General features: G+C 41.8%; 6 protein-coding genes and 2 long non-coding RNA genes across 18 annotated transcripts; 5 read left to right on the top strand and 3 right to left on the bottom strand.

Annotated features, from left to right (window-relative positions):
* Positions 1-260: 260 nt before the first annotated feature.
* LOC138405527 (E3 SUMO-protein ligase ZBED1-like) lies at positions 261-28556 on the bottom strand. 2 transcript variants are annotated; one of them, XM_069514659.1, is made up of 4 exons: positions 20476-28556; positions 6691-13030; positions 5487-5820; positions 261-3584 (listed from the first exon to the last, which is right to left on the bottom strand). In XM_069514659.1, the coding sequence occupies exon 1, from the start codon at positions 22990-22992 to the stop codon at positions 21952-21954; it is 1041 nt and encodes a 346-aa protein (XP_069370760.1). In that variant the 5' UTR covers positions 22993-28556; the 3' UTR covers positions 261-3584; positions 5487-5820; positions 6691-13030; positions 20476-21951. The 2 variants fall into 2 exon arrangements, with proteins under 2 accessions (XP_069370760.1, XP_069370756.1); XM_069514655.1 differs by having other exon boundaries at positions 5487-13030.
* A 2958-nt stretch (positions 28557-31514) lies between these two features.
* Positions 31515-37160, top strand: LOC109641146 (uncharacterized). The gene is made up of 3 exons (XR_002203559.2): positions 31515-31647; positions 31719-35534; positions 36291-37160. It is a non-coding gene; the product is annotated as an uncharacterized lncRNA (long non-coding RNA).
* A 13071-nt stretch (positions 37161-50231) lies between these two features.
* On the top strand, positions 50232-54925 carry elf3 (E74-like factor 3 (ets domain transcription factor, epithelial-specific)). 2 transcript variants are annotated; one of them, XM_020105494.2, is made up of 9 exons: positions 50232-50388; positions 50548-50690; positions 51264-51515; positions 52318-52425; positions 52509-52649; positions 52756-52842; positions 53042-53161; positions 53371-53566; positions 54078-54925. In XM_020105494.2, exons 2-9 carry the CDS (start codon positions 50555-50557, stop codon positions 54187-54189), a joined length of 1152 nt encoding a protein of 383 aa, XP_019961053.1. In that variant the 5' UTR covers positions 50232-50388; positions 50548-50554; the 3' UTR covers positions 54190-54925. The 2 variants fall into 2 exon arrangements, with proteins under 2 accessions (XP_019961053.1, XP_019961054.1); XM_020105495.2 differs by having other exon boundaries at positions 50237-50388; positions 53425-53566.
* Positions 54190-84943, bottom strand: LOC138405528 (involucrin-like). Of its 7 annotated transcripts, none has more exons than XM_069514687.1 (5): positions 84779-84943; positions 70034-70070; positions 69501-69575; positions 69336-69404; positions 54190-69241 (listed from the first exon to the last, which is right to left on the bottom strand). In XM_069514687.1, the coding sequence occupies exons 3-5, from the start codon at positions 69541-69543 to the stop codon at positions 68640-68642; spliced, it is 714 nt and encodes a 237-aa protein (XP_069370788.1). In that variant the 5' UTR covers positions 69544-69575; positions 70034-70070; positions 84779-84943; the 3' UTR covers positions 54190-68639. The 7 variants fall into 7 exon arrangements, with proteins under 7 accessions (XP_069370788.1, XP_069370767.1, XP_069370782.1 ...); XM_069514666.1 differs by adding an exon at positions 72707-72824 and having other exon boundaries at positions 69336-69575; XM_069514681.1 differs by having other exon boundaries at positions 70034-72824.
* LOC138411307 (antifreeze protein Maxi-like) lies at positions 66881-67369 on the top strand. The gene has a single exon (XM_069530971.1). The coding sequence runs from the start codon at positions 66881-66883 to the stop codon at positions 67367-67369; it is 489 nt and encodes a 162-aa protein (XP_069387072.1).
* LOC138411308 (DNA-directed RNA polymerase I subunit RPA12-like) lies at positions 72692-73032 on the top strand. The gene is made up of 2 exons (XM_069530974.1): positions 72692-72829; positions 72919-73032. The coding sequence occupies exons 1-2, from the start codon at positions 72692-72694 to the stop codon at positions 73030-73032; spliced, it is 252 nt and encodes an 83-aa protein (XP_069387075.1).
* Positions 76038-77752, top strand: LOC138405533 (uncharacterized). 3 transcript variants are annotated; one of them, XR_011239295.1, is made up of 3 exons: positions 76038-76121; positions 76267-76328; positions 77359-77752. It is a non-coding gene; the product is annotated as an uncharacterized lncRNA (long non-coding RNA). The 3 variants fall into 3 exon arrangements; XR_011239296.1 differs by having other exon boundaries at positions 76046-76121; positions 76243-76328; XR_011239297.1 differs by having other exon boundaries at positions 76048-76079.
* A 34051-nt stretch (positions 84944-118994) lies between the features above and the next one.
* LOC138406049 (E3 SUMO-protein ligase ZBED1-like) lies at positions 118995-121809 on the bottom strand. Its single transcript, XM_069517586.1, has 2 exons — positions 120893-121809; positions 118995-120387 (listed from the first exon to the last, which is right to left on the bottom strand). The coding sequence occupies exons 1-2, from the start codon at positions 121245-121247 to the stop codon at positions 119360-119362; spliced, it is 1383 nt and encodes a 460-aa protein (XP_069373687.1). The 5' UTR covers positions 121248-121809; the 3' UTR covers positions 118995-119359.
* Between the last annotated feature and the right edge of the window lie 22370 nt (positions 121810-144179).

The raw sequence follows: 144179 nt of genomic DNA on the forward strand, positions 1-144179 counted from the left end.
TTGTTTCACACTGTTGGTGTCAGGATTTAGAATCTATCATAGCACAAAACCAGTACTCTTAAAAGTTACTAATGGACTTTTCAAGGCCTCAGATAATGGGCTTGTGTCTATACTTGTCCTGTTGAATCTTCGGGCTGCATATGACCCTATAGATCATGGGATTATGATACAGAGACTGGAAAACATTAAGGAATTAAATGAACAGCACTCAACTGTTTTTAAAAAATACATCTTTTATTTTGAAGCTTTTGGGGGGGGGGGTAATTACAAACTCAAGCATTGAAATAGAAAACATACGAAATGAATAAACAACAACAACAACAATAGCAAAGGGATAAAATAGTAAAGTAACAGAATAACAGAGGTGCCAGGTACCCACAACATTCAAAGGTACCAACAGAGGTAATAATAAAGTATTCTTTGGTGTCAAGGTGGGCAAGATATGGATCTGGATAGTTGAGAATTTTTTTGAGTAGGTCCTCAAGAACCTCAACAACCTCCATTTGTATGACTGAGACCATGTCAGCCATCCATACCTGGAATTAGGGGGGAGAGGGCGATTTTCCATTCCTTTAAAATATCTTTTGGCCATGATCATCCCCAGCAGGTATTGTTGAACAGGTATAGGGAGGCGAAACGTGGACTGAGAGCAGAGTGACACCTGGGCACTGTCCGTGGATGCTGCGACATTTGTCACGAGCTGCTAGCAGGCCAGATCAAGATCAAGCTAATTAGCTTATGTTAGCCATTGAGCAACACAGCCCGATGCGGTCCTGATGCTGAATAACGAGTTTCAATCCTTGTCACATTAAACCGGTACACATTCTAAACATAGTCTAGAAGTGTTTCAATGTAGAATTTGGGATTATAAATTACACAATGTGAACATTAAAGTTGTGGGCAATGATGGTGTGTCATATATAATTATTAATGTCATATCACGGTTACAGGAATAACTTAAATGTTGCCATATATTAACTGTTTAACTGGAGTTTGTTATTGAGGCTAATGTCAATGCTATTTACATCTGGGTATCCGGGTAGATGATAATAATAATTATGTGTACTATTTAATTATAATGTATATAATAAAACATATATGTAATATTTTTTTCACTTGATGTGTCATTATGTGTGGTTTTATTGAATACTAAGTTTTTCTGTTGCAATCAGTCTTGAATTGTCCACTTTCACACTCACTAACACTCACCTATAAAACGTTTGTCACTTTTGTGTGAGAAATATCCCAAAATAACACACAAAGAAGCAATGCAACTGATGGATTATGTGAACTGTGATATCTACAAAGACCGAAGTTATTAACTATTATTTTATTGATTGCTTATAAATAACTGACAGATAAATTATTTGTCTGTGTAGTTTTCCTCTAGGTGATCCTGAGAGGCTCAATATGAGGAGACAGAACTGGACTCCGCAAAGAATTATCATCTGTGCAGTGAACATTTTCAGAGAGATCATTTGAGCATTGACACAAGGGTACACAGAAATGTTTTTAATAACTTCTGAGACAACAAGCGATTAAATTGATTAATTGTTGAAAATGATATGGGTTAATGATTTATTGCATTACATTACATTGCACATTACTAAACACTTAATTAAGGCACAGCCTGCTCTGAGCCATCACTGTTAAGGCAGGTTTACTGAAACACCAGTGAAGTTGAATGTCCCTGTGATGATTTTTCTTTGCTAATTTTCAAATTTCATAGCATTTAATGCAAAGATCCTGTACCTGATAATCTTTTCTTCGCCCACATATCATACTGTTGTTTCTCCAAGTGAGACAGCCAAACCTTGTGCAAGCCTAAGTAATCTTTGAAAGTAATATTTACATAGCAACTACAATTTGAGCATGCACTATGTACAGAGTTTTATATCTACAGAACTTGAAAACACAAGCCTTTTGTATCAATGATACTCAGTTACCGTGCAATAACATAATAATTTCTTGTCATTTTTTTAGGGAAGGGCATGCCTGAAGGACACCGCTGTGCCTACCGTTTTCTTATGTCGTATATTGGGGTTGCGATGATGTGAAGATGATGAAGGAATCTCCAATGACACCGTCTTGATGGAATAAAATGTTTACTACCAAAAAGTTCAGCATCAATACAAGCACTGCAGTCTGCTTGGGGAGAGATTCGGGGCCAATATGAATCTCTTCTAAGAGGGCAACTTCACTCCTCGTTTATATGGGAGAGTTGTTTTCGTTAATCTAAAGAAAACACATCTGGCTTTCATCCAGCTCTCCTCATCTGCCTGGTAACAGGGAGAGAAGGCACTAGCTCAAATTAGAAGAAGAAGAAGAATTACTTTTATTGTCACGTTAACACTTTTACATGCATACATGAAATTGTTCTCCGCATTTAACCCATCCAGTTGGCACCTGTTTAACACACGCATAGTGTCGTGGAAATTTTCTCTGTTCCTGGTGAATAATGAAATGGAGAATTCTGCCGGCCGACAAGGTTTTATTTTCTTTGCAAAGAAAAGGTCAATCAACACGTGAGTGGTCAAGGATGAAGAAAGACCCCGAGCATGGGGAAAACTAAACATTTATACCTGAGGAACGACCCAAAGGGGGTGTTTCACATTCACTTTGTCTGCGGCAAGGTCAGCCCTCTCCTGCAAGGGTCAGCCCCCTTCCGGCTGCAGAGGTCAGGCCCCCTTCCCGCGGCCGGTTTCTTGTGTCATGGGAAAGGGGGGAAAGTGAATTGAAACAAAGAAACTGATTTTACTATTACAATTCCCCCTTTTGATTATTAATTGATCACTCACTATAAACAAAAGAAACAAAAATAAAGTATAAAGTCACAAATTAATTGTCCGACACAGTAATTCATGTGGATTTTAAAATGTACCATCATGACAGTTGTTTAGACGGGGAAGGAGCCAAACAAAAAGAAAAGAACAATAACAAAACAAAAGAAAATAAAACAAAAATACCCAAAGTAAACCCAAAACGAAACAGTATTAATATTATTTACAGGGTGTCCTCATCAGAATCAGAGTCTGAGTTGGAGAAATGATGGGGATCAGAAATATGAGTGTATTTGACCGGATCGCCAAATGTCAGGATAGACCGTGCAGGTAAAGGTTGCATTTTGTCCTTCTGTCAGAATGACAGTCTTGGCAGGTTTGTAAGTGTAGGCCTCTATCAGCATTGTCCAGCATGATAGGATCAGGTGGTGCATGGTGTTTCTCCTGACGTCTAGTTGGTGTCTGTTGAAGTCACAGTTGTTGTTCCTCGTGTCGTCCTGTCTTGCGCTCCTTCGTCCTCGCGTTGTCCGTCCTCGTGTTGTTCAGGTCGACAGCTGAATTCCTCTGTTGGTTCAGGGACCTTCCTGCAATGGCTGGCTGTTGGTTCAGGGACCTTTCTGCAATGGCTGGCGTGAATCCACGTTGCTCTCTCTGTGATCTTCACAGCGGTTTGAGATGTCAGGAGCACCTGGAATGGACTTCGCCAACGTTTGGAGTTCCAGTGCTTCCGTCTGAAGTCCTTTGTCACCACCCAGTTGCCAGGTTGGAGGTCATGCAGTGATGTGGAAGGGCTGATTTCACCTGCTGAGAGATTTGAGAGAGAGTAGAGGATAAGTTTTTGCAATATTGTAACATGTCATCGTCCTTTGCTGCCACTTGGCTAGTTTGGTGTTTTGCTATGGAATCCATCATCAGATGTTCAAATGGTCTGTCTGGTGGTGGGTGTGCGGCGTGTGTGATTGCTTTGGTTTTACCTGCGTTATGTTGCACAAACCATACATGATTAACAAAACTTCTGCGCATGAAACGAAAAACGTTTGGTGAACCAGTGTTGAATTATGGCATCCAACATTCCACCTTTTGACACATGGTCCAATCCGTGTGTCAATTTTGCAAAGTGGGGAAAGAAGTGTTTGGGCAGACAAGATTTGTTGTCGGGTCCCTGCCACACTTCTTCTTTCTGTGTGGCACTGCAGCGGGTCCACAACGCCTTTTCTTGTGGTGTGGCCAAGGACTGTATTGCTGTGAGAGAACTGGGAATAGAGACTGGAGTGGAAACAAACAACAGATCTAGGACGATGGGTTGGAGTGCGGCTCTTTTTGCAGCAGCATCAGTTCCTGCGTTCCCTAGAGAGACAGAATCTGAATTGTTAGTATGGGCAAGACATTTACAAAAAGCAATTGAGGTCGGGAGCAAAATGGCATCTAGAAAAGCTGCAACCTTGTCATGATGGATAATGGGTTTACCATCAGATTTTAGGAATTGTCTGTGTTTCCACAGTGTACCAAAATCATGTACAGCACCAAATGCATATCTAGAGTCGGTGTAGATAGTTATAGTCTTGTTGTTTGCCAGTTTGCATGCCTTTTTCAATGCTATAAGTTACGTTGCTTGTGCAGAATAGCGAGAGGGGAGTGAACCTGAGACAAGAGTTTCATGATTAGTGACAACAGCAAATCCAGCTCTGTTGTTCCTGTAGGGCTGGAATAGCTGTGGCTTGATTTTCGGACAAACAAAGAAAAAGATTTAGAAGTGCTTTTAGGTACCAGCTGGATTGTTTTTTTTTTGTTTGCACAACAGATGAAAAACTTTTAGAATAACACTGCAGTGTTGGTGAGAAAAGAATAGAACGATCCAATGTTTCTAGGCCCAAATCTTCCTAATTATTTGATGTGTGTTTAGAAAGTGTGATGTGTGGGACCTAATGGTCTATGGTGTACACATCACATTGAGCTGGTTTGAGAGAGACTGATACAGCACATTTATCTTGAGTCTAATAAATGTTTGTCAGCGTGTGGTTATCGAATCTCTCTCTCAACCAGCCTTCCTCATATGGCTCATCAGGTCCTGGTGACACATGAGAGGTGCAATGCAGATCCTCTGGTGTCATGAAATCTATTGATTGTAGCTGTTGAAACTGTTTTTCTAGCCAAAGTAACAAGCTCAGAGGAGGTTGATGGTTGTAATTTACATTGATATGCATACTGTAGGTCTGAGGTATGGTGAACAAAAGAGTGTGAGAAATTTGGCTCTAGATCGGATAGTCTGTGAACTTTTACACCTTTTGGAGTTGAGACAAAGGCCTAATTTGCTGATCAAGTCTCTGCCCATCAGATTAATGGGACAGACTTTTGAGAGCAAGAATGCATGCTTGAAGGTTGCATTGGTCCCATCCTCACATTTGAGTGGGATGGTAATGTTTTCTCTAATTGTTTGACCTGATGAACCAATAGAGTACACATAATCTCCACTCATTTTTGGCTTACTAGTGAGTTCTCAAGTTTTTATCACAGAATGTGTGGCTCCTGAGTCAACTAAGAATGTAACATCTTGTTCTGTATTGGTCAGTGTATGTTGTGGAAACTTCTTGAAATGATCAGATGTGTACTGAACATATGTTAGAGCAATTGCATGTCTGCTATGTGAACTTGCTGTAGATTGTGTATTATTCTGCTCAGTATGTGTTTGTGAGTGTGGTGCAGTACCTCCTTTTGATCTCACAAGTTGTTTTGGTTCGTCAGCAGGAATCCATCCCTCTCCGGCAACCCTTAACCACTTTCACTCCGATCTGTCCACTGTGGTATTATTCCAACCAATGCAGGACGTTGCACCTTCTGGTCCAGATACTTCAACCATGGGCATGTTGAAGGCTGCATCTTGATTGTGATGACGCAGTCTATGTGCTATTGGAGAAGGGGGTTTGGTTGTGGGGTCGAAGCATGTTTCTCTTCCCTTGCTGGACGTTGCTGTGTTGTATGGGGGTAGAGCTGAAGTAGGTGGGTTGCCGTCAAGGTCTAGATCCAGCTTCAAAGCCTGCAACTGTGGATACAAAGAAGAAGTTTGCGAGTCTGGTGTTCTTTGCATATGTAAATTTAGCTTTTTATCAGTTTCAACACTTTCACATGAAAAGGGTAATTGCTTCTGTATTGTTTTCCTGTTTCGTGTCTCAGTTTCCCCTTTCCACATTTGAAAACATTCTTTTTGATCTTCTATATTTTCTAATTTTCTTACAGAAACCTTCTTTTTCTTTCTTATTTCTTGTTCTTTTCCCTTCAGTTTTCTTCAGACTATCGATTTGGTTTTTTTTGTTGTTTTTTTTTTAAGCTGAGGGATCCCCCTTTTGGGAATCCAAACTCAGTTGTCCAGACATTTAAATGTTTTAAACTTTTATCCCCATATTTGCTTCTCATACCATCCACAATCGGCCCCACCGGAGGCCCTCCTTCGATGACCTTTTTCTCCCCATACCAAATGGAGGCTGTGCACAACTACTTCAATACAGACATCTCTGTAAGGGTCACTTCTGTTCAGGAGAAAAGTGATAAAACCAAATAGCTCTGTCTGTGCTACAAGCTAAAATAAAAGCAAATCATTTCGTTTATGGCAACAAATGATTTAAAAAACCCTGAGCTTTGTTTCTGGGAACAAGCGCACAAGACCCGCTCACTTTGTTTACGGAGAAAAATGATAAAAAACCAAATAGCTTTGTCTGTGCTACAAGCTAAGAGAAAAGCAAATCATTTCGTTTATGGCAACAAATGATTTAAAAAACCCTGAGCTTCGTTTCTGGGAACAAGCGCACAAGACCTGAGGCGATTGTGGATATGTGAGAAGCGGAAATGTTTAGCCAAATTTAAACCCAAATTTTTGAAAGAGAAGAAGTTTAAATGTCAATATTTCAGTGCTCACCAGATGAATTTTGCTGAATTGCGTAGGTGGAAATCCCAGCGGCGACGATCCAGGGCGTTTGCGGGCAGTCCTCCCTTCTCAGAAGAGTATTTGAGGTTGGAGACTGGAAAGTTTTTCTTCCAGGATGGCCTGTCACTTTTCACGTTCCGTCCCAGACGATCGCTCGAGGGATCCCACTTCTGACACCAAACTGTCGTGGAAATGTTCTCTGTTCCTGGTGAATAATGAAATGGAGACTTCTGCCGGCCGACAAGGTTTTATTTTCTTTGCAAAGAAAAGGTCAATCAACATGCGAGCGGTCAAGGATGAAGAAAGTCCCCGAGCATGGGGAAAACTAAACATTTATACCTGAGGAACGACCCAAAGGGGGTGTTTCACATTCACTTTGTCTGCGGCAAGGTCAGCCCCCTCCTGCAAGGGTCACCCCCCTTCCTGCTGCAGAGGTCAGGCCCCCTTCCCGCAGCCGGGGTTTGCCCCCCTACCTATTGTCGTCGAGCCCCTTTGGTTTGTTTTACACCTGGGGCACCCTGCAGGACCTTATGCTTAGGTGTGAAGTAGAGTCTAGACATATGGATTTAAAACTCAAAATAACTTGGTTTCTTGTGTCGTGGGAAAGGGGGGAAAGTGAATTGAAACAAAGAAACTGATTTTACTATTACAATAGAAACACACATTGACAGATGCCATGGACACACATATACTGGAGCGGTGGGCTGCTGTTGACAAGCGCCCGGGGAGGTTGGGGGGGGCGGTGGTGCATTGCTCAAGGGCACCTCGGTCGTGGCGAGCGGGAGTGGGGATCGAGGTTGTCCAATAACCGGAAGGTTAGCATTTCAGACACCACACTTACACTCCAAGGGAAAAGAGGACAACCCAGAGGGAGAGGTATGTGTATTGGTAGGTATGAATGAGGAGTTAAGTGACATTCCTATTTCTGTTGGAAACAGCACCAAGGAGGTTGCAGATGTAGACAATGGCAGTAGTGGTAAAAATCTTACTGCCGATCAGGGCAATGTTGCTATGGCAGACACACCTGAACAGGCTATGATGGCAGACACACCTGAACAGGCTTTTTTTTTACACAAGATGATATTGACAATGACCTTGCTCTGACAGTACATGTATGTGAAGATGTTGTTGTGGGTAACAGCATTCAGGCAAAACATCTGACTGGAAAATGTACCGACTCAGCATTAGATCACTCTCATAGTTTCATCACAGCTGTCTGTGATGATGTGATGACGGCCTTGATGATATTCCCAGAGACATCTTTCAGAGAATACAAAAGAGGAAAAGAGGGCAGTCTTTTCAAAAACCTTGAAGCAATTCACAACTATGCTGCACTTCTTCTCTCAAAAGGCCTATGAATATGTCCGAGAGACATTTCACTTTGCTCTGCCTCATCCTCAGACCATACGAAATTGGTACTGTAGCATCGCTGCAGATCCCGGATTCACTGCTGCTTCATTCATAGCTTTAAAAGACCATGTTGCTGAGCTGAAGAAAGAAGGAAAAAACACAGTTTGTTTGCTTATGAATGTACATTTCATCCATCATTAATGCACAGAGTTCGGGGGAGACCAAATTCAGGGCTATGTTGACATTGGTGCTGGTGAGATGGAAAATGTTGTGGCAACACAAGCATTGGTTCTTATGGTTGTTGCAATCAATGACTCCTGGAAGATTCAGACTGCTTACTTTCTTATCAACAGGAGAAAGCAAACCTCGTCCAAGAGATCCTTTTTAGGCTCCATGAAATTGGAGTTAGGGTTGTGTCCTTGACATGTGATGGTCCCTCTCAAAAACATCACAATGATCAGAGAGCTTGGTGTCAACCTAGACATCATGGACAGGAGATCTTACTTTATCCATCCTCAGGATAACACACAAAAAGTCTTTGTCCTCTCGGATCCATGTCACATGCTCAAACTTCTCCAAAATGTTTTGTCAACAGTTGAGGTTCTGGTTAGAGAAGATGGCCAGGAGATAAATGTCCTGACATTGGTTGGGAGTACTGAGGTGCCAAAACAAAGAAGAGTCGCGACTTCGCTGAGCGGGTTTTGTTTGTTTTCAGCAATGGGGGTACCAGTCGGCCAGCTGATGTAGATGAGCAAAGTGCACCGCTGGGGTGCGTGATCTGACCAGTGTTTGGAGGTAGACGGGAGCAGTTCCGTTGACGACCTTGAAAGCACCATCGTCTTGAGTCACTTCTCCGAGGGCTGAAAGTTAAAGACAAATGCGAAAGACTTGTTCACTTATATTCCACCCAGAAAAAGACACCCATCTTTGGGTTCATTGCTTGTTGCAGAAGTGTTATGGGCATCTACGAAGATCTGGTAGAGCAGCCAGCTGCCCCATGCCGTTACATTCTTACCTACAAACTTAGTCAGGAGCACTTTGAGCTTTTCTTTTCTTCTATCAGAGCACGTGGAGGTTACAACAACCCTAATGTAAGGTACCATTAAGATTCTGGACAAACAATACTGTTCTCTGTACTTTTTGAACGTCTGTCTACCTAACTGTCGTGTAATCATGACACTGTCGTGTAATCATAACACTTCCACTGCGATAGGTGATGATGCAGTGCCTAGTCGACTGATCATGTCTGCGTTAAGGTCTAAGCGATTCAAAGTGTGGGCCTACTTTATCAAAGTTGAGATTGTCTCGATGCAACATTTGTCTGAGACAAGTTTCGTCCAAGGGAGGTAACACCAGCAACATCATGAAGCACTTGCAGCGCACTCATAATATAAAACTTAAGGAGTGCGCCGTCTTTGACTGCTAAGACATGGCAAAAGTAAGTCGCCCGCCAAACGCTACCGAGTGTAGCGCCGTGCCAGCGGCACCCGGCTTCTTGTCTGCTGCGACATTGTCTGCTTGAGCACCACTAGGGGTCTATCTGTGCACGTGCCTGGTTTTCGGGTAACTTACCTCTGTTCGGTTCATTGTTATGACCGTCCCAGAGCAACAACATCGCAGCCGTGCAGTGGCGGGTAGCATGTAGCTTAGCTTCTTAACCTGAGCTAACCAGGTAACGTTGAGCTCCGTGGGTGTGGCTCAGTTGTCAGTCTTCACATAGCCCACCTCAGCTCCACTCGCGCTCCTCCCCTTTGCCCATTTATGGGTTAGCCAGGGACTAGGCAATGCCGGTTGAAACGCCTACTGAGAGCCTCATTATCACTCTTCATAAACCAAGTCCCGAGTTTCAATTCAATTTCAATTCAATTTTATTTATATAGCGCCAATTCATAATTTACATTATCTCAAGGCACTTTACATTTAAAGGTCAAGACCTTAAGACAATATTAACATAGAGAAACCCAACAGTTCCCACAATGAGCAAGCACAGGCGACTGTGGAGAGGAAAAACTCAGGGAGAAACCTCTGGCAGAACCAGGCTCAATGTGGGCAGTCATCTGCCTCGACCGGTTGGGGTGAGGAAAGAAAAGTAAGGGGGGAGGAAAGGAGAGATGGGTGAAAAGCGGGGGAGAGAAGAGAGAGATGAGGTGGAGAGAGAGAGACCGGTAACAATTTGGCACCATCAAAATCAAGGCTAACCATAACAATAACAATGTATAGATCTACATGACTAGATATATTAATGAATTGCTGAGGTCTTGTAATAAATGCAGACAATGGTGATGGTGGTCGTTGTGGTCCTGTAGTCCCGGTGCCGGAGTTATCTGAAACGAGATAGAGAGAAGAGCCAGAGGGACTATGGGAGGACAAAGTGACACTTTGACATGATGACATGTTAAAACTAATAAATAAATAAATAAATAAATAAAGAGGTGTGGGGGGGCAGAGAGACAGAGAGACAGAGGGAAGTGAAGAAGTGCTCAGTGCATAATGGGAGTTCCCCCAGCAGTCTAAACCTATAGCAGCACAACTAGGGATGGTTCAGGACTCACCTGATCCAGCCCTAACTATAGGCTTTGTCAAAGAGGAAGGTTTTTAGTTTTACTTTAAATGCTGAGACAGTGTCTGCCTCCTGAACCCAGAGTGGGAGCTGGTTCCACAGGAGAGGAGCCTGATAGCTAAATGTTCTACCTCCTGCTCTACTCTTACAGACTCTTGGAACCACTAGAGAGCCTGTGTTTTGGGAACGAAGTGATCTACTTGGATAATAAGGTGTTATCAGCTCTTTGATATATGAGGGGCGTGATTGTTGAGGGCTTTAAAAGTGAGGAGCAGGATCTTGAATTCTATTCTAAATTTTACCGGGAGCCAATGTAAGGAAGCTAAGACAGGAGTGATATGATCTCTCCTTCTAGTTCCTGTCAGCACTCGTGCTGCAGCATTTTGGACCAACTGGAGACTTTTAACAGTCTTCATGGAGCATCCTGCTAATAGAGAGTTACAGTAATCTAATCTAGAGGTTACAAACGCGTGGACTAGTTTTTCAGCATCCTGCTTAGACAGGATGTTTCTGATTTTGTTAATATTGCGCAGATGGAAGAAAGCCGTCCTAGACACTAGTTTAATATGGGGGTCAAATGACATGTCTTGGTCGAACAACACTCCAAGGTTCCTCACAGTGGAGCTGGAAGCCAGACTGACACCATCCAAAGTGACTATCTGGTCAGACAGTGTTTCTCTGAGATGTTTAGGGCCAATTACAACAACCTCAGTTTTGTCTGAGTTTAAAAGTAGAAAATTTTGGGTCATCCACGCCTTGATATCTTTGAGACATTCCTGAAGTTGAACTAGGCGATTAGATTCATCATGCTTCATGGAAATATACAATTGGGTGTCGTCTGCATAGCAGTGGAATTGTATGTGGTGCTGTCTGATAATGTTGCCTAAGGGGAGCATATATAGGGTGAAGAGTATTGGTCCAAGGACAGAACCTTGTGGAACTCCATGATTAACTTGCATGTGCATGGAGGAGTCATTGTTAACATTAACAAATTGGAATCTATCTGATAAATATGATTTAAACCAGTGTAGTGCTGTTCCTTTAATTCCTATATGTTGTTCTAATCTCTGTAGCAGAATCTTATGATCTATTGTGTCGAAGGCTGCACTAAGGTCCAACAAGACGAGGACAGAGACAAGTCCATCATCTGATGCCATAAGAAGGTCATTAGTGACTTTCAATAGTGCTGTTTCTGTGCTGTGATAGGTTCTAAATCCTGACTGAAATTTTTCCAATAAACCGTTACTATCTAAGTAACCACACAGCTGGTTAGCAACGGCTTTTTCTAGGATTTTGGAAATGAAGGGCAGGTTGGATATGGGTTTCAGTACTGTTACACTCCCGAGATCGAGAACATAGTAACACAGTAATAGCAGCACTGCTGCAGGTAGAAATAGTTTACTCAGTTCCTAATAATTTTCGGTTTGAAAGCTCAATTCATGTAACAAAATGCTTATTTAGAAAATATTGTATTTGATATGATGCCAGTTGCTTAATAAGGTTGGAAACATAAAGCATGTCACTGTATATAATTGTGTGGTTATGAAATTAGCGGTTCCCTATTGTTGTCATCACGTACACATGACATTAAGTTTTCATACGGTTATTTCACATGTCGCTTTTTCCTCTGCAGGTGCAGCTGTGGTAATTGTGCCATGATGACAACAGAGAATGTGCTACAGGGAGATATACAAGGTAGATTATCAAATAATCTTCAATGTAGCCGCAGTCTTTACGTTGTGGTACCGAAGTGTCTTTTTTCCCCCCCCAAACTGCATAACACAGCATCCTGGCCTGTAAACTGTCCTTGACTTTCTCTCTGCAAAATGCACATCTATTGGGCTGACTACGCTGACTAATCTCAGACTATATGGGTAAGTTAGAAATTATTTCATAAATAATGATACAATTTAACTTGTATAGAAATTGAAATGCATATTTACAATAAATATATCAACTGGTTATTAAAAATGTTGAGTTCAATTTATGAAATGAATAATTTGAAAATTACTTAATCACAGAAAATAAACCGTAACAGAGTAACCTGCAACAATCACACATTGTGGTGTATGGAAAAGACTATGATCTAAATGTAGAAAATGTAATAATAAAAGCAAAATATTGCAAGAAGTATTGCACTATAAAAAATTATATTGACAAGTCTGTGAGGTGCTGATTTTCAGTCAGTAAAGTGCAACAACCCCTCTCCTCTCCCAGTTTTACAGGCGTACTGGAGCTTCGTCGGCTGCTGCTGGGGCCATCTTGGGAGAAAAGGTGAGGTTTGTAATTCCCTCATGTGAAGTCCTTCCCATACGCGAGGAGCCCCATGAGGATGGCAGCAGTTATGTTGACTTCCTTGAAGAGGTGGTTGCTCTAGAGTGATCAGCATTTTCATTGAAGTGCATTGCAGGCAAGTATAACCTGGAAAACAAAGAAATCTGTGTAAATTACCGCAGGGGTTCCCAAACTTTTCCATGCCTTGGCCCCCCAAACAGAATTAGCTTCTGGCTGAGGACCCCCTTTGCAAACCAACAGACAATGCTACAAAATATGTAAAGAAACATCAACTTTGAGAATGTTTTTCTTACTTTTATTCACTATTCAATAATTATTACATTTGTTTAGCATAAGAATATTATTAACTAACATGTTTTCAACACTGTATTATATTCCCACTGAATAATAAACTTTTCACTAAACTGTTGACAGTAAGAATAGAACAAAAGAAATCAATCAGAATCAGAAAAGCTTTTATTGCCAAGTAAGTTTGCACATACATGGAATTTGTTCTGGTGTTGTCGGTGCATGCTAGACATCTCTAAATATAAGAAGATAAGAAGAATTAAAATTTAACAATATAAAAATAAAAATAAAAAGATATACACAGTATGTATTTGTATGAATGTATGAGTGCATTTGTATGAATGTATGAGTGCAGTGTCAATGTGACATATGGAGGCAGAGGTGGAGTGTGAAATGTGAAGTGTCAGAGTGAGTTCTGGGCGTTGTTGATAAGGCTAGTAGTTCAAGTTCAAGTTCAAGTGTACTTTATTGTCAAAAATCTATGTAACAGGGTTAGCACAGAAGTTTGAAATTGCGTTTGACCAGTCTCCAATGTGCAGTTTAAAACATTTAAATAAGACATTGACAAAATCTCTCTCTCACACACACACACACACACAAACATTTAAATAAGACATTGACAATAATCTCTCTCTCAAACACACTCTCACTCTCACACACACACACACACACACACACAAACACATAGCAGCAGAAGTACAATCAGTGGTCACAAGGTGCAACAGTAAAGTCAAGTGCCAGTGGCATGGTGAAGTGACTATGGAACGTTCATGTGGTTTTCTTCACTGTGTTGATGAGTCTGATGGCTTGTGGAAAGAAGCTGTTACTCAGTCTGCTTGTGCGGGCCCGCAGGTTGTGGTACCGCTTCCCTGATGGTAGAAGGGAGAACAGCCTGTGTGCTGGATGAGTTGTGTCTTTGATGATGTTCATTGCCCGCTTGGAACAGTGTGAAGTGTACAGTTCCTGAATGGCTGGTAGGGATGACCTGATGATCTTTTCTGCTGTCCTCACCACCCTCTGCAGTGCCTTCTTGTCTGCAGCTAGACAGCTGCCGTGCCAGACAGAGACGTTGCTGGTCAGGATGCTCTCAATAGCATCCCTGAAGAAGATGGTGAGGGCAGAAGTGGGGAGATCAGCTCTTCTCATCCTTCTCAGGAAGTGGAGTCGTGTCTGCGCTTTCTTGACCAGTGCGGTGGTGTTGGTAGTCCATGAGAGGTCATTCGTAATGTGCACTCCCAGGAACTTTGTGCTTTTCACAGACTCTACTGCACTGCCGTTGATGATGAGTGGGATGTGTGTTGGGTGTTTCTTTCTGAAGTCCACAGTAATTTCTTTAGTTTTGTTGACGTTGAGAAGCAGATTGTTCCTCTCACACCAGTTGATGAGTAGCTGTACCTCCTCTCTGTATGCTGAGTCATCGTTGTCTTTGATGAGGCCCACCACTGTTGTGTCATCTGCAAATTTGATGAAGTGATTTGTTTCAAATTTGGCACAGCAGTCGTGGGTCATCAGCGTGAACAGCAGGGGGGATAGCACACATCCTTGCGGCACCCCCGTGTTTATGATGGTGGTCGCTGAGGAGTTGTTTCCGACTCTGACTGTCTGCGGTCTGTTTGTAAGAAAGTCCAGCAGCCAGTTGCACAGTGAAGTGCTGATGCCTATTTTACTCAGCTTGTCCACCAGATGTTGGGGGATGACGGTGTTGAACGCAGAGCTGAAGTCAATGAACAGCATCCACGCGTGACTGTTTTTGTTCTCCAGATGAGCCAGGCAGAGGTGGAGTGCTGTTGCAATGGCGTCATCAGTGGAGCGCTTGGGGCGGTAGGCAAATTGGTATGGATCCAGAGTAGTGGGGAGGGTGGATGTTAGGTGGGCCTTTACCAGTCTCTCAAAGCACTTCATCATGATGGGAGTGAGTGCTATGGGTCTGTAGTCGTTCAGTGATGATGCCGGTGACTTCTTGGGTAGTGGTACGATGGTGGTAGCTTTGAAACTTGCTGGTATGATGGCTTGGTTCAGAGAGGTGTTGTAAATGTCTGTGAGGACGTCGGTGAGTGAGTCTGCACAGTCTCTGAGCACACGCCCGGGTATGTTGTCTGGACCTGCAGCTTTCCTGGGGTTCACCTTGAGTAGGGTCGTCCTCACGTCCGCTGGGTCCAGTTGAAGTGTTGTGCTGTCGGGGTTTACGGGTTTTTTTGTGGGTGTTGTGGTGTTATTTTCTTCAAACCGGCTGAAGAAGGTGTTGAGTGAGTTGAGGAAGTCTGTGTTGTCCTCACACGGTGGGGGGGATGGTTTGTAATCTGTGACTAACTGGATGCCTTGCCACAGGCATCTTGGGTCCTTTGTGTCAGTGAAGTGTGAGTTTATTTTTTGTCCATATGCACGCTTGGCTGCTCTCACGCCCCGGTGCAAGTTGGCCCTGGCAGACTTGAGGGCCTCCTTGTCCCCAGACTTGAAAGCAACATTTCGTGCCCTCAGGAGCTCACATACCTCCCTGGTGAACCAGGGTTTTTCGTTTGCTCTCACTGTAATGTCCTTGATGACGGTTACATCTTCCATGCATTTTGTTATGTATCCAGTTACAGAGTCTGTGTATTCGGTGAGGTTGACGTCCTGGTTGGTGGTGGCCGCCTCCCTGAAAACCGACCAGTCTGTGCATTCAAAACATTCCTGTAGAGCTGATGTGGAGCCCTCTGGCCAGGTCCTGATCTGTTTCACAGCTGGCTTGCTTCTCGTCAACAGAGGTCTGTAGGCTGGGATTAGCATAACAGAGAGATGGTCTGATGAACCCAGGTGGGGGTGGTGAACAGCTCTGAAGGCCTGTCTGATGTTGGTGTAGACCTGGTCAAGTGTGTTCTCTCCCCTTGTTGCAAAGTTCACACACTTGTGATAGTGTGGCATTACTGTTTTCAAATTGGCCTGATTAAAATCGCCAGCGATTATGCAGACCGAGTCCGGGTGTGTGTTTTGTAGTGTACTCACAGAATTGTACAGAGTGGAGAGTGCCTCCTTTGTGTTGGCGCTGGGGGGAAGATAAACAGCTGTGATGTTGACGGTATTGAATTCACGCGGCAGGTAGAATGGACGGCAGTTGAGGGTTAAAAACTCAATGTTCTCTGAGCAGTGACTTGTAATGACTGCAGCGTTTGTACACCAGTTGTTATTTATATAAATGCACACACCACCTCCTCGAGATTTACCCGTGCTGGCGTGGTTTCTGTCAGCGCGGAATGTTGTAAACCCATCCAGTTTAATTGCGCTGTCCGGAACGTTGTTGTGAAGCCACGTCTCGGTTAGGATGATAGCGTTGCATTCTCTCACGTTTCTTTGTGTGGTTAAATCCAGCTTGAGATAATCCATTTTATTTTCTAACGAGCGGACGTTCGATAGGAGAATAGATGGTAGTGCTGTTTTGTTAGGGTTTCTTTTCAAGCGGTGTGTGATGCCGGCTCGGCAACCTCGCCTTATCCTCCGTCCTATGCTCGGTCTCCACTGCCGCTTCTCGGAGGGTCCGTTGTCTCGGGACATTATTCCTAGACCGAGAAGAGTTTCTCGATCCGTGGCGAAGTTAACTCCGGACATATCCTTAGTGCTGTTGTTGTTTCTAAGTCCCAGTAGTGTACTCCTGTTCGTGATTCTTGAAGACGATTTTGACGGTAAATTTAACATAAAACACACATTGTTATCGGGAGCCGGCTTGGCCGCAGCCTCACTGGGCGCCGCCATCTTGCTTCAGAGCAGAGACGTAGTAGCGGATGGGAAAAAACTGTTCTTGTGACATGAGGTTTTGGTCCTGATGGACCGCAGCCTTCTGCCAGAGGGGAGTGTCTCAAAGAGTTTGTGACCTGGGTGGGAGGGATCAGCAACCATCTTTCCTGCACGCTTCAGTGTTCTGGAGGTGTACAGGTCCTGGAGCGACGGTAGATTGCAGCCAATCGCCTTCTCTGCAGACCGAATGACACACTGCAGTCTGCTCTTGTCCTTGGCAGTGGCAGCAGCGTACCAGATGGTGATGGAGGATGTGAGGATGAACTCAATGATGGCTGTGTAGAAGTGCACCATCATTGTTTTTGGCAGGTTGAATTTCTTCAGCTGCAGCAGGAAGTACATCCTCTGCTGAGCATTTTTGATGAGGGAGCTGATGTTCAGCTCCCACTTAAGGTCCTGGGAGATGATAGTTCCCAGGAAGCGGAAAGACTCCACAGTGACAATTATGGAGTCACAGAAGGTGATGGGGGCAGGTGAGGCTGAGTTCTTCCTGTAGTCTACAACCATATCCACTGTCTTTAGAGCATTGAGCTCTAGGTTGTTTTGGCTGCACCAGTTCACCAGATGGTCAACCTCCCACCTGTAGGCAGACTCGTCACCATCAGAGATGAGACCAATGAGAGTGGTGTCGTCTGCGAACTTCAGAAGCTTGACAGACTGGTGGCTGGAGGTGCAGCTGTTTGTGTACAGGGAGAAGAGCAGAGGAGAAAGAACACAGCCCTGGGGGGATCCGGTGCTGACAGGAAGTTGGTGATCCACCTGCAGGTGGAGTCAGGCACACTCAGCAGGGAGAGCTTCTCCTGAAGCAGAGCTGGGATGATGGTGTTGAAAGCAGAGCTGAAATCCACAAACAGGATCCTGGCGTAGGTTCCTGCGGAGTCCAGATGCTGGAGGATATGGTGGAGGGCCAAGTTGACTGCATTGTCTACAGACCTGTTGGCTCTGTAGGCAAACTGCAGGGGGTCCAGGAGGGGGTTGGTGATGTCTTTCAAGTGTGAAAGCACAAGGTGCTCAAAGGACTTCATAACCACAGAGGTCAGGGATGACGGGTCTGAAGTCGTTAAGGCCTGTGGTCCTTTGCTTCTTGGGAACAGGAATAAGTGTTGAAGTCTTGAAGCAGGCTGGCACATGACATGTCTTCAGTGAGGTGTTGAAAATGTCTGTGAACACTGGAGACAACTGATCAGCGCAGTGCTTCAAGCTGGATGGCGAGACAGAATCCGGTCCAGCAGCTTTCCGTGGGTTCTGTCTCCTGAAGAGTTTGTTGACGTCCCTCTCATGGATGGAAAGAGTCGTCACTGAGGTGGGTGGGGGAGTGGAAGGGGGGACCTTTAAGGTGGGCATTAGTGGAGGTGCCCAGGCCCCTGCTGAGGTGGAGGGAATGCACTGGAGCTGGAGCTGTTGTGGGGGATGGTTGCAGGACTGTCCCTTTGTTTTTCAAAGCGGCAGTAGAACTCATTCAGGTCGTTGGCTAGGCGTTGGTCGTTGATGGAGTGGGGTGCTTTAGGCTTGTAGTTGGTGATCTGCCTGAGCCCTTTCCAGACAGACGCAGAGTCGTTGGCTGAGAACTTGTGTTGGAGCTTCTCAGAGTACAGTCGTTTAGCCTCTTTCACACCCTTGCTGAACTTGTACTTCGCCTGTTTGAATCTGTCTTTGTCCCCACTCCTGAAGGCCTTTTCCTTATCCAACCTTAACCTTCTGAGTTTGGCTATGAACCAAGGTTTGTCGTTGTTGTAACTCATCCTGGTGCATGATGGTACACAGCAGTCCTCAAAGAAGCTGCTGTATGACGTCACAGCCTCTGTGTACTCATCCAGACTGTTGGTAGCAGTCCTGAACACATCCCAGTCAGTAGAGTCCAAACACGCCTGGAGATCCTCCACAGCCTCACTGGTCCACTTCCTTGATGTCCTCACTACAGGTTAGCAGAGCTTTAGTTTCTGCCTGTACGCAGGAATCAGGTGGACCATGACGTGGTCAGAGTGTCCCAGTGCAGCACAGGGGACGGCGTGATAAGCATCCCTGACTGTGGTGTAACAGTGATCCAGAATGTTCTCCTCTCTGGTCGGACATTTAATAAACTGTCTGTATTTAGGGAGTTCGTGAGTGAGGTTTCCTTTGTTAAAGTCACCGACAACAATAACTAAAGAGTCCGGGTTGGTCCGCTCCACACACAGTATCTGTTCGGCAAGCGTGCGCTGTGCGTCCTGCACATTGGCATGCGGTAGGATGTAAACACCGACCAGAGTGAATGAAGCAAACTCACGGGGTGAATAAAAAGGCTTGCAGTTTATGGTGAAAGATTCCACGTCAGGAGAACAGTGCTGCTGGATCACTGTCACGTCGTTGCACCAACCGCTGTTGATGTAGAAACAGATTCCTCCACCTTTTGTTTTGCTGGAAAGTTCCGTGTCTCTGTCTGCTCTGTAGAGTTGGAATCCTGCCAGCTGCCGCGCAGGGTCTGGTATTAGTCCACATAGCCACGTATCCGTGAAGCACAAAACAGCAGATGAATAAAAGTCCCTGTTTTTCCCCAACAGCACTTGTAATTCCTCCACTTTGTTGGGCAGTGAGCGCACGTTAGAGAGAAATATTCCAGGTAACGGTGTGCGTGATCCACGCTGGCGAAGACGCACAAGTGCACCGGCCTGTTTCCCTCGCCTCCGGCGTTTCACTTCGTGAGCAAAGGTAAGCGCAGCTTTGACCAGAATGTCCAAAATTTCCAGTGTTGGGAGAAGAAAAGTTGGAAATAAATCCTCTGGTGTTGTAACCCTGATGTTCATGAGCTCTTGTGTAGCGAAGGAGCTCTGGGTACCATCGCAAAAAACAGAAGTAAAACACAAAATAAAACAAAACAATGCGCACCAACACACCGAGGCAACCATCCGCGGCGCCATCTCTCAAGTTTGGTGTGTGTGTGTGTGTGCCATTTTTCTGTATGGCTGTACTCAATGTATGGTGCCTCATACTTTCTGATTTTAGTTGGCCAGGAGTTCTCGTTCCAGGAGAAGATCTTTTGCAGCAGTGTCTTCCACAGCAGGGCTGTTGCTCTGTTCCTTCGGTCTCTTTCTTGTCAAAAACCTGTCCATTTTGCGCTTGCTACGCTAGCTTGAGGAGCAAAGCAGCTTGATAAATGATGCAAACTGCCAGGTCTACACACGATGTCAAGACGTCATGAATGATGTTTTGACTGGCAGGCAATCAGAAAGATGAGCACGGCAAATATGATTTCGATATGATAAATTTCTATAAATTATATTTTATGATAATGATTAAAAAATGATAATTCGATTATATTTAATGATAATGATTAAAAAAAATTTATTAGATTAAATTGAATTATTTTGCTTTTTTTTCTTATCTTCCCTCCAATTTTCTGAGGCCCCCCTAGCGCCCCCTGGCAGCCCCCACTTTGAAAAACACTGAATTACCGAACTGAAACTTTGCACACCAGTTCAATCAAACACAGGGCACATGCAGAGCAAATCAACTCATGACAAATAGAGGGGATGCACCTTGTGAATGAAAGCGAAGATGACATGCTTTGAGGCAAACATAGGACAACACTGTGGAATGCCGGGCTCCACTTCTCCACATCCTTCAGGACCCTCTACTTTGAAGTGATGTTAAACCTGATTTTTCAGACAGAAAAAAGTACAGAAACTGATTTCCTTAATATGTATTAATAGCCTGTTACAGATAACCAATGATGCTACCTACATACACTAAACATGCACATTCAAAGTATGACTGGCTGTGTAACTGAAGTCAAAATCAATGTGAACGCTGTGTCGTCACAATACAAACGTGATCCTCGTGAACTGTCATGTAAACAAAGCTGGTGATGACAGTAGTCATACAAACAGCAGTAAAGTACAACCTTAAGAAATAACCGCAGGGAGGGACAACAACGTGACAGTAAAGAACGTTACCTGTGTTATTTCTGAGGTTCACAACATGTTCAGAGTGAGGCTGCTCTGTGTGCTAGTGTTGCCAACAGTTAGCAACGCGCTAGCATTAGCATTAAAACCCCACAAAGTAAAGTAAACAGTGTATTGTCCACTGCTTACTTCTTTGTGAAATATGACACATCATTCATTTGTTTACTTACGGGTTGATGATCTTGAACCAGGATGCGCAGTGTGGGGAGGCTGTATCCTTGAGGTGTTGCAGAAGGTTGAGAGTCTGTGGTAAAATGAGCCGAGCACACACCGACACACTCTTGCTCCAACACGTCAGATAAAATAAAGCGTAACCGCTGGTTTCGAATAGAAACGTTCTTAAGAGGAATGTGCACAGACACATTCTCTTCCTTGCATCCCTCCACACTGCAGTGTTTCTTCAGTGTTGTTTGTTGTGGTTAGCCTGTGGTACCTAACAAGCCGCTAGCTCAGCAACATGTCTGCTTGGTGTCTCGTTCATGGTGGTGGTGAGTTCGGAGGATGGGCTGGTATAGGGCTGGGCGATATGGACCAAAAGTCATATCCCGATATATTTAGGCTGAATATCGATATACGATATATATCCCGATATTTTTATTACAAAGTGAGGGCAAATGTTCAGTCAAAGTCAAAGCCAAATATGACATGTCACAGGTAGTTTTATTGAAACCGGCTATTTCAGTGAACAGTTGCAAAATCGAATGAATAAATAATGAATGAATAAATGCTCAGCTGTTCAAATAACTATAAAATGTAAACATTAATACTGTATAACAACAGGAGTACCTTTTTTTTTAAATCAAAGCTCTGTAAAAAAAATATCTTAAATAAAAATAGCCTATGAAAAAAAATAGGCCAATCTTTTATGAGAAAAGTACAATATCAACATTAGCCCTAGTAAGGGCAGCATTTATATATAAAGAAAGAACAAAATAAAGTGCTCAGTTTAAGGAAAATGTTTTTAAACATCTTTTTTTACTTAAAACAACATAAACAGTAGTGTTGTCTTGAGGTAGACATTAGAATACAGACAATCGTGTCCTCCTTAGTTTACAGATTTTGTGCGAGAAACACCAGCCTGTCAACGGCATCTGGCTTCAGAGATGCTCTGTGGCAGGTCACAATATTGCCACTGCAGCTGAAAACCCTTTCGGAGGGTGAACTGCTAGCTGGTACCAAGAGATACTTTTTTGCCAGGTGGCTCAGAGCTGGAAAGACAAATTCATGATCCTTCCACCACTTGAGGGGATCAGTGTCACTCTCCACACTTGCTGACTGCAAGTAACTTGACAGTTCATTTTCAATAGCCCCCCTCTTGGTTGGTGCAGTGGTGGTTGCTGTGCGCTGCTTGAAGAAGCTTGCCAGTGTCTTCTTAGCTTTTGGTGCTACTGCTGCTGCTTCTCCATCTGCAGGCTCAGGCACAGTAGGCACACGTAAGTAAGGCTGCTGACAGCTGCTCTGATCAGCCAGTAGCGTCTCCACCTCCAAGACAGCTCTGTGCTTCAATGCATCGACCTTTTCACTTGGGATGTAGGTGGTCCTGAACCGTGGATCCACAAATGAAGCCATCTCCAGTAGGTCAGTAGTGGCTGGTTCAGAATACTTACTGTTGAGGTACTCAACAATGCTGGTCTTGATCGATTTGCAAAGCTCGCTATCACCCTCTTCACATGCCAGGAGACTTTCGTTAAAAAGGTGCAGCACAGGTTTCACATATGATAGAGTGACGTACTCCTCACCTGACAAAGCATCGGTAAAGTCCTGGAGAGGTTTCAGGACCTTTTGGACTGCTTCTAGGACCTCTAAGTCCTGCCAGGTAGGGACAAGGTGCCTGGTCTTTATGTCACTAGACAGGACTTTGGCTAGTGCTCCTTCCTGCTCCAGGACTCTCTCTATCATCTGCTGCCTCGATCCCCAGCGTGTGGCAGACTCGGTTATGAGTTTGTAACTTGGAAGACCCAGCTGAATCTGGACTTCAGCAAGATGTCTCCTTTTCTTCCAGCTGTATGAAAAACAGCTTACAACTCTCTTGCACAGAGAAATGGCCCGAGTGACGCGCGTGTCATTCATGCCATGTCCTGTCAGAATCATAAAAAACTATTAATTAAATGGGTTTATGCGAGAAATTCAACTCTGGTTTCACTTGAACACACTCATACAGCCAAGTGCTTTCCAAAATCAAGCTTTAGATTTATTCTACATTAATATTATTTTCTCGTTTCATAGTTTATTTTTTTAATCAACACCAGTCCTAAACATAAATAACAAATATTATATTCATTTATTTTCTGAATTTTAATCCTGTAAGAGATTGTTATGTATTATTATTATTTTTGTAGAATTTATAAATGATGACTTTACTATATGTACAATTACTCATATTTCGTTCTTGTTGTTGTTCTTAGAATGTATGCTATTTTTTAATGCTACTTCATATTTCTACTCCACTAAAAACTCCACACTGTTTAGGCCTACGTGTGAAAGTTGCAGACAGACACACACAGGAAAATAAGGAAAAACTAACATTTTAATATGTTTTTGTTTAAAGTAAAAAATCTGAATACTCCTTAGAACACTGCACTCACCAATAACCAGGTGTAATCTGTGACCGAAGCACTGCATCCTCAGCCACTTGTTCAGCTCAACCGCTTTGACGATGTTGCTCCCGTTGTCGGTTGTTATAGCAACCAGATGCTTTTCTTGGAGTTTCCAGCTTGCAATTGCGTCCTGTAGGGCCTCAGCTATATGCTCACCAGTGTGATCCTGGGGGAAATAACTTGTTTGGAGACACGCTGTTTTTATCTCCCAGTCTTGAATGAAGTGAACTGTCACGCTTATGTACGGCTCACACGTCCTGCTCGAGCACATATCGCTGGTCAACTCAAAATGGGTCACGTTAGCGAGCCGGTCAGCAAGGCTCTGTCTGACTTCATTGTACATTTGTGGCAGTGCTTCTCGTGCAAAGTAGTTGCGACTGGGAAGCTCATATCTCGGGTCCATAGTTTTCAGTAGCTTTTTAAATCTGACTTGTTCCACAGTTGCAATAGGGACCATATCTTTAGCAATGTGATAGGACACCGCTTTAGTTATAGTACACCACTTGTCACTTTTCTTTTCATAAGGCACAGTGCGGGAAAATGAAGCTTGCAGTGAGCTTTGTTTCGGGGCTGGAGCTTTTCCGGGTTGTGGACAGCTCGCGGCTGGGGCTTCTGCAGCGCGCAGTTTCACACACTCTTCGTCCTGCAGTTTGTGCCACTGTTTTAGGTGGTGAAAAAGATTTGTAGTGCTTCCACCCCTGGCTAGAACTTGTTTATGGCACTCCCTACATATGATGTGATTTTGTTGCTCATCTGATACCTTGAATCCGAACCATCTCCATATTACTGAGCCACTGCATTTTCTTTTACAAACCAAGTCCTCCTTCGCACGCTCCGCAGACGTTGTTGCTTCCTCCATGTTTTTTTAAGAGTGCCGGAGTGTCTGTTCCAGCCCCTCCCCTCTCTGTGCATGAAACAGGAGGGGCGGGGGCGCGGGGAGCAGTGCAGAGAGCTCCGGGTGAGCAGCTTGCCTGGAGCAAGGATCACAGCGCAAATTTGAACTATATCGATATGGTCTAATTCCATATCGCATTTAAAAATATATCGATATATTTTTTATATCGATATATCGCCCAGCCCTAGGCTGGTACCGGCTGAGTGGGTCTGAGAGAACAGTGCTGTTTCCATAGGATGTCAAACGAAGCATAAACGTAATGAGTCATTTCGATAACACTTTTCTATGAATGGACTGAGTCCGGGGAGTGACTGTGTTACTACCCACTAACTTGGTTAGTAAAAGACCAAAAAATGTATTTTACACACTATGGGCCCTTTAAAGACTCTTTGCTCACTCACTAACCAGTCCCTCTATCGGGTCCAGTTCAAAAATGAAACCACAAAATCACACCCAGCTTACGGTTGGATGAGCCTTTTATAGGCCTTTGAGTACCAGTCAAATATTTTAGTCCGAAATCCAGTGACAGAGGAGCAGTTCCTGAAGGTGTGGGGCAGTGTGCCCTCACTTTGCATCTGTCACACAATGGTCTGATCTTGTGCAACCGAGATCTAGAATAGTGAAGGCAGAGGACAACTTTAAACTGTATCAGTTGATGTCTGCTGTTAATAGAGCAAGACTGTATTATCAGTCAATCAATGAATTGTATTTGTATAGCCCATATTCACAAATCATAATTTGTCTCATAGGGCTGTAACAAGCTGTGACATCGTCTGCCCTTAACCCTCTACAAGAGTAAGAACAAACTACCAAAAAACCCTTTTAACAGGGGAAAAAAACAACGTAGAAACCTCAGAGAGAGTGACATTTGAGGGATCCCTCTCCCAGGATGGACAGAAGTGTAATAGATGCCACATGTAATGGAGAACATCTGAGAAATAGTAGAGTAATTACAGCATTGGTTAGAGTAAATAGTTTGTAGCATGATGGAAGGTAATTGAATTGAGGAATTATTGTCAGTAATGGTAGAATATCTGAGTAGATATATTGTATATCAAGCAGTCTTGTTGTAATCATAGTCCACGATCAGCTGCCACCATGATCAGGATACACCATCATAATCCATCGTCATGATCCATGATCCGTCATGGCCCATCATGATCCACCATCAGCTGCCACCTTAATCAAGGTCCACCACTACGATCAGATGCCAGCACGATACAGGATCCGCCATTACCATCATGATCAGCCAGCACGATACAGGATCCTCCATTATGATCCTGATCTCTGATTCAGATCCACCATCATAATCCATGATGTGGCCGCAGTCGTGGTCCTGGATCTGTGAGCAATAAGGCACAGGGACTCCGGGGAAGAAGTCAAGTCAGTAATATGTATTGATGTGACATTAAGTTATTTGATGTGATAAGGAAGGACAAGAGGAAAGAGAAGCTCCATGTGTCATGTGTCCTTCGAAATTCTAAAACTATAGCAGCATAACTAAGAGCAGATCTAAGAAAAGCCTGGACCAGCTCTAACTATAAGCTTTATCAAAAAAGGAATGTTTTAAGCCTACTCTTAAACATAGAGGGGGTGTCTGCCCCCCAAACTGAAACTGGGCGATGATTCCACAGGAGAGGAGCCTGATAGCTGAAAGCTCTGGCTCCTTCTCTACTTTTCGATACTTTAGGGACAAGTAAGTCTGAATTCTAGGAGTGCAATGCTCTAGTAGGGTGATATGGTACTATGAGCTCTTTAAGGTATGATGGTGCCATATTATTAAGGGCCTCGTAGGTTTAGAGGAGAATTTCTATTCTTGATTTAATTGAAGCCAGTGTAGTGAAGCGTATGCAGGAGAAATGTGATCTCTTTTCCTGGTTCTTGTCAGGACATTTGCTGCAGCATTTTGGACAAGCTGCAGAGTCTTTAACGACTTACTGCTGGAGCCTGATAATAGGGAATTACAATAATCAAGTCTGGATGTGACAAAGGCATGGACTAGTGTTTCTGCATCTTTTTGAGACAGGACATGTCTGATTTTTGAGATATTGCGTAATTGAAAGAAGGTGGTCCTAGAAATGTGTTTTAAGTAATAATCAAAGGACAAATTGGAATCAAAGATGACTCCTGACTGCTTTATTGGAAGCAGGGGCAATGTCATCTAGCGCAGCTGTATCATTAGATAATATATGGTGTTTAGGGCCAAGTATCAGAACCTGTTTTTTCTGAGTTTAATAAGAGAAAATCTGGAGCATCCAGGTTTTTATGTCCTTGAGACATGTTTGAAGTTTAGTTAATTGATTACATTGTTCTGGTTTTATTTAAGTATAACCGGGTGTCATCTGCATAGCAGTGGAAATTTACCGAGTGTGTCCTGATAATGTTTCCTAGTGCAAGCATATATAATAAGAATACAATTGGGCCCGTGGAACACCGTGGTTAACTTTGGTGCGCATAGATGGCTCATCATTAATTTGCACAAATTGGAATTGATCTGAAAAATATGATTTAAACCAGTTTAGGAAGGTTCCTCAAGACCGAGTCGCCAATGACCAGAGTTTGCTTCTCAATGCGTTGAGTGGAGAAAATCTGTTTGAAACGAGAACTGGTGTGTCCTTAATTGTGGGCTTTGAGGTAGCACTATGCCCTATCCAGATAGTCACCCAGCCGCCCTGGGCTCGCAGCTGCTCTTATCCCATGCAGCATCAGATATTTCAATTACCCGTTCCAGTCCTGTTTCATTATGTAGTGGCTACAGCACAACCATCAATAGGGTATTCAAACCTAGGAGGAGTCAGGAAGCTCCATTAAAATGTTAAAAAAAAAATGTGATTCTTTCTCTGGAGGACTTATGGGAGACCGTATTTGTAAGTATCAAAAAAAGTGTGAATGATGCAACTGGAACTTCAAAATCCAAATCAAATTTTATTTGAATAGCCCATATTCACTTACACTCACAATTCTTCTCATAGGGTTTCTCTTTAAGTAGGTCAAATGATGCAAACTGTTGTTGGGACCTGGTATCTGTGAACCATAGTTGGGCCTACATGTGTAGTCAAAAGCCTGACCACATGTCTCCTTTGTTCTGGAGACAAAGGACAGCTTCCAGAACTCAGTCTCCCAGGGTGCTTCATCTTCACACATAGGTGGTAAAACTGCTCCTGGAGACAACTCTCAACCACTATTGGTCACTGTGTGCCCCATGACCCATGAGGTCACCAGGCCAATATAAGCCGAGTTTCCCCTCTGCTCTTCTCTTTCCTCTTCACTCGTCGCCCTTCTCTCATCGGCTTCTTCCCCTGCCGACCTTTCCTGGAGGAGTAGGGTCTGGCCCTGCTCTCCCAGCCAGGGAGACTTCCTCCATCCACAAGCTCCTCAACTTCCAGCAGGCATGCCTGGAGCAGACCACTAAGACCTTCCAAAGGCAGCGACACGAGAGCCTGCCTAAAGCCTAGTTTATGCTTACTGCGTCACGTCGACGCCATACCTGCGCCGTCGACGTGGCGCAGTCGTTGAGCATTCGAAGTTCTGCGTCGAGGGAACGTGTTGCTCTGCAATTCACCGCCATGGCGCTAGGGGGTGTAGCTGTGTGTTTGTGTGGTTATAGCCGAATCCTCGCTTTTTCTTCCGTAAAGTAAACAACAGTAAACAATGGCGACCGAGGTGGAGCAGCTGTATTTGTTGTTGGAGCTCATCAATATTGAAGAACAAATGCTTATATTGCAAATGTTGAAGCGCAAGCTACAAAGAAAACGTTTGCGGAGGTGGTTTTTACAACGAGGAAGAAAGACCGGAAAAGCATCTCCCGGAACTTACGTTCTGAGCGGACCAATCACAGCGCTTGCGGTCCGCGTCGATGTGACGCGTAGTTAGGATTTTTGGGAGGCGCGCGTCAGGCTACGGCGTAGGGGTCCGCATCGACGGCGTAGCTATGGCGTAGGTACGGCGTCGACGCGACGCAAAAGCATAAACTAGGCTTAAGAACTACAGCACAACAGGATCCACAAATCAACAAGACCACTTCACTGGACTTCGAACAGCACATCCAAAAAGGACCTTTCCCGCTTTTTCATGAACTGGTAACACAACTGGGCTTTATTATTACGCTAGGCTAAGCAAAGGACTGTTTAATCCTATTTCTATTTCATGTGATGTTTGTAAGTTTGACTTGTGTTGCTGTGATATTTGGTAATATGTTATTTGAAAGTTAATGTTAGTTCTGTTATGCTGATCACTTCTTTGCATGCATCTAACTACTTTCTTTAACCTGGCACCAACACCTCACACACTCATCTCCACAAACTTAACACACACATGGTCTCACCACTCCAGGGGGCCTTTTGTCTTCATAGTGGCCAGCAGCCATTTTGAATCTCAGTCACTCACTGTCACTCACTCACACACACACACACACACACACACACACATACATGCATACTCGCATACACACCTGTATATAGTAAGTACACCTTTTGTTAGTTTTTGTGTTTATACTTTTATTATTCTCATAATAAATGTTTTTCTTCAAAACACATCTTAGTTAATGTTGCATAAGTGTGAATTTTGCCAACCTCTACACTGTCAAGAACTCCATATCCTTCAAGTTTGCTAGCTATTGATGTGGTAATTTTGCTTATGGTTATTTATTTAATTATTAATCAGAGTTCCAAATTTGTAGTCAGTAATTTCATGAGACTTATTCAATAAATTGGCTATCTTTTCCCTTCCTTTGAAGGGTGGTGCCCCGATTTATCTTTTATTAGTTTAATTATTATTTAATATTAATATTTGTAATATTAATATTTAATATTTCAGTGATAGCCACATTTATTGAATGCCCAAAAGCACACCATTTATGATGCCCCGCGTGAAGGAAAGTACATAATTGTACCCTGCGCAAGGGAAAGTACATAATAACAACATTAATACCAACATTTTTGGTGCTCCATGTAAGGCAAAGTCAGTATTAATAACATTGTTTTGATGCCACGTGGAGCAGTGCACAACAGTTGTTTCATTTATAATAAATACGACTACCGTCATCCACTGTGTCCATCCCTGTATTTGTCATGCCCTGTGAGCCGGGCCGTGACACTATTCTCAGACTTCAAAAATGAACAGGAAACTGTTCAGAAAATTAAAGATATGCCTCTCTCTGCGAAGACTGTCGAGGATAGGGCCATTAAAATGGCAGAAAACTTCACTGCGGAGGTAGCTGGGAGTAGGGGTGAAAAAGTATACCGTATTTCGGTATACCGCGGTGGTGTAAAGCCACGGTGGTGACACCGCAAGATTTCCAAGCTCACAGTGATGGTAATTAATTAATTATTTTAATATTATGCGGCGCTGCTGGTGCAACTCCACTTACACGAGTAGGGAACTCACAAATAAAACATTTCACTTCACGTTCACATTAAGATCAGTGGTGGTCAGTCGTCACTCAGTCACATTATAATCTAATTTTATAGCTGCAGCAGTAAATTGAAAAAGCGTTTCCTACCTGTGTGCTGCTCAAATGTATATTCCATTAGTTCAGGGCAGGCTGCATGGTCAGCGTCTTTTAGTTGGTTCAGTGACAGTCCAATCAAAAAGGTAGTTTTGGTAAATACACGCAAGACCCACATGATCTAGGAATCTAGAAAAAAGCATGGCTTGATGATGGCAGACTCCGAACCAAAGGCAGATTTACCCACGGGCCCGGTTGACCCGGTTTCCCCTACTTCACCACCGCTTTATCCTCCGGCCAAGCGACTCCGCTCATTTGTTTGGGAGTTTTTTAGCTACCCAAAACAACCAGATGGATCCATAAAGCCGACTTGCAAACTATGCAACAGGAAAGTAGTTGCAAGATCCGCGAATACATCGAACATGACGTCCCATCGTGGCATAAAAAAGATTATGCACATCTTAAGTCCAAGCAGGTAAGATGAATCATTATATATCCCACTGTGGCCGGTCTATGATATTTCATTCAAAGAGCATTGTTATTGTTGTTGTACGTCACTTTCATTCTCCGTGGAACGGCATGGTGTTGTTGTCTACAGGTCCACTAGGCATCACTACGTTGCTTTGCAACGCTTTGCAACACTTTGTAGATTAGTTGTTTGTTTGGCGCATGGCAGTGACGTCATGCCAAAGTGCAACCCGAATTTGATAGAGAAAGATTATGGTGGTTTACAGACAGACACACACACACACATTTTGCTTAAATAAAGCAATGTTTTTCTTCTAAGAATGATACTTGTCTGTTTTGTTGGTTATTTCATGGCCCTTAGTACCAAAAAAAATCTTTAAAAAAAGAAAATACTGTTACCGTGAAATACCGTGGTATACTGTACTAACACTGTCACCGTACTGTACTGTAAAATCCCATACCGTTACATCCCTATGTCAGAACAAGGTCAAGAGTGTGATTTAAATAGTGAGTGGGTTTATTTTCATGTTGAGTGAAACCAATCGAGTCTATTATTGAGTGGAATGCTGAACTAAGGCTGTCGCTTGCAACATCTACATGAATGTTGAAATCACCTACTATAATGATTTTATCTTACCTAAGAACTAGCTCTGATAGAAGTTCAGAGAATTCCGCTAAAAATTCAGAGTAAGGGGCAGGCGGATGATATATGATAACTAGATTAATTGGTTTATGTGATTTCAGGCTTGGATGGATGAGGCTGATTATAAGAGTTTCAAATGAGTTATAACTATCTTTCGGGTGAGGGTTGATAGATAAGTCAGATTTAGAGATTGCTGCAACCCCTATGTAACGGAGTTAAGGTGTAGTGTGATTCCACTTGCCATACAAACTCATCTCACAAGACTGACACTTAAATATCCTGGGGTACTTAAATGCAGCACCCCTGTAGATTAGGGTCGTGCACCCCTGGAGATAGCAGCAGTCGGACCTTGCTGTCTCCCTGGTAGGTGCAGGAGTATGAGCTCCGCTAATGTTTGATATTAATTACTGTAACTTAATACTAAAACATGGTTTAAGTTGCATTGCATAAACATATAGCTCCTAAACAGTTGAGCACATCCTTGTTTTGTTTTCTTTGGTTATAAAATGGCTAGTGTGGCACGTGTTAGCTAACCTGCACTTTCTTTCCATTTTACATTTTTCAGATGGGTATATTGTGTGTGTGTGTGAGGAAACTCGGACTAACTGTGTGTCGATCCTTCTGCCGGGTACATTACACTGTTAGATCTGTTAGGTTCATTTTAATATTAGAGCATTCGGACCTTGCTGTCTCCCTGGTGGGTATATTGTGTGTGTGTGTGTGTGTGTGAGGAAACCCGGACTAACTGTGTGTTGATCCTTCTGCCAGATGTTAAGAATAAAAGGCATGTTTGCCAAAAGTGACGGTCTTCTTCAGTGAAATACACAACGCAACGGAGGAGTACAAAGCTGCTACACCTACACCCCTGCCTGTGCTTCAAGGAATGTGAGTATTAGTATGAGTAGGGGGCGTCGCTTCATTTAAACCTACATATTCACCACTTTGCAGCCAGGTTTTGGTTAGACATAGTAGATCAATTTGATGATCAGTAATTAGGACATTATTAAGTAAGGATTTTGGATTGAGTGACCTGATATTTAATAAACCACATTTTTTTCTTCTGTTTTTTGTTACTCATATATTTGTTGTGTTAACTTGTATTGGGTTTGAATGTATTACTCCTCTCCTGTTTACTTTTGATTTAATGAATTTAGGTGGTCGGGGGGTAGACACAGTTTCTATAAGATATTGTAAAGGTAAAATGTGAGGATGACTGCTCAAATAGAAATGCAGAAAAGCGTGTAAGACTCTGCCTCCTGGTCTCAACTCTGGATTGTCATGGTATGGACTGTCTAACAAACATTGTCATATTTCTAGATATGAGAGCAGCTCCATCGTAAGTGTGATGAATACAATCTCTCCTCAGAAGTTCGACAATTATCTACGAAGCTCACATTGTTATTTGGACACCACCTCGCCAGCGGTGAAAAGGTGACATGCAGCTATACGTGTCATCACTGGTAACATTAGATGGGCCCAGAGAAAATTTCGGTGTCTGACATTGTCCTAGCTACACATCGAATCAATATTGATTTTTGAGACTCAGACTGATAGTCAGAGGTCATCACTGCCAACGTGAAAAATAATCTTACTGTACTTTGGAGAAGCTAAAGCTGCTTGGCTCACACCGGGTACTGGCTAACTACATCAGCTAAAGATTTACTTTCCATGGTGCAGAGCCGCGATTTAAAATAGCTAATCCTCACCTCCATCCTTGCGAATAAGCTACATTTAATACACATACCGTTATTGCTAAAGGAGGCAGAGGAGCAAGTAAATATCAAGCACAATGAGCAGGAGAGAGCTGGGAAGTGACAGAGAGAAGCCATCGTTACCTGCTAAAGCTAAGTTGCTAAACTAACACCAGACAAGAGTAGTGTGTAGATCACTGTGAATTAGCGTGAGAATGTGATTCCATATCAGCTTCAGTGAGTCAGATAGTAGCAGAATTGGAAGAGACCTAGAAGAGAAGAAATCGATACACAAACACCAGCCATCACTGGAAGTGACCCAATATGCTCACCGCAATACGTCAGCATGTCAGTACCTCATCATAGGTTTTAATTTCGGTGCCGATTGGACAATCAACAGTAGAGTAAAATACTTAATCTCAACGCTGTTCAGTAGGTGGCGCCTGTAATAGTTTTAATACTTGGAACTGTCCAGGCCAGGACTGTGGTCAGTGGTTCAAATTGTGGTATTGATTGGACAATGCAGAGTGGAGTTAAAAACAACTAAATTTTCCCACTTATCAGTAGGGGGCGCCATGACCCTGTATTAGTTTTGACACTTGGAGCTGTCCAGGCTGGGACTGTGACAATTGGTTTAAATTTTGGTGCCAATTGAAAAATGCACAGTGGAGTTATGACAACTTCATTTTCACCCTCAGTAGGTTGCACTTTGAGCCTGACCTACTTTTGACACATGGAGCTGTTCAGGCCACGTCTCTGGTCATAGGTTTTAATTTCGGTTCCAATTGGCCAATGCACAGTGGTGTTAAAAAAACAACTACATTTACCTACTGATCAGCAGGTGGCGTTATGACCCTGAGTTAATATTGACATAAGGAGCTGTTCAGGCTGGGACTGTGACCATAGATCTTAATTTCGGTGCCAACTGGACAACCAACAGTAGAGTTAAATACCACTTAATGTTTGTGCTGTTCAGTAGGTGAAGCTATGACCGTGAGTTAATATTCACACATGAAGCTGTTCAGGCTTGGGCTGTGATCATTGGTTTAACTTTTGGTGCCGATTGGAAAATGCACAGTGGAGTTATAACAACTTTGTCTCCTTTGGAAAAAGGATCAACCTTCACCGCACCTCAATGTTTACATGGTTTGAAGAAATGTCACAATTCTGCCCATGTTCTTAGAGCGTGTCTGAGCTCATTCGAGCTGTATATTGTAAAGCAGTGAGCAGCAATGCATCAAAGAATAAAACTTGTCACTTCCTGACGCCAGCAGGTGGCGCTGTCACAATGAGTCAATATTAACATATGGATATGTTAAGAACGAGATTTGTCTGGTCTTGATGCACTTCTGTACTGATTTTCGTGTACATCGGTGAAAGCCAACTCAGGGGCTGCGTTCTAGTGCATTCTAGGTGGCACTGTTCACTCATTTTGTCACTTTCATTTCAAATTACTCCAGAATACTTACATTTATACCACTTTTGAATAGCCTGCAAAATTTCATGAGTTTTTGAGTATATTTAAGCCCTCAAAATAGCAAATCACTTGCCTGAAAAATAATATTAATAAACACTACAATTTCAATAGGGCCTTCGCACTATCAGTGTTCGGGCCCTAATAATAATGATTATAATAATAATAAACATTACAATTTCAATAGGGCCCGAGCGCTATCAATTTCTCTTACTTTTATGGGATGCAAGCTCTATTTTACACATTTATATTTTTCTTATATTTATTTTATTTGACTCTAAGGAAACACTGTATTCATAAAGTAAGGCAAAGAAGACACAGAGTGCATGTAGACAATATATAAGCTAGTTATGACTATAGCGTTCATAACTAGCTTATATATTGTTATGAAAACATCCTTCTGAGGTGACACAGATATTTCAACTCATGCATGTTCAGCGTGACTCACACTCTGTTTGTATGTACAATTTCAGTAGATGTTGCTGTCAAATTTCAGGGAAAATTGATGTCAGATTGAAAATCTTTTATTATAGCACTTATTATCATCATATAAAATTATGAAAACACTCTTGAGGGGTGACGCAGATATTTCAACTCACACATGTTCAGGATGACCCCCACAGTCTGTATGTCAAGTTTCAGAAACGTTACTGTAAAAATTTTGGAGAAAATGAACGGCAGATTTGGGGTTTTTTTTTCACTATGACTTGCTAATATATTTTTTTAAAAACTATTGCAAGGTAACAGATATTTCAACCCACACCTGTTCAGGGTGATCACCACTATCTGTTTATAAGTTTTGAAGAATTCACTGTAGAATTTCTGAGAAAATTAATGGAAAATGTTGATACGTTTTCATTACAGGACTCATAACTTGCCAATATATTTATTAAAAAATATTCACAAGAGCAGATATTTTTACTCAACCCTTTTCATTGGTACCCCCACTGTCTGTATTTCAAGCTTTAGCAGATTTTACTGTAGAATTTCTGAGAAGTGGGACTGGAGGGTTGGTGCAGGGAAAACAACCTCTGTATCAACGTAAAAAAAGACGAAGGAGATTATTGTGGACTTCAGGACGGGCAGACATCCCTCCCTGCCTCCCCTGCACATTGGAGGAACAGCAGTGGACATGGTCTCCAGCTTCAGGTACCTGGGCGTGTATAATAGGATAGAAAAGCTATACATTGAGTTTTAATTGTAAACAGACACCCCCCTAATTTTTTGAAAAGCAACTGAGCTATCCTAGCAGTTTTAATAGTAAAGTCTTACTCCACGTCAGTAGGTGGTGCTGTTTGTACTATACTGTGGATTCACACGGGATACGTGATGAAAAGCTTGGCGCATGCGCAGCTCACAAATTAGTTCAGCCTGAGCAAGATGCTAAGATCTGGTCACCTCCCTTCTTCAAATCTACAGGTAATGTAGAACTCAGTTTTACAATTTCATCTTTGTTCCGAATTAACTAAACATTACGTCGGGTGTTTTGTGAGTGTCGATGATTTTGAGAAGTGTGGTAAAAGTATGAAAAAGTATAGTTTAGTGACTCGCCGTCCTGACGCACTTCGTCATGGCGGGTGCACGCCCAGTTCACGAACTGTGGTTTCAGCCACCGGTGTAATGAGTCCGTGTGAATGATATTATGGGTCTGTGACCTAACCAAACCTGTTTTTAAATTGGTTAAAAGTATTAAAAGCCAGCGTTTGGCGAATGTTCACGTGTTCATTCATATGCAAATTAGCTTTACCATCCCAGTCACAGCCTGGTCACCCGACGATTAGTAAATTCTGCTGATGTGTTTCAGTGTGTTTACAAGAGTGTCAAATGTTTATGTGTAATTTGAGGAAGTGTTAAGAGTAAGGGGATTAGTTTGTGTGATGTGCTATGTGTGTATCAAATTAATATAATAAGTGTAGGAATGTATGTTAAGTGACTGTGTGTTTCAGTTTTATTAGTTAGTTTTTCTGTATATGACGTGTCATTGTTGCAATATTTTTAATATAATTTGAACAGCAAGAATTTTAACATGAGTGAAACTCAATTGAAAAATGAAGTGACTGATGTGTATTGGTCCTAATGATGATAAATGAGTTCAGCCTGAGCAAGATGCTAACATCTGGGCTTCTCCCTTCTTCAAATCTACAGGAAGTAAATGTGTATTTATCTGTTACACAGTGCTCCCTTGCCTGGGTAACCCTTGCTGCTGGTCCAGATTTCTCCTAGGTCTGGCGCCGGTAACACGTGCACCTAATGGATGACCTCACCTGGAGCAACAACACTTCCAGCCTAGTCAGGAAGGCACACCAGCACCTCTACTTCCTCAAAAGGCCGAGGCGCGCTGGACTGGGGAGGTCATTCCTCAACACCTTCGACAGATATGTGGTGGAAAGCATCCTGTGCTCCTGCATCACCGTGTGGCACGGCAGCTGCTCTGCACAGAGTACTGTGGGCAGCATCCTTCCCACCACCACAGTCATCTACACTTCTAGATGCAGGAAAAGGGCCTCCTGCATCATGAAAGTCCCCACCCACCCCGCACACACACTGTTTGCCCCCGCACTATCTCAAGACTCTACCTCAAAACTCACGTCACTTTAAATTGCATGCTTCCCATGTCTTTTAAATCATCATGCCTCACTCATGTCACCCAACCCTTAATTATAGTTTTGTAGTTTAGATTAGTCTTGTTGGTTTATTGTAAAGTTTTTTTAGTCACATCCAAGCACTTTATCCGTGATTTTAACTTGTATATATGTTCGGACTTACCAGGATGTGACATTGCAATTTCGTTTCCACTGTATGTTGTACATGTGATGGTTATGACAATAACCCTTGAATCCTTGAAGTCTGTTACTATTTTAGGAAAATGAAAGGGAAAATAAGCAAAATTTTCATGATAGTGTTCATAACTTGCTCCTATGAAATATTATTTAAAAATAATCCTTAAGAGGTGATGGACAACTTTCACACCCCCTTTGTTCAGGATTACCCCCACTATTTCAAGTTATTTCACTGCAGAAAATTAAAGGGATACCCTAATTTTCATACAATGTCCCACCGCTGCATAAATATAACCACCGTTTTTTCGGGATCAGGATCAGCTACGCTGTCGACGCGGACCCCTACGCCGTAGCCTGACGCGCGCCTCCAAAAAATCCTAACTACGCGTCGCGTTGACGTGGACTGCAAGCGCTGTGATTGGTCCGCTCAGAATGTAAGTTCCGGCTGTTGCTTTTCCAGTCTTTCTTCCTCGTCGTAAAAACCACCTCCGCAAACGTCTTCTCTGTCGCCCGCGCTCCAACATTTGCAATATAAGCATGTGTTCTTCAATATTGATGAGCTCCAACAACAAATACAGCTGCTCCACCTCGGTCGCCATTGTTTACTGTTGTTTACTTTACGGAAGAAAAAGCAAGGATTCGGCTATAACCACACAAACACACAGATACACCCCCTAGCGGCATGGCGGTGAATTGCAGAGCAACGCATTCCCTCGACGCAGAACTTCGAATGCTCAACGACTGCATCACCAACGGCGTCGACGTGACACAGAAGCATAAACTAGGCTTAAAGGTCTGGTCGTCTTTTACCGAGTCAGAGTTTCCTGTTGTTAAAGTGAGCTCAGGTCACTGGGAGAGTGGAGGGAGAACTACCTGCATTCACTTAAACAATAAACATACACTAATCAGAAGTTATTAGGATGTGAACAGTATTGATGGTTACTTTGTGTTTGTTGATTAGCTTCAGAGTTTGAGGCATGTATTATGCAATGTGAAGGTAGTTCATCTGCTACACACAGCAGAAGCATAGCATTAGGTAACCCTAGCCCATCAGTGACCTAAACAATCTGGATTCATGATCCAAAACAATAGATTAATAACTAAATGCATGTGGTTATCAGGGGCCTGGCATGTTTACACTGATACAATAAAGGCAGCACACAAATCTAAACTGAATGTACTGTATGTCAAATCAATGTGGAGAGCACTTATCACTGTTATAGACTGACTGTTGTGTGATTTTTTTTAATTGAAAACCTTATTTTGTACAGTAAATTTGTCATAACAGTAACAGTAAAATATCTTTTAAATGCACAAATCATGAGGCTGGTGAATAAGCACACTTTTAGAAGTCAAACAGTAATACAAAAATGTATGATGTATAGAAATACAATTATTTCACATATTGAGATGCATCAATAATGATTTGATAATCAAATTCTGAGGTGCCTAGAGATTGACAGCCCTGGCGACATATACTTGAAACACCCATGTCCTTCAGAAGATGTACAAGTGTACGGAGACAACTGGACATGTTTCTTCAAGATGTTTCACCTCTCATCTAAGAAGCTTCTTCAGAACTCAAGAAATGAATACAGTATGTAGTAGTCATGGTGTGTGCAGATGGGACACAAATTTGCCTCAATAAGCCAGGAAAAAGTACAAAAAAAGATGATTGACATTTGTTGGCTATATGATAATGACATTGATTACAGGTTGTAAGCTTTATAATTTTTTACATTTGTAGAACAATAACAAAATATTATTGTACGGTACAATCCTATTTTGTCTGTTGGTTATGCTCTCAGTGTGAACAATCACTGTGTTTATCTTTAGCCATTAATGTTTTAAGTGTTTTCCTCAGATTGTGTTTTTGTTTTTTAACAAACTTTATCACTCATTTCCAGATATTACTGAAAAACTTGGGTGAGAGTGTGCGGTTTTCAGGTATGTCCGTGACAAGGTGAATGTGCCTTAGAGGAGGATATCAGTGGACATTATGTCTAAAAACATGTAACATGCAAATGATGCCGTTTCAAGACAAATATGAATGTCGGTGCTTGCAGTCACTTGGATGACAAACACAAGCAGTATGGAGGCATGTTTTTGATTCAAAATAATAAAAATAACCAAACTTTATTGATTGTATTTATTTATGGGGGAGGGGGCTGCCCCCACTGCTGCTTAAAATGTCTCAAATAATCACTGTTACAGTTGTATGAAGTAGATAACTGCGATATACGTTGTTACGTATGAAAAACCTACCACAGTTTTTGGGGGTTAGGGATAGCCCATAGTTCAGATCATATGCTTCCTTCAATTTTTTTGAGGTTAGAACAAGATGTTGAATATCCCTTGTACGTTGGAAGGTTGTCTACAAAATTTAGGTTGATGATAGTAGGTGTTAGTGGCCACCAGTGAATGTTAGGGACATAACTTCAGTTGTGCATCTTAGGTTCATCAGGTGTTTTGACCTTTTAATCATAAAACACCATCTTCCAATGATACAGGCCGAGCTTGAGGATATGCTGAGGCTAAAGTTAAATCTGACTGGCCATGTGGCCTACTCAGTAGATCAGACATCATTACCTATTTAAACTAAACACTAATGGAAATGTTGTCAGTTGTTGATGTGATTGAGACACCAGGAGGATAATAAATACCTTTACACACCCAATGGGAGGGGGCTGTGAGTTAAGTACACGGATTCTCCTCTGTTCTTGGCTCATTTGTACATGTTATTCAGATGATGTGTACTGTGAGTCCATCTGCAGATGCTGAATTAAACTTGCGGAAAGAAGTGTTTGATTTTGTGCTTGAGTCACAGAAATTGCACCACAATTTTGGCTTTGACAGCAGGATCACTCATTTGAGAGGACACTCTGAATCTCAGGGCTGAAAGGTTAAACCGGCGCACAAAGTCTGGGACTCTGAATTCAGCTTCCCCAGCAAAAGAGAAGTGAGAGGCTGATGTCTGAGAACCAGGGGTGCGCTCACTGCTCACTGATCCCTGATCACTGATCCACCGGACTAAGTAGCACAAAGGCTTTCTGGGAAGAGAAATTCAGAAGGGAAACTAATCTCTCCACTGGGGACAAGGTTTGGAACCACTGTGGAATCAAAGAAGCTTCAGTTCTTTATTCTTAGAAAAGGTCAGATAGTTAGAGAATTAGAGCCCACTGGACAATGCACAATAGTGTTGAAAACAAAGTCCTGTTTCACAGTGAATCACTGGTTGGCGCTATGACCATGTGTTACTTTTGACACATGTTGCTGTTGAGGCCGGGACTTTGATCATTGGTTTAAATTTTGGGGCCAATTGGACAATGCGCAGTGCAAGGTTATTATAGTTTTGAAATGTTCATTAGTTTTTATTTTTATTTAGTTTTTCAGTTAGTTTTTTTTATTTCAGTTTAGTTTTAGTTAGTTCAATAAGTGATTTTGTAGTTTAAGTTTAGTTTTTATTTTGAGGAATCGACTAGTTTCAGTTTAGTTTTTATTTAGTTTGAGTTTTTCCAGGTATTTAGAGAAAGCCTTGACTTGTAGAAGCTGAAAAAGGATGAAACAATTTGTGACACCAAATATGGTTCCTTTAATTTCATTCTTTAACCATCACCTGCAGGACAGGCAGTAATCGAGGGAGAAAACGAAGCTGAATTTAGTTTAGTTTAATTTAATTTAGTTTTAGTTAGTTTTGCATTGTTCATTGTAGTTTTTATTTCGTTTTTCTTTTTTTTTTGTAATTGCCGTTTTTATTTTTATTTCAGTTAACTAAATTATTTTTTTATTGCTAGTTTTAGTTTTAGTCTTAGAAAATGTTGTGCTGATTGGACAATTCACAGTGGTCTTAAAAGCAACTACAAGTTCCTACTGTTCAGTAGGTGAAGCTATGACCGTGAGTTAATATTCACACATGAAGCTGTTCAGGCTTGGGCTTGGGCGCAATGACATTGAGTTAGTTTTGACATATTTCAATTCAATTCAATTTTATTTGTATAACACCAAATCATAATTTACGTTATCTCAAGGCACTTTACATAGAAGGTCAGGACCTTAACATCATTAAATATAGAGAAACCCAACAGTTCCCACAATGAGCAAGCACTTTGGCGACTGTGGAGAGGAAAAACTCCCTCATTAACAGGGAGAAACATCCGGCAGAACCAGGCTCAATGTAGGCGGTCATCTGCCTCGACCGGTTGGGGTGAGCAAAGAAAACGGGGGAAGGAGAGGAGAGATGGGTGGAAAAGAGGGGAGAAGAGAGAGAGGGATAGTGGGGAGGGGGATGTAGGGGAGAGGGGGGAACACTTGAGCGCCATCAGGTATCAGATCTGACTAGTTAAAATGTAAACAACAGTGTAAAGACTATTCATTATTATTGATAACATGCACAATTCATATCATAAATAATTACTGAGATATTGTAATTACTAATAGTAATAATGGTAAAGTTGTTGTCCTGAGGTTCTGGGGTCAGAGATATCTGAAATGAGAGAGAAAAAGAGAGAGAGAGACTATGGGAGGACAAAGTGAAATAGTCACTGACATAAATTAATGAATGTGGGGGGGCAGAGAGACAGAGAGTGGACAGGTGCTCAGTGCATGATGGGAGTTTTCCCAGCAGTCTAGAACTATAGCAGCATAACTAAGTGATGGTTCAGGACTCACCTGATCCAGAACTAACTATAGGCTTTATCAAAAAGGAACATTCTAAGTTTAACTTTAAATGTAGAGATGGTGTCTGCCTCCCGAACCCAGAGTGGGAATTGGTTCCACAGGAGAGGAGCCTGGTAGCTGAATGCTCTACCTCCTGTTCTAATCTTACAGACTCTTGGAACCACAAGAGAGCCTGTGTTTTGTGAATGAAGTGATCTATTTGAATAAAATGGTGTTATCAGGTCTTTGATATATGAAGGGGCTTGATTGTTGAAGGCTTTAAATGTGAGGAGCAGGAATTTGAAATTTACAGGGAGCAAATGTAGAGAAACTAAGACAGGAGTAATATGATCTCTCCTTCTAGTTCCTGTCAGCACCTGTGCTGCTGCATTTTGGACCAACTGGAGACTTTTTACCGATTTCCTGGGGCATCCTGATAATAAGGAATTACAGTAATCTAGTCTAGAGGTAACGAATGCATGGACTAGTTTTTCAGCATCTATCTGAAACAGGATGTTTCGAATTTTGTTAATATTGCGCAGGTGGAAGAAAGCTGTCCTAGAGATTTGTTTTATGTGTGTCAAATGACATGTCCTGGTCAAACATAACTCCAAGGTTCCTCACAGTGGAGCTGGAGGCCAAGCTGACACCATCCAAGGTAACTATCTGTTCAGACAGTGATTCTCTAAGATGTTTAGGGCCAATTACAACGACCTCAGTTTTGTCTAAATTCAGAAGTAAGAAGTTTTGGGTCATCCAGGCCTTGATGTTCTTGAGATATTCCTGAAGTTGAACTAAGTGATTCGATTCATCATGCTTCATAGAAATGTACAGCTGGGTGTCATCTGCGCAACAATGGTAGTGTATGTGGTGCTTTCTCATGATGTTGCCTAAGGGGAGCATATATAGGGTGAAGAGTATCGTTCCAAGGACAGAACCTTGTGGAACTCCATGACTAACTTGCATGTGCATGGAGGGGTCATTGTTGACGTTAACAAATTGAAATCTATCTGATAAATATGATTTAAACCAGTGCATTTCCTCTGATCCCTATGTAACCTAGGTGAATATGATAACAAACTAATAGAAGCCTAGGTCAATACTAAATGTAAGTAAATAAAATAACAATTGTGTTTAAGGTAACAAGAAGCCTTAAAAATAGTGAGACTGTTCCATTTATTATTTTGTGTGTACTGCTCCTTTAACAAGTGCCACGGTAACAGCCAATCAGGTAACTCTAGCGCTGCTTGTTGGAGGGAGGGAGGATAATCAGAGCAAAGGAGCATAACGTTAGAGACGGTGGACGAAAGAGTTGAAAACGAGAGGGAAAGAGGAAGTGAATAAGAGTAAAAGAAGCGTGTTTTGAAGTTTTATTTCTTGTTTTCTTACATTTTTGGGAAGATATTGTGTTCACCTGCTGTCCGCGCTGGATTTTGTTTTATTTAAGTTTTGACAGAGGATTTGGTGAGTCAAAAAGCTATTTTGTTTCAGTGTGTGTATTAGCAGGTTATTCCTTTGTTGTATAAGCTCAATGTGAAGACGATATTACTAGCAGCTAAGCTAAGGCAATCTGAATGAGTGTAGTCAAAAGCTAAAAAGGAGCGTGTACACGGTCAAGTTGCCTAGCAGCGGAGTGAGAGCGAGAGCCGAGCCGCCATTTCAGGTCACGGTTTGGATTTAAACTGATAGTTAACCTGTATTTCAGTGTTAGGACTTTATTTTCATGTACTCTCCTGATATATGTGAAGCTAAAATGCCTGCTTGTGCATTGCCTTGTTCTATGGCAGGCCAGGTTTTTGTAGTGGGATCGCTGAGGTGTGAAAACACCTGGAGCCACCCATAGGATCACCTACTCTGCGAAACTCACCTGCACACTGTGGGCAAAAGACACTGATTCTGACACTTGTGGATCGGGGAAGGACAAAACTAACAGGTTTTGCAGAGACACACAGTGAATTTCATTTGGACTGAGAAAGGACTTAACTAAAGGACTGGTGATACACCAAACTTTGGAAATTTAAGTAATTTCTTATGCATTGTTGTGTGAGATCTGACAATTGAGTTGTATTTGATATTTTATTGAACTGTGTTTTCTTTTATGTATTAACTTTTCCCTTATTGTGTGCCAGATTGGTATTACATGAATGGGTTGTGTAAAGTGAGTAAAGTTGAGTAGAGCTGATTAAGCAAACTAAAGAGAAAGTTCTAAAAAAAAAAACTAAAATTCATAAATAGGCCTAACTGAGATAAAATGAGAACTTAAACTGAGTTAACTCAAAGGAGATACCAGGGACTAAACAACCGATATAAGAACCGTAGGTACAAAATTATACCTCAACTCAAATAGGTTGTATTGAATCCAAAAGGAGATAAATAGGGGTCAATAACTGTAGGTGCCGTATGATTGATGAATAACTCATGATAAATTTCAGTTCATTATGGAGAATTTATTTGGATTTCATGGCGGATTAATAATTTGATTGCATTTAAAAATAAGTTAATTGAAGTCATGATTATGTTTATTTTGTTATTATTTCCACATAAACACTCGTAATTCATTGTTTAATGTCATTATTAGTTTCAGTGAAGCAGATAAAATAAGCGCCTGTTCCTTTAAGAAAGTAGCTGTTCAATACACAGTATTTAGGAACTAGGTGTGTGGATCACAGGAGAGTCACAGGAGCACACGGTTTTTCTGAACGTGTTGATATTTGTGTTGAAAATCGTGGAAGTTTTGGAGTGTGCCTGGACAGGTATCATTAGTTACATTGCTCGTGGAGATTTTATGCTTTTTATTTTTTGTACTTTGGCAAATAAACCTGTAAAATCAACCATCGTGGAGGACACGAATTATGTATTAAAAAAAAGCATTTATAATATTACCAGGTTTTCCCAGTTAAATCAGCATCAGCAATGAAATGTCAAAAGTTATCCCCATTAACCATTTAATAAGCACATTGTATAGTAAATTAGCTTGCCCTCCTGGTTCAACATGGACTCCAGGATACTCTGCAACTTCTACAGGTGCACCATCGAGAGTATCCTGACCGGCTGCATCACGGCCTGGTATGGAAGTTGCACAGCCCTCAACCATAAGGCTCTACAGAGGGTGGTGAAAACTGCTCAGCACATCACCAGGACGGAGCTACCATCCATGGAGGACCTCTACACCCAGCGTTGTAGGAAGAAGGCTCACAGGATATTAAAAGACCCCATCACCCCAGCAACAAACTGTTCTGTCTGCTGCCGTCTGGCAGACGGTACCGCAGCATCCGGTCCAGGACCACCAGACTCAGGGACAGTTTTATCCCACAGAATATAAGACTGTTGAACTCCTGAGCTCTGTGAAGGTCACTACATCTGTTTATAGCAACATATTTATTTATTTATTATATTATTCATACACACAAAGAACTATATTTATTTATTATGGGTGCCTTGCCAGCTGGGGGCGGGGCTTCGCCCCATGCAATGCATTGGCACCTATATTATTATTGCCCGGGCTTATTATTCTTCCGCTTCCGTAAATTTTCGTCCCGCTACTCCTCCCACAAAGTTTGACGCACATTCACACAAAGTACATCAAACCGGGCGCATTTTTCTCGATCGGTGTGCTAAGACATTCGTCAAACGGTTCGTTCGTAAATCGCAAAAATACCGAAAACCAAATGCATGGGAGTCAAGGTCTCTCGCCCATTTAGAGCGAGCAGTCAAGGTCTCTCGCCCAATTAGAGCGAGTGGGGAAAAAATGGCTGAAAACGGGCGTTTTTCAGCCACTTTTTTGGTGTTTAAACACTTCTCCTAGCCACAAACGGAGTCCGACAGACATGATTTTTACATCTGGTGAAACTAGAGTTTGTTTCCTACGTACACATGTCACTCTGACATCTCTCGGTGCGGTAGTTTAGGCTGAGTCAATTTACCGAGAAAAGTTTTCCGGTCTCATTTCTCCATTGACTCACATGTTAATTTTTGGAAAAAAGTCAGAAAAGGAGAAAAACTGAAAAAAATTTCTAACTCGCTCCCACGGCCTCATTTCTGAACTCTCCCCAATAAAAATAGATCTGTATCTTGGGATTCTCACAATGTTTTCATTTCTTAGATAGGACCTATAGTTTTTGAGTTACAAGCATTTGTTTGAAGACTGGCGCTAGAGCAGCGCACTCTGCCTTTTTCATTGACTTCAATGGAGATCTCCAAAAATGATTCCTGATGAGAAAACTAAATTTCTAAATTGCTCTTACGGTCTCATTTCTTAACTCTTATTAACAAAAAATACATATACATATACATATAACATATGTGGACGTCGGCTTATTTCTCAGATAGGACTTTTAGATGTTGAGTTAGAAGCTTTTGTTTGAGGGGTGGTCTGAAGCCTGTTCGGCTCTCGAAAGTGAGGAGACAACAGGTGTTCCTCATCTAATCAGTGAGTATCCATGGCAACCCCATAGACTGACAGAGGGAAAGTCTCCTCTTTAAATTTACTAAAATCAAAATTTTAACCACGCTCTGCTTTGGCCTAGTGGTTAAGGCACTTGCATCATGTGACGTAAGTCTGGGTTCAAGACTGGGTGAGGGTGGTGGTTTTTGCTAAATTTTGGAAAATAAAAGTAAAAATAAGTGGATTTTCAAAATAAAACTCCAAAATAGTTACAGGATGTTCCTAGGAAGAGTAAAAAAAGCTAGATTTTCAAAATAAAATCCCCAGATAGTTAAGGAATGTTCCTAAGAAGCCTAAAAAGGGCTGGACTTTCAAAATAAAATGCCCAAATAGTTACATAATGTTCCCAGGGAGCCGGAAAAAGAGTGGATTTTCAAAAAAAAAACCCAAATAGTTACAGAATGTTCCCAGGACGCCTGAAAGATGCTTGATTTTCAAAATAAAACCCCCACATAGTTAAAAAATATTCCCAGGAAGCCTAAAAGATGCTGGATTTTCAAAATAAATGCCCCAGATAGTAACGGGATGTTCCCAGGAAGCCTGAGAGAAGCTGGATTTTCAAAATAAAAGTCCTTGATGATGACAAGACCTTACCAGGAAGCCCGAAGGAGTCTGGACATTCAAAATAAAAACCCCAGATAGTTATAGGATGGTCCCAGGAAGCCTGAAGGAGGCTGAATTTTTAAAATGAAATCCCATGGATGGTGATTAGACCTTATAACATGGTTTCTCTCTGTCTCTGAAATTGGTAAAGTCTCTCTGTCACCACTCTGGATCATGTGATCAAAATGCAGCTTTTATACATGTCTTTCTCTCTCACTGTCTCACTCTCTCTCCCAGGGTCTCTCTCCTTCCTCTCAAACTGTTACAGTCTCTCTCTCTCTCTCTCTCTGAAATTGGTCGACTCTCAGGGTCTCTGTCCTTCCTCTTAAAGGAAATGTCTCTCTGTGTGCGAGCGTCGGCGACGAGCACAAGGCACCCATTCAAAATGTCTTGGCAGGAGAGATTTTCTAGTTTAGTTTACAATAATTCTCATTCTGTCATGTCTTTCTATTCATCATATTTCTAACCCTACATAAAACTATAATGAGTGCAATAATTAATATCTGTTCATACCTCCCCATAACTGCTGCTAAATCCTGACTGCACATGTATATATTTCATTTCACTTTGGCACCTTATAATATTTTTTTATAATGTTTATTGGCACCTTACAATGTTTTATTTTCTTTTTTGCACTAGTTAATGACATCTGTACTTTATTGTTTTATTTGCAGTAGTGTATTGGTACTTGTATTTTTAGTTACTCTTATTTTCTGACACTATTGCATGCGAGTTGCTTGAGGTGCCTGGGATTTAAGATTTTCATTGCCAACATGTACGCTGTATCTGTTGTGTAGATGACAATAAAACCTTTGAACCTTGAACCTTTGAACCTGTGGTAAATATGTTTTTTTTTGTAATTAAAAATTTCCAATACAGACTACAATAATTACCTATTCATTAATGAAAATGTTGTCCCACTTATGATAGATACCTAGACATGGTAGGTGATAATCCAGGTGCAAGTGAGAGATTGTGCCAAATTAATTCTCAATTAAACCAGATTAGGTGTATTTTAATCAGTATTAACAGTAAAATACTAAGTGTCAATGCAAACATAATGTCAGTGCCTGGTCCTTACTTGAGAATACTTTTTTAAATATTGGTGTTCCATGTAATTTAAGATAGTGTATTGGATGCCACCTAGTGTCCAGAAATGCAAATCTTGTGTTTTTATGTGACGTATGACTGCTGGTCCTCTCCTTTTGGACCTTTTTATTTGATGGGTGTGTGCACATGCACAAGCAAAATAACTGAACAATGCATGCACTGCTTGGTTATTGTGGGTTTCTCTATATTAATACGATTTTAAGGTCACCTTCTATGTAAAGTGCCTTGAGATAATGTGTATTATGATTTGGCGCTATACAAATAAAATTTTATTGAATGCAAACCCATTCTAACCCAACATTCTTTTCCTTGCTATTTCTCGTGCTTATTCTTTACTTCTGTGTTTTATGTCCCCTTTTCTTTTTCTTAGTTGTAGAGGTAATGCATTGGCTAATAGCATAGGTTTATACATAACAGATCAGTATCACAACTTTAGTCTCTAGTTGTTCAGTTGTTTGTTAACAATATTTTACAAACCATTTCTGTAATATCTACACCATCTCTCCTCACTAGTTACTACACTCAAATAGTCTGTGGAAAGCCCCTGCATTTAGCAACAGCCCAGGTGTAAAAGAGTAGGGTGGAAAAAAGGCATGAATCACAAGTGATGACATTTTCCTGTTAGTCCCCAGGGCATGAAAGCTAGTGGCTCTTCAGGAAGCAAAAACTTGCATGGCTGCATTCCACACTAAGCTTTTCCTCCACCACATTGTGGAAACAGGGTGTGTGTGATGTTGTGAAATTTGGGAGAAAAGGTAATTACTGTCTTAAACACATTCCAAATGCCATTTTTTATTGGCTTATAGGAAAAATGTGCCAACATCACAATCTGGCCATAGCTACTATTTTATCTTCACCCTTTGGACAGCAGCTGTACAGGAGCTACCTTTTTAACACTAATGCAGAAAGAGTTGCTTTGTTGCAGTATTAAATACTGTATATCACCATTCTAAGGTCTTGGACCTTGTGATGAAAAGTACCTTTTACCTGATAAAATATTAAAATAATATAAACAAAGTGTTTTCTTTTCAGCTCCTTTCCTGGCTGGTAGTGGCATAGCTAATCTTTGAAAAGCAGATAATCATTTTACTGGAAGATTTGATACGTTTTGTAGTATTTTGACAATACAAAAAGAGCCTCTGTGTTTTTTATAAGGATGTAGATGGGCTTTGCAAGCGACCACCACTGATATTCAAACACAAGCAGGCAGAAAGAATGTGTGGTAAATGTAAATGTCTTTACAATTTTTGCTCTTTCATCATAGTTTAGGCTCTACACAAAGACAAGGAACAGGGAATGCCATAGGAAGCGTTTTTTAAACAAATCTGTCCATTCTGTGTTTTGTCCTTGGCTTGTTAATTTGTATTTATTTAGCAATAATCAAACTTCTAAAAACAATGACATCATAAATAACTATGTAATATATATATATATATATATATATATATATTTTTTAAATATATATATTATAATCATATAACATTGATGTTGCAGGCCTCCTAGGGTCTTCTTTCCAAAGTCTTTGCCCATGATGCACGTCTCTTTGCCAAGATGATCTTGACCAGGGTCGTACCCTGGTTTAAAAGCAGCAGCACATGCACTATAATTACATATACTTTGCTTTTGAGAAGCACAGATTGTCCAGTGTGCCGAGCACCTGCACATCTTTCAAATTATATACTCAATGCTATATCATAATATTTCTAATATCAGGCAGAGTTTATCAGATTAATATTAATTAATCCCCTGCTTGCTCCTTTAAAAACTGTGTATTCTCAATTAAAAGTGTGTTTTTTTAGTTTGTTGGGGGACCAAAAGTCTACCACTTCTAGAGTGAGTGCTATGGTTTTGGCCAGTCCAACCACACTTGGCAGAGACAGAAATCCGAGAAGTAAATCAGAAATTCCCAGGGTCAACACAAATAAAACCCAAAGGCTGACCATAATATTTTAGTGTTATAAACAGAGCAGTGCAGAGTAATATCACAGATCAGGTGTGTTGCATATTAGTGGGTAACTGAGTGCAGTAGAACAAAAAAGCCTGATAAAGTCGTCACTTTTTGTTAGTTTGGTTGTTGACTGATAAAACTGTCCACACTTAATCGTCACACACACACACACCTTTGAGAGAGTGAGAAAATACGATACTGTGACACATTTTTGTGTCTAAAAACTGCAAATTTGGGTATGGATTCCAGTCTAGAAAATGAACACTATAAAGAAACTAGTAGTTTGAACTACTTTTATAAATGGTGTGCCAAGTATAGTTCCTCTAACACATTACAAATTACTGCTATTTAAATTCAATTATTTATTTTTTACATCAAGCAAACCCATAAAAGCTAGTTGAATCAAACACAAATATAATCTTACTCTAGTTGATGGTTGGAAACATTCAGAAAGAACAGAAAGAAAAACAGGTTTGTTTTGTTGATCTAGTTCTCAGAAAAGCAGAGGAGGAGGCAACCGGGATGAAGGTGTGGTCAGTTTCAGGTGGAATTCCCCTGAACTCACCTGAGTCCGTCCCCCAATCCTTGAAAGAAGTATAAAGATCCAGAGGTATAGAAGGAGAAGATCACTGATACTTAAACAATAGAATAGAAATTATACAACACAATTTCCAAGCACGGACTTTCTTGGAGCATTATTACTTTGCATCATATCCTGACTTGTGCTATCAGGTAAAGGCAATTTTACATAACTATTTAACTGAAATGTTATAGCTGAAATGTACGGCCTATGTTACAAAGATAAATTAATTAGATTTAGCTCTTTTAATTCAAATGGAAAGTTTGTTATCCAAATAGTGGGTTAACACGTTTTTTTCTCACATTTCTTAGTATCTCCATGTCATCACCGTGCCTCAGCAGCATCCTGACTCATGCCAACCTTACCATGTATCAGAATGGTATCCCTGACGTACTGCAGCCCAGCATTAACACTCTTCAGAACAGCAATCCAGCAAACAGCTCCAACATCATAAGTAAGAGAAACACAAATTTGTATCTATCATTCTTGTATTGTATGTGTACTTGGTCTCACTACATTTTTCTAAAATTCCAATTATAAGTTGCCTCGACTGTGAAGAAAAGTTAACCATTATAGTCCAGACAGAGTTTATTATGCAGTCTCAGCTGAAAATGAATCATGCAGTAAATCCAATAAATTTTTTCAAACCTCTGCCAACAAGACCCTTAGGTCTCTGAACTTTGGCCTCATTTAGATACTGTTGGTTTAGTCATTTACCAGGCTGCTAATGTTTAACCCATCATAACCATCAGACAACTCATAGATAAAACAGCTTGGGCTTTGTTTGAGACACAAATGCAGGCCAGGTGATAATAGAGACTGGTATCAGTCAACATTACAAGCAAGTGAACCTGTAGATATGGTGAAGCAAATTCAAGGAGCTAGTGTTGACATGTTTTTGTGTGGTTTGGAAGATATAACAGTACTCTGACTGTTATATCAGAGTACTGTTATTTTTTTGCTCAGGGCTGGTACATGCATCCATACTTTGAAAAGTAGCATGTGATTCCTCCATCTCTTTCTGCAGATCAGTGGTACAAGCAGATCAGCCCTCACTGCTGGACAGCAGAAAATGCTCTAGAGTGGATCAGTGACCAAGTAGAGAACAAAAAGTTTGATGCAAGCAATCTTAGTCTCGCCTGCTGCTCCATGGATGGACCCACTCTCTGCCAGATGAACAGGGACCAGATGATCGGGATATTTGGCCTGCATCTTGGACCACATCTCCACCAAAGTCTGCAGGAACACAAGACCAAAAATAATATAACGTACCTTACTGGTAGGACATATTTTGTTAGCCTTGGTGACCATGTTTCACAAAAGCATGATAACCTTTCAACATTCCAAAGGGTTCCATTCTTGGTCCATTACTATTTAGCTTATATATGATACCACTGGGAAAAATAATTAGTAACCAACTATAATTGTTATGCTGATGATACTCAATTATATCTATCTGTAGTGCCATATAACTCTGATGCTCCAAACCAAGTTATATATTGCCTTCTCAGCTTGGAAAAATGGATGAGCAACAATTTTCTCAAATTAAATGAATGATAAATACAGAAATTCTTGTAATTGATTCTGGTGATCAGAGACAAAACAGTATTAGCAAACTTGGATGTCTGGCGCATCACAACAAATCAAAAGTAAAGAACCTGGGTGTTACACTTGACTCAGAGCTAGACTTTAATTCACACATAAACAATGTCACAAAGATTGCCTTTTATCATTTAAAGGTTCAGTGTGTAAGATTAAGGTGAAAGGGATTTTTGGCAGAAATTGAATATAAAATAATCCTAGTGATGTTTTCACACCAGTGCAAGGATTGCACCAAAGGTTTGGAACAAACTCCTACCACACATCAGACAAGCTTCTTTCTTAGATTTTCAAAGCTAAAATACATTAATATATTTTTCTTGTTATTTAGATAAAGTAAATGGTTTAGAGAAACTGTGTTCCAAAATTCAAATATTTTACCTGTATTATCAGACACTAGCACTTCAGTTTCATACATATGCTTTGTTTTTCTCCAGAATTAGTAACGTTTGTGGCCAAAATGTTTTCATTTTTTTCCCCAGACCTACAGAACTTGTCAAGGTCAGAGCTGAATGAGACCTGCCAGCTCCTGGACAATTTCCTGGACAGCCTTAACTTCCCTTTGCTCAGCACTATTAGAATTGGCCAAGGTACGTATTATCTGTGACATACTAGCATACAATTGATTCTGTGTGGAAATATTACTAATAATACTGCTACTCACTATCAACAGCTGAAGGAGCTGACAGCAAGGAGTTTGAATATAGGGGTGATTATGATCTGACTAGTCTGACCATGGAGCCAATGACTTCTCTCAGAGACCCTGAGTTGTCTGATAATCAGTCTGACAGCGAGTACAGCTCCTCCTCAAACAGTCAGTATTTTACATGTTTCTCATGTTTGCTATTATCGTCCTCAACGTTTCTGCCTCTGTTTCCCAAAAATAGTGTATATCAGAAACATTTCTCTCATGTGTTCAGGTGGAATGTTTGGCTTCTCAACCCTCGGCTCACCTGAGTCTGGCATTGGTGAATCAGAACCAGAAATCTCTTACCCTCTGATTTCAAGTAAGTGGACAGGTGTAATTTCAGAATGTAGAGAACAAGGAAGGTGGTTCCTCCAGTCTGCATGCCAAACTGTCCTTATGCAAGACATGGAATCTCCCAAATTGATCATGCTGACTGTGCCAGCATTGTAGAAATGATGTGATGTAACTTTGAATGGTAGTTTAAGTAAACACCTGACAATTCACTGTTTTGTTGACAGAGGTGCACATCAAAACTGAGACAGAAGAAATCCGCTTAAAGCGACCACGGGGGCGACCTCCTAAAATCAGCAGAGATCTTAGCAGCAGCATTTATGAATGTCCTAAGAAAAACAAACACGGTGAGGCCATGTTTGGGCAATTGTGTAATGCTGTATCATGCATCATGTAAAACTGCTCGAAGGCATCTATTTTACAATTATACTTTGCATCCATTTTTATTAGGCTGCAGATACATACCTATTGGACAGGCATGCTTATGACATCAATGTCATACATCAATGCACACACAAAAACGCATTAAGTCATTGTGTTCCACTTTTGTTTATAGTGCCTAGAGGCACTCACCTATGGGAATTCATCAGGGACATTCTGATTCATCCAGAGAGGAACCAGGGCTTGATGAAGTGGGAGGACCGTCGTGAAGGTGTCTTCAAGTTCCTCAAGTCTGAGGCTGTGGCTCAAATGTGGGGCCAGAAAAAGAAGAATAGCAGCATGACGTATGAGAAACTCAGTCGTGCCATGAGGTGAGTTAGCAGCGAAAATTCAAGTTGTTTCATCCGCTTTCCATCATATCCCCTTGAATCTAAAATGATGGAGCATTTACGCATGTGGTTCCGAGGTAAAAGTGATTAGCATTATCTCTAGACCTAAAACACAAGCCAGTAAAATGTGTTCTCCATAAATAAGATGCTCCAACATTGACAATAATTTCAGATTGTAGCTTTACATTAACTGCTTTCTGACATCCACTGAACTCCGGATAATCTCCTGAAATTCTCCTGAGATTTGAAAGCTTTTGGTGATTGATTTGCTGAAAAGAAAAACATGTGATGACTTAGTGACATGACTTGACATTAGTTTGACTCTGACATGTAAAAGTGAATTGTCCCTGGTTGGTCCCTAGTGGAAAAATATATTTAAATAGCTTTTTAATATACTAATAACACTGTAAAGCAGTTAAGCGCAGCAGATGATGAAACAGAATGCATTGTATGTGTCTTAGTACTGCACTAACTGACCCTCCTCCACCCTCAGGTATTACTATAAGAGGGAAATTTTGGAGCGAGTCGATGGCCGGAGGCTTGTGTACAAATTCGGAAAGAACTCAAGCGGCTGGAAGACTGAGGAGATTGGTATGGGCATGTAAGGGAACAGTTATAGATCAGGCAGAAACTCAAAAGCTTATCAGACTACGAGGTCAGGATGAATAAATTATGTACGTGGCCTGTCTGAAAATAAATCTTGCTGCCCAAGATGTTTAAGACACGAACTTCCCCTCAGAAGGAAGGTGTTGCAGAAAATGTAAGCCAGTGTTTTTGGCTCTAGTAGGTTTTATGAACCAATATCAATGCTGTACTTGTCTTGAATTTTTGATTATCAAAGGATACTATGTTCATAATATCTAAAATATACATTAATCTGGAAAATGTTGAGCTTCTATTTAAATGCATACTTTTTACAATTGCACAGAACTAAATCTGGTGTTTGTATTTAACTTCTCTCTACTGAAGCAGGACTAACTCATCCTCGATTATTATTATAGTTTGATTTGGTATATATGGGCATTATGATAAATGCTAAATGGTGGCTCTTCTAGTCTTGATGACCACTCAACAATGTGCATGTGTATGTGTCTATTGGTATTACTTATTATAGTTTGTTTTCACAATATTTAGTAAAATGTAATTACATCACTTTTCATTACCTGTAAAAACTCTGTATTAATCAGCCACTGACTGGCTTCATGAAGTTCATGTGATTGTTTCAATGTGATTAATCCATTATGCTGTCATCCACTTTAGACTGATTAAGATAATGTATATGTGTGTGGATACATTTTTATATGTGATCAAATTAAATAAAATGGTTTTAGTAGAAATCAATTTTGACATTTATTAATTTCTTTTTTGAGATTAATTTTCAAAGCTATACACTGGGATCTTGTTGGTACATCTGTAGCCATTAAAATGGTAAATGGTTTGTATTTATATAGCACTTTTCGTGGTGACCACTCACTTTACAGTGCTTTACAGCAAAGTTTGCCATTCACCCATTAACACACATTCATACAGTGCATCTATGAGCAGCACTTTTTGTTCTTTGAGGGGCAATCTTGCCCAAGGACACTTCGGCATGCAGATGGGGAAGAGTGGGGATTAAGCCGCTCACCTTCTGGTTGGAGGATGACTGCTCTACCCCTCAGCCAAGATTTATAAATGCAGTATGTTGAGTTACAATGAGATACTTTATACCCATATGGTGTCTACAGTGTTAGTGGAACTGACCAGGAAATTTTGCAATTTAAGTTAGGTTATTAGGCCCTACTAGTACCTATACTCTGGTGATGACGCAGCCATATATACTTTCCATCACCACTATAATAAGACTTACATGAGCTGATATAGTAGAACAACAAATGGCAGTGATTTACTGTTTTTAAACCTGAACCCTATTGTTCCATCTTTTCCAGTCTTAATGATTAAAAGGGACCAAAATGTTAGAAATCAGTCCAATATTGCGCGACACTATAAAGGGCACAGAACACTATGAAGGGCACAGAACATTATGAAGGGCACAGAAAGAAGACGCAAGAATACCATTAAGGTCCTGCCATGCACCAAAACACAATCATAAAAACAAGGCCTCAGATTTATCTATGATGACAACTATATAACTATAATGACAAGTTTTGTTCCAAGTTCCAAAACCTGTAAAACTTTATTACTGGAATAGGTTCACAAAGTACTTGTGTAACACCATGTTGCACCATTGTTTTGTTTTGTTATTGTTTATTAGACATCATCTTCATCACCAAGGTCGAAAGAGATGTGTCTGTGGCACAAGAACTTTAGTTTAAGTTTAGTTTTGTTTAGCACTAGTTTAGTGCTAGTGACACCAGTAAGTGAAATTCCTTTGTTTGCCCTAAACAGCCATGAAGGTGACTTGGATTTGGTGACTAGCTGCAGTTATTTTCTGCTTCATCATCAGAAATAATTTGGGTCATATTCATATTATATTGCTTCTCTAGTCTGATGACCACTTTAAAGTACAGTTTTTGCCATTAACTCATTCACTCAAACATTCATACATGGCATCATGAATATCAGATTCTCTTGCTGACCAATGGATTTCTACGGTGAATCATGGCATCAAGCGATGAAAAGAAGAAGAGCAACTTTCTGACACCAACATCGAGGTTGTTGTGAATGAGGTGAAGGTGAAGGGTGACAGATTGTTTGCTGGCCAAAGCAGTGATCTATAAAATTTTACAGAATTGTATTTTTAAAATGTTTAAAATAGACTCTACATAGAAAGGTAAATATTATAGATTACTTGACCAAGTTTGAGTTTACAGAGTTGTCAGATGTCACTGTTTATGTGTATTTAAGTGTTTCAGCATGAGAGAGAGGAGTCAAAAGTGTTGAATGAATCTTGTGCAACTGCAGTGAAAAAAGATTTCACCAATTTATTAAAGGACATCATGACATTCTGTTCAGTGTTGATATTTGGGCGATGGGCACAAACAAATCAGCATATTGGCACAGATATAGGGCATTAGCTGAGTAGGGGGTCCTTCACACCTCTGAATCTGGTCTGGCCTGACATGGTCTGGCGATCTGTGCAATCCATTCACTGTAAATATCCTCACACATATTTCTTCCTGTCTTTACACTGTATATACTAGTTGAATTACATTCATATGTTTCTATGTTCCTATATATTTTTATATATTCCTTACACTTTTTTTTGTATTGCATGTTACTTACTACTTGCTGATGTCTTTTTTTGACTCTTGCTTCTGTAATACTGCAAATTTCCTCATTGTGGGACTAATAAAGGATTCTTATCTTATCAGACCAACTGTACTTATAGCTGTTCACTTGTGATCAGATCACGAAAACCAGATGGTAACACCAAGTGTATATGGGGTCACACACACACACACACACACACACACACACACACACACACACACACACACACTTCTTAGTTAGGTGAGAGGGACTGAGCTCCTTCCTCCACTACAGACCTGCCTAACAGGTACATTTGGCAACATTCCAGAATGTGTGTGTAGCACGTAGTTTACTGGAAACCTCATGATCACTGCCAGAAAAAACAAGATTGGGAGGGAGGTGGGGGTGGGGTTTACTGCTATGATCTCAGTGCATTGTCACTTGGTAAACGGACAAAGGGTCATTACACCATTCCTCACAATTACTTATTAAACACGCATTACACTTTCATTTTGTGTACTACTATGGTGAATTATTTCACATACATACATATGATATATAACACACGTGATTTAAACACTCATTCAGAAAAACTTGCCTGGTATTTAGGTCACTCACACCTCTGATCTGCTGCTACATTATTAACTATCCAGACCTCAAGGGTTTGCTTTAGAGTCAAAACTAAACAATGGTAGGCAGCATTCAGTTTTTTGATCACACATATGTGGAACAGACTCCCAGAAAACTGCTGGTCTGCAACAGCCTCTGCTCTTTTATATTTAATACAGTTGTGTTTGCATGGCGCCAAATCACAACATACATTATAACATGAAAAATCTCCCTTTTAACTAGCAGAGCCAAACTCAGTGTGGGCTGCCACCTGCAGAGAGGAGAGGTGGGTGAAAAGGGGAGTGGAAAGAGAGTGGGACTAGGGAATGTTGTGCTATTGGGGCAGCTGTGGCTGAGGGGTAGAGTGGTCATCCTCCAACCAGAAGGTCAGCAGCTCAATCCCCAGTGCTCCCCATCTGCATGCCAAAGTGCCAAACCCTTAATTGCACCTCATAGAACAAAAAGTGCTGCTCATAGATGCACTGATCCGGTGGACGAATGGCAAAGTGTCCTGTAAAGAATTTTGAGTGGTCATCAAGACTAGAAGAGTGCTATATAAATACAAACCATTTACCATTTGTGTAATCAACATATTTAAGTTCCATCAGACAGCAAACGGTGCAAAACAGTACGGAGATGTGAGTTTCCTTCAATTTGGATTCAGTTGGAGCAGGACGGAGGAAGAGCCCAGGCCGCAGTATGTTGGTATGTGGCGATATTCTCAGCAATGAGACCATGAAACCATCGCATTAGGGCTGCCAGATATTAGGAAAACATGCAATATGCAATAACGTTGTTTAATATTGGGATGACAATATGACTTGCGATAAATAAATATATACAGTTGCTGGTTTACAGACAGCTCCACAGCTGGGAGAAGGCGCAAAGCCTAGCACAGGTCAACCAAGTCCCGGGCAGACATTCTAACATTTTGACACATTTTATCAGGTTACATTTGATGACTTCTATGTAAACATTGGATTTGTCAATGTAAGAAATGTGCACTGGACTATTGTGGTGAGTATACAGCTACTCATGTAGTACTAAATGCATTTACAGCATTATGTACAGTATAGCTCATGGTTGGTGCATTTAAAGGTTATCAGCCTTATATAAAGATGTATAACTACTATTATGCTGTATTACCAAATGAGAGAGAAATAACTTTATTGGTTATCAGTGCCTCAGGATCCTCTTTTAGTTTTAAATGTCTTCATAGTCTTCATTCCTATCTTAGTGGTAATAATTTTGTATTATTGGGAAAATAGAGCACCCAGATCATCCAAAATTATCTAATTGTTGGTCCTTACTGCTCATCTAAAGTTTGAAGTATTTTTTCATTCACTATAACCCAAAATTGTGGAACTCAATTCAAACTGAATTGTTTTTGAAAATTCAGCAGTCAATACGACAGTGGACAATTCTTTCAATACTAAGTAGAATGTTAAAATATACCTATCTATCTAAAATGGATTTTAAATTAAAAAATAAAGCAAGTATTTTATTATTGTGGCTGTTGTTGTTGACATATTTGAAGATTGCATGGTCTAATGATGTTTTACTTGGATTGGAGGACTGGGTTAACATCAAGTGGCAGCCTGGCAAGATAACCCACACCTTCCAGAAAGATGGCACCAGTTGTGGGATCTTTGTAATGCAGGTGATTCTATGCAACATGTAATAAAACATGTATTTTTGCTGTTTAAGATCATACTCTGTGCATGTGTTGTTTTATCATCCATACAGATGGCCAATATGACGGTGAAGGAATTTCCTAACACACCATAGATGTTTCACATTGACAGCGATCTCTTCAAAATCTAAGAAGAGATATAGAAGACGACATTGATATTCATCCAAATATTGATTGTTGATGTTGAACACTTCCTACAAATTTAACAGTAATTGTATTGTTTTGTTTTCTCACTTTCAAAGGATAAGTACGGTTTCTTCCTTCTGTGGAAATGAGGACCTGCGCAAAACTGATGATGATGCTGTTTGGGTGACACTTAATGTTGAATTTTTTTAACACATGAATTGATAATCTTGATAATTAACATTTTCTTAATTGGTTTTAACGTATTTATCCCCATGTAGATTCAGTGTGGAACGTGTACAAGATGGTTTCACACGCAGTGTCTTGGAATGACAGATGCGCAAATACCAAACAAAGATACCCCTTGGTCTCTGGGTCTTAGTATTGCTCCCTCGTTAAATTCGTCACAATATCAAAAGTCAAAATACTCACACAAAAATAAAAAAATAGAAAAATTCAAACAATTTATTATTACAGTTGCACTCACCTTTTTTAACCCTTGCCTGACCATCTGCTCTCTTGTGCAGTATCCTCATAGATAAGGATGGCTCTAATGTAACATTCCATTACCTTTTAGATAAATTGTAAGGGAAATGAATCATACACAAATGTCAGGTAATGAAGAGGCTAATGTTAAGTCATGTTTTAATAAATTGCTGTCAACATGAATGGATCATTCATTTTTGCTAAGAATGGTTTGTCTGCAGAGAAAACACAGAACAGGGTGAACAGCATCACCCTTAGGCAGGAAGGGAGAACAACAGCATAAAACACATCATTTTATGCAGCACAACTCATGACATTTTCACATAAATTTCATCGGTGATGCAGGGTGAAATTCAGCTTCTGGTCAGCATGCCACAACAACTTCAGTTGATTTGCATGTCCAAAGGGCATCAACCTGCAAAATTATGGACAATAAAACTGCAATCACTTTATACAATATTTGCAAACTCATTCCATTTGAAATTGTTCGATACTCTGGCTGCACATTCTACTTTCCTTGTACAGAAAGCTACCATTTAACGAGCCCACCTCATTTTGTATTCAGGAATATCTCCCATTATTAAATTCCCATTGATGTGTTTTGGTATGGATTTTGTTATATATTCAATGGAAGATGGACTCAAGCTGAACTGTGTCCTGGGGTGAATACAGCTGCCTCACTTTTAATTAATCTTTCTTATTGTTTCCTTACAATGTATTTATAGCTCCAGAAAGTGCTCAGTGGCTTCAGGCTCTCCAAATTACAATGACTTGATTGAAATCAGTTTAGAGCATATATTTTATCTAAGTAATCAGCAAAATTACCTCGATTGCAGGCTTGGACCCTTTACTTGTGAGGCCATTGCTGCTTTTCTTCATATCTGTGCTCTTCTGAAGATCTTTGTCAGTGTTCAGAGTTGACTTTGCTCTCTTTGGAACTGGAGCAGTGTTTAGTGCAGTGTAAAATTTGGAGCTGGCAGTCTTGGGCTTTGCTCTGTCTCTCTTTGCCCAACCCTCATGAGATTGAGTGATGTCTTCTGGTAGCATGGGTTTAAGGAGTAAATGCTAAGAGAAGTTATGAGACATGATGTGTTCTCAGTATCTCCCCTGTACAGAGCCATACATTTTCCTGACAAAAGTTCCTTCATGGCGATTTGTGTCCCTTATTTTAGTTGGGCCAAAAGTGTAATCTTCTTCGTCAGATGCATACCTTTTTTTCCCCAATAGCAGACCAGTCCAAACAGGAAAAATGCCTATAGGTACTTCTCAAAAAGACATTGATAATGCCTGGGCAGAAGAATGGATTTTCCTTATCATCTGGGATCATGGCATCCTCTTTTTCAAGCGTTCCCCGTATGTCCTCCAAGACCTTTTTGAAGTCATATGTGAAGGGAGATCTTCCAATAATTGTGTGTGCATTTCTTCCTTCTTCATCATCTTTCTCCTGAGCTAAGGACCTGCATCTCTCCTCCGCAAGCTGAGGAGAGCCAGAGCCCCGGCCCCAGAGGTCATGATGACCCAGGTTTTCAGGATTCCTGGTTTCCCCAGTGATATAGTTTCAGACAGGGGACCACAGTTCATTTCTCATTTCTGGAAGGAGTTTTGCCAGCTCCTCTGCGCCACCGTCAGCATGTCCTCTGGCTACCACCCACTGGCTACTCGAGACCTGCCTCAGATGCCTCGTCTCCCAGAACCAGACCACCTGGAGTGACCACCTCACATGGGTAGAATACGCCTACAACACCCTTCCCTCATCTGCCACAGGCCTCTCACAGTTCCAGTGCGCCACCGGCTACCAGCCTCCCCTTTTCCTAGCCAACGAAGAGGAGGTCACGGTCCCCTCGGCTCACGCCGTGATAAGACGCTGCCACCGGATTTGGGCTAGCGCTCGACGGATTCTACTACGGAGCTCGGTCCGGACGAAGGCTGCGGCAGACAATCGCAGGCGACCGGCTCCTCCTTACAAGCCAGGCCAGAGGGTGTGTCTGTCCACTAAAGACTTGCCCCTCCACGTCCATTCGAGGAAATTGGCTCCAAGGTTTGTGGGACCATTTCCTATTGCTAAAATCATTAACCCTGTTTCCGTCCATCTACGTCTTCCCAGGTCTCTAAAAGTCCACCCCACATTCCACATCAGTAAGGTCAAGCCGGTAAAGGAAAGCGCTCTGGTTCCCGCCTCCGCTCCCCGCCTCCGCTCCCCGCCTCCGCTCCCCCTCCGCCCACCCGGATCGTCGACGGTGGGCCGGTGTACATGGTCAGGAAGATCCTGGCAGTCTGCAAATGGGGTTGTGGTGTCCAGTACTTGGTGGACTGGGAGGGTTATGGTCCCGAAGAGCATCAATGGGTACCCTCATGGTTCATTGTGGACAAAAGTTTAATCACTGACTTTTCTGCCCGCCATGCAGGGGTTCCTGGGCCGTCAGGAGTCGGCCCTAGAGGGGGGGGTACTGTTATGTCTCGTCAATTATGTTACGTTTTTTTCATGTCTGTTCTTAGTATACCATGTTTGTGTTAGTTCATGTCTAGTCTTGTGTGTTTGGGAGCACTAGGTGTTAAGTTAAACTTCACTCATGTCTAGTCTCGTCGTGCACTTCCTGTTTTATTTTGGTACTCACCTTTCCCTCTCATTTCAGACCCTGACTTCCTCCCTTTGTGTGATTTCCCGCATTCGTGATCATCTTCCCCGCCCCTGGTTGGTTTCACTTGTTTCCTACTTCCTCTTGTATAAATAGTCTTCGTCTCCCTTTGTCCTGTGCCAGTTCATCTTGTTCTGTCCCCACGCTTCATGGATGACATTTCGTCAAGCCAGGATTTAGCTTCGTTCATGTTTAGTATTCTTGTTTATCTTAGTTTTGTTAGAGTATTGTTTTGCTACTTTGATATCCTCTTCGTGAGCGCTTTTTGTTATGCACCTTTTTTTTGAATGGGAATAAACCTCTTTTTGTCATATCTACGTCTTGTCTGAGTTGTGCATTTGAGTTCACCAGTTTTCGTGCCTGAGATCGTTACAGCAAACTTTGACTTTTTGACTTTCTGCAAATTTTTCTGTCTCTTCCATGTCAGGAATCTTGCATTGTTTTATTAAGTCCTGCATGGCCTTCAGATTAATCAGGACAGTATTGGTATTGCATTTGCCAATTAATACAGTGCACAGTGAGTGGAAGATTTTGAGTGCTGTGGTCAATGAGGTAGTTTTCTGCAACCTGGCAAATGCAAATATTGCAAAATCCTTCAAACCCTTGTCTCCTGTTTTTCCCCCAATTGCCTGAGACACAGCTTTGAGCATGTGTGCTGAGCATATGTGTAGCACTGTACCTATGCTGATATCCTTCCAAGTTTTGAACAAATAGCAAAAGCCTTGTCCAAGTAGCTGACAATGCTCTCACTGTTGAATAGAAGAACATTTTGGAGTAGGGCCCAGCAGTAATCAGTTTCAACCTGATGTACTCAAAACATTTTGTACTGTGACAGTTTTCTGAGCAACTGCATCAGCCAGAATGTGATTGGTGGTACAGAGTGTTCATTTGTCAGCATTTCACAGTGGGGTCTTCTTTCTCAGGCATTGCACAACCATGCTCATTCCAGTTACAGTGTACTTATCACTTTAAGAACATTTTTGTTCAGACTTCGGGTTATGTTTCCTGAAATCAGTTCAGCAATGGGTGTTTTTTTTTGTTTTGGCTCATTAATTGTTGAAGAGCTCTTGCAATTCTCTCTCTTCTTGTGTTCACTGATGGTCTGAATTTTTTCTCACTTGTTTTGTGTGCCATATTTCCTCTTTGCAGCACAGATATCTTAACCAGGGTGTCTCCCACTGGCTCCCTTATGTACAAGCTGCACTAATATTTAAATATGGACTATTAATTTTACGGCTGTGGGATTTTTTAAATACCGGCTCTTGAACGCAAGGGTAGAAAACCGATTTTTCTTTCAGAAACTGTTGTACCATGGTTGGTACAGACCTAATCCATCTTTCCAAAATGGCAGTGTGCACGGACGCAGCGGCTCTTGGGTCCCTGATTTGGTGCTTGTTTATCCTAATCGTGTGTGAGTTAATGTGTGAATGTGGTTGTTTGTATGGTAACAAGTTATCCTACACCCTAACCGAACTTCGGACTGTTGTAATTACATGTTGTACGGAGGTTATGAGCAAGTTTCAGCTTTCCCACAACATCCTGGAGGACATATGCAGAACACCGAGGTCTCTGTTGTTTGTTTTTGTGGGCCTGGGAGGAGGTGCCCCCAGCGGAGGAATCGCAAGCGAAAGCGAGGATGCAGAGCAGGCCTGCTAGCAAGGCTAGCATGACAACCACACAAATCACCAATTCCGACCATCTTCCTGACCGACGCCTGATCCGTCATCCACAAGACAGACAAAAATTGAGCTCACCAGAGGTGAGAACACTTCAGGTATATTCCAACTTGAAGCAAGTTTACAAGACTGTCACCCTCCCCCACCTGGGCATGTCTGACTGCCTCTCCCTGCTCCTCATTCCTGCCTACACCTCCCTCAGGAGGAAACCCAAGCCAGAGACAAAGACTGTCAAAAGCTGGCCTGAGGGAGCGCTTATCCAGCTGCAGGACTGCTTCCAGAGTACAAAGTGGACTGTATTCAAACATCTAGAGCTTAAGGAGCACACTGAGACTATCTTGTCATACATCAAGCATTGTACTGACACTGTCACCATAGACAAGCCCATCCGGGTCTATCCAAATCAGAAACCTTGTATGACCTCTGAGGTGAAGACACTCCTGAGGGCCCGGAACTCGGCCTTCAAGTCAGGTGAAAGAACTCAGTACAGCATGGCAAGATATGACCTCTGTCTCTGAGGTATTAAGGCAGCCAAGGAGGAGTACAGGAGGAAAGTGGAGTCGCACCTGAAAGACAAGGACTCACGGCGGGTGTGGCAATGGATCCAGCATCTGACAAACTACAAAAGCCAGTAGCTGTCAACGCAGATGCCTCGCTAGCAGAAGAATTCAACCACTTCTTCGCCCGCTTCAAGTCACCCAGACCTGCCACTCAAACAGTGTCCTACCGCCCCTCCAGCCCTCTCACCTTCACCCTCAAGGTCCATCAGGTGAGGTGGTACTGAAGGCAGCTAATCCATGAAAAGCTGCCGGATTGGACGAAGTACTGGGCAAAGTGCTCCGTGCTTGTGCAGACCAGCTGGCAGAAGTCCTGACAGGGATCTTTAATGCATCCCTGTCACTGGCTGAGGTCCCGTCCTGCCTGAAAGCAGCCACCATCATCCCGATCCCCAAGAAAACATCCCTGACGGAGCTCAATGACTACAGACTGATAGAACTGACGTCGGTGGTCATGAAATGCACTCTACTCTAGAACTCCAACCCACACAAGTTTGCTTACAGGGCAAACGGGTCCACAGAGGATGTCATCGCCACAGCTCTCCATGTGGCCCTGAACCACCTGGAGCTTCCTGGCACCTATGTCAGTTTGTTGCTGGTGTCCTTTTACTGGTCCACCATAGAGCCAGTGTTGATGTACTGTGCCACAGTATGGTTCACCGCCTGCTTGGCCGCAGACAGGAGGGCTCTGCAAAGGATTACTAGGGCTGCGGAGAGGATCATTGGTTCCTCTCTGCCCCCCTGGAAGACATTGCCAGCTCTTGCTGCCTCAGCAGAGCACAGAGAATCTCCAGGGACACTTTCCTCCCTGGCCATGGACTGTTTAACCTGATGCTGTCTGGGAAGCAGCTCAGGTTATTAAAATGCAGAACCAATAGACTGAGGAACAGCTTCTATCCATGGGCTGTCAGAACACTGAATTTTTTTTACTATCGAAAACACAACTACCTCCTTTTGCACTACAATCCAACCACAACTACCTCTTTTGCACCTCTCTTTGTTTTGTATAGTTTTTAATGTCCTGTAAACATGTTTATTTTAATTGTTATATTTTTTTTATTTTTTACTAAATGCACCTTTCAGTGGTAGCTGCTCTAATTTCGCCATGCTTCAATGTGTGATGACATTAAAGGCATTCTATTCTATTCTATTCTAAAAACAAGTCAAAATCATCATCTTTACAAAAATCATTATCCTGAATTTGTAATATTGCAACACATGCTTAATGACAGGTTAGGGAACATCATGTGTGTACTCATCATGTATGCTATTCAATACTGATATACATATAGAAAAAAAGCAATAGGTAATACCCCACAAATCAGTGGCAAACAATGCTACTTGCATTTGTCTCAGACTTTACTGGATTCAAACAGGGTCTTCTCAATGATCATGGCAATACATGGCAAGCTTTATCCTAACTACTTTTTGTAGCTGTTTATTAAATAACAGCTGTTTGAGTCTGGTCAACCAGGTGCAAATAGTCACAATAAATACATTTGTTTGGTGCTTAAAGTCAGTAACATTTCAGTTATGCAAATATCCACGATATCCACAAACTGATAAAGACCAAGGTAAGCACAAAGACTTAAATACACACTGATCTAATGACAAACTAGAGACAGGTGGCACAGGAAAAACAGGTGAACCTGACGAGGGCAGGAAGTCCAGGGGGAAAACACACAAGGAGGAGAGACTACAAAATAAAACAGAAAACAGAGATGAACACAGAGGAACAATGAGAGGGACACAGGGTGAAGCACAGGGTGGAATACAAAGGAGAACACACAGGCAAACACAGAGGGGAACACAGAGTGGAACACAGAGAGGGACACAGAAAGGAACAGAGTGGGAGACAGGAGAGGGACACAGAGTGGGACACAGGAAGGAAAAAAGTGGGACACAGGAGAGGGACACAGAGAGCAAAACTTAAAACACAAACCCAAACATTAGAAAAAAACTCGAAATGAATACTCTCTTTTATATAAAAGAGGACCAAAACACAGGAGACATGACATAACCCCTCCCTCAAGGACCAGATTCCAGAATGTCCAAACACCAGAAGAAGACAGGACCAAACAAGAAGCTGAGACTGGTGGGAGGAGGGAGGTCTGGAGGAGGGAATCTGTGAAAGAGCACAGGGGTTCGGCCCAGAGGTCGGTGAGAGACAGAACACAGGGGCTAAGGCGGGTGGCCCAGAGGCTGGTCAGAGACAGAGGACTATAGAGAGAGCGGCTGCTTTAGCTGTCCAGATATAGGGGGTACAGGGGAAGATAGCAGCTATCGCTGCTGCAGCTGTCCAGACACAGGGGGCTCTGGATAAGATGGCAGATGACACTGCTGCTGCTGCTGCTGTCCAAACACAGGAGGCTCTGGAAGAGATGACAGCTGACACTGCTGCTGCTGTCCAGACACAGGTTGTTCTGGGGGAGATGGCAGCTGATGCTGCAGTCAAGACACAGGAGGCCCTGGAGAAGATGACAGCTGCTGCTGTGATCGAGACACAGAAGGCTCTGGAGAAGATGGCAGCTAGCGCTGCTGCTGCTGTCCAGATACAGGAGGCTCAGGAGAAGAAGACAGCTGCCGCTGCCATCGAGACACAGGAGAAGATGGCTGCTGCTGCTGACATTGAGACTCAGGAGACGATGCCGGCTGCCACCGCCATTGAGACACAGGAGAAGATGACAGCTGCCACTGCCATTGAGAGACAGGAGAAGATGGCCGCTGCTGCTGACATTGAGAGTCAGGAGACAATGCCGGCTGCCACTGCCATTGAGACACAGGAGAAGATGGCAGCTGCCACTGCCATTTAGACACAGGAGAAGATGGCCGCTGCTGCTGACATTGAGAGTCAGGAGACAATGCCGGCTGCCACTGCCATTGAGACACAGGAGAAGATGGCAGCTGCCACTGCCATTTAGACACAGGAGAAGATGGCCGCTGCTGCTGACATTGAGACTCAGGAGACGATGCCGGCTGCCACTGCCATTGAGACACAGGAGAAGATGGCAGCTGCCACTGCCATTGAGACACAGGCAGTGGCAGCCCCCCCCCCCCATCATACAGCCATTTTGCCCAGTCCCCGACCACCCTCCCTGCATCAGGTCCCGAGTTTGCAAGTGCTTGGGCCTGCTCAGTGCTACCCTAGTTATTTTATTATCATTTACTTTTTAAACCGTCTCTGGGTCTCCTGAGTCTCCTGAGTCTCCTGAGTCTTAGTATTGCTCCCTTGTTAAATTCGTCACAATATCAAAAGTCAAAATACTCACACAAAAATAAAAAAAAACAAACATTGGCCAAAATTGTAACTCAGAAGTAATCAGGAGATTAATTTCTGTTCACAGTCAATTAAATGCAAAGTGGGAGCGACAAGAGATGTCTGGTTTTAAGTGCACTTAAACCTAATTGAGGTGTGGTGAACCTGTGGTAAGTTCAGAAAAGGGGGAAAAAAGACACCTGTAAATGTATAAAGTTGAGTGAGATGAGTAGCATGTTTAGTTCATTCTTTAATGAGTTATGTATGTGGTCTTGGGAAAACAGCTCAGTCTGTTCTGGGGCAATCATACACATCTTTGCGTGGTTTAAACCTAAAGGATAACAGTGGAAACATTATGCCTGATGAGATGTTGTGCCTAAAATGTAATTGAAATGATCAAAAACAATATGAAACCGTTTTTAAGGCAATCCCATGGCCTGTAATCATGATATTTGATAACGTATTTAATAGTAAGGTAGATCTGCATCTTCATCAACTTTTGGTGATGGACATGCTCTCACTAATCTAAAATTGTCCATCATCACAACTCGCAAAGTCTTTACAAAGGAATTATATCCTCTTTTAGCAAACCAAAATTCAATATTTTAATATTTATCCAATGATAAAAATGAGAAATTAAAAACCAAAGTTTCCAATTTCACTTAAAAGGTTCTACTGCCACACTGGCATCCAACATCAGCCAAAGGCATGGACCGGCAGGCGAAAATGGTGCTGGTATGGAGGGTAGAGGACCTCATGGCTGCGTACCATCAGCAGACGGTGGCTGTAAGCTTTCCAGAGGCAGGTGGAGAGGAAGATGATACTGCTCAAGCATCTGCCAGCTCGGTTGGCCTGCTGCATAGAGCTGAAGGAGGCGGCAGGCGTGGCTCTGAGTCCCCATACCCGCTCAGCACTGAAGCTGGTGGGGGGCGCAGCTCGGTTCTCCACACCTGGTCTGGTCTCCACGCCCCCATCAGCTCCAAAATTGGTGGTGAGGCGTCCTGCTCCTGCTCCTGCCCCAAAGTCAGCGGTGAAGTCAACACCTCCTGCTCCTGCCCCAAGATCGGCAGTGAAGCCAACGCCTCCTGCTCCTGACCCAAGGTCAGCGGTGAAGCCAACACTTCCTGCTCCTGCCCCAAGGTCAGTCGTAAAGCCGACACCGCCTGCTCCTGTTCCCGCTCCAAGGTTGGCGGTGAAGCCAACACCTCTTGCTCCTGTTCTGGCTCCAAGGTCGGCTGTGAAGCCGATGTCTCTAGCTCCTTTTCCGGCTCCAAGGTCGCCAGTGAAGCCAGCGCCTCCTGTTCCTGGTCCCCAGTCGGCGGAGAGGCAGACCCCTGCAGCTCCTGTTCCTGGTCCCCGGTCAGCGGACAGACAGCACCTGTTCCTGGTCCCTGGTCAGCGGAGAGGCCAACGCCTGCAGGCCCTGTTCCTGTTGCCAGGGGGAAGGGGGGGAGTAGGTCAAGCTGGATGGCTCCCTGGCTGATGATGGGCGTATGTGGAGGTAGCTGGGAGAGAGCCTTCACCTAACCCAGAGGTACAAAAGGGCAGCACCTGAGCTGCCTTGGGAGGGAACACAAGGACCGACATGGACGCTGAAAAGAAACACAAGAGCTCACAGACTTCATGGAAGGACTGAGAGTGACGTGGAGAGTTTTGTTTACATTTGATTTGATAAAATATGCTTAAACCTGAATGGTTCATCTGAGGCCTCATCCTGGGTCCAACCCTCATCCAGGACTTCTATCAGCAGCATCCCAACAGGCCTGGTAGGGCACCAGGAGGAGGGGTTGTTGGTGTCTGTCTATGTTCGTGGGCACTACTTACCCTGCTGGCAACTGGCTCCTCTTCACGCTTGACTTCAATCACCCAATCTACTCTGCCTTCAAGAACCCTGGTTCTCCTTCCACTCATCGCCTAATTCTTCAGTCTACTATGTGGTGGTGTGATCTTGGCCACTCTTATCAAAGTGAAAGTTTGTCTCTAGTGTATCCGCTTGTGTTTGTGCTAATCCTTGTTTCCTCTGGGTTCAGGAACCCCAATGCTTCAGCTCTGCTAGCCACCCCCATTTCATTCAGGATAATTCACCACCAGCCACAACTTCCCTCCTGCCAGCAACTGTTCCCCGGAGCTCTCCACTTACAGCCTGCCTGTCCCCTGCCATCACATCCCAGCTCCCCTCACCACCATTTCTTCATTCATTACAGACTCAGTTGCCACTCACCTTCATGTGTCTGCATTCTGGGTCCAGACCAAACAAACTTTAACAGATGGATCAATGAAATAGATAAAAGAATATATATTTGGTTAGTGTCAGAAAACATGTCCAGACTGCAGTCAAATTCTACAATTTCTGCAGCACCTCAGACAATGATCAAACTTCTTCAACCCGTCTAAGGAAAAAAAATATTGGAAATTTAACTCAAACCTATTAAAGAGTGTTTAATACAAACTATTCTGTCAAGAAGATTACAATTTTACAATTGATAGAGAATGGGAATATTTTAAATATAAAACAAATTAAAATATGTAATATGTATAATAATATGTATATAGATTAGATTAGACAATATTTATATTACAAAAGCCAAAGGAGCATATGTAAGATCAAGAGCAAAATGGATAGAGGAGGGTGAATGGAGCTTAGCATCTGCAGACAAGAGCCAAACAGTTGCACTACAAACACTAGCAGAAAGCTCTGCTAATCTATAATCGTAATTGTATTGTTTTTGGAAATTTGTCTTTTGTGTATGTATAATTGCATGAACAGACATGTATGTGGAGGACTGACCAAATTGTTTATCTAAAAGGGCAAATTTAGGGTTTACAATGATGGCTTAAGAGACTTTAATTTTATGGCCTTGAGAAACCACAACTTTATGGTTTCTCTTGGTATCTCTGGTTGGGATCTCACATCTGGGGTCTCACTCCAGGAGTCTTCCACAAGCATGTTAACACATAAGGACAGGATGTCTCCACTGAGTGAAACTACAGGAGGGTAATAACCTGTGCATGCTTAGTGGGAGGAATTATGTTAAAGGCAGTGAATTATAAGTACACAGATTTTGTACATGTCATTCAAGTGATGTGTACTGTGGGTCCATCTGCAGATGCTGAATTAAACTTATAGAAAGGAGTGTTTGACTTTGTCCTTGTTTCACAGAAATTGCCACCACAGTACACACCCCAACAAACAATAGTGTGGGTGAAGTGGAAAAGGCCATGAAATGTTTGTCTGTGGGCTTAGATGGTCTAACAAGTAATATCTATAGGCATTTTGGGGACTATCTGAAATACCTTATGTTTCACATTCTTAAAGAAGTATGTGAAACCCATACTCTACCACAAAGCAGGGGATCATTACATTGATTCCTAAACCAGGTAAAGATCCCAAATTAATTGACAACCTGAAACCTATAACCCTGCTCAATAATGATTATGTAATCTTACCTTATATTTATGCAAACAGATTAAAAACTAGTATCACACAAATTATTTCAGACACACAATCAGGATTTATTAAAGGTAGATCAATTCAGAGCAATATACATATACAACAGTAAACCTACCTTAATTGTTTTATATTTTTTAAGCTTTTGCCAAGATTCAAAGTTTATATTCTGCACTTTAACAATGATTGGTCAAGGAGATATCTATACAGATGTAGTTAAACTACTCTACAATATTAGTCATATAGCCACACTGCCTCTAGCCTCTCTGCTCTTTGTCACAGCTGCAGAAATGCATCCTCATTTTAAAAAAAACATCAATATTGAATGAATTGGTTAATATCTAAAAACACATAAACAGCTTATGGTTTCATATCCCAAACAACATTTTTCAGAAATTAGAAATCATCCAACTCATTCTTAACAAACATATTTTTTAGTCCCACAACACAGGTAGGAAATGTTTCCATCGTGAACATTTAGACTGGCATATTCTTAAGAGTCAACATTTAAGTATCTTGCTTTGTTGTGTTGTTGCAGCTTGTGGTGATGGGTGACTGAGAGCTGTGTGCTGTGGAAAGGGGTTTGGAAGAGGAGGTGGGGTAGTGTACTATGGGAGCACATGAGGGGGGGTTGGCCGGCTGGGATCAAACCTGTTGAAGAACAGGTTTCAGATCATTTACCCACTTCTGGTTCCCTGCAGCCTGGAACTCTTTTCTTGAAACCAGAGATGGTCTTCAGGCCTCTCCAGACACCGCTGATCTGATTCTGCTGTAGCTAGTCTTCCTTCTGTCACTGTTGTTCCCCTTCCCTGATTCTCTTCCCCAGCTCCTTCTGAACAGCTTTCAGCTTTCTTTGTCTCCTGACCTAAAAGCACTCTTTTTCTCCTTGAGGAGGGCCTTTATGTACAGATAAATACATGGGGGTGGTGGAGTTTAGATCATGCTTCAAAAAGAAAACAAATGTCTCCCGGTGAAAAAGCAGTGACACACAGATAGAAGAAACCAGAGATGTCAAGACAGTATGTGATGATACGTGAAATCCTGCAGCGGAGTTAATACAGTACTTTCTACCTCTGCCTGCTGCTCCACCTCTCGCCTGAATAATGCAGAGGATTTTATGCTGTTGTGAACGCATCTGAGCAGAGAACCTCCCAAGGTGTTGTGCATGTGTGAAAGGCAGACTGCGCTCTAAAGCCAATTATCAGGATTTTACCTGCAGGTCATGTCTAAAAATGGCTTTCAATTCCAGTGACCTCTGTCCCACAAAAAGAGTTGCCAGCATCCTTGTTATTGCTGTCTGACAATTTAAAGAAGGAACATTTGTCTGACTGTAAAGTGTCGATCCAGAAAAAAGTCCTATTGCACTAAATAATCCACACACCTAATTTTCCACTTTTGATCAATCAAGTTTTGATAACCACGCAGATTGCCATGGATTATTCTTACCTACGTTTTTATTGTCCAGAGTTTACAGGTCAAGAGATCCACTATACAGTCATCTTTAACCTTGTGGAGCAGGCCTCAATGGCTCCAAATGAAGATGAGGAAGCTGAGCCGAAGGGACCTGTGGTAAGAACAGATGGACCACTGCTCACTGAGTGTCGTGTGTGATGATCTCAACTGTTCACATCATCAATGAGGGCTTCTTTTTCTTGTAGATTGACAGACAGTGCTCTCATTGCAATAAAGAGGGAATGGTTTACCAGACCAGGCAGATGAGATCTGCAGATGAAGGACAAACTGTCTTCTTTTCCTGTATACACTGCAGGTAAACATTCTGTGTGTTTTGTGAGCAGGTAACAGTCAGCTCCAGAGAACTGTGTCAGACCAGAATTAGTTATCTGGAGTGCAGAGGTGCTGACAGTCATTGAGTTAAATTTTCAATTTTATTTTTATAGCGCCAAATCGTAATATTCATTCTCTCAAGGCACTTTACATAGAAGGTAGAAACACAACAGTTCCCACAATGAGCAAGCACTTTTGCGAGTGTGTAGAGAAAAAACTGTGCTGTTTCTGTGCTGTAATGGATTGTAAACCCTGACTCAATGTCTTCCAACAAACAATTAATATCGAAGTAAACGCTGAGCTGGTTGCTCACAGATTTTGGAAATGAAGGGAAAGTTTGATGTGGGGCTATAATTAGCGAAAACATCCTGGACAAGATTGGGCCTTTTAAGCATAGGTTTAATTACAGCTACCTTAAAAGCCTGCGGTAAAGAGACAGTTAACAAAGACATATTAATCAGATTTAATATGGAACTGTCAATTAGAGGAAAAACCTCTTTAAAAGTCTAGTTGGGATAGGGTCTAGTAGACAAGTTGATGGTTTAGAGCAGTGGTCACCAACCTTTTCAAGATCACTTTTTAATTCCAAATGTAAGCTGAGATATACCACCTTGATATCCTCTAAAAAACACTTAGGGGGGTCATATTTATTGTTTTTGCAATTAAAGTTACAAAACTGCCTTTCTTTGTTCAAAGGTTCAAAGGTTTTATTTGTCATCTGCACAACAGATACAGCGTACATGTTGGCAATGAAAATCTTAAATCCCAGGCACCTCAAGCAGCTCAACATGTAATAGTGTCAGAAGATAATAAAATAAGAGTAACTACAAATACAAAATACCAATACACTAGTGCAAATAAACAAGAAAGTACAATGTCATTAACTAGTGCAAAAAATAAAATAAACATTAAAAGGTGCCAATAAACATTACAATAAAACATTATAAGGTGCTAGGGTGAATATAAACATGTGCAGTCATGATTTAGCAGCAGTTATGGGGAGGTATGAACAGATATGAATTATTGCACTCATTTATTTTTGTGTAGCTTAGAAATATGATGAATAGAAAGATGTAGCAGAATGAGAATTACTATATCTGTATCCTATCTATATCTTATCTGTATATATCTATGCTCATACATTAGCCTTTAACATTATCTTTTCAATGCACAATATATTTCATATTTACAGGATCTGTTCAATGCGCAATATTTAGCCTCTCAGTTCAATATGTTCTGCAGAGGAGCTGCTACTGTAGCACAATGCTTTTACATAGACTTTGCCTTGAAAATGGCTGTAAATATGAGTATTTCCTTAGTAGTGTACTCAAATAAATACAAATACAATATGAAACTGTGCATTTTCTGCTCCTGCAAATATTTCACAATAAAAGCCCTTTTTTACACAAATGAACAGATTTATTTTGAAAGGCATACAGTGAGTGTTGCAACCATTAATGTTCCTGAAATTAATTCAAAAGATAAACATTGAAACTCAGGTGAGAGATAGTTTTCTCTGTTTATTCTGCTGTGAAACACTATGTTTATCTGTCCATGTCACAAATTTATTTCCAATACTGTTTCAATGTAAAAGCAAGCGTTTCACATTCTATATCCATTCATTTGTTCTAACAGGGCTTTGATTGTTGTCTACAGACCGCAGATGCATATCTTCATACTGTAGTATGTTGACATTTAGTTTAGTACATAATCTGACTTGTATTAAAGGAAATGCAGTAGATTTACTAGCAGCTCCACCGCCAGTAGTGGACACGCTGTCAGTGTGAACAACAGACAACCGACACACGGCTGGTCTGCGGTGCAACTGATTGACAGTGAAGGTTTTCTAGATCATAAGATGGTTTAGAGGAAGAGACTATTGAAGTCAGTTCAGAAAGATTATTATTGAAGAAAAGTGGTGCTACAGGTGGTTCTATTGTTTCTGTACTAGACAATATATCTGTGCTATTCATGGGGTTAAAATCGTATTTGTAAAGAAGCTCATGAAATCATTGCTCCTCAGAGTTAGAGCAATAGATGAATCAATGGAGCTATGACTCTCTCCCATTTTGGCTACAGTGCTTAAGAGGAACATGATGTTCCTAATTTCTTCTATTAATAATGAATAATAGGAAGTTCTGGCATTTCTGAGTGCTCTCTTGTAATTTATCAGGCTGTAATTCCTGGCTAGGCGTAAATCAATCAACAATACTTCGTCTCCAGCTTACATAAAGTCTGTTTTAAAACAAGTGCTTGAGAATTACACCATGGAGCCCATCTCCTCTGATTTACTTTCTTTTTCAATTGGGCAACAGTGTCAGGGCCTGTTTGTAATGAGGCTGCTGTTTCAATTAGACAAAGTAAATCAAATCGATGATCATTAATGAGTAGAATTTTGGATTGATTAAATTGATATTTCATCAACCACATTTTATCCTTTTTTTGGTACCGATATGGTGTTGGTATTTAGTTTGTGCTCCTATTAACCTTTAATTTTATACATTTTTGGTGTTCAGGGTGGCAGACAGATTTTCTATAAAGTCTAATAGAAGCACAGAGAAGACTTCAACTCTGCCTCCTGGTCTCAACTCTGGACTCTCTGGACTGTCTTATAAACTTTGCCATATTTACACACACACAAATTTTCTCTTGCTCCTGGTATTTCACATGATGGCCATGTTGGCATCTGATTGTGGATAGTGGTGGTGGACCATGATCAAGGTGGCTGATCGTCAGGAGCCACCATCAGCTGCCACCTAAATCATGGTCCACCACCATTATCCACAATCAAATGCCACCATAATCCACAATTCATTGTCATGATACACTGCCGCCATCAGGGTCCACCATTGACTGCAGCAAGCTGCAGAGTCTTTAATGACTTACTGCTGGAGTCTGATGATAATGTTGTGAACGCAGCCCAGGTAGTCCAGCAAGACTCCTCCCCCTGCCCAGGTGCAGTATAAAATGCCTCAGCTGGCTCAATTCAGCCTCTTGCTGGTCCTGGGTGGGGTTACCTGTTCTGCTTTTGTTTGTCTGTTTTGCTCATTTCTGTAGTTTATTTACAATTTATAAGGTTTGCTTAGTCTAGCTACATTTCTGTTTTACTCCTTGTTTTGAGTCAGTATGTTTTGAGATCTTGTTTAATTATCAGTTCGGTTGTTGGTTTTGTGAAGTTTTTGTTCTCTTTGTTTCAGGAAGTTTCTTTCTTTGATTTTCAGTGCGGACTGGGTGTCATCAGGTGAGGGGGCTAGGCACCGTGGTGAGGACCTGTTGCATGCAAGTAAGCACTGGGGCACTTTTAGTGCATATTTTGTTGTGATTTTTTTTTTTTTTTTTTTTTTTGTAGTATTGCACCCCAGGCTAGAGGGAAGGGACAATTCTCCAGAAGTCTGCCTCCCACTGAGGCCTTAGCCCACTGAAATTAGTTTTCTGTTATAGTCATTAGAGTTTTACTATTGTTATAGCCAGCTTAAATTTTATATATTGTGTTATGTTAATAAAGTATTTTTTGTTTTTTGTTTGTCTCCACCAGCTCAAGTTATTTTCTTCTCTTTTAGGTCCAGTACTGATTTCTTTGAATTCTCTGAATCAATAAATATAGTTGCATTTGTAACCCAGTTAATATAAATGTTTATTGATTAGAAATTCATGATGCTGCATTAAAAGGTTAAAAATGTATGCTCTTAATGTGAAATGTAGTGTGAATTTGTTAAAAAGGAAGTAGATGAGTTTTATTTTGAAAATCTCTGAAGTGGAAGAAAAGGTGTGCCCCGCCCCGTTGTGTGTAGAGTAAAACCTTTCTTTGTCAGAAATTGTCAGCGACAGACTGTGATAACCACCAGTGAGACGTACGTTGTTTGTTTTTGGTTGTTTTGGATTCTTCTCCTGAGTTGAATCGGTTGAGAGACCAGAGATTATGAAGTAAATTCATGACGATGCATGAATGGTTGCTGCCCTGTAGTGAGCAGTGGTCATAGAAATGTTAAGCTAGTGGCTATCACCGTTTTGTAAACCTTTGTCTTGTATGTAACTGTGTAAAATATAGTTTAAATGTACAGTGTTTTGTATGTATTGCACCAGTGTAATGGTGAAATGAATGGTACAGTGCACTAAAAAGAATGCTTGTTCTATGGTGCGTCGGTGTCGCACGGTCACCATTTTAAGGCTTCAGGAGAGCTCTGTTTCATGACCCTATGCAGCTTTTTGCAATTTTTGATGTTTTATGAATGTTTGTTTGACACTGTTCAAACCGAATGGTGAACATGTAATGTGTCTGCGTTTGTAAATATTGCTCTGACTGTGTTATACAGGTCCAGTTTGTGTTTATGGGTGTATGTCTGCGAACCGATCCAGTCCAAAGGTGGCGAGCCAACCGTACCAGGATTCACTGACTTCAACTGATTTGGAGAGAATTTGATCTTCCTTTGTACTAACTGAACTTTGAAGATTCTGCTGAGTGGTAGGATAAATCTGCGCCTCACTGTTCTTTCTGCACATATGGAAAGGAGGAAAAAAAGAGATCTACAGTTTGAAACCTACAACTTCATAGTGTGGATTTACACAACTGTGATGGATTTAAATTCCCGGGGGGGGTGGTTTGTTAGTGATCTGGGCCCGTTGTTGTTTTTTGTATTCAATTTTATTGTATTGTGTGAAAACTTGAAGTGTGAATTGTTTAATAAAAAACAAGTGCCTTTACTAAAATTGACTGATCAATTGTCTATTCTGCTGAATCTAGTGTCTTAATCTGAAATCATGTTTGGGGGGAAAAAAACTTCCTTCCTCCATTTGTGGAAGGGGGTGTTGCACATTATATAATTTGCTGTCTCTGCCTCCTCAGTCATGAACCTTTGTCCCTTAAGGGTTTCTTTTCATTAAACTATTTTTCATTTATTTAAATGATATCCTGGCGTGCAAAACCCCAGGTGTAATCGTTACTTCCTTAATTATCTCTATCTCTTACCTTAATTTTTTTTTAAAAATACATTCCTTGCCACAATAAGGAATTACAATAATCAATCTAGCAAAGGTGTGTAGTTTTTCTGCATCTTTCTGAAGCAGTATGTCTGATTTTTGTGATGTGTAAGTGAAAGAATGCAGTCCTAGAAATTAGTTTTAAGTGATCATCAGAGGACAAATCAGGATCAAAGATGACTCCCATATTCCTGACTGTTTAACTGCATGGGCAATGTCATTTATAATCACTATATTATTAGATAATGTATCTCAAAGGCAGTGGTCACCAACCATCGAGCCCCAGATCACTTTTTAATTCTAAAAGTAAGCAAGATCTATCACCCTGATATCTTAGGAGGGTCATATTTATTATTTTTGTACTCTCTGTTAAAGGCTCAATGTACAAGCATAAATATACACAAAGAAAGGCAGTTCAGTCAGGAATCACGATTTACCCATTTTTTGCAAATGGGGATACTGTTGTGATTGGTGCTGAAGGCTCCATTCTTTGGCTGTTTAATGGATTAGCTGAGCAGTGTGCTAAAATAAAACAGGGAACATGTGCAGAAACCCCCTGTTGAGTGTAGCAGGCAATGTACCTTTGTTTAGGAAGAATATTGTTTACAGCTAACGTGTTTGGACTTGGACTCTGGACTAGAAGATAAAACCGGTAACATGTGCAGAACCCCAGAACAATGGAACCCCAACGCCAAGCTAGAATGATGTGGGTATGCATTCTGTGAGAGAACATACTACTGTTATGTAAAATAATTATGTGTAGCAGCGAATGTGCTGCGACCTCTAGAACTATTGACTAAAGAATGTAGGCGTACATTCTGCGAGAGAAAGTACTACTGTTATATGAGTTAGCTAAGTATAGCAGCAAGCATGCTGCAGACGTCTAAAATTATTATTTAAGAATGCAGGCATTTGAGGTTGTACTATGATTATGTGGAATATGTGTGTGTGGCAGCAAGCAAATAACTGAAAGATTGCTGTGATTACCAGTTCTGGTCATTTTAGCTGAGATTTGAAGAGAGAATATTAAAGCATGGTTGCTTCGTTTTCACGGAACTAATTTGTTTCCTTGACCAGATTTGCCTCGGAGAACCAGTCATTAAATAATTACAAAATGTGGTTTGAGTGTAGAGCTTTTCCAAGCTCTGATACGTTACACACGTATCTTTTGAGAATGTGCGCGATGGCACACAGCCTGGAGAAGCTGTCTCCTCTGTACTGCATGGGTTTGATGACAAAGCTGAAGAGATGCTGCAGCAGCGGGTGGGAAGAATGAGACTCCCAATGAAGTTGTAGGAAGTGCAGTTCCCAGAATTCTTTGCAGTGTGACATTGATTAGCAGCGCGCTACAACCAAGCGGCAACATCCCGGGCTGAGCGCTGAGGCCAATACGGAAGTGCAAATAACTGCAGTTCACTGGGTGGCCACTTGAGGCTGGCACCAAGAGGGAGTCAATTCCCATTGACTCCCATGTTAAAAAGCCCGACTTTAGAGCAGAATTAAACGTGTTTACAGCCTGGTTCAAAAAACGAGTTTAGTCTCAATCAGTAAGTTCTTCCTCCATGACAACTCTGGGGGGGGTGAATTTTTTTTCTAACTCGCTCGTTTAGATAATATAGAGGTTTGAAATTGTGAATAATTATCACTTGATTGACACGTGACGTCACCGTTAGCTCTTCACTCTGGCTGTTAGCCTGTGGTCTGCTCGGCTTCACCTGAGCTAACAGGCTAATCCCCGTCACCGAGCACGAGCGGCGTCTGTGGAGGAGTTTTCACTCACATGTCGGATGAACATTATCGTTTGTTGTTCGGCTGATTGTCCTGACGGAGAAGTGGAAGACTTCTGTGCTCCAGTGTCTGTGGTGAGTAAAGTACTGTCTTTGATTTACGTGTCAGTAGTGATGAGCAGGTATCATTGTGTCTGTACCATAGACTGTATATGAAGTTACTCACAGTAACGTAGTCAAGTCAAATAGGTTGGCGAGCTGAACAACTTTACATAACGTTAGATATCTAACTTGATGATATTCACTAAACACACAGTCGCCTTCAGTTTAAAAGATTTATCACCATGAACTCTAACACTCCTCTCTCCGCTGTGTGGACGCTTCATGTCGGGTTAATAACTCCCATCCCTCCCGTTAGCATCGCCGTTACTGCTGGTATCTTGCCTGGAGGTTAGCGGAGCTAAGCTAACCAGCCAGGTAACAATGATACCTGCTCATCACTACTGACACGTAAATCAAAGACAGTACTTTACTCACCACAGACACTGCTGCACAGACGTCTTCCACTTCTCCGTCAGGACAATCAGCCGAACAACAGACGATGATATTCATCCGACATGTGAGTGAACTTGTCAGCTGGACTCTGTTCCAACTAGACTTTTTAAAGAAGTCCTCCCCCTAATTGACAGTTCCATTTTAAATCAGATTAATATGTCTTTGCTAACCGGCTACGTACCACAGGCTTTTAAGGTAGCCGTTATTAAACCTCTGCTTAAAAAGCCTACGCTTGATCCAGAGGTTTTAGCTAATTATAGACCCATATCCAACCTGCCCTTCATTTCCAAAATCCTAGAAAAAGCCGTTGCTAACCAGCTGTGTGGTTACTTAGATAGTAACGGTTTATTGGAAAAATTTCAGTCAGGATTTAGAACCCATCACAGCACAGAAACAGCACTATTGAAAGTCACTAATGACCTTCTTATGGCATCAGATGATGGACTTGTCTCTGTCCTCGTCTTGTTGGACCTTAGTGCAGCCTTCGACACAATAGATCATAAGATTCTGCTACAGAGATTAGAACAACATATAGGAATTAAAGGAACAGCACTACACTTGTTTAAATCATATCTATCAGATAGATTCCAATTTGTTAATGTTAACAATGACTCCTCCATGCACATGCAAGTTAATCATGGAGTTCCACAAGGTTCTGTCCTTGGACCAATACTCTTCACCCTATATATGCTCCCCTTAGGCAACATTATCAGACAGCACCACATACAATTCCACTGCTATGCAGACGACACCCAATTGTATATTTCCATGAAGCATGATGAATCTAATCGCCTAGTTCAACTTCAGGAATGTCTCAAAGATATCAAGGCGTGGATGACCCAAAATTTTCTACTTTTAAACTCAGACAAAACTGAGGTTGTTGTAATTGGCCCTAAACATCTCAGAGAAACACTGTCTGACCAGATAGTCACTTTGGATGGTGTCAGTCTGGCTTCCAGCTCCACTGTGAGGAACCTTGGAGTGTTGTTCGACCAAGACATGTCATTTGACGCCCATATTAAACTAGTGTCTAGGACGGCTTTCTTCCATCTGCGCAATATTAACAAAATTAGAAACATCCTGTCTAAGCAGGATGCTGAAAAACTAGTCCACGCGTTTGTAACCTCTAGATTAGATTACTGCAACTCTCTATTAGCAGGATGCTCCATGAAGACTGTTAAAAGTCTCCAGTTGGTCCAAAATGCTGCAGCACGAGTGCTGACAGGAACTAGAAGGAGAGATCATATCACTCCTGTCTTAGCTTCCTTACATTGGCTCCCAGTAAAATTTAGAATAGAATTTAAGATCCTGCTCCTCACTTTTAAAGCCCTCAACAATCACGCCCCCTCATATATCAAAGAGCTGATAACACCTTATTATCCAAGTAGATCACTTCGTTCCCAAAACACAGGCTCTCTAGTGGTTCCAAGAGTCTGTAAGAGTAGAGCAGGAGGTAGAACATTTAGCTATCAGGCTCCTCTCCTGTGGAACCAGCTCCCACTCTGGGTTCGGGAGGTAGACACTGTCTCAGCATTTAAAGTAAAACTAAAAACCTTCCTCTTTGACAAAGCCTATAGTTAGGGCTGGATCAGGTGAGTCCTGAACCATCCCTTAGTTGTGCTGCTATAGGTTTAGACTGCTGGGGGAACGCCCATCATGCACTGAGCACTTCTTCACTTCCCTCTGTCTCTCTGTCTCTCTGCCCCCCCACACTCATTTATTTATTTATTTATTAGTTTTAACATGTCATCATGTCAAAGTGTCACTTTGTCCTCCCATAGTCCCTCTGGCTCTTCTCTCTATCTCGTTTCAGATAACTCCGGCACCGGGACTACAGGACCACAACGACCACCATCACCATTGTCTGCATTTATTACAAGAACTCAGCAATTCATTAATATATCTAGTCATGTTGTAGATCTACACATTGTTATTGTTATGGTTAGCCTTGATTTTGATGGTGCCAAATTGTTACCGGTCTCTCTCTCTCCACCTCATCTCTCTTCTCTCCCCCGCTTTCCACCCATCTCTCCTTTCCTCCCCCCTTACTTTTCTTTCCTCACCCCAACCGGTCGAGGCAGATGACCGCCCACATTGAGCCTGGTTCTGCCAGAGGTTTCTCCCTGTTAATGAGGGAGTTTTTCCTCTCCACAGTCGCCTGTGCTTGCTCATTGTGGGAACTGTTGGGTTTCTCTATGTTAATATTGTTTTAAGGTCTTGACCTTTAAATGTAAAGTGCCTTGAGATAATGTAAATTATGAATTGGCGCTATATAAATAAAATTGAATTGAATTGAATTGAAAACTCCTCCACAGACTCCGCTCGTGCTCGGTGACGGGGATTAGCCTGTTAGCTCAGGTGAAGCCGAGCAGACCACAGGCTAACAGCCAGAGTGAGGAGCTAACGGTGACGTCACGTGTCAATCAAGTGATAATTATTCATAATTTCAAACCTCTATATTATCTAAACGAGCGAGTTAGAAAAAAATTCACCCCCCCCCAGAGTTGTCATGGAGGAAGAACTTACTGATTGAGACTAAACTCGTTTTTTGAACCAGGCTGTAAACATGTTTAATTCTGCTCTAAAGTCGGGCTTTTTAACATGGGAGTCAATGGGAATTGACTCCCTCTTGGAGCCAGCCTCAAGTGGCCACCCAGTGAACTGCAGTTATTTGCACTTCCGTATTGGCCTCAGCGCTCAGCCCGGGATGTTGCCGCTTGGGCTTAACACAAGTGCAGAGAATTACTTTGCACAGTTTGTGCCACAAGCTTTACAATTACACCTTGATATAAACAGATTCAAGACCAAAACCAGATCACTGCTATAACAATCACTCCTTGTCCAAATGAGAAAGTATGCACTGTAGCACTAAAAATGTGAAAAAAGAATTGATATATAGTTTCATTATTAAAATTAATAGCTTAGTTTAATGACTAATTGAAATTTAATGTTATTTAACTGATGTACACAAGGAACTGATTTTATCCTCATGTCTTTAACAGGTGCCCAGCATCACTCCAATGTTCAGCCCTTATTTTGTCAGTAGCCCATACCATCTATTAATAAACAAGGATGGAATAAATGGCAGGGGTTTTTAAGTGGAAGACCAGAGGGAGTGGAGATAATATCTATATAGAATTATTTTTAATAAAGTGGTAGGAATGAAAAATAATGTTTTGCTTGAAATAATCTCTCTAAAATGGTCTCTTTCCAGAAAACAAACATGAACCTGCTTATCACACTACAGACAACAATCCTAATCAATGTTAAAAAAATGATTAATGCAAATTATTGTTGAATCTTTTGATAAAAAATACTCAATCATCATTTGTCTTCTGTGTGGGCAGGACCAGTTACTTCAGACTGGAGGTAAAGAAAATAGACAAGCCCATTTTTACAAAGATAATACAGATTTGATAAAACACAAATATGCTATTTGCAAAAAAGGAAAAACAGACAGAGAATGATTAACCATAATTTGGAAAAAACTGTATCGAGAAAGAGGGGGGAAAGGGCTGGGAATTAGGGAGGCAGAGAGGTAGGGAACTGATAGAGCGAAATGGAGGTCAGAAGGAGATGAGACAATAAAGATGGTTGAGGAGAGAGATTGTCTCTATCTCTTGTTTGCTGCATCAATATTTTTTTGTCAGACAGGCTGATAAAGTTAGAAAATCTGGTTTAAAATACACTGATACAGAGTAGCTCCAGAAAAAAATCATAAAGTGAGAGGGGTAGTGATAAGGAGATATGAAGAAAATGGAGGGACGGCTAGGGAGAGACACAGACACCAGGAAAAAAGATACATGCAGAGAGCGAGGGAGAGAGAAGAGAAGGGGTTCAGACAAGCGTGAAGCAACAATAGAGGCAAACAAAGAAAATCCCAATGGAGGTATCAATCACTGCTCCACTTATCCCTCGTCCTCCTGATTTTTAGTCTTTAGATTGAGGTTTTGCTCCACACTCTCTCCTTCCATCTGCCCCCCATAGCCCCTTTCGCCGCCACTCCCACCTCCTCCATCCATCCATCCATGCGTCTATCCATCTGTCCATCCATCTGTTTGTCCTGCCTCCAAAACAGCACTGACCCTTAAGTGTCTGCCAGCTCCTCTCATCCTCACCCTAAACAATCGCCTATGTTATGCATTCATTCATTAAAAAAATACAACAAAATAGAATTGTATAATCCCTGGTATTATCAAAAGCAGACATATAGATGGCACAATTAAAATTGTCAGCCTCTCTTTCCATTTCTGCCAAACAGAACATTGAGAAAAACAATCTGTGTGGACATATGACAACACAATTTGCACAATAACTATACAAACTAAGATCTGTTGTTTGCATGGTCTTATATCTCTCTGTCTTCAACAAACAAAGTAAGCCAGTGATACAAAGAGAGATGTTTGAACAGAACAATGGCAGAAAGGTATATTTAATGAGAGATAAAAATGAACTAATTGTTCTTATGTCCTACCTTTCTGATTTTGCGATTCATCCATGTTTTCCTCCATTGAAGCAGGTTACAGTCCCTTTGTCTCTATTTCATGTGGTTCTGTTTAAAGCCCCTTTGCTAGCTCTCAGCAGAGTGTGTGTGTGTGTGTGTGTGTGGGAGGCTGACTATATGTGTGTGTTCTTCCTGCAGATGATGGAGGCGCAGGAAGGTCCCTGTTTTAATGCTCTTGCTCTCTTTCTCACTCTGGACTTATCCAACATATTTAAAGCTTAAACCTACTTTACATATATTTATCTAAATTATCTATGCATCAAATGTAGAATCCCTGAACACAAAAAAGAAAAATTAAATTATTTACTATTTTTGTTTTCGCTGTTAAATTTTAATTAATATTAATTGGGACATGATTTTAAAATGTAATAATAAGGAAACTGCTTATTGTACATGCACTGTTAATATGCCATTACAAGTTAAACCCTCATATTTAATATAAAAATAAGTGTTAAGTGGCTGATGTCATTTTGCATTCACTGTAACATCTAATATCACACGACTGCATTGGAAGCTTCAACATAAACTCTGCTCATTTTTTAATGTGGTGATATCATGCATAACCAAACTGCATTGTGTTTCCGTTATTTCACTTGCCTCCGCAGTTGAGAAAAGCTCAACTTCAACAGCGCATGCACCAGCCAATCAAACCGTGATTGACCAACTCAAGTGCAGGTGCTTGCCAATCTAATCACATTAATGCAAATACAGGTCCTGTCTAATGTCACATGCCAAAATGAGCATCAATAGGGGCATGTATAGATCACCTGATAGACCTGCCGCCCAAACGGAGGTAAGGGTTCTGTTATGCCCCACGATTATGTGGCCCCATGAGGCAAACAACATGTAAAATCACTGACCACCACTGATATGAATCACAATCAGCCAGCCTTTAAAACAGCATAACCATGGGATATATAATCATCATCAAAAGACAACACACACAATGTTAAAACCCCAGGCTGAGGCCCAGCAGTCCCCACATTGGAAGCCTCTCTTCTGATCCTGACACAGGAGTTTTCAAGAACCTCAATTCACTGGTCAGGTGAACCTCATTGATGACTGATCGGTTAATCAGGGCGGAGCTAGAGGAGAGACATGAGAAAAACAGAGACACAGTACAGCAAACACATACAGCCGTAACAATGTCCTACCCCACTCTCTCTTTGTCACCCCTTCACAGGTTACTCTCTGTCCTATCCATCAAGGGCAATATAATATTTTTTAAAAAGACCCTCAATGTTTCATGTCGACTAAGATTGAACCGCATATAAATTAACTGGCTCAAATCTGGGCCACAGTGACATTTAAATCCTGGCCAAGTTCCAACCCACAATTTATATCCTTCTCTAGCCCACATACCCTGTGGAATGATGGCACTTGGGTGGCCTGCTCCTGTATGCCAGATCTGGTGTTACGGTTCAGAATTTCTCTTTGGGCCCTAGCGCACAGACAGATACACAAGGAGATGATCTGAGTGGAAGGTTAAACCAGATTTTATTTTCTCTCAGTAAGGTGGCATGAGGAGGTGGCATGTTCGTCCACTGAATCCAGTCCTAGGGGAGGGAAGGCAAGAAACCGGAGAGTGGATCCTCTAGATACAAGGAAAATAACTATTAGCGATGGTGACAAAGCACGGGAAAAGAGCAGGCGGCAATGAAGAAGTGTTGTCTGATAAACTCTAATGTACATTGGACTCCTGGATGGCTAGTTAGTCTTGATGTATGCCCCCACAGGAGCACTTGTGATCTGAGGGGAACTGTGACATAGAGACGGTTAGAAGGTCCGTTACCCGGTCCGGGGTCTGTCTGCTGGGCCTCAATAACCCCAGCTGGGGAAAATCAGTGGGAGAAGAAGGCACACAGGTGTATTTTGCGATAATCTGGAGAGCGTTGGGAGAGGATGGCCCCCACCCCAGTGTTCGAAGCATCAGCTTCAACCACAAACTGAAGGGAGGGGTCTGGGTGGATGAGAACTGAGCAGTAGAGAACAGAGTTTGGATTTTTGAGAATGCTTTTGTCAGAGTCAGAAGACCATGTGAAAGGAACTGTTGGTGAGGTGAGTCTGGTGAGGTGTGTGGCTTCCTTGTCCCTGATGAAGCAGCGGTAGAAGTTAGCAAATCTAAGGAAGCGTTGAAGATGTTTCTGGGTCTCTGGGATGGGCCACACTATCACTGCCTGCACCATGGTGGGGCTCTAATCTGTCCCTTCTCAACGATGTAGCCCAGAAAAGGGACGGATTGGGTGAGGAATACACATTTCTCGACAACCAGTCTGTTCTCTAACAGTCTCTGGAGCTCTAACCTGACGTGCTACCAACTTCTGGAAAAAATTAGGATGTCATCTAGATATACAAATACAAATTGGCTAAGAATATCATTACCTAGGTTTTGGAATACCAAACGGCATCACCCGGTACTCAAAGTGCCCAAGGGGGGTGTTGAAAGCCATCTTCCACTCGTCGCCCTCTTTAACATGGACCAGGTGATAAGCATTGCAGAGGTCTAATTTAGAGTAGATGGAAGCCTCATGAAGGGGATGAAAAGCTGAATCTATCAGGGGCAGTGAATACTTGTTTTTAATATTATTGAGTACTTGAAAGTCTATACAGGGCCATCTTTCTTTTTAACAAAAAAGAATCCAGCTCCTACTGGGGATGAAGATGGTTGAATGATTCCTCCAGACAGCGCTTCCTGAATGTATTGTTCCATAGTCTTTTCAGGTTTCGACAGGTTGTACAGGTCTGCTGGAGGGAAGCGTGTAACCGGGAAGAAGTTTAATGGCGCAATCATAAGGTCGGTGAGGGGATAAAGTAAGGGCATTGTATTTGTTAAAAACCTCCCCAAAGTCATGATAAACTGAGGGATAGTGATAGGTCAGGAGTTTTAGCAACAGGAGAGTGATGGAAATTTGATGACGGCCTGGCTAGAGTGACAATACACGCTCCAACCTACTACTCTGCCACGTCTCCATTCAATGTGGGGGTTGTGGAGTTGCAGCCAGGGTTGACCTATAACAGGGGATGAAGTAAACAGCATTTGGATTTCCTCTGGTCAAGCTGGATTACAGTAATCTCATTTAGACATGTAGACACACACAAAGACACAGATAGAGGGAAAAGCACTCTCCTCCATCCATGTGGTGCCAAACCTGTGTAGATTGTGTACATATCATGTGCATCTGTGAACCAAAACTGAGAATTCTTCAACGTCTCTGTCCGAGCGTCGCCGTGAAAGCGTGTGTGCACACAGACAAAGGCTGGCACCGCGGCTGGTGTGAGCCGATGGTGGTGAGGTTTCCAGCAGTATGGTGGGACTGGCAGCTAGATGGCATTCATTACCACAGCAAACCAAACAAGCTGATTGGATTTTTAGAAAAAAAGGAGCCTTCCACCCAAATTTCTTTGGAGTCAGAGAACGCTACACATGTCTGGCTGTGCTCCAGAGCCTCAACAAGGGTTTAACTGCCTGACGCACTGAACTGACAGGTGGCCCACAACACACTGCAACACACACACCCTGACATATGACAACACACTTGCTCTCACACACACAGTCTCCCACGTAGATATCATGTCAGAATGTGCATCGGGCACCTCCTCTCCTGCTCTTCCTCTCTGGTTTGTGGTGCAGCGGAGGCCGATTTTAGCAGACATGCTGTGTTTGGGTAAATTACAGGCTGCTTCACTCTGCTGGAAGTTTATTAAAGTGGACCTGCATTAGTGCCACGTTTAAATCTCCATAAACTGCATCCTGCTCTAAAAACGTCTACCTCCTCTCTTTAATCCTTTCCTTTACTCTTTTCTTCTTTGTCAGTTTATTCCCAGACAGATCATTTATTCATGTGTGATATGTGGTGCACGGGGTTCCTGCGTATGGGCAGAGGCTGAGTCACTGCTCGGACATCCTAATGCAATCCCCTGATATCTGGAGCCATGCCCAGTGACTTACTGGCATTATTACTCCCCGTGTGTGTGTGTGTGCCAGTGTTGTAACATGGTAAACCTCCAGTATGACAGATTCCTGCCTGACCACAGCTACATGCATGTCGTGCCACCTATTTAATCGCCCCCCTGCGTCCCAAACATCCTGTAAACAACTGCCGGCACTCTCGCTCCTGCTGCACAGCGCAGAGTGTGGACTGCACATGAGCCGTGAGACCCACAGCGTGTGGTATATGATTCACTGTCTAGCCTATGGTATGCTGACACACTGTATATGGCATTACTGAGGTTCTAAGCTCTTAATCTGGCGGGGGTTCTACATCGTGTGGAGCTGCTGCAGAAAACGACAGGGTCCTGGTTGTATGACCACCTGTAATTCAGGTCTTTGACGGATGTCCATGGAAATGACAAAGGTCATAAAAGGTCCTTTTTTGAGGCCTTTGAAATTTTCATGGTAGTACAAGGAAGGGCTGGGTGATAAATCAAATATCAATAAAGGAGGTTGATTAAGTCTTAAGTTAGAGTTGCTCGCTGATATAATGACATGGCAGTGACATGTGTGACACCTCTAAATGCATCATTCACCATTTAAACGCAGCATTCGAGGAATTCTACAACATGTTATAAACTAAACTGGACCCATTTCACACTCCTGAGAGTCTGCAGCTGAAAGCCTGTGTGTGAGTGTGAGAGAGAGAGAGAGAGAGAGAGAGAGAGAGAGAGAGAGAGTGAGTGAGAGAGAGAGAGAGAGAGAGAGAGAGAGAGAGAGATTAGGAATTAGAGAGGTGAAAAGATGGTGAAGATGAGGTGGAGGAGGAGGGAATGGGGTGGTCGAAAAAGAAAAAACGAGCGCAGAGGTGCTCTTGTCTCAATAGGATGAAATGAAGAACAGGGTTTCTTTACACATGCCTACATATTTAATGTGTTGGCCTGCGAGTTGATACCGCGGATGTGTTTTCTCCGTGGTGGGGGTCAGGAGCATTTCATTTAGTGGTTTCTATTTTAATGAAAACTGCTTCATACTGCTCTCTCTGTGACTGGTGGAAATCATTTTTTAAAACGTATTAAAAGGGTGAGTGAGGAGCAGGAATGACCAGAAATTGGATGGACTCTTGGTGGTTGCCGGAAGTAAGCAGGGTGATAGGGGTAGTTTGGTGGGTGATTCTGGCCAGGTGTCTGCTATCTAAGGCATTTACCTCTATGGGTTCAGGAAGAGGAGTGAGAAAATCCACCAGGTCCTTGAGGGAGAGAGAGAGAGAGAGAATTAACACTCATCTTAGCATCTAACAGACAAGTGGCCAAGATTTGTTCTTATTCTGGCCCTGATCTGACCCACATTTCATATCTTCATCCAGTCCACATACCATGTGGAATGATAGCACTTTGGCTAAGCCACAAGTATAGCAATAATAGCCATAGCAAAGTGGTATGTCAACTAAGAACGAACCAAATGAATGACAATCAGATCTGGACACATTTCATATCCTCATTCCACTGAAATACAATGTAGAATGATTGCAAATGGGCGATCCAATCCTGTTTGCCAGATCTGGGCCACAAGTAAGATATGCTGCATGCCCACAAAGAACTAACCAAATAAGCAGCCAAAATTGGGGCCACATGCCTTTTAATTTGCGGCCCAGATCTGGTCTACATTCCTTGTTCTCATCCGGCCCACAAACAAACTATTTTTCCAATGCAGTGACATGAGTGAACCTCCTGACACATTGACGCTGACGTTATTGACATCGTTGACTGGGCCAGAATCAGTAACATTATGACAAAATAATAAATTATTGACTCAGGAACAGAACACAGATTAATCAGTAAGATAGCAGGGAAGCGCAAAACATAAAGAAATTGTATAGAATATTGATCTGCTCGTAAATTTGGGCAATTTGATTGGTTCTTCAGGACTGGGCATATATTGTACAATTTCAGAAATGCTGCAGTTAAATTTCAACTCTACTGTATGAGTACATTGCCTGTGATGTGAGGCCAAAGTTTGACCTCAATCAGTGTCAGTGTACACAGTGTGTGTCAATCTGCCCATATATAGGCTATCTGATGAGATTAAGGAAAATGTTTCATGTCGCATCCAAGAGACTTTTGTGCATTGCGAAGTAAGGAAAAAAGGCACAGAGTTTGAGGAATCTACTCTGTAGTGAGCCTAAAATAAAAACCGTAGCGTTTGTATTCCAATAGAATAAGCCTTATAAATTCGTTATATCTCCATTAACATGGGTCGCGCCCTGTCGGGGATCGCCATGTTGCATCGCCATATTGTAACAGTTATCCTAAAAGGACAAACCGGTCTAAAGCGACGCGTCGCATATTTTTTTTTGCCTCCTCTTCTGACTTTTTGGTGGTAGGCTCTGGAGTATGGACACATGGACTGTAAGTGTGCATTTGTTTACTGAAGAAGCTGCATGAAGAACTGCACCCGTAAAAAAAAGTAGAAGAAGAAGTGGGACTGGGAGGTTGTTACGAAAGGTCTGTAGGAAGTTTGTGAACAGAAAAGACGTTGAATGGAGGAAAATACTTATAAAATTAACCACCCACAAACCAAACAAACAAGACAGACTTCTTCAGAGAAGTGAAAGTTAACTTGAGGTGTCATTAAACGGGACCTGACACAGAACCAGGGACAAACACCATGTTGTCTCCAGGATGGAAAACTACTGAGAGACAAAGAGTTTCTGGGACTGAAGCCTCCAGTTTTCTGTTGAACAGGTAATTTACCACATCAATATAAATTCAATCTGTTGTTCGATAGATTAATTATTTTGTATATTCAAGTTGATGCTGTTATAGTAACACTTACATTGTTACAGATAAATTCATATTGTGAATTACTCCTGCCTAAGATCATTGTATGATCATTGTACTTGTAGAGTCATCCTAGATGTATTTATTTGATTTAGTTCCCACCACCTCACGATGTAAAATAATACAGTGCACAGGTGAGTGGCCGGATAGCTCCCGGACCTGAATCTGGCGGTGGGGGTATGTGGAGGTGAAGGGGCTGAGAGAGCACCTTCACCTGCACACCTTCACCTTCATCTGCCTCTGGACAGACACACACTGGGGAAGAGACTGGGTGAAGCTAATGGTCCAGCAGAAAGTGCTGGACCCTTGAAGTTCAATGTTTTGTCAGTTCTGTTGGCATTCAATAAAAAGATGTTGCTGAGCACCCAATGGTTGGACGGGTTTGTCTCTGGCTGTCGTGGTGGGAACCCCGTGGCATGGTCAACTGCCACACAGTGATATTCATGTCTCGTGCTAACGCTGTTGCCTTCATTCGAATAGAGACTGTAGAGACGCTTCTACCTGCTGCTCTCTGTTCAATAACCCACTGTTCAATGTTGTCCTCTAACTGTGGCCATCTCGCGTTGTTCCCTCGGAAACTCTGTGTGGTCTTCTTTACTTGGCGCAGGTCATCTTCTTGCTTCCTCCACTTCCGTACCATTGATTCATTAATGTTGAATTCTCTCGCAGCTGCTCTATTTCCATGTTCTACTGCGTGACTGATGGCCTTGAGTTTGAAGGCCGCGTCGTAAGCGTGTCTCTTGACAGGTGCCATTTTAGGGTCCTGATCATAGACTGTATATAAAGAGTCCACACTGTAATATTATGGTGAGGCACAGTATGTATTACTCCGCGACGCACCTGACTACTCCTGACTGTCGTATTAAAACATTTTGACAGAGCACCGTGTGCGCCGTGTACCACACAAAATCGCTTCGAGGTCAGTAAGCACAACCAGAATTAATAATAAAAATAAAAATAATAATAATAATAATACTATATAAGGCGCTCGGGATTATAAGGCGCACTGTCGTTTTTTGAGAAAATTAAAGACTTTTAAGTGCGCCTTATAGTCCGGAAAATACGGTGTATATATATATACAAAATAAATACAGCATCTGTTTAATGTCCCTTTTATTATTGCACTTTTCATTACAGTGTAAACTCAATTGAACCAATATATATATTGTTGGAAATATATATATATATTTATTAAAAAATAAACAGTTTCAAAGCAAATGTGTGACAATAGTTATCATTATTATAACAATTAAATTAAAAGATACAACAGATATAATAATAATAACCCTAATTATATATATACACCTATATGCAGGTGTGTGAATACTCGTTGGACTGTGTATGAAGCCTTCAGAGGGACAAATACAGCAGCTGGGGATGACAAGACGGGTTCCCTGGCCTAAATAGCCATGTTGCCAATAAATAAAAGGTTAATATGCTGCAGTAACAGTGTTGTCATCCCCACGCTCTGTGATATGGTCTTACACTGTAAACATCCTCCTGGTACTGCCTATGAATATGTAAAAAACTTCTAGGCAGTACTGGGAGAAGTACATTAGTGGACTCATAGTTTTCAGGATCCTGACCACAGCATTTCCTCTGGCTGTCTGAAAGGTATGTCCCTACAGTTCATAAGAACACCATGACACTCACGCAGAAGATGGGTCACCATGTCTGCAGCTTTCAGCTCCTGAGCTACTCCACACTCATCTCTCAATAAGTGTCTGAACACATAAACGAAGGACAAACTCAGATAAGGCTTTATTGTTAGCTCTATATTATGTTGGTTATATGATAATGCCAGTTATTAGGGGTATCTCCCCTTCTGACCTCACAGCAGATGAACTCCCCATTACTGATCATTTCCTCCTCTCATTTAATGTCAGACTCCCTCTCTCCATCACTAAACTCCCCCGTCTCATTTCTTTCGGCAATATCAAGGACATCAACCTAGATTCTCTCTCCTCCAGTACTCAATCCCTCATGAACACTCACAATCTTACCACCCTTGATGATCTGGTCTCACACTATAACACTGGACTTCACAATATACTCAACTCCTTTGCTGCGCTAAAAACCAGGTCTGTTTCTTTCTCCCGTTCTGCCCCCACCTGAACTTCGGCTCTTGAAAGCCAAAGGATGGCAACTTGAGCGACTGCTCCGAAGAACTGGACTAAATATCCACAAAGACATGTACAAAAACCACATTCTTCACTACATGGACTGCATCAACCACACCAAATCCAACTATTACACACACATCATCTGTTCAAATGAAGGCAACTCTAAATCACTATTCTCACTATATAAAAATATCACCCAAGCCGCGGACTCTCTCCCATCTTACCTCTGCTCTATTGATTTCTGCAACTCCCTCATGTCTTTCTTTACCGACAAAATCCAGAAGATCCACCAGGATCTTAGGTCTCAACCCTCCCCCACCAACACTTCTGATCTCTGTCCTCCAACCCATTCTTTTTCCTCCTTCCAACTCCCCACCACCTCAGAAATCTCGGATCTCATCCGCAAGTCCAAGCCATCCACCTGTCAGCTGGACCCTCTCCCCACAGTCTTAGTGAAAGCCTGCCTCCCTTCCCTGGTCCCTATCATCACTGCACTCATCCACTCCTCTCTCTCCAATGGAACTGTTCCTACATCTTTCAAAACCGCTGCAATAACCCCAATTCTGAAAAAGCCTGGCACTGATCCCACCAATTTCAATAACCTTCGCCCAATTTCTAATCTCCCCTTCATTTCCAAAATTCTTGAGAAAACTGTAGCCACACAACTCCATTCTCATTTTATCCAACAATAACCTGTATGAATGTATGGCAGCTGATTCTGGATTACTTTCTATCCTCATTCTCCTTGACCTGAGTGCAGCATTTGACACCATCTGTCACACCACCCTCCTCAATAGACTCTCCTCCCTCGGCATCACCCACACACCCCTCAACTGGTTTAAATCATACCTCTACTGCCGCACTTAGTTCATCCGACTTAAAACTTTCACATCCCAACCTTCCTCTTTAACCTCAGGTGTGCCCCAGGGCTCTGTCCTGGGGCCCCTCCTCTTCATCATTTATCTTCTTCCCCTCTGTAATATCTTTCATAAATACAATATAAATTTCCACTGCTATGCGGATGACACCCAGCTCTACCTGGCCAGCAAACCCACCTCCAACCTTCCACCCACCTCCCTTACTGACTGCTTTGCAGAAATCAAATATTGGTTCACCTCTAATCTTCTTAAATTAAACAGTAACAAAACTGAGGTTCTCCTCATCGGCACGAAAACAACATTATCCAAAACTGACAGTTTCTCTCTCAACATCGACAATTGCTCTGTTTCCCCCTCCCCTCAGGTTAAGAGCCTGGGTGTCATCCTCGACAGCACTCTCTCTTTTCAATCTCACATCAATAACATCACCCGGTCTGCCTACTTCCACCTGTGCAACATAAATCGCCCCGCCCCTCCCTCACTCCCCATACCACTGCCATCCTCGTCCACAGTCTCGTCACCTCCCGCCTGGATTATTGCAACTCCCTCCTTCTAGGTCTCACTCACAAATCCCTCCATAAACTCCAACTGGTCCAGAATTCAGCTGCCCGCATCATCACCAAAACCCCCTCCGTCCACCACATCACTCCTGTTCTACAACAGCTCCACTGGCTACCTGTTAAATCACGCATCAACTACAAAATCCTTCTGCTTACCTTTAAGGCCATCCATAATCTTGCCCCAACATACCTCTCCGATCTACTTCATGTTGTCACTCTGTCTCGGTCCCTCAGATCATCTTCTTTTATTCACCTATCTGTCCCCTCTTCCCGTCTCACCACCATGGGGAGCAGAGCTTTCAGCCGCTCTGCTCCCAAGCTCTGGAATTCTAACGCGGGTTCATTAACAAAAATCATTAGTGTCTGTGCAATTCATTGGCTCATGTGTAATCCATTGTGCTGTATATACTCATGTGCAATCTGTTATACTGTAGATACTCATGTGCAATCCATTAAATTTTGTATACGTTACTCTCTGTGATGGAAATCTGAAAATGCAAGAGGTTGGATTACCAGATTTCTCTTTGTGTATTTTATCAGGGGCTTTCTGCAGAAAGGATCAACACATAGAGTCACAGGGATCTCAGAGTGTTGATGGAGAACAGTCAATTGCAAGCATCTTATATAGGAGAACTAAGGCTGTTGTTTGAGTCCCTTGGGATTGGTTTTGTAGTCGCAATTTGAGACAGGAATTAAGACACAGGAAATGTATTTGCGTAAGTTTCCTTTGAAGATAGAGCACAAGTCTGTGGACAGTCAATAAATAACAGAAAGGTAACAGAGGCAATAGAAAGGTCATAAAGGTTTCAGGTCACAAACCGTTCTGGTCATAAAAGTTACTTTTCAATTACAAAATTGTTTTCCACCACACTTAGGGTTTTTCCACTACATCTCCCTGTGTATATTGTGTTAACACTGTATACAATCTGTCTATTCTACTTCTATTTTTCTATCTCCTTGTGTTTTATATTGCATCTTAACTTGTACTTTTACTAATGTCAATTTTAGATTTTCCTCTCTAATGCTGCAACACAGCAAATTTCCCCTTTCTGGGTGTGGGGATCCACTATTGATTGTGGGGCTGATTCTGATTTATAAGGTTTCCATTCAATATCGATTGAGTTAGGGTTATGTCTGTCAACGATACCAATTGTTTTCTTGGATTTGAAAGAAAATTGTGGCTGTAAATTGTGCAAAGAAACCTCTAACTTGGTGCATTATTGCAAATATTGAAAACAAATTTTGTTGGATGATATATTCCCCCAGAAATGATTGTAATAAATGATATTGTCATAATATTTAAACAATTGCAAGTACACCCCCTTCAAAGAGCAATGAACCTTGAATTCTTATGAATATTCAGTCCGACATTTGAATTAGAATTAAAAATACTGTAATATCCTCAATAAATGAACAATAAATAAAATTTACTCTCTGTCTCTGTTAACAAAAATTGCTCTTGAATATATATTAAGTCTGGCTGATCATTGTGTGAGGGAATGGGGGCGTGGCCCCAGGGCCTGTATGTATGTGTGTGTATAGACTCCACCTCACTCCCAGTCTGAGGAGTCTGGGAGCACATTTTTTCGCCCATTCCTGGTATTTCACGTGAAATCCTATACAATGATGCTTTTAACAAAAAACTGAGGGTTTACTTGCAAGTCGCAGTGGTGTGCTTAGTTATACATTTTAGTTGCACTGTATGCAAAACTAGTCGCAAAATGCGACTAAATGGTCGCAGTCTGGAGCCCTAGTCTCACATAACATAAATGAAGAGGTGTATCAATATCATTATTTCATTGATGTGCTCTGCTATTTGCAGAATCTATCCCATGTGGCCAGGGCTGGACTGGCAATCTGGCATACCGGGCATTTTCCCGGTGGGCCGACTTCCCTCGATGGCCGACGGCCGCCCCCGTTTTGTTTTTTGGTTTTTTTTAAAAAAAAAAAAAAAAACTAACCGGCGGCCCACGATGTCATGTTGACGGCCCTCGGCCCATGCATGTGTGGGGGGGGTTACTAAATTTGTGTCTCAGATGTCACTTCAGCACTATTCGGTGGGTAACCTAACCAATACGCCACCATACGCACTGAAACGGTGCCTGCTGAAGTCAGGTGCACAAGTGCGCCATCTAATAATAAATAATAATAATACCTTTATTTTATAATGCGCTTTTCAAGGACCCAAAGTCCGTAGAATCTGCTTGTCTTGACTACTTCCATCAAGAAATAACATGAAGATCTGTTCAAAGATATATATGAAAGAGTGTAATCTGCAATAGATGTCTGCTCCACCAGTGACATTTTCTGCAAAAAAATTGTTCTTGTATTTACTTTACGTTCCTTCAGGGTAGGTGCCTTGCTCATTTTGAGGTTGATTTAATCTGAGACATCTGAGACAGAACCAATTATTACGGCCCACCTCTTCCCTGTATTTAGCTATGCGCGAGTTTGCGAGAGTGGAAGATGGCAATGGACAAACCAAAGCGTAAACTTAAAGGTGGAGCTGATGGTGTTTTTTTGGTACCTGAAAGAGAGTTTTTTTAGTTAAATTGTGCACCTTTTCCACTAGGCCAGAACGTTTGTACATTTAGAAGACATAAGTTACGTCAATTTAATGGCAGATGTGCTCCGCTAATTATGTGGGCCGGTCTGAGCCAAAAAATGCCCGGGCCGTTTTGTTCTCCCAGTCCAGCCCTGCATGTGGCTCTCCCTAGGCTATCCCATCATTTTTAATAGGGTTTTTGGGGGGGTAGTTTTTCCTTACTCTTGGACAGGGTGAAGGGCAGAAAATGTTGCATCTTGTAGAGCCCTACAAGAAAAACTGTGATCTGTGAATATTGGCTATACTAATAGAGTTTAAATTGATTAACTGACTGTTTCACTGATAAAATATTCAATGAGTGTGGGGTGCTGAGGCAGTGGTTCATGTAGCTTCACATGTTGAACACTGTCTGCTTTCTCTGCATTCATATGAATGCTATATAGCTTACATCTCTGTTTCCTGTCTGAGGGGGGTCCTTCCCCTCAGTTTCAACTGGTCTCTTCTGCAGACATTGATTTCATGTGACCCTTTGTCCCTCTGGGCTCTGACTGCTGCTTGATTTCTGTTTGGTGCAGAAAGTGGGTCAACAGGAGGGGGGCTTATTCAGGAAGAGGAGAGTGATGCATGGAAGGGGTCCACGGTGCTCATTATACTGCAACCGGGAGGAAAGGTAGAGACAGAAAACAGTTCTATTTTAGGATTAGGTGATACAATCCCTTTTTCATGATTTTAGCAGATGTTAATGACCACCAGTGGATGTTAGGGACATATTTTAAGTTGTGTACTTCAGCATCATCAGGTGTTTCAGCCTTTTAATCACAATGACATTACAATCAGAACCTGAGGGTAAGGGGAGGCTAACGCTAAATATGACTGGCTACTGACTTGTATGGCAGTATGATTAAAACTGTTGCCCACTCAGTACATCAGACATCATTACCTCTATACCTTTTTAAACTGAACACCTACTGTCACAGGCAGTGGCATTGTTTTTTTTATTACAAAATTTAAATTAATCTTATTAATTTAATTTGTAAAAACTTAATGAAATAAAGTTATTGAATAAATCAACTGATTGACTGAAATTTGATTTCCCCTGTCTCTAATAAAATAAAGGCCATAAGCATGAACTGGCTGAAGATTGTGAAAGGCACATTTCTCACTAGAAATAATGTAATTAGATGTGTAATCTATCATCAAATTATAATATCAAATAACAGGAATAACATTCATGCTCACTGAACGACACAACGCATGGACGATGATTCAAACAGCACACAACGATGTGGTTTCCGGGATCGCAGAGTCCATAGCAACTCCACAGCGACAATAAAAACATTACAGTTCCAAAATTTTCTGGCATGATCTGAAAAAATATCAGTGATAACTAATAAAATAAAGACCATAAGCATGAACTGGTGGAAGATTGTGAAAGTAAGGGAACATTTCTCACTAGAAATGTTATCTAAATGCATTTTAATGTCCAAACTATGTTATAAAATTTTTATCTAAAAATATTAGGGAATGTTGGCCATGTTTTCATTTTCACAGTCAGTTAATCAACGCCCACGTTTTGTGCAGCGGACCAACTTAGCTATTACACGTTTTGAGATCAGACTGGGTTGGCTGGAGAAGTGGTTTTCAAAACGCCACTCAGGAAAGCATATGTAAAGTTGGGGAGTCAGAAAAGAAAAAAGAAAAAGGAAAGAGAACGGGTTAATGATCCACTGCGGAGCTACATCTGAGTATATACAGAGGGTTTAGCTTGAAAATTGACTTAAATGTGTATGTGAGAAACAGACACGGTGAGCAAGAGAGAGAGCGAGAGTGTCACGGCTTGGCCCTTGCCACCTCTTGTGTGTGTGTGTGTGAGAGCGTGAGTATTTGTGGGCGCGGCTCCGACTCCTGCCTCCTGGCGTGAGCTCCACACCGGGCTCCAATCATCCTCATCATCATCAGCACTACCAAGACTCTGGCTTCCTAGCTACTCGTCGCCAGATTGTTACAGTCACTCCTGTGGTACTCACTCTCAGCCGCACTCTTTTCATGTAAATGTTGAACGAATATTCTCACTGTATTCTTGCCTGCCTCTAACCATGCTTTTCCTGTGCCTCAGGATCACCAGAGTCTTCCGCTGGCTACCTGCCTACCTTTGCTCCTGCTCATTCCCCAGCCTGCGTTACGCCGGCTACCCGCCCGCCTTCGCTCCTGTTCACTCCCCAGCCTGCGTTTCGCTGCCTACCTGCCTGCCTTCGTTCCTGCTCATTCCCAGCCTGTGTTCAGCCAGCTATCTGCCCACCGTCCCTCCTGCTCACCCCCAAGTCTGTTGTCTGCATGTCACACACAATCTATATATATATTAAACCTCAGGTACAAGCACAGACATTTTTGGGGGCAGGTGCTCAAGCCAAAAAAAAGGGCACCCATTGCCAAAATTATTCATAAAATTAAGAAAAAATACAGTAGGATATATTTAACTTATATATTTATTTTTGTTAACACAGTCAACACAGTCTAATCAAATAGGGTGACTCAAATTTTCAAATTGAATAAATAATGAATAACAGGCAAGAAATAATCATAAAAATATTGTAACTTAGAACTTGTAATCAGAACTCTGCTCTGACTTAAAGCATCCAATATATTCTATAAAATACAACTATTTACAAAAAGGATCGTTCAGCTACTTCACAGTTGCGTCCTCCTTGGTGCTCTCTCTGGGAAGATTTTTATGACTTCATTCTGGTTTATTTGTATGTCTTGCTCAATGGCAAGCAGGAGAAGGTCAGAGAGTCTTTCTTCCCCACAGAGACTCCTAATTTGTAGAACAGTAAAACTGTCTTTAAATTCTGTGTCTGTCTGCCTGTATCTCTCTCCCCCTCTCTCTTCATTAAACATGACAAATGTCAGTAAACAGCTGGACAAGGCTTTGAAATCATGGATTTCATTAGTACAAAACGTGTAGGCTATGCCAGACCTGTCGCCAGACCTCAGTCTTAAGGGGGCATATCAAATGCATGGGAGGGCACCATTATTTCTAGCCATAATCCTATACTTCATTCAAAGTGGGAAGAATGTTGGCTTTTGTCCACTTTCCATCTTCAAGGGGTACCGGGGTGTCAGTCATTTTCTTCACCAGGAACTCACAGGCCACAGCATATTCAGATTCAACCACATCAGCTCTAGCTAATTCCAGTAGAGGGGTTAGCTTTGATGGGTCCAGGAAATTTTTCTTGGCCTCTGGGTTCAAAGCAGCCAGTGCGCCAATGAGCTTGCCACTGCGCTCTCCAAAACGCGCATCCATCTCTCCTTGCACAGCATCGATAACATTGTAAAATAACCTCATGAACTCGATCTTTTCATCTATGTCACTCTGTGGCAGCCCAATTGTTTCTTCAACTGCAAATTTACAGAGCTTTCCCATGAAGTGTTTTACATTAACTTTGATATAACTACAGCCTTTCTGAGGTTTATGATGTAATCACTGCATTTCTTTGTATAAAAGTAGTTCTATGCACTCAAATAAATATCAGTACTAAACCGCATTTTCTACTCTTCAGTCAACAGAAGCACCAGAGTGCCTTTATTTTGAAATGGGCATGCTACAGGAATATTTTGGTTTGTGACTTGTTCGACAGATAAACATTTAACTGCTGTGAAAAGATAACTTTCATTGTGTGTTCTGTTTTAAACTGTGCAAAGAACCAGCAGAAAATAGGCAAGACCTTTAATATTTAGAAGAGCTGCCTCTGCAGCCGACTCGGTGGGGCCTCTCTAATTTCTTAACATGGGCGTGTTCCACAACCATTCTGTGGTACAACCGCAACCAGTGTGACCACGTTTTAAAAGAATGTAAAATAATACACTTTCAAATGATAGCTTATTTATATCTGTAAAGATATAATGTCTGTAGGTGATGGCTAAATGGACTAATTAGAAAATACATTTAGAATATTAACATTTGTCATTCATGTCCTGTTGCAATTGCAGTTTTATCCTACTTCATTCTTCCAATGGTTTAGTTAGCAAAATATCAGTTGTTTAGACTTAAGGCAACCAGTTAGTGATATAGCTCGGAACATATAACATAAATTAATCAGTGTCACAATTGAAACAGCATGATGGTATATGACATTACATACACTGTATATCAGAAGTAGCTTACCAGGCAAGGCTTGTAATGGGAATTTTTACATTTGTGAATGTTTAATTGCATTAGCAGACATGTATGTGGAGGACTTACCCAATGGTTCACCAAATTGTTAATCTAAAAGGGTTAACCTTAAGGTTTACGATGGTGGCTTAAGAGACTTGAGTTTTATGGCTTCTCATGGTATCTCTGATTGGGATCAAATAACTGGGGTCTCACAGAGGGGTCATCCATAGAACATGTAAACAAATGGACAGGATGTCTCCTCCACTGAGTGAAACTACAGGGGGGTAATAAATACCTTTGCATGCTTAGTGGGAGGGGGCTGAGAGTTATAAGAACACAGATTCTCCTATGTTCTTTGCTCATTTGTGCATGTTATTCAGGTGATGTGTACTGATGAGTCCATCTGCAGATGCTGAATTAAACTTTCAGAAAGAAGTGTTTGACTTTGTGCTTGTTTCACAGAAATTGCCACCACAATTTTGGCGTTGTCGGCAGGATCACTCGTGTGAGAGGACACTCTGGATCTCAAGGCTGAAAGGTAAAACTGTGCAGGGAGTCTGGGACTCTGACCTCAACCTCCCTGACAAAAGAGGGTAGAGACGTGAGGGCCTGATGCCTGAGAACCAAAGAGTGCTCTCACTGCTGTGATCCAGCGGACCAAGTAGCACAAAGACACTGTCTTTCTGGGAAGACAAATTCAGAAGGGAAACGGTTCTCTCACAGGGTGAGTGACAGACGTGTCTGCATTGCAACCAATGTAGAATCAAGGAAGCTTCGGGTGATCTTGGAGATCACGGGTGGTCTTGGAGACCACAGAGTTAATATAGAATAAGCCTGTTGGTGATCTTAGAGAAGGTCACATAGTTAATTGGGAACTAATGAGTATGGTATTAGAATAAGCAGGTTGGTGATCTGAGAGGAGGTCACAGAGTTAAGGAGTATTGATATATACAAGATATAATAATAGGAATATACGGAGTGTTTGTTGATTTTAATACACTTGTTATATTGGGTTCTGACGTCGAGTTCATGATTTAACAAACTATGATTTAATATAGTAAATAGAGTTTTGCACTGGAGATGTGACAGGGACTGAAGGACTGAGACCTGAGCCAGGATCATCTCGACACTGTGATGAATCTGCTTTAAGAAGAGAGAGAGAGAAGTTCTCAACCCCCAAAGGTAAGTAAAGGTAAGTACATTTAAGTAAACTTAAGTATATTAGGGGTATAATTGGCTTTTTGAGGTTATTAAGAAAGACTTGAATCCTAAAATTAAAATCCTAACAACAAATTTTTAACAAAAGTAAATTAAAAAGAACGGATTAAAATAAATTAGGGAATTTCTAAATGTCTTTTCCCATATCAGCATAACTTTGGTCCTCCAAATTTTGTATTTTGTTGAACAAATGGGGAGTTTAAATTGATAAATAAGAGTTATGTTAAAACTGCTGAGACAACCTATTAGAGAAATGGGTTTAAACATTGGTAAAGGAAAGAAAGATAAGGATAATGCTAATCCACTTCAACTTTCTTTTCTTAATGTTCAGTATATGTTAATAAGTGATGATAAGCGTAGAGTTTGAGAGGAACGAGTTAGTGAGGACAAATTAGAAGGAAAAAAGAAATGTAGGGATATTTGTACTGGAGTGTGTGAATTTTGGTTAACTGAAGTGAATATCAGGGACAGTTTACAGAAGGTAGGGATTGAACTAATCTCCAAGTCTCAGTGTGTCCGACTAGACCCTGATCTGGACTCAGCTCCACCGAGAGGACAACTACAGCCAGCAGCGGTGCAGTGTGATGACCAGCAGGACACTCAGCTGCTACCGGTGCAGAGGGCGCAGGCGGCAGCTCCAGCTGTCCCTAACCTCCATCCAGACCTCGACCTTGTTGCAGCAGAGGAGGTGGATAGGCCTCCATCATGCACCACTCACATACTCCACGGCAGACGGGAAGGAGGCAATTTATGATTTGAATGCAACCCTGCAAGCACCGATGGTGGAGGTGGCTGCAGGAGATGGAAACACTCAGCTGATCCCCAGACCATGGACATTCACCAATATGAAAGAACCTACCATTTCATCTCTCCCACAAGTGTTAAGTGGGGGAGCGGTATGCAATAAATAAAATGGCTTATCAAGTCTCGATTAACAAAATTGCACTTAAATAAATATTGAACATTTAGGCCGTTTGTGACATGTATTTTCTCGCAGGCAATTCGTTCTGTCTGTCAAACGTTTGCAGCATCTCTCTCAATGCTGGCTTTTCAACTGTACTAAAGGGCAGCATTTCTTTTGCGATGCAGCGAACTACACTATCTGTGAGCGCACACCATTTTTGCTCCATTTATATTTACTTTGTCGACCAAACGCCTCAGTGAGTGTTGAGGCTCTACATCTCGAGGTGCACTTTTTTTTCCCCAGCTGGGAACACTGGGTCGGGTGGTTGTGCTTTAGGTGGGCATGCAACTTTGTTGTGTTGCCTTTTTTTGTTGCCTCCACTTTTGAACTGGCTCATCCGTGTTGATGGGCTCACCTTGCTCATTCGGTTTGAAGCCGAAATATTCCCACACCGGGCTGTGGCATTAGGCTTTGCAATCATCTTTTTTCCTCGCATTGCTCCGCACAACGCTCACTTGCTGCACTCTGTGTGTGTGGAGCATAGACTGTATATAAAGATGGACGTAGTGTCCGTGACGTCACCCGTTGGTTTCTGAAGAGTGAAAATGAGGCTGGTAGTGGGCGTTTCACCCAGCGCCATCTTGCCGGGGCCTGACTCCTCCTAGTGGACGCTAGGTGGGCTGAGTGAAGACTGACAACCGAGCCACGCCCACAGAGCTTATCCTTACCTGGTTAGCTCATGCTAAGGAGCTAGGCTAAATGCTACCCGCTACTGCTAACCGGCTATCACTGCGGTGTTGTTGCTCCGGGATGGTCGCGGTCGTAACAACGAACCGAACAGAGGTAAGTTACACTGAAACTTTACAACAACAAAACCTATTGATTTATTTATTATCATAATCATACCACATATACTTACATGCCTCAAGTGGTTTTTAATGTTATTGTGGTAATTTACCTTTTAATTAACACATATAATGAACAGTTTGAAGCAACTACTTTTAGTAAAGGGTTGTGTTTTGTCATTTTGTTGTAATTTTAATAAGTTAATACTAATAAGTTGCATGTGATAGTAACTATGTTTCACAAATGTTCACAACCTCTTTTTTTAGCCTGTTATGGAATTCACAGTGAATTAGACCCAGTGCAGATGTGTAATTATATAACAGTTTAGATATGATTATAATCTCCTCACACCATATTTATTATATATGTATCTGTTTTCACACTGAGAGAAGTTGACGGACTTGATGTGGACTGTTATCAACAGCACTGTGAGAGATTATCACCTTGAATATTACAGATGTGGTAGAAAGACATTTTTTTGTACAATGTTTATTTTTTTTAGTACATCAGTTTGGCTGAAATCTGTGGTGCTTCCACCTGCTGAACACAGAATAAACTATAAGTACCAGTCTTGGCTGCTTAACACAGCTGATATTGTGTAAAAATTATTGTAGGCTATTGTATTGTACAGTATCTGTAAATAATTGTGTTTCTCCTCTGTTCCTTAATATCTACAGATATGACAATGATTTCAGCATAAAATATCCTTTAATGTGACTTTTTTCATTTCATTACATGAAGCACTGTAACACCTGATGTCCTCTGAATCCACTGTGGCAGCAGCAACAAGGTGGAGATCGGCAGCTTCAGGCTGGTCAACATGTTAATAATATTGAGTCAATTTCTATATCCATTATGGTTGGTAAAATTAACACTGTTATCACAACAATGTTCATCTTTTACTTTCTGATTTGATAAACTTTAGATAAAAAGTATTTTCTTTTTTGCCATAAGAGACAGAACACGGTCAGCACAGCTGTGTCCCTCAGGTTCGTCCGTCCCTAATAAAATGACAGGAAACATAAAAGTATGGCATTATTGCAGAGATAAGTGTTACTTTCAAACAAAGTCTATGTCCTTATATTCTGTGGATATTCAACCATGTATTTGAATATGGTTTGGGATTAAACAGTGTACTACAATGAATGTGCAGTATGGAGTTCTTTCACATTAAAAGTATTGCATTTATAATGTAATGCATCATGTGCAATAATTTGCTTTAATTGTTAGTAAGTTATGAAAACAGGTCTATACCTGGTAGGTAAACTGTTCATTCATAAATAAAGTCCAGCTCAACAAGTTTCACACTGCAGCAGCTGCACTAACGTTATTTCTAAACCAATAATCTAATAAAACATTATTACTAAAGTTACCCACAGTAATGTAGTCAAGCCAAATAGGTTGGGGAGCTGAACAACTTAATAACGTTAATCCCCCCCCCCCCCCCCAACCAGGCTGTAAACAGGTTTAATTCTGCTCTAAAGTCTGGCGTTTTAACATGGGAGTCAATGGGAACTGACTCCCACTTGGAGCCAGCCTCAAGTGGCCACCCAGTGAACTGCAGTTTTTTGCACTTCCGCAGTGGCCTCAGCGCTCAGCCCGGGATGTTGCCGCTTGGTGTGGAGCCAATGCTAGCGGCCCTGCCTCCCCCCACAGAGACAAAGAGACTGGATGACTGACAAGAGGGTTCACTCCGTTCATTCCGCTATGGAACAAACGCCCCCAGGTGCTGAGACCGAGCACAGAGTGAACCCTCTTGTCATCCAGTCTGCTTGGAGGCGAGAGAAGAGGAAAAAAAACGCGCATGCACATGGCAATATATAGAGGCCGGAAAAATTATAGAGTTCATTTTAATTTATCGTGCGATTAATTGATTTATTGATATCGGCCCAGGCCTATTCTCTATTGATAAAGAGTTTATGTAGATTTAACATGATTAATGTACTATAATTCATTTTTTGAGATTTGAGAAAATTAAGATGAATGCTCTGATCCAACTTATCGTAGGTCAGGTTTTTTGATGGACCCATTGATAGTTTGACCTACCTGGTCAAACATGTTGGAGCCAGTCAAAGTTTGATGGCGAGCCAGACCCCGGAGGATACTTAGAGATACTACGCCGTGGAACCTGAATCCTTTTACACTTCACATACACACACACACACACCATCCACACAACAGTGCGGTGGGACTGATTTTCCACCTTCACGGTGTTGACTGAACAGTGACTGAAAACAGGTGAACTGAACTTTAGAAAAAACGCAGCTGCAAAACTTTATTATATTTTTTATTTTTTATACTTACCCGGGTAAGAGTTGTGATAATTTGTGTGATTGATGTTTTTATTCATCCTTCCCATCCTGTAATAAATAGGGAATCGTTATTGTTTCTTAAAGAGTATACTGAGTTTGTCTCATTCCTGCATCATCGTTTGATCAATCCTGGGCTCCATAGTCGATCTTAGAACTTCTGATTTCACTGGTTATTGAACCTAGTTACTATTTTTCAGTACTATTCTCTTTTCCTCTCAGAAGGGTTGCACGTGTATAGTTTTATTTCATAATACATGATAATATTGGATCATTCGTTTGTATTTATCAGCATGTAAGCTTGTTGCAGTGTCTCAAACCCAGTTTCTCATCAATGTCACAGAAGAACAACAATGAAATACACACCAGAATTTTAGGGACCTGACGGCAGAAAGTGACCTTACTTTGTAAGAGATGGACGACAAGGAGTTGTTGGACATGGTCTGGGCAGTGGTCAACAAACTGTCAGAGGACACAAATAACCATCAGATTCCTCAAGATGTCCCTGCTCAGGAATGGCATGACTTGTTCAACTGGACTGGTTCTGATGAGGACCCCCCCCCCCCCAATAGCATCACTTCTCAGCTTGGAGCAGCATCCTCCTGAAACCCAATGGTGAACTGGCTGCTGCCATAAACCACCAGCAGCTAAGTGTCCTGCAGTCAGGCCCCGTGTTCAGCCAGGCAGGGCCTCACATCCAGACACAGGTAAGGTACTAACTATAGGTTAGAGAGCGATTCAGAGGAACTTTATCAATACCTGTATCAAGAAAGATACTTATTAATGGAGGAGGGGGTAAATCATGAGTACTCAGAGTAGTGAACCTGACTGAGTATAGAGACGTTTACATTGGTAGAAACCTCCCGTTTGGCACGAAGAAATTCTTCTTTCATTAAATTGTAAAAACTGTGCATGATTGATTTCTTCTGTGGTTGATTAAAGAATCAATGGTGTCAGTGATAGTGCTGTGCTTTAGAGTTCTGGGAAACACCACAGACCAACTACAGGTTACAGATATTATTCATCTTTGGTTCATCATGTTCAGGAGGACAATATTTAGATCAGGACAGAGATTATACAAGGCTGGGTTAGGTATAAATGTGTGTGGTGGTGGTTTTAACTCTGACACCAAGGGGACAGATGACACAGAGGATGCAGGTTGTCTTATCTCTTATTTTGTGTCTGTTCTTGTCTCCAGTTCAACAATGTGCCATCAGGGAAGCTGACCAAACACCTGGAGGTGAGGCTGGCTCCTGTTGGATTATTGTAAGTATCACACACATTAATGCAAACACACCTCTGAGCTACTGTTTCTATTTGTCTTCTTATGTGTCTGTGTTTATGTAGCAAAGGGAAGGGGGTTTACGGGGCTCCAGGAGACAGACTTCCTTTTCCCGTGAACAACCGCCACTCACAGTAAGTCAGAATCAGAATCAGAATCAGAATTCTTTTATTTGCCAGGTATGTTTGCACATACAGGAAATTGCCTTGGTGTAATTGGTGCACTGCTTATGTACATAAAACAACAATGTAGAAAAACAACAATATATAAGAAATTGAATAAAATAAAATAAAATAAAGTAAAGTATATACATATATGCAGTAACAGAGTAGTAATAAATTATAAATTATGTGCAGGTGGTGGGGTGTGGTGGGGTAGAGTCAGTGCGGTGCAGAGTCAGTGTGATGCAGGGGGCTTGTTTGTGAGCCCCACTGCCACGGGGAAAAAACTGTTCAGATGGCGAGAGGTTTTAGTCCTGATGGCCCGAAACCCTTTTCCGGAGGGAAGTCTCTGGAACTGATGGTGACCGGGATGTGAGGGATCAGCAATGATCTTGCCTGCTCTCCTACTGGTCCTGGAGTGGAACAGGTCTAGGAGGGCCGGCAGGTCACAGCCGATGACCTTCTCAGCTGACCTTATGATCCGCTGCAGTCTGCCCTTGTCCTTGGCAGTGGAGGCAGCGAACCAGACGGTTATAGATGAGGTGAGGATGGACTCAATGATGGCTGTGTAGAATTCAACCATCACTTTCTGCGGCATGTTGAATTTCCTCAGTTGCCGCAGGAAGAACATCCTCTGCTGGGCCTTCTTGGTGATGGAGGTGATGTTCTCCGCCCACCTCAAGTCCTGTGCAATGATGGTCCCCAGGAATCTGAAGGACTCCACTGTTTTAACTGGGGAGTTGCACAGGCTGAGGGGGGCAGTTTGGGCTGGGCTCCTCCTGAAGTCTACTACCATCTCTACAGTTTTTAGAGCGTTCAGCTCCAGGTGGTTCTGGCTGCACCAGGAAGCCAGGCTGTTAACTTCCTCTCTGTAGGCGGCTTCGTCCCCATTGGTGATTAATCCGATGAGGGTCGTGTCGTCTGCAAACTTCAGGAGTTTGACAGAGGGATGGCTGGAGGTGCAGTTGTTGGTGTAGAGGGAGAACAATAGAGGGGAGAGCACACAACCTTGTGGGGCTCCAGTGCTGATGGTCCGTGACTCAGAGACAAGCTTGCCCAGCCTCACGTGCTGCTTCCTGTCAGTCAGGAAGTTAGAGATCCACCTACAGATGGGCTCAGGCACGCTCAGCTGTGTCAGCTTGTCACGGAGAAGAGCTGGGGCGATGGTGTTGAATGCGGAGCTGAAGTCCACAAACAGGATCCTGGCGTAGGTGCTGGGGGAGTTGAGGTGCTGGAGGATGAAGTGGAGTCCCATGTTGACTGCGTCGTCTACGGACCTGTTGGCTCTGTAGGCAAACTGCAGTGGGTCGAGGAGGTGGTTGGTTATTGTCTTGAGGTGGGTCAGCACGAGGCGCTCAAAGGTCTTCATTACTACAGAGGTCAGGGCGACAGGTCTGTAGTCATTAAGGCCTGTGATCCTCTGCTTCTTGGGAACGGGGATGATGGTGGATGTTTTGAGACAGGCGGGTACAACACATTCAGCCAGTGAGGTGTTAAAGATGTTCGTGAACACTGGAGAAAGCTGGTCTGCAGAGTGCCTCAGTGTGGAGGGGGAGACAGCGTCGGGTCCAGGTGCCTTGCGGGGGTTCAACTTCTTCAGGAGCTTGTTTACATCTCTCTCCTGAATAGAGAGAGGTGTGATGGGGGGGAGGGGGGTTGAGTCTTTGTCCAGGCTGGGGTGAAGAGGTGTAATAGCTGTGTGGGGGGGCTGGGAGTCTGGGTTAGAACTGGTCCATTGTCTTTCAAATCTACAGTAAAAGTCATTCAGTTCGTTTGCAAGTTTCAGGTCTTCCACAGAGTGGGGGGATTTGGTTTTGCAGCCGGTGATCACTCGCAGCCCCTTCCAGACTGACGAGGAGTCGTTGGCTGCAAACTGTTGTTCCAGCTTCTTTGAGTACTGTCGTTTGGCCTCCTTAATCTCCTTGCCAAACGAGTATTTTGCCAGTCTGAAACTATCCATGTCCCCACTCTTGAAGGCCGCCTCCTTCTCCAAACGAAGCTGTTTGAGTTTTGCAGTGAACCAGCGCTTGTCATTGTTATAGCTCACCCTGGTGCGTGTTGGGATACATCTGTCTTCACAGAAGCTGATGTATGACGTCACTGCATCTGTGTATTCATCAAGGCTGTTGGAAGCAGTTCTAAAAATGTCCCAGTCAGTGTTATCCAGGCAGTCACGCAGCTCCTCCACAGCTTCTCTGTTGCTCCAATTCTTGGATCTCAGCACAGCAGGTTTAGAAAGTTTGAGTTTCTGCCTGTAAGCTGGGATCAGGTGAATAAGAGCGTGGTCGGACAGGCCCAGAGCAGCGCGGGTAACTGCATGATACGCCTTGGTGATGGTGCTGTAGCAGTGATCAAGAGTGTTCTCCCCCCTGGTCGGGCATTTGATCAACTGTTTGTATTTCGGGAGTTCCTGAGATAAGTTCCCCTTATTAAAGTCCCCGAGGACAATAACAGGGGAATAAGTGTTCTCTCTCCTCCTCTCCACCCCCAGTACCTGCTCGGCGAGTTGTCGTTGTGCTTCGCGCACGTCAGCTTGCGGGGGGATGTACACGCCAGCCAGGGTGAAAGAGGTGAACTCACGGGGAGAGTAGAACGGTCGGCAGGTAATGAAAAAAGTTTCCAGGTCCGGAGAACAGGACTGTAAAATGACTTTCACGTCGCTGCACCAGCCCTGGTTTATATAAAAACAAATCCCTCCACCTTTTGCCTTGTGTGAGAGGATCGGGTCGCGGTCCGCGCGTAACAGCTGGAAGCCGGTCAGCTGTGCGGCGGAGTCCGGTGTGGCTTCAGTCAACCACGATTCCGTGAAGCACAAGACAGAAGTAAGGGAAAAGTCTCTATTTGTCCGGATGAGGAGGCGCAGTTCGTCCATCTTATTGCACAGCGAGCGGACATTGGAGAGGAGGATGCTCGGGAGAGGTGAGCGTAGTCCCCGCTCCCTGAAGCGCACCAGGGCCCCAGCGCGCTTCCCTCGTCGTCTCCGCCGAAGTCTCACTGCGTGTCCGAGGACCGCCGCACCTTTGATGAGTAAGTCCACTAAATCCACGGAAGAGGCGATAAAGTTGGGACATAAATTGGATGGTGTTGTGTCCCTGATGGAAAGAAGCTCGTCCATCGTGAAAGTAATCCGAGTAGGGTCGCAGTAAACAGAATTAAATACTAAAAACAAACACAAAAGTGCGCACCAACACACCGAGGCGACCGTTCGTGGCGCCATCTTGGTGTATCAAGATGTCTGCCAAGATGTCAAGAAGTCTGCCTGACTAGTTCACAGTCACCTTGTCTGTCATGAATTTATATTTCTTCGATTGAGATGCTTTCATGTTCTTTTCTTTCCTCACAGTTTTAAACATTGGTAATTCATGCTTTCTGTGTTTTTTCTGTTTTTCCACAGAAAGAGAAAATGTGAGAGCTAGCAGGATGATGACATGCCGTATGTCAAGCTTTCGAAGACGGAACAGACACTAAACGCTGTTGCTGAGCTCGAAACTCCTGACTGTGCAGTCGTTGACCCCAACGTTGAAAAGAGAGTATGTGTCTTTGCTTTGTAGGTTTGAGACTCTGTGTCACACAAACCTCATCCAGCTGTGTCTATGACCACACTTCTAAAACCGTTCTCTAACTATAATTCTTGACATCATGACACATCTATATATCCAGATTTAACTTGTGCAAAACAAGAAAGACACCAGTTCATTGTTGATATATGCATTATGATACATACCAAATAGATATTAGAAATATAATAAAACAAATGATTTACTGAAACAAAATTAAAATCACATTTATAAAAATACTATATATATGTATATACATACAGATATACATGCATTTATACTTCTGACCAAATGTATTTATGCAAATATTTTAATGACCTATTTTACTTATAGTAGAGTAGGTTTTAATAATGTGACTTTACTTTTGTTAATATAAAGTATTCTGTTACATTTCATTACTGGATGAATAAGAAATATTTCGGTGGGCAGAGAAGAGACGGGGACTTTGATACTGATTATAAAGGCTCAGTATAGTGTATGACTTGCTTATGGATGAGGCACTGATACAATCCTGGATGAAAACTATTATAACTAACAGGTTGTGGTTTTAACTCTCTGACACAAAGGGGACAGATGACACAGAGGATGCAGGTTGTCTTATCTCTTATTTTGTGTCTGTTCTTGTCTCCAGTTCAACAATGTGCCAGCAGTGAAGCTGACCAAACACCTGGAGGTGAGGCTGGCTCCTGTTGGATTATTGTAAGTATCACACACATTAATGCAAACACACACACACACCTACCTCTGAGCCTCCGTTTGTATCTGTCTTCTAATGTGTCTGATTGTGTTCATGTAGCAAAGGAAAGGTGATTTACGGGGCTCCAGGAGACAGAGTTCCTTCTCCCTGTCCAGACACAGGAGGCTCTGGAAGAGATGGCAGCTGACACTGTCGCTGCTGTCCAGACACAGGAGGCTGTGGAAGAGATGGCAGCTACGGTTGCTGTCGAGGCACAGGGGGCTATGGATTATCCAATGCATCTAGTTGAGGACAATCTTCTTCTCCAAAATTCAGTTAAAATAAAAAAAAAAAGATTCCAATGGTACTTCAAGCTCCTGAAGTTTGTTACATTCTCCTATTTGTTTTAACCTGTAATGGAAATTACATTTAATTGCATGAGCAGACAATGGTTGACCAAATTGTTAATCTAAAAAGGGTAACCTTAAGGTTTATGATGGTGGCTTAAGAGACACAGAAATTGCCAACACAATATCCAACCAGTTTTTTCATTTATCCGACCACCTCTCGTTTATTCGACCGGACATTGTTGCTCCGACCAGGTTTCTCATTTATCCAATCACATGTTGTATATCCAACCAGATATTTTGTAATTTATCCAACCACCTTTTGTTTAAAAAAATGAGAAACCTTGGTGAGACAAACAAGGGGTGTTTGGATAAATTTATGAAGTGGGATGATTCAGATTTGTACGGACGTTTTAAGGTTCTCATCAGTGCATAAAAGCAGAAGAGATCGTTCTGTGCTTGGTTTCTCCTCAGAAACAGATCTCTGTCTGCTCAACAAGCTTTAAGATGATGGAGTACATGACAGTGGTTGTCCGATGGTGCCGTGTGCCACAGCCTCACATCAATTAACCCACATCAGGTCTTGGTGGTACATGAGCAGGTGGAACTGTACAGAAAATGAGACCCAGCATTTGAGAGTTATTTGCGCTCACCTATCCAGCGCTGGTGTTTGGAGCTATATAGCCAAACTGTTCTCTACAATGAAGAGGCTATGGGCAGACCCGACGTTTAATCTATTGGGCTCTGGAGCTTTTGAGTTATTGTTGACAGATAAACAACCATTGACTGAAATTGTCAACCAATATAGTGTCACATACACTGAGATTCAGCCAGGAGTTAGCTTCTATGAAAATGTCATGAAGACAGTAGCATTGGTGAGAGCGTGCAGTCGGACCCTAAGAAAAGAGCTGACCGTTGCAGACCATAGGATGATTTTTAAGCTATCCTGCAGACATGTAAGTACTGAGCACATCCTCTCTTAAACTTTTTTTTCTCAAAAAAAAAAGAAAAGTTTATATACTCCTTTTCCACAAATCGTTTGTTTGTTTCATGTCACCCTGACAGGAACCCCACAGCCTGGTAGTGTTGCCACCTGGGTCTGCCACCAACATGATCACAGTGCGATGCACTGAGCCCCAGACGATATATGACCTTATGCTGAAGCATGGCTTACATTGCTCCTGTAATGGAAATTTTTACATTTGTGTATGTTTAATTGCATGAGCAGACATGAATGTGAATGACTGACCAAAGAGTTGACCAAATTGTTAATCTAAAAGGGTAACCTTAAGGTTTATGATGGTGGCTTAAGAGTCTTGAGTTTTATGGCCTTGAGAAACCACAACTTTATGGTATCTCTTGGTATCTCTGATTGGGATCTCACACCTGGGGTCTCACAGGGGGGTCATCCACAGAACATGTAAATAAATGGACAGGATATCTCCTCCACTGAGAGAAACTACAGGAGGGTAATAAATACCTTTGCATGCTTAGTGGGAGGGGGCTGCGAGTTATAGGAACACTGATTCTCCTATGTTCTTTGCTCATTTGTGCATGTCATTCAGGTGATGTGTACTGATGAGTCCATCTGCAGATGCTGAATTAAACTTTCAGAAAGAAGTGCCTGTTTCACAGAAATTGCCACCACAATTTTGGTGTTGTCGGCAGGATCACTCTTGTGAGTAGACACTCTGTTTCTCTGGGCTGAAAGGTAAAACTGAGCAGGGAGTCTGGGACTCTGACCTCAACCTCCCTGACAAAAGAAGGTAGAGATGTGAGGGCCTGATGCCTGAGAACCAAAGAGTGCTCTCACTGCTGTGATCCAGCGGACCGGTTAGCACAAAGACACTGTCTTTCTGGGAAGACAAATTCAGAAGGGAAACGGTCCTCTCACAGGTTGAGTGACAGACGTGTCTGCATGGCAAGGTTTGGAACCGATATAGAATCAAGGAAGCTTCGGGTGATCTTGGAGATCACGGGTGGTCTTGGAGACCACAGAGTTAATATATAGAATAAGCCTGTTGGTGAGAAGGTCACATAGTTAATTGGGAACTAATGAGTATGGTATTAGAATAAGCAGGTTGGTGATCTGAGAGGAGGTCACAGAGTTAAGGAGTATTGATATATACAAGATATAATAATAGGAATATACGGAGTGTTTGTTGATTTTAATACACTTGTGATATTGGTTTCTGACGTCGAGGTCATGATTTAACAAACTATGATATAATATAGTAAATAGAGTTTTGCACTGGAGATGTGACTGGGACTGAAGGACTGAGACCTGAGCCAGGATCATCTCTAAATGTCTTTTCCCATATCAGCATAACTTTGGTCCTCCAAATTTTGTATTTTGTTGAACAAATGGGGAGTTTAAATTGATAAATAAGAGTTATGTTAAAACTGCTGAGACAACCTATTAGAGAAATGGGTTTAAACATTGGTAAAGGAAAGAAAGATAAGGATAACGCTAATCCACTTCAACTTTCTTTTCTTAATGTTCAGTATATGTTAATAAGTGATGGTAAGCGTAGAGTTAGAGAGGAACGAGTTAGTGAGGACAAATTAGAAGGAAAAAAAATGTAGGGATATTTGTACTGGAGCGTGTGAATTTTGGTTAACTGAAGTGAATATCAGGGACAGTTTACAGAAGGTAGGGATTGAACTAATCTCCAAGTCTCAGTGTGTCCGACTAGACCCTGATCTGGACTCAGCTCCACCGAGAGGACAACTACAGCCAGCAGCGGTGCAGTGTGATGACCAGCAGGACACTCAGCTGCTACCGGTGCAGAGGGTGCAGGCGGCAGCTCCAGCTGTCCCTAACCTCCATCCAGACCTCGACCTTGTTGCAGCAGAGGAGGTGGATAGGCCTCCATCATGCACCACTCACATACTCCACGGCGAACCGGGAAGGAGTCAATTTATGATTTGAATGCAACCCTGCAAGCACCGATGGTGGAGGTGGCTGCAGGAGATGGAAACACTCAGCTGATCTCCAGACCATGGACATTCACCAATATGAAAGAACCTACCATTTCATCTCTCCCACAAGTGTTAAGTGGGGGAGCGTTATGCAGTGCAACTGGAACCAGCACTGAACAGCAGAGACTGCTGATGACTGAGATGGGGACTCAGTATTCGAAAGTGGCAAGATCCGTCTCTGCACAGGAGCGGTGAATGGTGAATCCAGCATGGGGTCATGCTGATCATGCAGAAAAACTCTTGAACAGCAAGAAAAAGAAAAAGGACAGCTGGCAGCATATCAAAACCAAGTCTGCGGGCACAAGAAAGGTCATGGACGGAGAGGAAGGGGACGTGGAAGAACTGACGCTTGTTTCAAATGTGGCAAAATTGGACATTAGATCAGGGATTGTCCTGAGAACCAATACACATAGTGCGATTGAGTAGCGGTGGAGCTGGGGACAGTGAAGGATTCATCTGGTGCAGACGCGGAGACAGAGAGAAAGTTTCAACCTACTCACCAAATTCGTAAGAGCACTGTAACACGCACACCATGTGAATTACTGTTAGAACTGATGCATATATGCAAAAACACATGATCACAGTAAATGGTAAAGACATCACATTTTTGGTAGATTCAGGTGAAACAGAATCAGTCATTTAATGTGAAGAGTTTAATATAACTCCAAAAATGAATGTTTGTTTGTGAAGCAACAGGTAAGACAGTGATATTGAATACACTGTACCATTGTTTTGTTAAAATGAGGTTAAGGAAATTTTAAACATTAATTTTTGTTGTCACCACGCTGGCTGATAGATTTTATTGGTAGAGATTTGATGTGTTCATTGAGTAATATGCTAATTTTAACATCACAAGGCGTAGATGTAACTAGAGGATTTGATATATGCATATCAATGGAAGATTCTGAACTCTTCCCTCACCTCTGTAAGTAACACTTTCTTGTGTGTTCAATCACTGTGTTGTCTCAGTAGCTTAGATTGACTCACTGGAAAGGTATCAAATTCTGATCTCCATGTTCTATTAGGCAAAGGAGAACAAAAACAATTGGTATTGAAAGTTTTGGAACTTTGGACCAAAAGGGGTTATGGGAAGGGAAAAAACATCTGATCCCAATAATAATAATAATTTGATCAGAGGTTTAGAGGTAAATCACAAAAGATTTCTGCAATGATAAATGCAATTATCTTAAAACAGATCAGATCATTATAGCAGGTGATTTCAATATTCATGTAGATGTTGCCAATGACAGCCTTAGTTCAGCATTTAAATCAATAATAGACTCGATTGGTTTCACTCAACATGTGAATCAACCGACCCACTGCCTGAATCACACTCTTGATCTTGTCCTGACATATGGCATTGACATAGAAAATATAACTATTCCAACAGAACCCTCTTCTGTCTGACCATTTTTTACTTACATTTGAATTCAGAATTGTTAATTACGTCAATTCTGGACGGAAATTCTATTATAGTCGATGTCTATCCGACAAAACTGTTCACAAATTTAAAGAACTGCTCCCCTCTTCCCTTCCCTCTCAGCCATGTGTCAGTACTATACACGAAGATTATCAAGACCTTACTCCCACACTTGTTGATAACTTTGTAAATAGTACTGCAGCCTCACTAAAAACAGCACTTGAAGCTGTCGCCCCATTAAAAAAGAAGAAAGTAAGTCAGAGGAGATTAGCTCCATGGTATAATTCCCAAACGTGCGTTCTAAAACAGACATCGCGGAAGCTAGAAAGGAAGTGGCGTTCCACCAATCGCCAAGACTTCCACCCAGCCTGGAAGAATAGCCTTATAAATTACAATAAAGCACTTAGAAATGCCCGAACCTCTTATTATTCATTACTAATAGATGAAAATAGGAACAACCCCAGGTTCCTCTTCAGCACTGTAGCCAGGCTGACAGAAAGTCACACCTCTACTGACCCATCTATTCCTCTAGATCTGAGAAGCAATGACTTCATGAGCTTCTTCACTAATAAAATTACAACCATCAGGGATAAAATCCACCACCTCCTCCCAGTGAATAACACTGATACATTGTCTGGTCCTGAAACCGTAGCACCAGATTTATGTCTAAACAAATTTTACTCTATTGATCTTCCTGAACTGACCTCGTTAGTTTCATCATCTAAACCAACTACTTGTCAGCTGGGCTCTGTTCCAACTAGACTTTTTAAAGAAGTCCTCCCCCTAATTGACCGTTCCATTTTAAATCAGATTAATATGTCTTTGCTAACCGGCTACGTACCACAGGCTTTTAAGGTAGCCGTTATTAAACCTCTGCTTAAAAAGCCTACGCTTGATCCAGAGGTTTTAGCTAACTATAGACCCATATCCAACCTGCCCTTCATTTCCAAAATCCTAGAAAAAGCCATTGCTAACCAGCTGTGTGGTTACTTAGATAGTAACGGTTTATTGGACAAATTTCAGTCAGGATTTAGAACCCATCACAGCACAGAAACGGCACTACTGAAAGTCACCAATGACCTTCTTATGGCATCAGATGATGGACTTGTCTCTGTCCTCGTCTTGTTGGACCTTAGTGCAGCATTTGACACAATAGATCATAAGATTCTGCTACAGAGATTAGAACAACATATAGGAATTAAAGGAACAGCACTACACTGGTTTAAATCATATTTATCAGATAGATTCCAATTTGTTAACGTTAACAATGACTCCTCCATGCACATTAGGGCTGGGCGATATGGACCAAAAGTCATATCCCGATATATTTAGGCTGAATATCGATATACGATATATATCCCGATATTTTTATTACAAAGTGACGGCAAATGTTCAGTCAAAGTCAAAGCCAAATATGACATGTCACAGGTAGTTTTATTGAAACCGGCTATTTCAGTGAACAGTTGCAAAATCAAATGAATGAATAAATGCTCAGCTGTTCAAATAACTATAAAATGTAAACATAAATACTGTATAACAACAGGAGTACCTTTTTTTTTTTTAAATCAAAGCTCTGTAAAAAAATATCTTAAATAAAAATAGCCTATGAAAAAAAATAGGCCAATCTTTTATGAGAAAAGTACAATATCAACATTAGCCCTAGTAAGGGCAGCATTTATATATAAAGAAAGAACAAAATAAAGTGCTCAGTTTAAGGAAAATGTTTTTAAACATCTTTTTTTACTTAAAAACAACATAAACAGTAGTGCTGTCTTGAGGTAGACATTAGAATACAGACAAGCGTGTCCTCCTTAGTTTACAGATTTTGTGCGAGAAACACCAGCCTGTCAACGGCATCTGGCTTCAGAGATGCTCTGTGGCAGGTCACAATATTGCCACTGCAGCTGAAAACCCTTTCGGAGGGTGAACTGCTAGCTGGTACCAAGAGATACTTTTTTGCCAGGTGGCTCAGAGCTGGAAAGACAAATTCATGATCCTTCCACCACTTGAGGGGATCAGTGTCACTCTCCACACTTGCTGACTGCAAGTAACTTGACAGTTCATTTTCAATAGCCCCCCTCTTGGTTGGTGCAGTGGTGGTTGCTGTGCGCTGCTTGAAGAAGCTTGCCAGTGTCTTCTTAGCTTTTGGTGCCACTGCTGCTGCTTCTCCATCTGCAGGCTCAGGCACAGTAGGCACACGTAAGTAAGGCTGCTGACAGCTGCTCTGATCAGCCAGTAGCGTCTCCACCTCCAAGACAGCTCTGTGCTTCAATGCATCGACCTTTTCACTTGGGATGAAGGTGGTCCTGAACCGTGGATCCACAAATGAAGCCATCTCCAGTAGGTCAGTAGTGGCTGGTTCAGAATACTTACTGTTGAGGTACTCAACAATGCTGGTCTTGATCGATTTGCGAAGCTCACTATCACCCTCTTCACATGCCAGGAGACTTTCATTAAAAAGGTGCAGCACAGGTTTCACATATGATAGAGTGATGTACTCCTCACCTGACAAAGCATCGGTAAAGTCCTGGAGAGGTTTCAGGACCTTTTGGACTGCTTCTAGGACCTCTAAGTCCTGCCAGGTAGGGACAAGGTGTCTGGTCTTTATTTCACTAGACAGGACTTTGGCTAGTGCTCCTTCCTGCTCCAGGACTCTCTCTATCATCTGCTGCCTCGATCCCCAGCGTGTGGCAGACTCGGTTATGAGTTTGTGACTTGGCAGACCCAGCTGAATCTGGACTTCAGCAAGATGTCTCCTTTTCTTCCAGCTGTATGAAAAACAGCTTACAACTCTCTTGCACAGAGAAATGGCCCGAGTGACGCGCGTGTCATTCATGCCATGTCCTGTCAGAATCATAAAAAACTATTAATTAAATGGGTTTATGCGAGAAATTCAACTCTGGTTTCACTTTAACACTCATACAGCCAAGTGCTTTCCAAAATCAAGCTTTAGATTTATTCTACATTGATATTATTTTCTCGTTTCATAGTTTATTTTTTTAATCAACACCAGTCCTAAACATAAATAACAAATATTGTATTCATTTATTTTCTGAATTTTAATCCTGTAAGAGATTTTTATGTATTATTATTATTTTTGTAGAATTTATAAATGATGACTTTACTATATGTACATTTACTCATGTTTCGTTCTTGTTGTTGTTCTTAGAATGTATGCTATTTTTTAATGCTACTTCATATTTCTACTCCACTAAAAACTCCACACTGTTTAGGCCTACGTGTGAAAGTTGCAGACAGACACACACAGGAAAATAAGGAAAAACTAACATTTTAATATGTTTTTGTTTAAAGTAAAAAATCTGAATACTCCTTAGAACACTGCACTCACCAATAACCAGGTGTAATCTGTGACCGAAGCACTGCATCCTCAGCCACTTGTTCAGCTCAACCGCTTTGACGATGTTGCTCCCGTTGTCGGTTGTTATAGCAACCAGATGCTTTTCTTGGAGTTTCCAGCTTGCAATTGCGTCCTGTAGGGCCTCAGCTATATGCTCACCAGTGTGATCCTGGGGGAAATAACTTGTCTGGAGACACACTGTTTTTATCTCCCAGTCTTGAATGAAGTGAACTGTCACGCTCATGTACGGCCCACACGTCCTGCTCGACCACATATCGCTGGTCAACGCAAAATGGGTCACGTTAGCGAGCCGGTCAGCAAGGCTCAGTCTGACTTCATTGTACATTTGTGGCAGTGCTTCTCATGCAAAGTAGTTGCGACTGGAAAGCTCATATCTCGGGTCCATAGTTTTCAGTAGCTTTTTAAATCCGACTTGTTCCACAGTTGCAATAGGGACCATATCTTTAGCAATGTGATAGGACACCGCTTTAGTTATAGTACACCACTTGTCACTTTTCTTTTCATAAGGCACAGTGCGGGAAAATGAAGCTTGCAGTGAGCTTTGTTTCGGGGCTGGAGCTTTTTCGGATTGTGGACGGCTCGCGGCTGGGGCTTCTGCAGCGTGCAGTTTCACACACTCTTCGTACTGCAGTTTGTGCCACTGTTTTAGGTGGTGAAAAAGATTTGTAGTGCTTCCACCCCTGGCTATAACTTGTTTATGGCACTCCCTACATATGATGTGATTTTGTTGCTCATCTGATACCTTGAATCCGAGCCATCTCCATATTACTGAGCCACTGCATTTTCTTTTACAAACCAAGTCCTCCTTCGCACGCTCCGCAGACGTTGTTGCTTCCTCCATGTTTTTTTAAGAGTGCCGGAGTGTCTGTTCCGGCCCCTCCCCTCTGTGTGCATGAAACAGGAGGGGCGGGGGCGCAGGGAGCAGTGCAGAGAGCTCCGGGTGAGCAGCTTGCCTGGAGCAAGGATCACAGCGCAAATTTGAACTATATCGATATGGTCTAATTCCATATCGCATTTAAAAATATATCGATATATTTTTTATATCGATATATCGCCCAGCCCTAATGCACATGCAAGCTAATCATCATCACAAGGTTCTGTCCTTGGACCAATACTCTTCACCTTATATATGCTCCCCTTAGGCAACATTATTAGACAGCACCACAGCAGACTGCTGGGGGAACTCCCATCATGCACTGAGCACTTCATCACTTCCCTCTGTCTCTCTGCCCCCCCACACCTGTTTATTTATTTATTTATTTATTTTAACATGTCATCATGTCAAAGTGTCACTTTGTCCTCCCATAGTCCCTCTGGCTCTTCTCTCTCTCTCGTTTCAGATAACTCTGGCTGCAGGACAAAAACGACTACCATCACCATTGTTATCATTAATTACAATAACTCAGTAATTCATTAATATATATAATCCTGTTGTAGATCACTACATTGTTATTGTTATAATCAGCCCTGATACTGATGGTGCCCAATTGTTCCCGGTCTCTCTCTCTCCACCTCATCTCTCTCTTCTCTCCCCCGATTTCCACCCATCTCTCCTTTCCTCCCCCTTCCTTTTCTTTCCTCACCCCAACCGGTCGAGGCAGATGACCGCCCACATTGAGCCTGGTTCTGCCAGAGGTTTCTCCCTGTTAATGAGGGAGTTTTTCCTCTCCACAGTCGCCTGTGCTTGCTCATTGTGGGAACTGTTGGGTTTCTCTACGTTAATATTGTTTTAAGGCCTTGACCTTTAAATGTAAAGTGCCTTGAGATAATGTAAATTATGAATTGGCGCTATATAAATAAAATTGAATTGAATTGAATTCATGTCCCACGGAAATAACATTAACTTTATAACCTTACAGTAAAGTTTTTTCGTGGTGTTGCTAAGTTAAGCTCACGCTACTTTATACTGTATATGCAGTAGGAACAGAAAAGCACAGATATCGATGTTATTATATATAAAATGCAAAGACTTTCCCTAAGACAACGTGACATACATATCTGTCAATTATGTTACTATGCTTCCCTGCAGACTCTTCACTTCCTGGCACTTACCGAGACCTGGATCACTCCAGAAAACACTGCCTGAGCTGCTCTCCTGACGATTGCACACCGCTCGTTGTCCTGGGTGATTTCAACATCCCCCAGAGAAGCTGCGCTCCTCTGAATTCATTGACTTCTTCTCCACATTTGACCTCACCCTCTACCCCTCTCCACCGACCCACCGGGCTGGGAACCAACTCGATCTTGTCTTCACAAGATCCTGTAGTACCTCGCCACCCTCTGTTACCCCACTCACTGTGTCTGACCACCACGCTGTCACTTTCTCTCTCCCCTTAAAATTCACCACCTCCCTCGCCCCCAGGCCTCACACAGTCATCACCCGCTGCAATCTGAAATCCCTCTCTCCCTCTGCTCTCTCCTCTACTGTTCTTTCCTCACTACCATCTACAGACCAATTTTCACTAATGTCTACTGAGGAAGCCTCCTCCACTCTGCTATCCTCCCTCTTGTCCTCTTTAGATGCTCTATATCCTCTCACCTACCTACCGGCACGATCACCCCCCCCTTCCCTGGCTGTCTGAATCTCTGCGAACCAATAGATCGGTGCTACGAGCAGCAGAGAGAAAATGGAGAAAATCACATCATCCTGATGACCTTGCCCATTAGCACCACATCCTCTCTGACTTCACCTCAACAGTATCAGCAGCTAAATCTGCCTTCTACCTGTCAAAGATCAACTCCTCTGCCTCCAACCCCAGGAAACTATTCTGCTTATTCTCTTCTCTCCTCACCCCTCCTTCTCCTCACCCTCCTTCCTCCCTCACTGCTGATGACTTTCCAACTTACTTTACCAAGAAAGTAAAAGACATCAGCTCCTCATTTACTCCTATGCCCATCCAGAAAGCACCTCCCCCAAACCTCACCTCTGATGGCCTTACCTGCTTCAGCCCTCTCTCCTCTGAAGATGTTCTCACGCTAGTGACGTCTAACCGTGCCACCACCTGTTCCCTTTACCCGATTCCCTCCTCCCTTCTCCAAGACATCTCTCATGACATCCTGCCATTCCTCACCACTCCGATCAACTCCTTCCTCACTTCAGGCATTATTCCAGCTCCTTTCAAGACAGCCATGGTAAAGCCACTCCTAAAGAAACCCACCCTAGACTCAGCTGACATCTGAAACTACAGACCTGTATCTCTTCTTTCATTCCTCTCTATAACACTGGAACGTGCAGTCTAAGACCAACTGTCCTCCTATCTTTCAGAAAATGACTTCCTTTACCCTAATCAGTCAGGCTACAAGACTGGTCACTCCACTGAGACGGCCCTCCTCACAGTGACTTAGTTTCTTGGTGCCGCCAGAGCCTCGTCCGACTCGTCAGACCTCATTCTCCTTGACTTATCCTCTGCATTTGACTCAGTCAACTACCAAATCCTCCTCTCCACTCTGGCTGAACTTGGCATTGCTGACTCTGCTCTGACCTGGTTCACATCATACCTGACAAATCGCACCTTTCAGGTCACATGGAATGGCTCCTTGTCCAATCCCTGCCTTCTGGAAACTGGTGTCCCTCAACGCTCAGTATTAGGACCACTTCTGTTTTCACTATACACTAGATCGCTAGGCTCTGCAATCACATCGCATGGATTCTCTTACCACTGTTATGCTGACGACACCCAACTGTTCCTCTCTCTTCCCACATCCTCCTCCAGCACTCCACTTGGACAGCTACGCATCACCTCAAACTCAACCTTAGAAAACTGAACTGCTCTTCATCGCGGGGAAATACTGCCCTCATATGGACCTGTAAGTCACTGTCGAGGATGTCACGGTACCATCTTCGTCGACGGCAAGGAACCTGGGCGTAATCCTAGACGATGGACTGTCCTGCGCCCCCCAACATCACTGCTGTGGCCCGATCCTGCAGGTCTGCCCTCTACAAATGTTGCCTAATGTTAGGCAACATTATCAGAAGGCACCACATACAATTCCACTGCTATGCAGACGACACCCAATTGTATATTTCCATGAAGCATGATGAATCTAATCGCCTAGTTCAACTTCAGGAATGTCTCAAAGATATCAAGGCCTGGATGACCCAAAATTTTCTACTTTTAAACTCAGACAAAACTGAGGTTGTTGTAATTGGCCCTAAACATCTCAAAGAAACACTGTCTGACCAGATAGTCACTTTGGATGGTGTCAGTCTGGCTTCCAGCTCCACTGTGAGGAACCTTGGAGTGTTGTTCGACCAAAACATGTCATTTGACCCCCATATTAAACTAGTGTCTAGGACGGCTTTCTTCCATCTGCGCAATATTACCAAAATTAGAAACATCCTGTCTAAGCAGGATGCTGAAAAACTAGTCCACGCGTTTGTAACCTCTAGATTAGATTACTGCAACTCTCTATTAGCAGGATGCTCCATGAAGACTGTTAAAAGTCTCCAGTTGGTCCAAAATGCTGCAGCACGAGTGCTGACAAGAACTAGAAGGAGAGATCATATCACTCCTGTCTTAGCTTCCTTACATTGGCTCCCGGTAAAATTTAGAATAGAATTCAAGATCCTGCTCCTCACTTTTAAAGCCCTCAACAATCACGCCCCCTCATATATCAAAGAGCTGATAACACCTTATTATCCAAGTAGATCACTTCGTTCCCAAAACACAGGCTCTCTAGTGGTTCCAAGAGTCTGTAAGAGTAGAGCAGGAGGTAGAACATTTAGCTATCAGGCTCCTCTCCTATGGAACCAGCTCCCACTCTGGGTTGGGGAGGCAGACACTGTCCCAGCATTTAAAGTAAAACTAAAAACCTTCCTCTTTGACAAAGCCTATAGTAAGGGCTGGATCAGGTGAGTCCTGAACCATCCCTTAGTTTTGCTGCTATAGGTTTAGACTGCTGGGGGAACTCCCATTATGCACTGAGCACTTCTTCACTTCCCTCTGTCTCTCTGCCCCCCCACACCTGTTTATTTATTTATTTATTAGTTTTAACATGTCATCATGTCAAAGTGTCACTTTGTCCTCCCATAGTCCCTCTGGCTCTTCTCTCTATCTCGTTTCAGATAACTCCGGCACCGGGACTGCAGGACAACAAAGACTACCATCACCATTGTTATCATTAATTACAATAACTCAGCAATTCATTAATATATATAATCCTGTTGTAGATCACTACATTGTTATTGTTATAGTCAGCCTTGATACTGATGGTGCCAAATGGTTCCCGGTCTCTCTCTCTCCACCTCATCTCTCTCTTCTCTCCCCCGCTTTCCACCCATCTCTCCTTTCCTCCCCCCTTACTTTTCTTTCCTCACCCCAACCGGTCGAGGCAGATGACCGCCCACATTGAGCCTGGTTCTGCCAGAGGTTTCTCCCTGTTAATGAGGGAGTTTTTCCTCTCCACAGTCGCCTGTGCTTGCTCATTGTGGGAACTGTTGGGTTTCTCTATGTTAATATTGTTTTAAGGTCTTGACCTTTAAATGTTAAGTGCCTTGAGATAATGTAAATTATGAATTGGCGCTATATAAATAAAATTGAATTGAACTGAACTCCCTCTTGGCTGGACTCCCAGCCTCTGCAGCTAAACCGTTGCAGCGTATCCAGAACGCTGCAGCGCGCCTCGTTTACAATCTTCCCAAATTGTCCCATGTGACCCCCCTCCTCCGTGACCTCCACTGGCTTCCTGTTGGGGCCAGCATCCGATTCAAGATGATGGTGCTGGCCTTCAAGGCCGTCAATGCAACTGCACCTGTCTACCTCCAAACACTAGTCAGACCACATGCCCCAGCGAGAACACTTTGCTCATCTACATCAGCTGGCCGACTGGTACCCCCATCACTGAGAGCAAACAAAGCCCGCTCAGCGAAGTTGCGACTCTTCTCTGTTTTAGCACATCAGTGGTGGAACAAACTCCCGACCAATGTCAGTACAGCGGAATTGCATTCCATCGCCGCAAAAGACTCAAGACTCATTTGTTCAGACTTCACCTCGACCCGAGAACTGGAGATGAAGCTGAAACAGCGCCAAAATTTTCAGTGACATTACGGGAGGGGCATTACGTCTATAGTAGTTTAGCACTACCATAGACAATGAATGGGAATGTGTTTAGGGCCATTTAGCTAAACAATCCACGGCTGCTGCGCGGGAGACCGGGGTCGATTCCCTGATGGAGAGGAACATATTTTTTACATAAAATGTCAAGAATTTCCTGTGAAAGTGAAAAAAAAATGTTAAAACTGAATCCACATTAAATGGGTTCCTCCCCTTCCATTCATCAAGTTTGCACAGGATCTAGAAAAGAGGGATTGTAGAGGAGGAAAAGATGTTCTCCATCTCATACATTATTATCTATTTGCTCAGGGTACTTTGTAAAAGACAAATAGAAGAAATATCATCTGAAAGAGGACAACAGTTTTGCTCTACTTCCACTGAATGTTGCTTGGTCAGAACCACTTCTTCCAACTGTCTGATTAAAGTTTTCATGACTTGTTCAGCATAATTTATATAAATAATATATAGATATATAAATTGTATAGATAATATCAATATACCTCTAGTAGCTGGGTTGAAGAAGACTGTGACTGTGTTGCTCCTCTTCATTGGAGGGATGAACACAAGAACAGCGAGATACTGTAGGACGAGGACGCTGAGCCAGTGAGGCACGGCACTGTACTGACTGGCCCTGAACTGGATGTTAGTGATGTGCACCGTCTCCAACAGACTGGCCACCATCAGGATGAGACTGATGCAGAAGAAAACGTCTGCAGGACACAACATACGACAGTTCAGTCAACTTTTCAATAACATCACGTATCTTAGCTATGATCTTGTGTTGGAAATGATGTTTACAATAAAACTCGAGGAACCTGTTGTTCACAATAAATTAAACAAATTAATAATTTCTTTTAAAGTCACACTGTCCCGTTGACAAAATAATTGACACACTTTTCAGTGGAACTACTTTCTACCAAGAAATGTTCTCTTTCCAGCATCACAGGGGTCGGACACTCACTGATGAGAGGCGTCCCCCTGGTGATGGGCAGCAGGTTATTCATGATGAGCAGGATGAGGGTCAGCTTGAAGGAGGAGCGGTTTGGGGCCCAATAATACTCAAGATTAGCCGTATGAAACATCTTACTGTGTGGTTGTTCAGGTATATGAGGGGCAGAGGAGATCTCAGCATGTAGATTCCTGAAAAGATCAATGGTTCAGTTACAACCAGTATACTACTGTTTACTTCCCCTATTTACTTTGTATTCCATTTACATGCTGAAAAACACATATGGGTCACAGTGTAGAAATTGTTAAATAAAACTTTTGACTGTCCTTTCACTTTGCTGGGGACAGTGGAGGGGGCTGAGGCCTTAAGACAACAATAGACTTTATTTGTACACATTCACATGGATATATATAATCTTTTTTTTTTTTAGAGTTCATTGGTCTAAGCCAAGAAATATATCCTATATATCATCAAAAATCATGTACAAATACAGTAACAGAAAATCACAGAGATGGATGTAATTTAATATAAAAAACAAAGAGACACTGTGACACAAACAGTCTCTAACCTTTGCTGAATAAAACACCTCACATGTGTAAAGTAGTTGTAGAGCAACATCTGCTGTAGTTTGTTGTTCTTCAGTCACGGAAGTTGAAGGAAAAGTTGAGGAAGAGAGTGTGGTGGCAATTTCTGTGAAACAAGCACAAAGTCAAACACTTCTTTCTGAAAGTTTAATTCAGCATCTGCAGATGGACTCATCAGTACACATCACCTGAATGACATGCACAAATGAGCAAAGAACATAGGAGAATCTGTGTTCTTATAACTCTCAGCCCCCTCCCACTAAGCATTCAAAGGTATTTATTACCCTCCTGTAGTTTCACTCAGTGGAGGAGACGTCCTGTCCATTTGTTTACATGTTCTGTGGATGACCCCCTCCTGTGAGACCCCTGGTGTGAGATCCCAATCAGAGATACCCCGAGAAGCCATAAAGATTGGTTTCTCGAGGCCATAAAACTCAAGTCTCTTAAGCCACCATTGTAAACCTCAAGGTTACCCTTTAAGCAAAACAATTTGGTGAGCCATTTGGTAAGTCCTCCACATACATGTCTGCTAATGCAATTAAACATTCACAAATGTAAAAATTCCCATTACAAGAGACAGAGATGAAGCTGAAACAGCGCCATAATGTTCAGTTGCCGGGAGGGGCATTACGTCCATAGTGATTTAGCACTACCATAGAGAATGAATGGGAACGTGTTAGGGGACGTTTAGCGCAGAAGGCCTTTGTTCGATTCCTGGCAATAGACTATTTTTAGCCAATTTTTTGTATTTCGAAAGTTGAGCAGATGTAATGTCAACATGTACTTCTGAAATTGGTTTATTTGTGTAACAGACAATGAAAACCATTTGAAACTTTTTTCTTGAAATATCACTTTTGTAATCATAAGATAGTAAAGTGGGCCTTTTCATGTTTTAAAAAATTTGTGGCAATGACATTGACTTGAAAATGAGAGCAGGCACTGCAAGTCAGAACTGTTCATCAATAGGCAACACAAGCACAGCATTCTGTTTACACGGTATATTTTAGAAGCTCATAGACTCAAGACTGTTCCCTTCAAGTCTAAATCACACGCTTTTAGCCCCACCCTGCCCGAGGTGTGAGTTGTTGGGCCATGAAGAGGTATATTGTTATCGTGGTAAAAGGCTCAAAGTTAACTAGGAAGTGATTCTGAGATTTACACACTTCCAGCACTACCAATTATTCTTTCAAAATGACTTTACAAGTGTGGATACGTCATGAGCCATAGTCATCCATAGTTATGCTGCTATAGGCCTAGACAGCTGGGGGATCACCCATTAGGCACCAGAAACCAGCACCTTCTCTCTTCTCTCTCTGCCTTGTTTATTTTATTGTATCTTATTACATGTCTCTAATTCCTTGGGTCTTCTCCTCCCCTCCTTGGTCCATGCTGTGCGGCTCTCTGGAGCCCATCCTGGCTCGGGTCCTGATGAGGGATGGACCTAGTGAGGTCACCGGTTTGTCACAGGGCTAACATGGAGGGTCATGCAACCACCAGCACTCTCACCTGAGGACCTCTCACCTTTGGAGCCATGTTCACTACTACTACTGCGCATGTTGGACCATGAGGGAGGTAGGAGTGCCCGGAGGGACCAACGCGCCCTTGGAAGACCATGCCAACATCCACGTGGAGATTCCCGGGCTGGATTCAAGCCCATGACCAGAGACTGTGACTCCACCCCCCCTTTATTTCCTTTTGTACCCTTTTTTTTTTTTTTTCTCCACTCACCCCAACCAGTCCTGGCAGAGGCCGTTGATAGATACATGTAGGGAAAGTAGATTTAGTTCTCGTGGCCAATGTGTTTGATGTGCAAGTGCTGTCAAATATATACAGAATATATCCCTGCTGGCCCATCCACTGCAGACAGAGAGGGGAAAGCTGACATGGAGCTCCGGGATCCCCTCCCTCACCTGTTTATAATGCATGAAAATCGAACTTAACTGATTAAAGCTTTTGACAAGACCAGTTGATGCAGTCGTAGATGCCGTTTTTTCTGCCGCCGACTTGTTGATGCCTTTTGAGTACCTGTAGAGGGCTCCGATATGGATGATACCTCATCCTGTTGCCCCTCCATAGATGTTTCTTTAGTTGTCTGGAGATATTAATGACAGATATCAGACTGATGAAATCAAGTAAAAATAAATGTTCTAATATAGTCAATATCTTTCATGTGTGCATGTGGCAGTGTAGATGTATTTCACTAAATCTGAATGAATTTGAATTACTGTATTTAATGCAGTATAAATTATGTTAACTACAAAGCAAGATGGAATATATGTGTATGTATGTGAATTTTTGTATGGTAAGAGCATGTCCTTTATGAGAACTATCAGTTATACAAAGAATCATTTTGACCACCTTGCATTTCCACCGCCAGTCTGATTCACCATAATTATAGGTGATCTCCTCTCCTGGACTTATGTCACGTTTTGCAAACAAACACAGATGGGGCTTCCCTTCCACTGTCAAGTACTTCATCTTGGCATTGGGATTCATATGGTTGTCATTTACGAGCCTTCCAAGTGACACATCCACTTTTGCTGCATCAACACTACAAAAGCAAAGATAACACATTATTACAAATTGTAAATTGGCAATATAAATTTGCCTGACTTAGAAGCCTTCCCTCAACAATATAGTCTGAAAACTGGCTTACTGGCATTCCAACTGGCACGTGCATGTTCAATTGCAATCACCGATGTCTCAGCGTGCAAGAGAGCAGCATTAGGCCATGTCACAATGACTTGAGCTGAGTCTTGCAGCATATAACGAAATTCTCCCCAAACAAGGAAGAGGGAAACACAGAAATAACTTAACCTATTACATGTAAGAATTAAAAGTAGTTAGTAAATAATTGTTTTGCTGTATTGAGAGCCCTGCCTGACATTAACAGATAATTTACTCAAGCTGAGAAGTGCACCACCAGTGATGATGATTCCCAGACTGAGTGAGTTTGAGACGATATGTAATTACTTGCCAAAAAGTCCTTTTTTATGAAGTAACAACTAATTAAACACATTCCTGCACATGCCTAAACATGTTTAAACACATTAGCAGCAGTGTTCAAACATTGTAAGTGAAAGAAGTTTGACTTCTGACCCAGCTCCGAAAGCTGCCTGAAATGGACCACACTAAATGTCTGATTACTAGCAGCTAGTTTGTGCTAGGGTGGAAAGCTGATATTTGTTGGGAAGAGGAGAGTCTAATCTTTAATTTAGTGTACAATGGCAAAATTAAGCGAAATGTTTCTACCTGTCACCGCCGGTGTACCAGGCGATGTACAAGTTCTTACCCCTTTTGCAAAATAACTTCCGCAAAATTCCACCCCCCCAACCGAACTCCACTCCTCGCCCGCTCTCCGCTTCCCCAACGGGCGCTGACCTTCGGGGACATGTGCATTTATCAGACCCGTGGTGCCCCGGCTGCTTTGGTGACACTAGATGACCTCGAACTGATCGCTGGCCCTCGTGGTGGCGACGTCTCATTCGAATGTCTGCCCTATCAACTTTCAGTGGTACTTTTTGTGCCTACAATGACCACAGGTAACAGGGATTCAGGGTTCGATTCCGGAGAGGGAGCCTGAGATAAAATATTAGTAAATTATTCATGACTATATACGACAAAGAATGACATAATGTGCCACACTCACGGCTGATGAAGGGCTGGATGCTGAGGGTCAATGAATTGTGTGAGATGTGTCAAATCTGTTGGTTATTATTTTTGTTCATTATCATATGTAAACAAATGGAGGCAAGATTTTTAAAATATATTTTGCATCGAAGAAATAATTGTCTGCATTCAGATTGAGCTCTATATCATCAAATCAGTAATGATTGGATGACTAATGTGCATAACAAAGACATAAATATTACATAAACAAATCCTTTTAGCCCAGTATTAAGTGGAACAAAGTAAATTAAGTTAAATGGAAACAGTCAAACACATCTGCAGAAGCATTGACAATTGTATTGATTTAATATACACACATACAAATATTAATAATATGCATTTTCATTAATATTTTATGCCAGTGACAGTATTCGACCAACACTCACAAAGCACTGCTCAATAGCCATGAATCTATGAATGAAATTAAAATATGAAACCTTTATTTGCAGTGTCAAATCACATTGAACACATGAACAACACACAACAATACAATGCTTAATCACAGAATGTCAGTGCCTGTGTTGTGCATCAATAGCTCTCACACACTAAAATCACATAGATCAACATGTAAATATACATCCTCTCAATTATTTCGCATCAGTTTTAAAAACCAGCCAGCATCAAGGTCCACACTTTCCTGACACACAAACACACACACACACATTTTTTACAAACACGAATCCAAACATGCTGCAGAAATGCACAATTCCCCATGCTCTCAGTGACACACAATGCAACAATTAGTTTGCAAAAATGTACCCACTTTCCGGTGATGGTAAAGTAGTTGACTTCAGCTGCTCTACAGTGTTTTCCATTTTCATTATTTTATTTTCATCCTACTACATTTATTTTATAATGCTTGTGCTGTTAAGATTTCACACTATGTACTTACTGACACATAGACTTATATTTTGTTGATGCTTATGTACATATCTACATACTTAATTTAACACTTCATAGCATATTTCATTAATTCCCTCAAGCATATCACACATTATCTAATGGATCTGAAATCCTTGATTGATTTTCTTCATTTGATCAAGAGACTAACCTGTCTCAGACAGGGATCACTGTAGCTATCAGTGCAACATGTGTATAGTAGCCGCCTAGCTCAGGATTTGTGTATGCTCCGCAGTGATGTGCATCATATAGAAGTCAACCTGATAAACCCCCAGGGGCCGCCATGTTGTGCAGTTATAAAAATTGCCATGGAAACGGTTGCTTCTTAAAAATCTTCTTTGATGATTGATGTGGGGGCAACCATCAAAGGGATTGCTGGCCTGCAAATCCTTATCAAATCCAATCAAAGAACCAAAAACTCTAGACATTAAAGGATATTTCTTTGGTCCTCTGAACTACCAAACATAAATAACAAGTTCCCTTGCTTCAAGTTATTAGCTTGTGAAAATAACAGACCGTCAACTGAGAAGACCACAGTCCTCATTAGTGAAGACAACAATCCTGCCTACGGAGACAACCGCTGATTTGTTCAGTAAAAATCCATCAAGAAGACACTGCTCTCATAACTACAAATCCCCCTTTACCAAAATGGACATCCTGGTAAGGATTATTTTTTTTTAGAAATGTATGTTCAGGTTCAGGTCTTTTAATAATGAATTCCATGTTTCCATTTTTCAGACATGTGGAACAATGCAGTCTGAGATTAAGGCTTTGAAAGAGAAGCTCAAACTGAATGATGAGCTTCTGATAAGGGAGCAGGAGAAAATGACAGCTCGCTCTAAAGCCCACATTGGTGTCCTGGCTGAACTAGCTGTACAGAGCAACAAGGTGAAGGCTCTGGAAGAGAAGCTCAAACAGAACGATGAGCTTCTGATGAGGGAGAAGGAGAAAATGACAGCTCACTCTAAAGCCCACAATGGCAAACTGGCTGAACTGGCTGTACAGAGCAACAAGGTGAAGGCTCTGGAAGAGAAGCTCAAACAGAACGATGAGCTTCTGATGAGGGAGAAGGAGAAAATGACAGCTCACTCTAAAGCCCACAATGGTAAACTGGCTGAACTGGCTGTACAGAGCAACAAGGTGAAGGCTCTGGAAGAGAAGCTCAAACAGAACGATGAGCTTCTGATGAGGGAGAAGGAGAAAATGACAGCTCACTCTAAAGCCCACAATGGCAAACTGGCTGTACAAAGCAACAAGGTGAAGGCTCTGGAAGAGGACAATGTGGCTCTGAGGGAGAAGGTGGCCCTTTTGAAAAGGGATTTCAGCAGGGTTGAGCTTGTGGTGACAGAGATGGAGGAAAGGCAAGCTCACAGCCAAAAGATTGACTCCATGGACAAGGAGACTCAAACCAGTGATCTGCTTCAGGATGAGAATAATGCTCTTCAAGAAGAGTTGATGAAGCTCAGAGCTTCTTATCATGAGGTCTGTCTGAATCAGACTACCAACCAGGAGAAGTTCGACACTGAGCTCCAGGAGGAGAAGCAGGAAAAGAACGTTCTCCAAGAAGAGCTGATGAAGCTCAGAGATTCTTATCATGAGGTCTGTCAAAATCAGACTACCAACCAGGAGAAGTTCAACACTGAGCTCCAGGAGAAGAAGGTTCTCCAAGAAGAGCTGATGAAGCTCAAAGCTTCTTACAATGTGGTCTGCCACTGTCATGAAGCTGATGTTTCCAGTCGGGAGCTCAATGGAGAGAGTAAGGATGATGTCACTGAGGAGAAGTCTCTCTCCAGTGTTCTCCCTGAGAAACCAAAGAAGACTTCACTCTGGAAGAGAATCCGCCACGCTCTGGGGTTGAGAAAACCACAGTGTTGGAAGTAGTCAGCAGCGCCCATCCAACAGCACCTGAGCTGACCTTACCCAGTGTTGTAATGTAAAGAAGTACAAATACTTCTTTACATTTCTACTTAAGTAGAAATTTCACATATCTGTCCTTTACTTTGTTATTTTTATTTCTGACAACTTTCACTTTTACTCCACTATATTTCCTAAGTAAAATGTGTACTTTTACTCCAATACATTTCTCCCAACCATCTTCGTTACTCATTACTACAAATTAAAATCAGAAGAAATTTGAGTTGGTGACGTAATGCCGTAAACATTTTGTGGTATATACGTGTGCCTGCAATATATATTATGCCAGTGGGTGGCAGTGTCACTCGATGTACCCCATGAAGAAGAGAGTGACTGTGACTGGTACCTGAATAAGAAAGAGTAAAGTTTGTTCCTCTGAGTTAGCTTGCCTGTTAGCTTCTTTTTTCATATACACTACACAACACATTCATTGTCATGTCAACCGCCAAGCACGAAGAAGAAGAAGTCCCGCTTGTCTGGGTGTTGTGGTGAAAAACTAAGTTCCACTCGTGGTCCAAAAGTCCAAAAATTCAGTCAATTAAAAAAGCAGTAGAAGTCAACTTAAAAGCCGCAGAGTTTTATTGTCGACAACAAAACCTGAGAGCATTCAGTAGCGAGCCGGAGCTGCACCAGAAGACCTCTGACTAACAGTGGTGCTGCTCCGCTTTATCTATCCTTAAGGGCCACACCTGTTACGACCTTCCCCCTGGAAAGTCTCCAAGCACCGGGGTTACTTTGGCCTTGGAGCTGGGACTTTCCCTCTGGAGAGCCCCTACCGTACCATGATGACTCTCTTTTTCTTTTACACAGTTTTTCTTTCACTTAACACCATTATATCTGTCCAAACCATTTACTATTTTTTAAAAGATATTTGTCTCTGATTTTACACCATTATATTTCATTCTTGTCAGACTGCCTTTAAAAAAAAAAAAGATTATCATTTCTTCACACAAGTTATACATACACTACATACTGATTGTTACACATAGAGTATATTGTTTGATTCGTTTGATGATTCGTAATATCTGTCTTAAACTTATTGTAATCATTAGCAATTTATGTTATAATCACTCCTCAGTTTGCAGTGCAGATTAAAGGTACATAGTGACATTCATATGTGACACAGTGTAATGAACAGAAATTTTACTACACGGGCATGTCACATTATTGATGCCATCATGGAAGCACTTGCTGCTCTGCTGCTAACGTTAATGCTCCGGTAGCAGATGACGAGCATCTTGACTAAAGTGGCGAACTTGGTGAACTCCGTGGTGGTGATGAAGATAACGTTACACCGGCAGTATTTTCAATAAATATTTTTTTACGTTGGAGTGAAAGATTCTTCCTACCGGATTAAGTGCCTGTTATGCCTACAGAGAGAGACTGAAATATTGGCATTCAAAAACTCCCCGTCCAACCTGAAGAAGCACATGGAGATAGGTTAAATACATTTTCATTCAATGAAGCCATAATGTCATGTTTGGACCTGGTATCTGTGAACCATAGTTGGGCCTACATGTGTAGTCAAAAGCCTGACCGCATGTTTCCTTTGCTCTGGAGACAAAGGAGAGCTTCCAGAACTCAGTCTCCCAGGGTGCTTCATCTTCACATATAGGTGGTAAAACTGCTCCTGAAGACAACTCTCAACCACTATTGGTCACTGTGTGCCCCATGACCCATGAGGTCACAAGGCCAATATAAGCCGAGTTTCCTAGCTCTCTTCTCTGTTCTGCCTCTTCCCCTGCTGACCGCTCCTGGTGGAGTAGGTTCTGGCCCTGCTCTCCCAGCCAGGGAGACTTCCTCCCTACACAAGCTCCTCAACTTCCAGCAGGCCTGCCTGGAGCAGACTGCTAAAACCTTCCAAAGGCAGCGACGCGAGAGCCTGCCTAAGAACTTCAGCACAATTGGCCACGACACAAGGTCTGACCAGCAGATGCACAACAGGAGCCACAAACCAACAAGACCACTTCACTCGACTTCAAACAGCACATCCAAAAAGGACCTTTCCCTCTTTTTCATGGACGGGTAACACAACTGGGCTCTATTATTATGCTAGGCTAAGCAAAGGACTGTTTAGTCCTATTTCAATTCCATGTGATGTTTATAAGTTTGAATTGCGTTGTTGTGATATTTGGTAATATGTTATTTGAAAGTTAATGTTAGTTCTGTTATACTGATCAGTTTCTTTGCATGCATCTAACTACTTTCTTTAACCTGGAACCAACACCTCACACACTCATTTCCACAAACTTAACACATAGATGTGATCTCAGCCACATGGTCTCACAACTCCATCTTCATTAATGTTGCATAAGTGTGAATTTTACCAATCTCTAAACTGTCAAGAACTCCATATCCTTCCACTTTGCTAGCTATTGATGTGGTAATTTTGGTTATAGTTATTTATTTAATTATTAATCAGAGTTCCAAATTTGTAGTCAGTAAGACTTATTCCTTAAATTGGCTATCTCTTCCCTTCCTTTGAAGGGTGGTGCCCCGATTTATCCTTTATCAGTTTAATATTAATATTTTTAATATTAATATTTAATATTTCTCTGATAGCCACATTTATTGAATGCCCAAAAGCAAACCATTTAATGGTGCCCCGCATGAAGGAAAGTACATAATCGTACCCTGCGCAAGGGAAAGTACATAATCACAACATTTTTGGTGCTCTGTGTGAGGCAAAGTCATTAATAATAGCATTATTTTGACTCCTCGTGGAGCACAGCACAACAGTCAACGTCATTTAAGTGATCGCTGCTGATGACGGGCTCTCCATCTCCTCTTTAGTCGCATCCATTTTTTTTGCCTAAATATTGATTTATCCTCACCCAAAAGGCAGAGCATATTCTCCAGTCCCTGCAAAGGCTTTGTTCTCACATGTGAACTGGTCCACACACCCCTCCAGCCAGCCACGTCAGATGAAGATTCAGAAAGACTGCATGGAGAGGACACTGTGATGGGAGAATCTCCAAGAGTAGTCACACCACTGGGGCTGTGAGGTGGCCACCTTTTGTGTTTTCCTCCTGTGGATGACTGCTCTTCAGGGTAGGACAATGTCTCTTCCAGGAGTCTTTGGAGCTATTATATATGGATTGTTGGACAGAGCTGGAATTAGTGATACTGTGGCTTAATTGTTCATTTCTTCTTTGTTCCACAGGCACAGCAGCAGTGCAGCACGGCTAATCTCCAATTGGGACATGATGTTGCAACTTATCACCTCATTAATACTATTTCCAATAATGTGACTATGCCACGGAAATAATTCAGAAAAGAAAGGAGTACGCGGGAATTAAGAAAGTTTTAAAAGAGAGAGAAATCCGTTTCCAGACACCAATGGCCAGAATGAGGATACACTGGGACATCGGCCCGTGGCCATGGCAACAGGTAGGAAACAAAGAGGACACCGCAACACGAGCAAAACATAAACTACAGAAATACCGAGGAATGGACAAATAAAGTATGTAAGTGCATCTAAATGAATAAGTAAGTGAAAGATAACACATGTTAGACACTGAAGACAAATAATCTAAGAGATTGTATATAGGTCTTCAGTCTTCACTGTTAGGACTGATCGGACACTGTATGTGTGAGCTATAATGATCACTTCGTTCCCAAAACACAGGCTCTCTAGTGGTTCCAAGAGTCTGTAAGAGTAGAGCAGGAGGTAGAACATTTAGCTATCAGACTCCTCTCCTATGGAACCAGCTCCCACTCTGGGTTCGGGAGGCAGACACTGTCCCAGCATTTAAAGTCAAACTAAAAACCTCCCTCTTTGACAAAGCTTATAGTTAGGGCTGGATCAGGTGAGTCCTGAACCATCCCTTAGTTGTGCTGCTATAGGTTTAGACTGCTGGGGGAACTCCCATTATGCACTGAGCACTTCATCACTTCCCTCTGTCTCTCTGTCTCTCTGCCCCCCCACACTTGTTTATTTATTTATTTAGTTATTTTAACATGTCATCATGTCAAAGTGTCACTTTGTCCTCCCATAGTCCCTCTGGCTCTTCTCTCTCTCTCGTTTCAGATAACTCTGGCACCGGGACTGCAGGATAACAACGACTACCATCACCATTGTTATCATTAATTACAATAACTCAGTAATTCATTAATATATATAATCCTGTTGTAGATCACTACATTGTTATTGTTATAGTCAGCCCAATTATTCCTGGTCTCTCTCTCTCCACCTCATCTCTCTCTTCTCTCCCCCCGCTTTCCACCCATCTCTCCTTTCCTCCCCCCTTTCTTTTCTTTCCTCACCCCAACCGGCCGAGGCAGATGACCGCCCACATTGAGCTTGGTTCTGCCAGAGGTTTCTCCCTGTTAATGAGGGAGTTTTTCCTCTTTACAGTCGCCTGTGCTTGCTCATTGTGGGAACTGTTGGGTTTCTTTATGTTAATATTGTTTTAAGGTCTTGACCTTTAAATGTAAAGTGCCTTGAGATAATGTAAATTATGAATTGGCGCTATATAAATAAAATTGAATTGAATTGAATTAATGAGACAGATGCTCAAGAGAATCTGGATAACAAGAATGGACCTCACTAAGGAGGGGCCCCCATATTTCATCTGAATTTCCCCTCAACCCACGGGGGAAACGTGGGGGGCAAGTGCCTACTGTTGTATTCTTAGTTAGATTTTTTTTTTTATTGCTGAGTTGCTGAATGTTCTTTGGGCTATTGTTTGTTCTCATGGTATATAATATATATATATATATATATATATATATCATGGAGTATAATGCCATTTTCCAAAGCTATAAATGAACAGCATATCATTAGTGTCGTTAAATGTTAATGGGTTAAATAATCCAATTAAAAGGACTAAGATCATTTTGAAAATGAGAAAACTTCAGGCTCAAGTTATCTTCATGCAGGAAACACACCTTTCCCAGGAAGAGCATGAAAAGCTGAAGAAATTTGGTTTTAGAAACACCTATTACAGTACTTGTAAACAAAGGAACAAAAGAGGTGTGGCAATACTTATACAAAACTCAACTAAATTTGAATGTCTAAAAGAAATCAAGGATACAGAATGACGATATATTATAGTGAAGGGGAAACTACAGGAAGAGATGGTTACGTTAATTAATGTATATGCCCCTCCAGAGAGTACTAAACAATTCTTTAAATCATTATTCCCAGTCATGGCCTTAGAATCTGAAGGTATAGTGATATGTGCTGGTGATTTTAATATGATAATGGATCATAGGGTAGACACAACAAGTATAAAAAGAAATAAGACACATATATCTAAATTTGTAAACATGTCGTTGAAAGAACATGGACTGGTTGATGTATGGCGTGAACTGCATCCGAAGGAAAAAGACTATACACATAACTCTACTTTATATAACACCCCTCGCCCGGGGAGTAACTCAATGTAGAACCGCCACTGCCCTTAAGGAAGGTAGATTGCCACCCTCATGTAATGAAGCAATCATATCTGTAATCCCCAAGAGGGTAAAGACGCAGAATATTGTAACAATTACAGACCCATTTCTATGCTCAATGTAGATTACAACATATACACATCCATTATAGCAAGGAGAGATCAGAATTTCATGACAGAATTAATTGATGAGGACCAAACTGGATTTACTACAGGACGACAAACATTAGATAACATAAGAAGGACCCTGCAAATAGTAAACTCGATACAAATGAAGGAAACTAAGGCTATATTGCTGAGTCTTGATGGCGAAAAGGCTTTCGCCATTAAATGCATCAATACAATAAACCAGAATCCTATAGCTAGAATAAAAATGAATGGTAGTCTAACAAAAAGCATAAAGCTACAGAGGGGAACACGCCAAGGATGTTGCCTGTCCCCTCTCCTCTTTGACTTATACATTGAACCTCTGGCGCAGGCTATAAGACAGTGTGAGGAAATAAAGGGAATACATATTAAAAAACAAAAACATGTAATAAGTCTGTTTGCAGACAATGTAATAATATATTTAGAAAGACCTGATACAAGCCTAACACATTTAAGTATATAAGTATATACGGAGACCATTCATTATATAAAACAAATGTGAATAAAACACAGATTCTGGCTTTTAATTATACCCCTTCCCAAGAAATTACAAATGCTTATAAATGGAAATGGAACTCAGAAAGCATAAAATATCTTGGGGTAACCCTAACAAAACAGATAAGCCATCTTCAGAAGATAATTCCAGCCATGTTTTCATTGTGATCAGATTCATATACAAATTAAGAGGATATTGAGAGATGGTCGACCATATCACTGGAGTTCAGTTCAAAGATTGACATTATTAAAATGAACATTTTCCTGAGGCTATTGTATTTCTTCCAATCCCTTACTGTCAATATACAGTTAGAAAGATTTAAAACCTGGGACAAAATGATATCGCGGTTCATTTGGAGTGGTAAAAAACCAAGAATAAAATATAGCACGCAACAACTGGCTAAGAATCGGGGGGGTATGGCACTCCCAAATTTAAAGGATTATTATGAGGCAGCACAACTTGGTCAAGTGGTGTGACAAGCATTATAACTCCAAATGGAAAGAGATTGAGATGAGGGTGGCTAACAAACCAGTGCAATCCCTTTTGGGCAACATTACATTGATAAAAACTACTAAAAGGTTCAATAGATCCAATAACCTCCCACACACTGACTATCTGGGCTGATTTCAATAAAAGGCATAGATTGGAAAAGAAAGTGAGATTGTTGAGCTGGATTGCATATGATGAAAGATTCAAGCCAAACTTGAGTGACCTGACATACAGGAACTGGGAAAGGAAGGGAATCACTGCCATGTGTACAATACTAAAGAATGGAAACATAATGTCTTTTCAGGACCTTAGAGAAATGTATGGATTAAAAAATTAGGATTTTTTTTAGATAACTACAGCTAAGGGATTATATTATAAGGGAAATAGGGAGCGCACAAATATTAAACGGAGTGATAGATGTACAAATGCGAGTATATAATGGGTCAAAAATCAAGGTGGTATCTGTGTTATATAAAAACCTCAGAGACTGTACGAGTGCTTCAACTGATTACATTGGGCTAGATGGGAGACAGAGCTGGTCCTGCAGTCAGGCCCCGTGTTCAGCCAGGCAGGGCCTCACATCCAGACACAGGTTAGGTACTAACTATAGGTTAGAGAGCGATTCAGAGGAACTTTATCAATACCTGTATCAAGAAAGATACTTATTAATGGAGGAGGTTGTAATTCATGATTACTCAGAGTAGTGAACCTGACTGAGTATAGAGACGTTTACATTGGTAGAAACCTCCCGTTTGGCACGAAGAAATTCTTCTTTCATTAAATTGTAAAAACTGTGCATGATTGATTTCTTCTGTGGTTGTTTAAAGAATCAGTGGTGTCAGTGATAGTGCTGTGCTTTAGAGTTCTGGGAAACACCACAGAGCAACTACAGGTTACAGATATTATTCATCTTTGGTTCATCATGTTCAGGAGGACAATATTAAGATCAGGACAGAGATTATACAAGGCTGGGTTAGGTATAAATGTGTGTGGTAAAGTATATGAGTTGCTTATGGACGAGGCAGTTATGTGATCCTGTAAGATAACTATAGAATAGATTTTTTTATTTGTATCTGAAAGAACATAGTTCCAAAGAAATCAGGTGTAATCATGACAGTGGATGTATAGTATATAGTATATAGTATATAGTATATAGAAGCATAGGAAGTGTCCATATCTCCATTTAGCTCAAAATCACAGTGAAAAAATATCACAACAAAACAGCTTCTAAATAAAAGTATTAGATTCTTTTGTAACCCAGGTTAAAAATCTGTATTAAAAACAATAAATTAGTTGATTGAATGAAGACAAGTGAAATTCATGGTGGAAAAATCAATTCATTAATACTACGTTAATAATAAAAAAAACAGATGTTTATCTAAAAGGAGAGATAGAACCATAATAAAATAATTTATAGAGAGTTTTAGTTTGAAGGAGACGGGTTGGAGACGGTCTGTCACCCAATCAGAAAAGAAGCCCCGCCCATTGAGCTGATCGGAGCAGGTTCACTTCTTCTGAAGTTGCCGGGAAGAGAGAGAGAGAGCAAGGCGCATTAAACCGACACGCACCATAGAAAGATAAAACAAGAAAAGTGGATCAGACTCGGAAAAACTGCCGAAGAAATCTCCCGGGACGACCAGGACCTGTGTGAGCACAGTCGGAGGAACCTCTCGGGAAGAGAAACGCATCGGTGAGCGGCCGTCTTGATGTGCTAAAGGCTAATAGCTAATGCAACGAGTTAAACCGTTAGCATAGGAGCTAACATCGGAGCACTAGCTCCGGTGCTGATTGGCGCGAGAGAGACACTACGACACACCACACATTAATGCTGAAGCCCTGATCCAACATTTTAAAGGTGCATTGTGAGACATTTGTTTGCTCCTTTGTTGCACATAGGGCTGTATTATGTGTGTGTTTAGCACCTTATTTGTGCATTCTAAGCTCATCCAGCCATATTTTATTAGCTGTGCACATTACATATTTTTCTTTCTAGATGATTGATATTGTTTAATGTGCTAATTACGATGTAAAGAGCACAGGATATTTTGATACTGTTGATTTGGAGTGAGGAAGATTATTTCAATAACATAATCTGATATTTTGAGTGTTGCTTATTTTATTACTGAACATTTTGATAGCATGTTGCAACAGTAATTGAGTAAAATTGTTATTCTCTATTAGGCCTGGGACGATAACAAATTTTGCTGGACGATATATTGTCCCACGAATTATTGCCGATAAATGATATTATTGTCAACATGATAATATATCATAATAATGCACACCCTTTCAAATACAATAAACTTTTATTTTTCAGTGAATTTTACCATCGTAATTGTAATTTCAGGAAAATATCCTAAATAAATAAATAAATAAAACAAACAAAAAATAAAATGGACTCTCAGTCTCTGTTAGCAAAAACAGCACTCAAATATAAAACCACACACAACCAAGACAATAAATAAAATGGCTTATCAAGTCTCGATTAACAAAATTGCACTTAAATAAATATTGAACATTTAGGCCGTTTGTGACATGTATTTTCTCGCAGGCAATTCGTTCTGTCTGTCAAACGTTTGCAGCATCTCTCTCAATGCTGGCTTTTCAACTGTACTAAAGGGCAGCATTTCTTTTGCGATGCAGCGAACTACACTTTCTGT

Source organism: Paralichthys olivaceus, chromosome 2 (assembly GCF_024713975.1).
Source record: "Paralichthys olivaceus isolate ysfri-2021 chromosome 2, ASM2471397v2, whole genome shotgun sequence".
Classification (NCBI taxonomy): Eukaryota; Metazoa; Chordata; class Actinopteri; order Pleuronectiformes; family Paralichthyidae; genus Paralichthys; species Paralichthys olivaceus.

Bases quoted from the DNA above. Each gene is read 5' to 3' on its own strand.
- LOC138406049 (XM_069517586.1), bottom strand. From the start codon at position 121,247: ATGTACAATGAAGTCAGACTGAGCCTTGCTGACCGGCTCGCTAACGTG. The intron at 120,388-120,892 runs GTGAGTGCAGTG...TGATTCTGACAG, and splicing joins CAGATTACACCTGGTTATTG to GACATGGCATGAATGACACG.
- LOC138405528 (XM_069514677.1), bottom strand. From the start codon at position 69,543: ATGAGGGTTGGACCCAGGATGAGGCCTCAGATGAACCATTCAGGTTTA. The intron at 69,242-69,335 runs GTGAAGGCTCTC...CCCTGGCAACAG, and splicing joins CTTTTGTACCTCTGGGTTAG to GAACAGGGCCTGCAGGCGTT.
- LOC138411307 (XM_069530971.1), top strand. From the start codon at position 66,881: ATGGCAGATGACACTGCTGCTGCTGCTGCTGTCCAAACACAGGAGGCT.
- LOC138411308 (XM_069530974.1), top strand. From the start codon at position 72,692: ATGGATTATTCTTACCTACGTTTTTATTGTCCAGAGTTTACAGGTCAA. The intron at 72,830-72,918 runs GTAAGAACAGAT...TTTTTCTTGTAG, and splicing joins CTGAGCCGAAGGGACCTGTG to ATTGACAGACAGTGCTCTCA.
- elf3 (XM_020105494.2), top strand. From the start codon at position 50,555: ATGTCATCACCGTGCCTCAGCAGCATCCTGACTCATGCCAACCTTACC. The intron at 51,516-52,317 runs GTAGGACATATT...TTTTTTCCCCAG, and splicing joins TAATATAACGTACCTTACTG to ACCTACAGAACTTGTCAAGG. The intron at 52,426-52,508 runs GTACGTATTATC...CACTATCAACAG, and splicing joins CACTATTAGAATTGGCCAAG to CTGAAGGAGCTGACAGCAAG.
- LOC138405527 (XM_069514659.1), bottom strand. From the start codon at position 22,992: ATGATTCTGACAGGACATGGCATGAATGACACGCGCGTCACTCGGGCC.